This window comes from Nyctibius grandis, chromosome 4 (genome assembly GCF_013368605.1).
Source record: "Nyctibius grandis isolate bNycGra1 chromosome 4, bNycGra1.pri, whole genome shotgun sequence".
Taxonomy (NCBI): Eukaryota; Metazoa; Chordata; class Aves; order Nyctibiiformes; family Nyctibiidae; genus Nyctibius; species Nyctibius grandis.
This window is the reverse complement of record NC_090661.1, coordinates 18,844,422-18,987,953: the sequence shown is the minus strand read 5'-3', so window position 1 is coordinate 18,987,953 and position 143,532 is coordinate 18,844,422. Positions and strand designations below refer to the sequence as shown.

General features: G+C 41.8%; 3 protein-coding genes across 3 annotated transcripts; all 3 read left to right on the top strand.

Moving 5' to 3' along the window:
• The first annotated feature begins 78,734 nt into the window (after positions 1–78,734).
• On the top strand, positions 78,735–112,553 carry LOC137663164 (mucin-5AC-like). The gene is given in 34 exon segments (XM_068400074.1): positions 78,735–78,774; positions 80,722–80,793; positions 82,388–82,447; positions 83,480–83,741; positions 84,773–84,887; positions 85,365–85,455; positions 85,863–85,945; positions 89,189–89,290; positions 91,070–91,180; positions 91,583–91,652; positions 92,423–92,560; positions 92,645–92,809; positions 93,527–93,621; positions 94,649–94,775; positions 95,356–95,611; positions 96,243–96,292; positions 96,909–97,009; positions 97,138–97,289; positions 97,798–97,936; positions 98,038–98,151; positions 98,484–98,663; positions 99,175–99,414; positions 100,004–100,160; positions 100,751–100,879; positions 101,223–101,364; positions 102,620–102,663; positions 102,763–102,969; positions 104,237–106,551; positions 106,626–107,753; positions 107,828–109,133; positions 109,136–109,572; positions 109,653–110,216; positions 110,219–110,308; positions 110,346–112,553. Coding segments are annotated over 34 exon segments (11,490 nt in total).
• A 176-nt stretch (positions 112,554–112,729) lies between these two features.
• On the top strand, positions 112,730–114,921 carry LOC137663163 (mucin-5AC-like). Its single transcript, XM_068400072.1, is given in 3 exon segments — positions 112,730–112,989; positions 113,092–114,173; positions 114,176–114,921. Coding segments are annotated over 3 exon segments (2,088 nt in total).
• Positions 114,922–114,923: 2 nt separating this feature from the next.
• Positions 114,924–136,253, top strand: LOC137663158 (mucin-5AC-like). Its single transcript, XM_068400068.1, is given in 25 exon segments — positions 114,924–115,609; positions 115,732–116,533; positions 116,577–116,622; positions 116,625–117,101; positions 117,104–117,354; positions 117,356–118,125; positions 118,253–118,492; positions 118,524–118,858; positions 118,861–119,024; positions 119,126–120,186; positions 120,224–121,184; positions 121,187–122,039; positions 122,433–122,923; positions 124,638–124,812; positions 124,988–125,238; positions 126,693–126,876; positions 127,269–127,467; positions 128,439–128,617; positions 128,841–128,910; positions 130,530–130,707; positions 132,098–132,220; positions 133,127–133,255; positions 134,066–134,123; positions 134,716–134,821; positions 136,028–136,253. Coding segments are annotated over 25 exon segments (9,015 nt in total).
• The last annotated feature ends 7,279 nt before the right edge of the window (positions 136,254–143,532 follow it).

The following is a 143,532-nucleotide window of genomic DNA, read 5'->3' as shown; positions in this document are numbered from 1 at the left end:
TGCAATACTATTTACAGCTCCGATACTGGATATTAAAGTGAACTCCTTGGTCCTCTGTTCGCAGGTGCAGAGTCCTATTTGACTGAGATGCAGCCAGCAAGGCAAAGCCTCCTTAATGAGAACTTCCAGCTTTCTCAGCTCAGAGACAATCAACAGTTCAAACATCTCCCCCCACCCACACACAAATGCACAGGAACAAATATCAGCCTGAAAGCTGCTCCATCTAAGGAAAGCGTTACACTGGCAGCAAATAGATATAGTGACCCACTTGCAAGCTGGCCCTTCTTGCTAAGTGGCTCTGCTGCTGCACACAGAAGCATTACTGCTTGCACAGAGCAAGCCGGACTGCAGCTAAAGTCTGTGTGTCCCTATTTAGGCTGTCGTCACAACCCCCCCACCAGAACTGGCAGTTAAACACAGGTGGTTCTTCCAGGAAAAGCTTCCCTGTAAATGCTTGACTTGACCATGATCCTGCAGCTGCTGCTGTGTGGCTGCTTCTCACGTGTGCACGGTCAAGCCCTCATCTGTAGCCCCAGGCCATCTCTTCCAGTCGGTGACTAGTCTCTGCAAGTCAAACATTTCCCTGGCGTAACTCAAGAAAAATCAGTGGCATTGCTCCAAGTACTGTTTCTTACTTTTGCGTGAATTCTTTACACCAGCATCCACTTCAATAGGGTAACCCCAGGAGAACCGATGTTCAGCTGAGCCAGTTGGGCCAGGGCTCAGCTGGTTTCAGCCTGTAGCCATTCTTTTCTTATCATGCGAGGATGGTACTGAACAGTTCTGAGGCAACACACCAGGAAGTACTGTCCCATATTGCTAAAATAAATATTTACCAGAGATACTGCCTCATGTCAGGTGAACAAGTCCTAGGACACTTTATCATGGCACTGGTGTGCTCTGAGTCTGGGTTGTCATTATGAGATGAACTCTGACTTGCTATTGGTTTGTGGCTTGGAAAGGTCAGTTCCCAACACTACTTTGACGTAGTTTAGCTAAATTTTTGTTTGGCTTTTGTTACCAATTATTGGTGTTTGCAAGGAGGAAAAGAAAATTAAAGGTGTGGTCTGGATTTTTATTTGGGGAGAGGCACTGTTCTTTTACAAACTTTTCCACTGAGTGGATCCCCTGGCTGTGGAATTGGACCTCTAGTGTTATCTACGGTGTGCTGTATCGATATCAATCTATTCTGGTATCTAGAATCTCGAGCTGAAAACAAAGACTGTGAACTGTAAATGCCCTCTAATACAGAAGGAATTGTTTAAAAGAATGCTGAACCTATTTTGTTTCAGCATACTGGCTTAACAATTAGAAAGTTGCAATGTAAACATGAAAAAGTTGTCTAAATATCACTCACGAAAGTTATCTGATTAGTAATGAACCAGAAAAGAAAATAATGTGGCAAATTCGATGGATCGTCTTGCAGATAAGGGGGAGACCAAGCACTGGGTGGTCTGACGGCTGTGCCTGACTCTTCTACAGAATCGTGTGCTCGAATACATGTTCTTGGCCTTGTTTATATTTCTTTTCTCATCTAAGATAAGAATAAAGGTAGGCCTTTGTTTCTTTTACATGTTTGTAACATTTACATTCATAAAGACTTTCTGCAGTAGTATATAACGTGCTATTTGCAAACCTGAAGCGGCTACACTCGCTTTTGTCAGGCATCCCAAACATCCTTTAGGAGAAAGAGCTGTGACAATTTTCCAAAGACACCAAGACAAAGGTATCAGTTGTGAAAATCTTTCTGGTTTTTACATTTCAAAGGATCTGATTATTCAGTATCTTTAGGGCAACCATGGAGTCTCAGTTTACCTTGTACAAGACCATTCTCACATCCATTTAATTGTTTGACAACAGCAATCCCTCTCTCTGGAAAGCAACTCCATCAGCGGTGTGCCCAAGCAATTGGCTTTGTGTCAAAAGTAGGGCAGGGTTTGATCGTGAAGCTGCAGAGAGGTTGTAATTTCTTATGCACTTTACTTTTCTCTAGGTGTGAAGACCCAGTTTTCACCAGTAGTCTCTAAGGCAGTTTAATTGATACTCGCCGGCTTTAATTTAATGATTTTTTTTAATTCAAAGGGAGTCTGTCCAGTGGCTTCCTCTAACTGTAGGTTGATGCATCTGTTTACAGATATCCCTGTTTCACTCGAGCTTGCTTTCTGTGAAGGCTTGTTTTTAAAATATCCTCCGTGTTGGAAAGAAAATTATTTAACTACTGATCCTCCAAAGGATCCAGTCCAGTGAGGTCTTCCATTGGTACGAGTGAAGAAATCAAGGAGGACCGAGTGGGTAGGTGGGTAAGGTAGGTGGGTTCATCCCATCTACCTCAAAAAGCATAAGTACAAATTAAGACTTGAGGCACTGTAAACTTTCTGTGTAGTTACTGAAAATTGCTATGCATCTTACCTGAGAGCTCAACTGTCTTCTGGAAATGCCCCCACCTCTCCCTCTTTTGACTTCACAGGCAGTCTAAGGTAAGTACAGCCCAATCTCATCTAAATCCTTTAAAGAAATGTAAGAAGTTGATCCCAAATGCCAATTTTATGTATTTGTAATGGGAAGTGCCAGATATTTACTGCAAATTCTGCCAGCCCTATGTCTGGCCTTGATCATCTCAACCATCCCCAGGACTTTCAGTGAAAGACCCTTTCACTCTGATTTCTAATAAGAATGATGCTGAGAATAGTTCCATTATTTTTGATAGGTTCTTTGGTGAGGACTTCATCTTATTTACTTTTAATATTTGTAGTGGTCATGTGCATTTTCCCTTTACTCCCTTTTGTTTTTTTACATGTAATCCTTAGTAACTGATCTCATTCTCAACCCTATACAGTGAGTCATATTTTGATCTACACCAACGTCCCGTAGCAGGACTCCAGCAAATCAAAGGGAGCTTAAAATTTCGCTAACTTAGCAGGCAGGGAGTTTGCTGCTATTCCTATGTGTTTTATATGTAAGTTAGATTCTACTTGAATTTCTGAAGGCCACTGAAGGAGTGCCTGAACACTTTTGTGTTCCAGCTCTGAAACGTTTTTTTCCGTGTCACCACCTCTCCCTACACTGCTATTCAAAGACAGTCATGAGGCAAGTCCATTGCCCATCCTTTACAGCATCTTGCCTTCACTTCTTTACATATCCAGACATTTTTCTGTATTGACTGATCCATCTCCCGTAATGCCATAAAAACCTGGCTTAAAAACAGAGCTTAATCTGACCCTCAGTGAGCATTGTTCTATAAACAAAAGGCTACCAAAGTGCGATGTAGCCATACCAGCTTTTACTTTATGGCCTGGAATTAGTTTTTTCCCCAGGGCTATTTCTCTCAAGGACCACAGCAAATACCTTTACATTCCCAAGCACCCCAACTTACTTCTAGCTTGCCCACTTTCTGTTTGCTCTTGATGGTGTTCTGTAGCTTTTTCAGATGCAGTCATTTCAGGTTAGGAAAAGATTTCCTGGGTATGCGATATATGCTATAAATCCATCTTCATTTACTGTTACCCCAGGAAAATTTTCAAGAACTGCTACAATTCATCACACCCTTCCTAAATAACTAGTTTGGGGAAACCTTAGAAGAATTTTTATAGCGCCTGCAATGCCTGCTCTGTATGGTGAAGTGCCTGTCTGGAGGCTGTTTACTGAGAACCAGAATAGCCCCTGTGGCACCAGTGTGGATGCTTGTTCTTCTCCATCACCAAATAAATTGGACTGGACATCTTCCTAAAGACATCTGTGCCTTTCCAGCAGCAAGTAGTTGATTTGGTGACATTTTTGTATCCTGTGTTGTGCTGCTTATACTAGATTATAATAATGACCCTTATAGCCTTTGTAAAAGGAAAAGCAGTTTCAGGCACATTCTCACCCTACATCCACACTTTCATAATTGGATAATTAGGTACTTGATTACTGGTCATGCAAAGATTTCTGGCAGAAACAGAAGCTATGCCTATTAATTCCCCTTTCCCTCAAGCTCAATGACTTGAAAAACATCTGAAAAAAAAAAACAAGTTAAAAAAACAAAGTTATCCCAGCAGTCTCATATTTTGCTTTCAGAGCCATGCTTGAGAGTGTGCTTGACTTTGATAACATGTTTTTATTAATAACTAATGAATAAAGCTGCTTGCTTTTGATGTTGGTTTTTCATTGCAGAGTAAGAATCAGTGAAAGGAGTTTCTTTGCATCCTCGACATGACTGTTACTGCTGTGTCTTAGGTCTACGTGACTGATATTTGTCCTGGGATAGCCTGGCACTTCTGATTGATAACAAAATTGTCTGTTCTATAAAAATCCTAAAGAAATGAGTCGTTATCTTATTTGATGAACAGTTCTATATCACTGTGTAATATCACCCTTGCTTGCAGATACTGGGGGATTCCGTAACATAGTTACATTTCACTGGTACTGAACTACTTTGAATTCTCCGGTTTCTAATAGCTTTGGGCCTGATTCTTTTCTAGTTTTTGGTTTATAAATCTGGGATAATTCAGAAATCATCTTTTTTTTTTTTTTTTAATCACAGCTTTTTATTAAAGCTTTAAAACTGAATTAAATTTTCAGTTTTTATTTCCCTCATAAGGTGGGATGCCTTACCTGAGAAAGATTCTCCTAACAAAACAATAAACAACAAAGTTTTTCATTATCATCAGCAAAGATGAATACTTTGTACACAGAGCTTGTAGAACACCGCAGGCTCCAAATATTTGAACAAAATAGTCTCTTAATAATGCATGCAAGGGATTATTAGTAATTAAGAACTGTTTCTCCTTGTTCCCACAGTCAAAACAACAGAACAAACATTGAAATATATAATCTTTGTTGCTAATGGATTCTGTCTGGACCAGCAGGTCCTGCTTTGTCTGCACAGCTTTCTTTGAAGGTAATACAAATTAGTTATGTGTTCAGTCTACATTACAGCTGGAGACATGAAATGGGTCAGTACTGTCCTTTAGAGTGAAATATATGCTTACACCAGCAGAATCTGAAAGTGAGAAAAGCCCTTGTTTTGTGTGAAAAACCCAACCTGTCATTTGATATGAGCTGACATTGAAAGCGGTGTTATAATGTGTCAGAAAGGTGGTGTGACAGGATCCTTAGCCAGCCAGTTCACTGAAGTGGAATGTTTTTAAAGTTAAAAAGGGCTCTCACATGCCAAAAAAATACCAGATACTTCCAGTCCCTACAGCTGGATTTTACTAGAGTACAAAATAATAATCTGCAACAGGATGACTCTCAGCAGAGGAACTACAGAGCTGTTGGACGAATCTGATTTTAAAAGGTTTGATTATATAGGTCCCCTGTCAGCTGTTTTAATGAAGAGTGGGCCCTTTCCCCCAGTTCAGCCCCTGCCAGCACCACTGGGATTGCCAGGTCTCTTCAGGGTCCCTGGGATGCCTCCTTCTCTCCCTGGCCTCTGAAGGTTGGCTTTGTGTCTGCTCCTGGCTGCAGAAAGCCTCTGCTCCTTCTCTCCCTGTCTACACTCCTGTTGCAAGCTCATCCAGTATCTTTTACACTCTGTCTAGATCCGCTTGCCCTCCCAAATCTTCTCCCAGCTAAGCCTGTGCAGTTACTCTCAGGAAAGGAGCCAAGTCCACTTCCTCAAGAGGGTCAGCTTCAGGCTGAAACAAGTATTGGGCAATCCCCAGTATCAGTGAAGACTGGGTGATGAATTGATTGAGAGCAGCCCTGCAGAGAAGGACTTGAAGATACTGGTGGATGTAAAATTGGACATGAACTGGCAATATATACTTACAGCCCAGAAAGCCAATCACATCCTGGGCTGCATCAAAAGAAGCGTGGCCAGCAGGTCGAGGAAGGTGATTCTTTCCCTCTATTCTCCTCTGGTGAAACCCCACCTGGAGTACTGTGTCCAGCTCTGGGGCCCTCAGCACAAGAAGGACATGGACCTGTTAGGTCCAGAGGAGGGCCACAAAAATGATCAAGGGGCCAGAACACCTCTCCTATGAAGAGAGGCTGGGAGTTGAGGTTGTTCAGCCTGGAGAAGAGAAGGCTCTGGGGACACCTTACAGTGGCCTTTCAATATGTAAAGGAGGCTTATAAGAAAGATAGAGAAAAACTTTTTACCAGGGCCTGTAGTGACATGACAAGGGACAACAGTTTTAAACTAAAATAGGGTAGGTGTAAACTGGATATAAGGAAAATTTTTTTATTATAACGGTGGTGGGACACCGGAACAGGTTGCCCAGGGAAGTTGTGGATGCCTCGTCATTGGCAGTGTCCAAAGTCAAGTTGGACAACACTTTAAGAAACCTAATGTAGTGAAAGACACTCCTGCAGGGGGGTTGTACTAGATGATCTTTGAAGGTCCCTTCCAACCCAAACCACTCTATGAATCTATGATTCCAAGTGTTCTTCTCTACAGAGACACAGCACTGCTTTAACAGAATGTGCAACAAACAGCAGTGGGTTTCATCAAACTGAAATCAGTAATGGTTACTTTGGAGGCTTTTATTTGTAATAAACACAAAGAAAAGCATGGCAGTGCTCTGCATCCCTCTTAGGCCATAGGAACCACTCCAGCACCTTCCACCACCACCAAAAATCTCTCTCCTTGCTTGGTCTCTGGGCCTCTGTCTCTAACCTGCCAGGGCATACCCACTGGCTTTCTAGTTGTTTAACTTGCAGCTGCTGTCAGCCTTTTTGCAGAATCATAGCCCAGGCTTTTGTCCCACAAAAATATTAGCCAAGTAACCACAAGCTGTAGTAATTTCTGCTGTTAAAAAATTTCATGCATAATTGCATCACTGGAACAGAAACCTCTTGCAAATCTGTCTTTCCCCTTCAGTGATGTTGTTCATCCTGGACTCACTACAAAAAACTCATCATGGCATCTTATTTATTTTACATAAATCCTGGTTTTCTTTGAGCAAAGATTTGCAATACTGTGTCAGAAAGTAACCTTGGTCTGAAATCTTTTCAATATTTTTAAAATATAGACAAATTGCCAAGGTGAAAAAAATCCAGAAGTTAATTTTTTTTTAAACTGTTTGACTTAGGTTAGATTACTGTACTTCTATATTCATAATATTATTTGTGCTCTGGCTTTAAATTATACCACGGGTATTGTAGGCATTCCAGAAATGAAAATTCATAAAGTGCCAGGTCATTCACTCTGGCAGGCCTTGATCTTTCCTTTACAATATCTAGAGAGCACAATTAACACAATGAAGCTATTAACAGGACAAATTAAAAGCCAAAAGTCTATGTGACACCTAAAAATACTGAGATGCTTTCTCGTGTTTTGATAGAGGATTAGACTAAACTGCATCTACAAAGGTGAAATTTTAAGAAAAACCCCCACAGTTTGACCATGTGTCAATCCTAGATAAACATTTTCTTGATTTACCAGAAATTATTTTTGGATTTAAGGGAAACATGGAGAAAAATCCTTTTAAAACCAGTTCTGAAGGTAAATTACTTGATGGCTTTCTGTTTCATTAAATGCCAGAATATTTAGTATGATGAGAATTTTACTTATAATCCTTATGGCTATACTTAACTATTATTAAATGTCTTTCATTTTGTAGATATAATTTATAATTTCCTACATGTCTTTTGATAGCCTTTTTTTTGCTTCTGCTTGCACCAACATCTAATGCAGTCATATTACTAATGGCATTCTCTCAATACATTTATATCAGCAGTTATAGAACATCTTATTATGGATGACTTTACATCAGTTTTAGCATAACATATGCATATATAGAGAAAATATTAAGTACTGCTGTTGAGTTACCCTTTAAGTCCATTTGAAACAATCCTATATTGTTGTTGCAGATGTTATTACTTTACTTAGGCCAATATAAGCCAGAACAAAAATTCAGTGAAGTCGACAGAGCTTTAGTGGACAGTAAAGAAATGGTGAGAAGAGAGAGTTATTATTTTGTTCACAGTAAAGCATTAGATTTATTGGTGCTACATCCATTTGATTGTATACCAATCCTGTTATTTCATGTATCCTGTATTATAGTTTCTCCTAATTCTATTACAATCATAGTCCTTCTGTCTGTAAATATGAATAGTGTGTTGAGAACCAAAAAGATGTGATGCTGACAGAGCTTTTCAGGTAAAAGGATAAAGAGCCAATTTGCATATTTTGGTGCAATACACAATCTGCCACGCAGAAAATCAATATAAGAAAGCTGGAATATTAACAGGTTTTACAGAAGCATTTGCTTTTTCTTCCTTAATCTGAAATCAGACATAGTTTGTAAGCCATCAGATGTGAAAGGCCCCGGGTAACAATTTTTCTTAGGAATGGCAAAGGCAAAAAACCTGTTTGGTTTAAGGTAGAGATCTATACATTTATGAGAGATTACCTGATATGATTCCTTCTAGATACAAGAAGGGGAATCTGGTGACTTGAGAACAGTCCTTCCACTTCGAGGTTCTTAATAAATTTCTTGGCTAGACCAGGGACAGGAGTTTTAGTGGCACAGGTCAGGAGGGCCATGTTGATGTTTTTGGTGCACAGTAAAGTCCATATTGCCTGTTTGAACAACATGTTCCTGACCGTTGGCGTATTTCTGTCCAGAGAGCCAAGTTAAACTTCATCCTCTTGCTTTCAGTACATGATTTGACATAAATCATGGCTGCAGTGGCATGTCCAGGACCTTTGCCAGTCCGAGCATTTAACATAGCATATGTCCTGAGCTAACATTCCTTACCAGCTCCTACACTGGGTTTTTAGCACTAGCTTTATAATTTCTGTTATAATTGCAGTAATGTCACTGAATGTCACCTTATCATATCTGTGATCCTTTCTTCACCATGAACATGCTGATCTGAAAGCCTGAAGTTAAATCAAGTGACAAGCCTTTTTTTTTGCTGTGCCTAACAGGGAAATGCAGAGGCTTGTAACACTGTCTCTGTTTCATGAGTCACGTGTTGTTTGAAATTCACTGTCACAAATTCAGACTCTTTTGGGTGTTCATACTGCAGAAGAGGTGACTGTATCTCCTTCATCCTAGCTCAGCCATATTTTCTTCTCAGGGTAGCATATCCTTTGAGACCAGGTGTTACTCCGGTGATATTCTGCCATGCTTTGGGAGGTCCCATAGGAAAGCATTAGTGAAGCAAACTGCTGTGTGTCACTAGTGGTGTTCTTGCGCTGGACAATGTTTGCTTTTCAAAACCCGTGTTCAATAGAGGTAATAAATCATTTAATTACTTTCCACATGTCTGCTGCAGCACAGCTAACCTCCTGCTTAACTGGCCAAGCAGACTTCAGCAAACACTGTGCACAGGAGGGGTGAAAAGGGGCCCAAACATAATGCTAGGAGAAAATTTGTTTCTGTGTTGGTAAAAGCAACTATTTCTCGCTAAATCAAATGCCAGCACAATGGAATCACCCCAAAATACAGTATATTGTGTTGCTCCTAGGTTTTAGCATGGGAGTCTCTGCCCTCATTGTTCTCTCCCATATACCAGTAAGCAGTGATGTTTACTGTGCAATTTCCATGGGTTCAGCTTTTGTGCTTCGTTAAATACAAGGAAGCAGCTACATTTTAAAGTCATTGCATTTCTGAAAACAGGACAAAGCGCTACCAGACAAAATTTTTATGTTGTGTAACTGAGCAAGGGCTTTTGAATGGCTTTTAAGGCACTATGGACTTAATTCTTCCTATCCATGTCCAGCCCTGAGTCTTTTTCGCCATGTACCAGTGAGCTCCATGTCAAAGGTGAACAAATTTAGGAGTTTAGTAAATTTGCAATGTCAGCGTAAGTGACAGGAGCTACTTGGGGAGCAGCAGATGATCTACATGGGGTCTGGAGAAGTCCTGTGGCCTGTTGCTCAAAACGTGTACAGTAGATGACAAGGACCAACACTGCAAAAAGGTATTCATGCAAAAGGCTTTTAATGTGTTCTCTGGAGATGCTAATAAAGCAGTAACGAAGCAAACCCAGGTCTGCTGACAAGGACTGCTGTTTACCTGTAAAAGGACTCAAACTTAAAGATGATGGAACTAAGTTACTTCTTTAAGCAACTTTGATGGAACTAAACCTCCTCCCTTTTAAACTGTACCTCAGGTTCACAATCTGGAAATTCTCCTGTGCAGCAAACTTCCCAATAAATGAGCTAAAACTAGCTGTACTCATGTTTTCTCCTAGTGATGTTACTAAAGATTCCTTATTTTTTAGAAGAATTCAGTTTCTTTTGATGACCCTCCGAGGGTGAGTCTCTTCAGAGCCAAATATTAGGATAGTGGCTGGAGGGTTTGCCTCTAAGCTTGTCAGATGTACTGCACATCACCCGATGTCCCGAATGGTTCAAGTATACAATAAAACCACTCCCAGTGATACCACTGGTTTTGGAAAAGCTACTGCCTAGTGAGGTTCTTCACTTTTTTTCCCTTTCCTTTATATTCAGCCCATCTTTTTCAATGGTTGTTTATAATTTTGCGATGATTTTGTGTCTTGTTTCTCAGTTTATTTTTTTGACTGAGTTTATCAGCAAATGCTGGCTTGTTAAAAAAGAAATGTTTCTGATGGAAACTAGTATGGGAGCACTCCTCTCATTTTACCTTTGACTTAAATTAAATGTAAATCCTGGAAAATAAACTGAGTAGTGAAACCACACCTCCTGTTCTCTTTCTCCACTTATACTGGTTGATTAGTGAACTTACTGAAAGCTTATCTCCTTACGGAAATGAATTTGGATTAAGGGTGTGTGTATGAATTTAAACTGTGTTACTTGTCATTGGCTTCCTGGGTGATTGCTCTTATCTGGGAATTAAGAGTGGTCTGTGCACAAAACCAATTCAGAATAAGACACTCTTTCCAGCTTCAGAAAGCTTTTTTTTTCTGAATTACTTTCATCTATGAAGTACTGGGATAACAGGGTCACACAGGGAGTGAGTGTAAGTCCTAACATGAGATGCTTTAAAGAGGCAGGAAGGGTTGGAAGACAAGGGCTGTGCTATTGGCCCTATAGAGCATCAAGCACAAACCCGCCACCTTTTCCATAACCCACAAGAGCTGGTAACAGTTGAGACAAAAGACATGTACTTGCTGCTGTTAAGCTTCCATATGTCTTCTGTGAATAATTTGGAATCTTGGACAAAATTTACAATTCTTCCTTATTCACGAGCAATACAGTATTCATAGTATTTTTCATAGAGGTAGAAGTGTTAACAACCTGGAGTCCTGGATGTATTCCAGCATGCATACTTCCATTTCCCTTACCCATGTTAGCCCTGTAGTTTCAGCTCCTGTAGCCAAAGCATTTGCTGCTTCTTGTTCTAAACTGGCAACTAATAGCCATGTTGTCAGTCTGTTGACTCACAGGGCGGGGCATTCCTATGGCTTGCACTGTTATTACATCTGTCTGGTAGAGAAAGCTCATTATATCACCCATGCACAAAACACTTCAGCTAACACCATTTTTCCCTCATTCTTTTAACTATTCAAACATTTGCCTAAGGTATAGGCATTTTTAATGTTTGGCCAACAAGAGATTTGGGTTTGGTTTGGTTTTATTTTGTTTTGATTTGATTTGTTTTGTTTTGTTTTTACTGGAAAAATAGTTTCCAGACTTTTTTTTTTCAGAAATGCAGTTTGACTTCTTCCTCTGACATTTTTTTCATCATGAATGATTGCCATTCTTTCTCTTTTCCCTATTTTCTGATCTGTAGATATGATTAAAAGGGCCAATAGGCACAATTAGCATACCAACTCTAAGATCACAAATAAAAATCTACACCAAGAAGAATAGAGATTGATTGAATCTTGACAGTGGACTTGTGAGCAGTGCCAATATTGACTACTTCTACTATCTACATTGGCTAATGATAATAATAATATACTCACAGATCCTGAGAGAGAAAAAAAAATAATTTCTCAGCGTTCTCAGGGCGTAGCACAGATTCTGTGCTCTTATCCCCCTTGCTCAGATTTGTTGAGGCACTGAAGGCAGTGATGGGACACACTCTGTTTACAATGGCTGTGTGCCATACATGGTGGAAAGCATTTCACTGTCCAATTCCTAACAAATTCCTCCGAAGGATCTGTGTTTAACCCTTGAGCAGTAAGAGAAAGAGGAATCTTTCATATTGAGTTTGTATTGGAAAGTTTTTACTTTTGGATTTAAAGAAATACCCATCTCCCTTAAACACTTCTCCATATGTTCTAGTTTCTGATGCGGCCATCCCTGTGGACTTACTTAAACAAAACTATATAAGCCTTGCAAGCCAGCCTGTGTTTACTGAATCAAGAATTAAGAGGACTTTTGTTGGTTCTTCTACATAAAGATGTAGGGATTGTTTGTTTATTTTCAATTGAGATACCTAGCCTAAATCGCCAGGATGTACAGTCTAATGATATTAAGTAGCAAGAGCTACTTTTAAGAGTGTTTTTCCCAGGGCTGACCTCACAGACCTTTCTTGAGTAAAAACAGCATGTACCTTCCTGCTTCACTCAAGACTGGGCAGTGAGGGCTTACCTCATGTTTTCTGCACACCCAGAGTGTCAACAGTAATGGCTGAATGGAACCATCGAAATACTAATATTGTTCACTAAGGAGTCTTTTTTCCGCCACTGATTTTTGTCTTGTTTTTTTGAAAATCAAGGGAAATCAAACCTAACTGGAATGGCTGCAGCACTGAAAAGAAACGAAGTGTTCCCTGAGGAAGATTGTGTAATGCTGCAGATTTCTTACATGTCTATTTTGGTGGAAAGCATTTTATAAGCTCTGTGGAGGAATACGCAGAGGCATATTTAACAACAAAAAAGACATTGAAAATGCAATGGATTGGTAGGAAAGTTAATCTCCTTATGTTTTAAAGCATGATTTACAGACAGAGCTGTGATGTCAGATATGTTTTCAGTTAAGATAGCATACACACAGTACAATCACTTTATTTCATAAGAGCATTAGGATTCTTGGTGAAGAAAGGTGCTATTATAAATGCAATGTATGACTGTAATTATTAATATGTTAACAATTGTAAGAACTACTGCAAAGGAAGTGAGCTATTTGCTCAAACAATATCATTTTATCATCAGTTCCTATCTATGTACAATATAAATGGGATTGCATCCAGTCCACAATAATGTCAAAGTCCAACTGAATTTCATTTGCAGTGCATTAAGCAGGAAAGAAAGATAATTTGGGAAGTGTGGGAAGTTTGGACTTTGCCTGCTTTGGCAAGACCCATTCCTGTATAATACATTCTTGGCTTTCCGATTTTTGCAGTCGACATCTATTTTTTTTTTTCAGTGCCAGGAGATCAGTGTGCTTCTTACAAAACAAGGTTACATAATACTCCTAGCATGTGTGACCTGAGGGGAAGATGCCTCTATTCCATGTCCTACAGCCTTTTAAAGCCAGTGTTGGCATTTTTTTTCACTCTGCTGCATGTGGTTATTTTTTTTTTAACTTGCTGCAATTAAAAAAAAGCAGCCCAGTGTTTTGAATGAGTGCATCTATCACAGAACTACATGGTCTCCAGCCATATGGATTTGGGCCCTACACTGAGCCCATTTGGCTCTAAGCTTCCCCAGGTAGATGGGGATTTTACTGCTGGATTTTTTCCTTTGTCCCTCAATTACATGGTTTTGACATGACCTGTCTCCCAGAAGGAGTGAAAGAGCTCCAGCACTGCTTTTTCATCACCACCTCTGGTGTCACCGTCTGCTCTGCAGGATCTCCAGCTCAATGGGTGCCCCGCATTTACAGCAATCCCAGTCAGACTTTGCTAAGACTTGTCAATACATTTCCTCTTTAGATAGCACAAAAAGCTACATGGTGGGAGGGAGGGAGGGGGGAGCACGTCCTGAATGATAGTGCAAAAGCCTGCACAGATTGCCTGATCTCCTTTCCCTCACCAGCTGTCTGAGAATGATTCCTGCATCCCAGCTGCCTTGTTTGCATGTGGTTGGAGTGTTTGGTGGGGTGGGAGAAGGAGGGAAGGAAGTGGCAGCTGCAAACTGTTCAAGACTATCCACGGACCTTCTTCTAGGCCATGGATTAATTTCTGACAGCTCCAGGTGTAAGCAATACAAGCCACTACCTGGACTCCTGACTTTTTGGCAGTCCTGTAGTCCACCTCTATCCCTCACCAAATTGTATCTGGCTACCAGCTTCATAGCATGCACCTGCATGGAGACACCCACCCCTTTTTTTTTTTTTTTGTACTTCATGTCCCCCCCAGCCTAGGCAGATGCAGACAGAGATTGCTGTGGAACAACTGAAGCCACAGCTATGGACCTGCTGCCTGTACACTGGCTCACATCTTGTGTGACCCTGGCCACGGGGAAATTGCTCCTTTCTAAACTGATATCCTCTTCCCTATGAAGGTATGGGTCAGGTAACATGAGGAGGGAGAAGTAGGAAGAGTGAAGCGGCAAAGAGTTGCTACTCCAGTTTGAGAAGGCACATGTGTTGTGGGACCCTGTGGGCCTTGTATGGCCCTGGACAGGTCTAGCCAGTTGTACTCAGGGGGGGTCATCAAAGTTCGGCTTCCTGGGAAGTTAAAAGTTGTTCCTCTCCACTGCAGCGTGTACAGGATCTTTTACCTGCAGCTGATCTCTTAATCATTGACTCACTCATCTCCAAATAAATTTTATTTGACCTTAGTTGAGTTTGTAGTCAGAAACAGGCTTCTGCATCACCAAAATTTACTTCCTCTTGCCCCTCTTGGTATCCTCAGGCATTCAGTATTATAAGACCTTTCACACACGTCTCGTGTTTTTTGTTCTGCTTTGGGAAAATTCCACTGCTCCAAACTCTAGCCATTTTCAGGAAAGTGAAAACGGGTTACCCTTAAATTTTAGTCATTGTTTAGTCTGGTCTTGGACCAGTCACTAATTGATAGCTCTTTATGCCCGTCTCTTTGAAAACCGGAGTTGTATCTGCCACTCCTTTGCTGCTTAGTGCAAGAAGCAGGAGGTAATAGGAGGAGGTAGAGACAGTTTTAAGATTAAAAAAAATTAAATCCTGTTACATTTACAGAGGAATTTCTCTGTTTCTTAAAGGTCACAGCGTGTAGTTCTGTGACTTCAAAACACACACGGTACCAGAAAGTTGATTACATTTTTACTGATACCATATCAGAATTATCGAGTGTTTGATGGACCATGTCTGTCCTAATAATGAAAAATCCTTAGTTTGTCAACCTGTTGTCTTTTTAGATCTTAAAGCTGTGTATATTTCTGGAAAAAAAAAAAAAAAAAAGGACATTTTTTTCCTTTAAGAAGTTAATTACTGAGCTTCTAGCCCATCCCCTCTTGATTGAGGTACGTTCACGAGTCATGGAGGGTTGGTCTTAAACAAATATCCCAATGAATTTATTACGTCAAAGTCATGTTCACTCCATTGTGTCTAATGCCAAAAGTATTGAGGAAATTCCATCAATAAAATCATTTTCCAGTCTCCCTCTGTTCATTGCCAAGAACAGCATCAGCAGAGCTGATAACCAGAGTTACTATTGGTCTGTAGCATTCTTTTCAAAGGAAAACCAGAGCAAAAAGAGCAGAATCACTGAAATATAATATAAACGGAGGGAAAAAAGCTTAAAAAGTCACTTTTTTGGTCCCCAGTTGAAAGACACTTTATGTGAAGTCAGTGGAACTTAGGCCTAAAGTGAAATAGATGCTAAAATTTGCTTCTTGAATAAAAACCCTGCCCTGCTTTGGACCTACCCATCTTTGGTGTAAATAGGCCAATTCAAGGATGTTCAAAACTATGCTGTAAGTGAAAGGCTCCTCAGGTTGTAGTGCCCTTCCCAACTCATTTCATGCATGGTTGTTATCCTTATATGATGTGAGACCCCCCTCACCCCCTCTCCGTACAATTACTGTTCTCCAGTGGCCATGCCTGTTGTTGTTTCTGTCACTTCCATCTTTGCAGAAGAATAAGGAGGCTGAAATGAGATAGATAATCTTGCTTTGTATCAGCTGGGATTTCTCTCTAGGAAAGTGAAGGAGAAGATTTAAAACTCATAAAGTTCTAAGTGAGAGTAATTAGAATAGCTTTCACTGCATACCATCTTCAGTTACTAAATAAACAGAGGCCCTGTGTGTACACACGCTGTTCTTTATGCCTAAGGCCAGAACCTGTTCTCTCCCTCAAGGTTACCAGAAAGACTTCAGGTGTTTTTCAGACCAGATCCTGGAACCACAATCAAAATCTAAGGTGTTCAAATTCTGCATTATGATTTTCCATATGGGACCTTTCCCTATTTCACAGCTCCTCTAAAAGAGAAAATGGAAGGATGTGGCTTTTCATTGCAGAGGCTGAGCTCCTTTTGAATTACCTCTCCCAGTGCTTATCTTCATTCCTCTACTCATTCTTTCCTATATCATGTGCTTGTGATGCAATTGCAGGAACAGCACGTGGCCTCACAGCCCAGGCTCACAGCAGAAATGTTATAGCCCCAAGATCACTGCGTTTGTAGAGCTGGAAGAGTTAATGAGGAGTAAATGGCAAGAGGCAACTTGAGAGGAGGGAAAGATGTTAAGAATTGAGACATTGTTTTCTGGATTAATCATTCGTACATGGAGAGGAAAGTCAAAACTTTTCCTGTTATAGGCAGTTGGGATTTGTAAAGTCTGGTCACACCTTCAGAAAAAAATATCTTAGCAATTTACTCCAAACAATTCCAAGTAAACTGAAACTTTTGAGCTTGTTCAGTCTTCCTCCTGATATATAATTCGGTGAAGATTTAACACTTGTGATTAGAGCTGTAGTGTTTAACATCTGTGATTGAAGTTGCAGCAATGGGAAGGAAGAAGTGTGCTGGATGGATATGTGTAAGCCTGAGTCTTCCTGCTCTGCTAACAATGGAGGACAGTAGGAGGTGACTGGCTGAAGCTGAAAGGGGTGAGTGTTTAGAAGGGTAACCAAAGCACCTCGAGTTACACATAGAAAAATCAGTCTTAACAGTGAATCACTAAAAATGGCTATCCATTGTATTAGCATCCTCATCTAAGAAAGATGTTATACATCTGGTCAGTACAACATTAGCTGCTATGCAGAACTATCTGTAAAAAGAAATTTATCTCTAGAAAAAGAAATGAGTCAGCTAGAAGAAATATATCCAGAAGTGTTATGCAGATTCCCCAGTACCAAAAATTACATGACAGTGTCTTCACTTACTTGCTCACCAGTAGATCTCATTTCCAGTCTCTTTTCACCACACCGTGCCTTGTCTTTCCCTAGATGACTGCTTCTTCCCAAGGTAACTAAGATGATTTCTAAGTACTTGCATTCTTCATGAACGTACTCAGCAGTTCAGTTCCATAGGAACACCGGTTTAGCAACCTGCTGCTTGACCTACGCTGCATAATTGTTGGTTGGCATAATACCAACATTGGTCACAAATTGTGTGGAGCCCAATGTACAATAACATGTGGATCCTTGCTCCCTCTGTTCCTATGTTTACATGAGACAAGTGCCTAAGAAGAAGAGCGGGAGCACAAGTTTGCTTGGTGGAGAAGCATGCTGTATTGTAGCATGATGGAAACACATGCTGTGTCCTAGCCCTGTGAAACAAGAGACAACATCTATTATATGTATTATAACAATACTTAGGCATGAAAAAAAATTGTAGCAGCTCAGCTGTCAGGTCTTAGGCAGTAGTTCACAGGTACAGACTTCAAGGAGACTTCCCTAGTTCAATGGGACTTCACATAAATACAAATTTTCTGTGTGTCAGGGGTTCATCAAGTTAGATTTTGGTTTCTATGATCTCCTTTGAGTTTTAATCTGTATAGATGAGGTCAGACTCTGAATATCCCAAATATCACCTTGGGCTTATACTACCTAATTTCATCTATTTAATGCATTAGTGAGTTAAGACCCTTAGCTGCCTGCCAAGTCAGTACACCACGAAGGCGGTTCAGCCCATTAGAGATACAAATCTTCTTGTGTTACTCTCCACTGACTCTAGTCCTAATTTAAGTACCTCAGTTAAGTGCCCACATCAGACTGAGTGTGTTTAGGGCCCTCAAATTTTATTGGCAGGTTAGCTCTTGGCATCCATTAAAACTAGAATTTGTTGTGAGTAATCATTTAAAGATACTCAGCAGGGCTCCAGCCTTGACTTATGAATCACAAAGTGTTTCTCAGCCTTCCTACCTGTAAACCATCACATGACTGTGGTCTGATATGGAGAGAGATCCCATCAGGAACAGGGCCCAGATTTGACCTTCCATTCTTTACCCTGCAATTTATTGTCCATATACTTTACAACTCCTTCTGTGTGCTCCTTGGAGGAACCAAATGCTTTGTAAACCCCCTTGTCCACAGAGCTCACAATCTAACCTGTATTTACCTTCAGTCGTACAGCAATAGACACAACAAATCGTAGAATCATAGAAGGGTTGGGGTTGGGAGGGACCTTAAAGATCATCTCATTACAACCCCCCTGCCATGGGCAGGGACACCTTCCACTACACCAGGTTGCTCAAAGCCCCATCCAGTCTGGCCTTGAACACTGCCAGGGAGGGGGCATCCACAGCTTCTCTGGGCAACCTGTTCCAGTGTCTCACCACCCTCACAGTAAAGCATTTCTTCCTAATATCTAATCTAAATCTACCCTCTTTCAGTTTGAAACCATTTCACCTCGTCCTATCACTACATGCCCTTGTAAAAAGTCCCTCTCCAGCTTTCCTGTAGGCTCCCTTCAGGTACTGGGAGGCTGCTATAAGGTCTCCTCGGAGCCTTCTCTTCTCCAGGCTGAACAACCCCAACTCTCTCAGCTTGTCTTCATAGGAGAGGTGCTCATCTCTGTGGCCCTCCTCTGGACTCGCTCCAAATCCAGAGATGGGTCTGCTTGGAGATTACAGAGTCTCAGTGAAGACTGGACAGCATAAACATGGTAGTAACATAATGATCAAGGAAATTTTCCATAACTTTGGGGAAGCAGAGTTCAGTTGTGCTGTCAGTAAATGTCAAGTTAAAGATTACTTTGATTTCCGAAGGCAGTCACTGATTCCATCTCTTAGTCCTGCAAAGCTGCCCAATCCTAGCACCACCCTTGTCATGTGTGCTCTTGTGATCAGTAGCCTTTCATGGAAGTCAGCTCAAGCTAGCAGACACGTGAACTTCCAGGAAGGACCATATTTTCGGCATCTGGGGACAGTTTCAGCATCCTTAGCAAAGCAGTCCATTTAACACAAAGTGTCAGATCTCAAGGGCAGAGAAGTCAAGGGAAAGATCCTCACTGACTACAGCTGGATTTGGATCCCATCTGTCATCATCATTTCACTGCCTCTGGTGATTTTGTGCGTCAGCTGACACAAAGGGAAAGCACTCCAAAATAGGGTTATAGCTACATGTAATGCAGGGTGCCAGGAGGGAAGCCCTGTGCAGGGGCTGCAGGAAATCAAACGGCCTTCTTCAGCAGAACAGCAGGAATAACTCGGCAACAAAGAGGGCCACCCATTAGTCAATATGAAAAAGGCCTTATGCCTCCATGTCTGCACTTAATATCCACTGCTGGTGAACAGTGGTAGTGGTTGTAAACATGTAGGAACTTCCTGTAACATGACTAAAATTAATCATAAAGAATATTTATTTTTGCAAAATATCAGGGGTCTCCACCTTTATTAGCATCAGTTCATCCAGCCTCCTTGTACACCATGAAGAACTTTGCATTGTGAATTTCCCTCACAGCTCTCTCTCTTCATCCCATCCATCAGAGCAAACTTCCACTTACTAGGCTAGTTTGTTGGTGTTATCAGAACACTGAGGATCTTCATACTGTATTTCGTGCTACTGTATGAAGTGTCACTTAATGAAGGCTAATCCTTTTTTAAAATATAGGATCCACCTACTAAATTCAGCTGCTGGATTTCTATCCTACTTTTAGCCTCTACCTGTTTACCAATCTTCCACAAAGCCTTTAAGTAAAATGGCAGGGACAGTCAATATTACAAGATCCAGGAAAATAAAACCATTCTTTATGGATTAGGTTTTCCTACCAACTCCGTGAAATAATAGTACAGGGTACTGTTAAATTGTTGGACTTATAAAACAATATTTTTAACCCACCATCTTTACATGTTAGGATTTTGTTGTTTCTTCAGCCACAGTTTCAGAAGAACACTGCTTTCTTTGACTTTGTTTGTTTCTTAGATTAAAAACATCCTGATTAAGCAGAACTTAAGCAAAAATTGCTATAGTTCTACATGATTACCAGATTGTTATGCAAAACTAAGTGTGCATCAATGACTGTTAATCACTTCCTTTTGGGGGGAGATGAAGTCATAGGTAAATAAAAGACAATAGTTAGATAACATTTCCACAGTAATGAAACAATGGTTGTATGGTTGCATAGCTGTACTCAGACCTGAAGATTTCCTTTGTTGGGACACTGTTACCTGTTTAAAAACAAACTTGTTCAAGTCTATGCTAAACAAGTCTATGCTGACTGGATGAAGCAGGGCCAGAGGTAATCCCAAAGGGATGATCTGAGTTGCTCAATTTAGACCTAATCAGTTCTTATAATTGGCCAGGGAGGTGGAGGTTTAGTAAGGTCTGCTGGTCTGCTATGCCACTTGGAGTCCCTTCCCTATCCTACCTCCCCTAATCCTCATGAAGATACACCCCTCCTATCCCCCATCCTGCTTTTACATAGGGATTGGTGAGGAACAAGAGAGAGGAAGAAGTTACTGAGCTGTAAGTATCAGGTTTCTCTTCACAGTGAATGTCCCTCTATGGAATTATTTTCCTAGCAGGCATCTCCTTAATTTTTAAGATCACATTTGTGCTACCAATGGGGAGCACAGCAACATTCACTTAATGGACATTCAAGGCCAGGACCCTTGCAGAAATGGGTCAAAGTTGGAAATCCTACTGATACAGAAGGGATTGAAAAGGCTTGAGTAGCATCAGCAAAGAGGAATATGGAGCTCACTGTGGGACAGCTCTGCCAGGAAGAAATCCTTGGCTTCTACTGCAGAAATGGTTTCAGAGTAGGCAGGACTGCAGATGAATAAGAGTAGAGACAACGGTCAGCTGTTATACCAAAATCCATCAGACACATGTCCCAGAAAAACAGAAGTGAAGGAAACGTGATCTATTGTAGGTTGGAGAGATTGCTTTTTCCCTCAGGGAACCCTTCCCCATAGCCTTAGTAGTTAAAATGCACAGCATATTGTTTGCTTCATAGTGGCTACTTACGTGACAACTCTGAGGGTTAAAGTATCATAAATCATACAGGGTTTTTTTGGTCAGGATGCTTAAAAATCTGATATAAACAAGCTCCTGAAAAAAATGTTACACCACTGGAATGGCCAGGGGTCATTGATGTTGTACGTTTACAGCTTCTCTTCCGCATATTCAAAACAATGCAGTTTACAGCTAAATGCAAGTTGTCATGGAAGCTATTTCAAAATTTGAAAGCCAGTGATATCAATGGCTTAACAGTGACAGATTAGGTAGCTAAAGAGAACTGAGGGGCTTATTCCTCATGATAACATTACCCATTTAATTCCGTATTTTTCCAAATATTTATATGAAACCATTAACCCAAAGGGTAAGTTGCCGCTTACCTCAAACCAGTCTCAATTTGTGCTGGAGCTGTCATGGTACCAGTATGGAGGAGGACTAGAAAGTCCACAAAGAGATGCGGAAGCTAAACCAGCAAAACCCTGATTACAGAGCAGCCAAAAATTTTACCCAAAGGATCTAAGAGGCAGGATCCTATTTTCTATTAAACTTGATAGGAGGTAGCAGTCCAAAAGAAAAAGCTCCCCAAAATCTGCTGGAACAGCTGCTACCCTAAGGTTCTGTGAAATGAATAGGTTAATTCCATATGTGAAAGTCCTAGTCCTACAGATGCTAAGGAGTGCATAGAATTGAACAAAATCTTAAAAGGTTAAATTTCAGTATGATCAGATGTATTTTACAGATTTCATTCAAAAACATGAAGGGATTGTTGATTTGGCTGAATTTATGGTAGTACAGTTTACATGGGGGGAGGGGTGAGATCACTCTGCACACGTGTGTGTGTGTTTGGAATGGAGGGGAATGGGACAGACAAAACCTAAGCAATAAATTGATGTTAAAGAGCTAGCAAAAAATATTATGACCTTTAGCATGTTTTGGAAATTGCCAATGCCTGTGAATTCCCACTGGGGCTCTTGGAAAACTATCAACTGTGTAAGAAGCTCTTCCTTGTTTCCAACAGGAAAACACAGATTGTTTTATTACAGCAAACATAGAAAATTCCTTTAGAACCAATAAATAAGTTTCAGAGTCTATCTGATGGTGGCATAACAAGATTACAAGCAAAAAAAGATAAGGCATTTATAACAAGTTACGTGCCTCAATGGTGCCTTATCAGGTTATATGAATAGCAAAGATCAGACAAGTGCCAGTTAAGAGTGTAATAAGTCTAAACATATTAGGCTTAGCAATGTTGACACTTACAGGAAAGCAGAAGGTAGGCTGTTTTATATATCTTAATAAATCCTTTTTAGTAAGCGCTCTTCACTTGTCATAAAACCAAATCACTAACACAGCTGCCTGTGCAGAATACTACCCACACAGTTTTGGATAAAGAGGACTCGTATCTTCATCCCTCAGTTTTCCTTGATGAATGGGACAGAGCACCTCTTCAGCAATTTGTCTTTTGTCAACACTTCTGAACCATGAAAGTTTATAAGCACACAGCTGACGAGTTTAGCTGCTGGGATTTCAATGGGAAAACTAAACCAGGAGATGCTCAGCATCCATCATTTATCCAACATTATTCGTGGGTAACTAGTTCTCTGATAGTCCACTAAAATGGTCTGATGTGCCTGGACCTAGTACAGGGTCCATCAGAGTGAGCAATAAAGCTTAACGTCGTTTTGTAGCTTTCCCTTGGTTAGGAGGAAGCCATCTGATGTGTGGACATCATCTTTTAACATATTTTCCAAAAAGTACAAATCTTTAAAGTTGATATTGGTATTGTGTGTTGATTTGTTTAAATCCCCCTAACATGTATACGACTGAATAGATACAACTTGTTTCTGTGTTATTACTACATACAATGAAGAGAACTAGATTAGGAGCTTATGTAGATCATTGTATAATCACTAAACAACACTATAGGGATTATATAGATTTCTGTGGAAACCAGAGGGTAAGTCAGAGGATCTATATCAAACACTGTGAATGTCTGCTTGCAGTGCCTCTTCAGAGAGCTAACTCTCCAGCTGCTGGCTGCAAGAAGATAAGAAAGGTCTCAAGCCATAAAATCAGTCATCAGATGTGGATTTCAGACACTTTGGAAGTGGAAAAGTTTAGTTTCATTTTGCTTATTGCACTGACAGGGTCCATGAACAAAACAAATGAACAGACAAAGCCTACCCAGAGCCAAAACCCAGATTCAAACACTCCTGGCGATGACATGGGTTAAGACAGAATTAAAAAAAAAAAAAAAAGCCAAATCTAATGCCATTCCTGTGAAGACACCCAGCAAAGTTTCTGATTTTCAGTCATTGTCCAGAAAGAAAAAATATTGTTATACCTCATGTAGGTATTTTCTCACTGCACGGGAAATAAGAAATTTCTCCTCTCTGGACAGAAATTACTGAAGGATAATGAAGAGTTAGGCAGTGATTCTGAGTGTCTTCTAATATTATAAACATACATAATTCCTTGTCGTACTAAAACATCATGTTCATAGCTTTTCTGTATAATAAGAGATTGAGACAGTTTATTGTGTAAAATCTCCGCTTATGTGGAGAGAAACACAAATTTGTGCATAAATGCACTCGTACATATACGTATACATATGTCAATATAAATACGGATGGCCTTATTTCTTTTCCCAGGTCTTTCACTCAAACCGCTACTTGTCTGATCTGCTCAATCTTTCGCTTTTTCTACAAAATACATGCATTTTAGCATGTGATCTCTTTTTTCTTGAGTCTGTTGCTCAAAAGGAATAAGGACTATGAATTAGTTTATTAAAATAAGTGAAAAGAGTGTAGCTTATTTAGCCAAAGATTCAAAGGGGGTCATGACATTTCTTTGTTATATACATAAAAGAACTGAATCTGAAATGAGAAGAAACGATGCAAAGAGAATGATGCAAATTGGAAACTGAAGTAGGCAAAATATCAGACAGTGATGAATGGGTCATGACCTTGGAAGTGCAGATTTGGCCTTGGTCTTCCAAAAGACTATTAACAAACTAATAACTTGAAGATGGAGCTCGATCCCTACAGAAAGGTTGAGGTAAGTTGGAGGAGAAATCCTGAAATAGACTTTACAGTTGTGATACCTCCCCCATCCTCGCCATAGCTCCAGGGACAGGGAGGTTGTTGAAAATACAGAGTAGGAAGCAACCATTTCCCCCATGTCCCTTCATGCATGATTTGACTTCCAGGTGTGTTTTTCAGACTCTGAAGTCCGTATATTGGGCAGAGCTAAGAGGGTGCAGCGGTGCTCATGTGACATTCCCCTCTCACAGGTACCCAGCTGCCATAACCTCTTTGCACACAGAGAATAAAACTGTATCTTGAGCAGAGAGGAATTTTTTTTTCACTGAAGTATATTGGAAGGGGTTGTTTGGTTTGGGGGGGTTTCTCATCTTTTCTCTGATATGGGTGTGATTCATCAAAGTCGAGGTACATAGAAAAACCTACATCCAATTTTTTTCTGTATCCTTTGCTCTGTTCCTCATTATAGGATGTCTTTAAAGCTATAGGCCCTGGCTAGGCTGTTTTATTTATGCTTCCTGATTTATGACCTCCAGGTGAGTTTCCTAAGGAAAGAAGTTTTCAAAATTGTACCTTTAATGTCATATCCATTCAAGAGGCAAGCAAATGTTTTTAGGAAACAAAATATAGGAGGGCACAATGACATTTGAAATTTATTGCCATCTCCTCTATGCAGCAATAGTGACAAGCAGACATCTGCTCCAGCATTTCCATGAGGTCTTCTGCCTACACAACTGTGTTTATTTTATTGACAGCTCCACGCTCACTTTAGAGTTTTATCCTGCTATCACTGCATTGAATGGAAAGTTGAGATATTTGTGCAACCTCTCAATATCAGCTATGTTTGCTTTAAAAAGGCACCAGAGGACTCTGAGGCTTGTAATGAAATAGTTAGTGATGTCAAGCCTGGCTTTAAGCGTATAGTGTCTTTGACATGATGAAATTATATGCAAGTATAACCTATTCGCTGTTTTCTTGGCAGATTTCTGATAGGTTCACTGTGCCCTGATTGATTTATCTTTTCTTGTGTATAACAGCATTACCTGTAGCAAAGTGGCTAGCCTCTACAAATCATTTGCTACGTGTTCTTGGAAAAATATCAAATCCAGAAAGAAGTTTAATTAACCTTTGCAGTCAAACTGATAAGGCACAAACTTATTTGCTGCAGTAAGAGTGGTTAAATACAGATGGTTAGCTTGATGAGGACCATGAGCCGTCAATATGTACTTTAAGCTTTTACTTCCTTCTATGTATCATTTTGGCAGTTGCCTTTTATGATATCTCCCCTGCTATGAAATTTTAGACAGATGCAAATTCCTGGGAGGTCTGTGGCGTGCAGTTTAAATCTCTGCATATTTCTACCCAAGGAATGAGAAATTATCTGATGTGTTTCTCTGGACTCACTTGGTGTTTGAATGATGATGCTTCTGGCATACATGTACTGGTGAATCCTCTTGGGAATCCTTTGGATGAAAGGTATTATCCAAATTGTAAATTTAACTTGTTTCGAAATACCACTTCTACTTTGTGTTAGGAATTATATGAACAGATGTTTGAAAAGCCTGGCTAATTCCCTTTGAAATGCAGGGCATAAGCTAGTGCTGTTACCTCACTGGTTTAAGTCTAGAAAAATAGGAATTCAGGGAGCCCAGGAGTTAAAAGGAATACTGAAAAAGACAGGCAAGATTTGTAAGAATCCCCACCCCTACCTTCTCTTTTTTAGAAAAAAAGAGACATCATGAATGAAACCGGTTGTTGTCTTCTTAAAAGCCTATCACATTCCCAAGGAGTCTTGCCACTACCTTCATCAGCTTCATTTACAGCTTAAATTTCCATATACCTTCGCTGCTTTCTTGATAATACGGCTTCCAGCAGTCCCCATCTCCATCAACCCTAGGAGCTCCTGCTCACCGAATTCACACATTTTGTTGCTGCATCTGCTACATGTTTTGAAAAGACCTGACTTGTCCCAAAGAGTTGAGTAATTTTTTTTATGTTCTTTAAGGATGCATACACTGATTTATAAACGCAGGACTAGAAACAACCTGTGTGCCAGAACTGTTCAGTCTTCTTTTGGAAGTAGATTAGACTCTGGCTTCAATGCACACCCTTTCTGCAATTGGCAAAGAATGAGATCACTTAGAAGTTGTCTCTGCTGATGTTCAGAGTTGGCTTGATTTGCCTTCTACCAGCCACCCTCCTCCATTACATTGGGTCCTGTATCCTGTGCTGAACCCATACATACTACATGCATTTAAGTCAGCATGAAGATTCCTGCCAAAGGCTAGATGATGCCAAAGGGGCATCACCTTGTAATGTGATCTCCATTCCACTGAGGAACATCTCTGCAGGCACTTGCTTCTCCTCCATGCATCTCTCTACTCCACGCAGAATGCAACAGATGGTGTGCTGACAGGTCAGAAACCAGGAACAAGAAATTGTGCAATTCCTGTCCATCAGCTTTCTGTGTTAAGATCTGCACGTGGGTAGACTCCAGCCCTGCAGACACTGGGCTGGAAAGTACAGCAGCAGCTGGGTCACTCTGCTACGTGGAGGTGAACAGATCTCCCATCAGTCAGGCTGCACTGCTGTTTGAGGTCAAGTAAAAAAACTTAGGGTTGAGATGAAAGGCAGATAAGGGCCAAGGCCAACATTAAGGACGATGTAATTTCAATTACAACTACAGCTTTACTGGCATAGCAGAATTATGCAAAACCAGAAAAGAACACACGTACACAGATACTTCACTGAATGCGTTCATTGGGTACCCCACTATTTGCAGTGGTTAAGCTTTAGGCAAAGCAGCAAGGTGTTGGCTTCCTTCAGAAAAGTTTTCCCAAGTGATAATCTCTATTGTTGACATAGATGGAGAAAAAAATGCTAGTCTTTCACTTACCTTAATCCTGCTAGTTTATAATACTAGACAGTTAGGACAAAAATGAACCAGAGTAAGAATTAAAACTACTGGAAGAAACGTTTCTACTATCTAACCTGCAGCATTCTCTGCACTTCAAGCACATACACACCCCCAGTAATAACTCTATCTCACATTAATTCAGGGTCTTTCATCCTCTATGGCTTTACAAGCTGTTTTAAGAATATTGTGTGGATTGGTGGTTTCCATTTGTAGGCAACGCGGAGCACAGAGAAACACTGCAGAACAAGGGATAATAATAGTACTATGTTTAGTTGAAAATACAAAGCAAGTTTTCTAGCCATGAAAATTCCTCCAAACTGGAATCAGACCACAAGGGATTAGTATCTTCTCCTTTACTGAATTTACCTCTGATCATCAATTTTTATCTGTATAATTGTTCTTTCAGCAAAACATCATCTTCTAATGATATGCATGATAGATGCAAAACAATGGTTTAATGCTGGAATAAAAGATGAATGAGTCACCTACTGAATTGTTTATGTTACCCATTAAGGGTCTCTGAAAGATGCTATTCAAATACAAAATGGCTGAGATTATGCTATCAGACTGTATCCAGCAAAAGTAAGTACAGGGATCACAGATACCAACCACACTTACTGGCATTGAAAAATAAAGAAGCAAAATATCAGAAATCTTTGCTAAATTCAGATATGCAACTGTTCCTGAAAGCACAATTACTTCTCCTTTAGTAATGTTTTTATTGAAACTTCATGTCCTTCGTTACACTGGGAAACTCATAAATACACACACGAACAAAAAGATATCCAAAACAAAGCTCTTATGGGCTGGTCTTAACAATGAACATCTGAACATATCTCTCAGGCCTTTGTTCTTATAGAGTCCCTTTAAAAACCTTGCATTTTTTGACAGTTATTATCATACTGGTTCTGCTCTAAAACACAATGAGGTCAAGTGGAGCCTTTCCATTGATTTTGTTGGCATTTTTACCAAGATCACAGCTAAGACTTTGCTGTATTTTCCATTGGAACAAATCAGAAAGTATGTGATTTTGTACATACATTACTGACTTTCCAATGGATAGGAGCCAATGGCCACTTCTGCCTTGCTTACCCCATTTTTGAGAGTTTTAGAAGTCAAGACTCCTGTTTTTTTAGCTGCTGCTTTACTAGGAAAAAAAAACCCAACAGCTATGTGGCAAATTACTCTAAAATTTGGAGTACTGTTCCAAATTTTTTAAGTATTACTGGTATAGTAGAAGTATACTTAGGAATGCAGAGAACATCTTGAACATATCTAGTGTTACCCCACTATCTTCAGTGATTAAACCTTAGAGACCCCAGAAGAAAAAAGAGCAATATGGTCAAAACTTCCTTCTAAAGATCTTTCCCTAATCTCTACTACTGGCATCCATTTTGACCAACACATACTGCCGTGTAATCTCTATGGCTATTTACTTAGGCCTTGCTGTTGGTTCACTGTTTTTACCTAGACAACAAGATTCATGGAAACATTCACGTATCATAACCTAATCACAGATGAGATACTGTAAACGAGCTTTGCGTGACTGTACTAGAGTAGCTCAACAGGTTTTGGTCCGTATCTAGTACACTTCTGAGTGCTTTTGATTTACAGTGACATCCCATCAAATTTCCGTCTGGAAGGGCAATTTAACATTGGTTCGGAAACTTCTTACAGCAACCAGTTCCTACTTTGCCTCAGCAAATTCCTCCTATAATGGTTTTATTTGTTTATTTATAAGTCATATGCAGTAAATAGTGTTTTGAACAATTTGGAAGATCCTTTGTTGTTTCGTGGGGTTTTTTTTGATTCCTCAAATCAAAGTAACCTGTCAGTGAATTAACTGGATGCAGCCTTCTTTACAGTTGTGTTGACCTGTTTTCACGACAAACTTTCAGGTGCCTGCCTGTTGTTGATCCAAGGGTGAGAAACTGAGCTTTACTTCCTCAGGTGGGACATGCTCCAAAAACCAATTACTGTGCGTCTTTCCATTGAGTTCAGTGAACTTATTGTACATCACTCATTCATTGGCCACACTTGTACTTATTGATCAATGCTTTTAATATGTTGCCAAACCAAAATGAGTTAGCAGGTGTTCTGTCTACATCCATACACAGATTGACCTGCTAGCTGTGCATCAGGAAGATAAAAAGGGATTCAAACAGCCAATTTTTGGTTGAAGTTAATGAATGCTGCAGTATTATCTATGTTAGAGGAGTTTCTCTTTTCTGTCAATCAATTTCGATCAATGTTTCTCAAGACCTAACTGAAATCCAGGAGGCTGAAACAAGTTCAGGGAAGGCTGATGCCCTAGAAAAATTACTGACAGATTTGTTTGACGAAATGGAAGTTTAAGCCTCTTTGGAGATAATCTCAAATGTATGATAAAGATTTTATGCAATTAGTCAAAGATATAAGCAGATATAATTATGTCCACAAACACCAAGGAAGCTTAGGTCTACCTCTTGTGAAAATAATATTTTTACTGTAGATTGTTAATCATCAAAAAAGAGAAATAAATCATCATCAGAACAGACTAGATAATTTCATATAAATGATCTCAGTTTGGTTCTTTACCTGCACTTTCAGCTAATTTCAGTTTTTTGGATTATGTGGAAACAGGACAAAAGTGTAAAGAGATTGTACAATCTTTGAGAGGGTCTAGCAGTACTGCACTCCTTACACAACCTCTTTTCCATAAGCCCTGAGACCACAACTTTTACCATAAAGTTCATCCAACTTACTTTCATTACTATGTTATGAATCATATTGTGTGAATAGTGCTATAAAAGAGCCCATTTCTGTCCAGACATTGCAAATGGAGGCATAGGCATCTGATACAAACACTGCAGATATCCATCAGGACATAAGATGAAGTCCATCTTTTTTCTTTTGCCTAATTAATTACATTTTAGAAATAGTAGCCGTATCTGTAAACTGTTATCATTGTTACAGATCTATTGGGAGGTGCTGCTTTACATCATACCCTTTCATTCAATATTGTTAACGCAAAAACATGCAATACAATGTAGTGAGGTTTGTTATGGTTACTAAAGATAAAGATCTACACATTCACCTCCTGCCTTTTTTGAGGCAACTTTAGCCTGATGGTTTTGTTCCTCCATGCATGGGTACAGTATCTCTTGGTACTAGTGAGTCAATGGGTCAAACACTATGCCAAAGGAAGAATGATCGCTATATGTGACTATCTACAAGTGTCATGCATAGTCAGAGAAGCAAGGGAGAAGCTATATTTCCCCTCTACACTCCTAGCTCGACGGATCACCAGGTCCGCATCTGGCTGATCTGGTTTGCAACAGCACAGAGTAATTTGTAAAGCCCCATATTAAGTCACTCCATTAGGAAGAATTTTTGACTAATATCTGAAAGTCTGTAATGCACATATGACTTCATCACATAGAAGCTGGAACATGGACTACATTGATGGTGTGGTGCAGAAAAAATTTTCAGGATTTTATTAGATGATGTGAAATATGTTTCCACAATAAAAAGTAAATATTATAGATATAATAAAGGTAGAAATCCAGTGCCCAGCTCAAGGGTTTGATGGTGAGGAGTAAAGATACACCAGATGGGTGGCTGCTCAAGTGAACTGCACTGCAACCTCTAGATAGAAGAAAATTCCTTAGTCATAAAGTATGTCAAATCATTTGCCTTTTTGTAAAACATCAGTTCATCTGACTTGTGGGCAAGTTCATATGTAGAAATACCCATCACTTCAATTAAGGAAAATAATGGGCCATATTCTCCTGTGGCATGATTTGTCATTCCTGCACAAGTACAGTCCATAGTGTGACAATGATTATAGCAGTATAGAGGTATCACACTCTATTGTAAATGGTTCACCTCAGTGCAGAAATAAACACACCACATATATACCACTCAAAGTATAGCCATGCTACGTTATCTGTTCTGGTAAAGCTGTATGACTTCTATGTATAGACAAAGAAAATCTGAAGCAAAAATAACCAATCAAAAAACATTGTTTGCTTGAAGGGATACATGTAAAATTTAGCAAAATAAGTAAGGTTATGAGGAAAAAAACAAGCTGTGGAAAAAGAAGACCTGGTTTAATGCAGTTCTGCATTATTGGTGATTAGTTCGTGGCTTCTTTAATAGATAACAAGGGTTGAGCTCACACAATGACCTTTCTTTTAATGGGCACATTTTTTCTTTTTCTTGACCGCCTATTTTCACAGAGCTTGCAAGAATCTAGGGCCTCTGGGATCACATACCTCTGTCAGATTTCACTGAAGTCAGCTACTGACTTCAGGTGTTGTCTGGGAATAGCAGACAAATAGACAGATAGACCCACACTGCATCACTGAATGACCTTAACTCCCACAAAAAAAAACCCTGAAGCAAGAAGAAAAAAGACAGATTTTATTCAATATGTAGACAGATGAAAGCAGTGGGTTTTTGTACTCACTTAAATGTACATTTGTCCAATATTCTGCTTTTCTGTTCCTCCTTCTATTCCCAAGTCCAGTACATCAGTGAAGTGGAGCACCACAACCTGGGGTAGAAAAAGACCTTAAAGGTAGAGATGCAAAAATGCCCTTAGCACAGCCGAATCTCCAGAAAGGCCGTGTGGCTTTCAGCAATCTGCTTGTTCTGATAGGTGCTGCAGCAAAGCCAAGGAAGGGGTAACCAATGCTGAGCAGTGAGGTGTAGTGCTGATGCACAACTTTCTCAGCAAGTCTAAAGCCGTCATGTAGAGCAGCAGGGGAGAGGAGCCTAGAGGTGGCTGAGAAGCAGTGAAGCAAGATAGCAATAAAAAGTTTGTTGCTTTGCCTGTGCAAGAAGGGAGCCCAAGCTTTCCTCCCACACCAACTCTTTGTACACTCCTGGGCAGTGAGCTTCATGCACCTATATAAGGAGTCCCTTTACCTGGAAAATCACACAGCAAGCTTCCCCCTCCCCCAGGATCAATTGCCTTGTAGCACAAAGGATTGGTGTAAAAAGCCTTGCTGGAGAGAGAAGGAAACCTTTGAATGAGATACTGCCCAGCAAAGGATGACCACACAGTCAGCTCTGTGCCACATGCTTTGCACACCTGGTGGGTCCATGTCTTCCAAACTCTCCTTATTCCCAGACAGTATCTTGACTCATAGACAATGATCAGCCAACATATGTTGGAGAAAAACAATTTGGCTGTAATGTGGCATTTCCTTTCCACCATCCCCTTCGGTCTTGTGTGACAGAGAAGCAAAACAGACCGAACAATGAGGACCACTCCTCTCAGCCCATCCTCAACAAATAGCTTCAGTTCCTCATTCGTTTCCAGGATGTAGAAGGGACAACACCTTCCATGTGGAAGCTGCAAGATGAAACCACTTTGTGTTCTGCCACCTGGGACTGTTTCAATTGCAAACCAATTAGAAATATTTAGGTTGTTAAAAAAAAAGTTACAACTTTAGCCTGCCAATGCTTCATATCTCTTTAGAGTACAGAAGTAGCAAGTAACCCATGACACTTTCAGAGCAAAAGCTTGTAGTAGCTTTCCAGATGCTTTAAGAAGCAACACAGAGTACTAGCTACTGAAGTCAATCTTGCTGAATGAGCCCTTTTAAATCCAAATGGGATATAAACCCATAAGATCTTGACTAGGTCTTACCATCCTGCAATGCACTTTCCATAAGCGATTGCCTCAGTATCTTACAACTTTCTGGGGAATGGGCTGCAAATGCTGTAATTTGATTTAAGGGCTATCAATGACCAGCTTTAGGACAGAAGGGGTGGGGGTGGGAAAATTATTGTAAAAGTCTATTACCATTACCTTCATTTGGGGTTTTGACTTAGAGGACTTGCAGCAGGTCTCAAGGATGAAGCTCTGCAGAGGTGCTGAACCTATTGACTAAGGACATATTTATTGCTAGGGTGTTAGATTACAGTTAATAGAAAGGAAGGAATGAGTTTTTCTGGTCAATACGTAACAACCTTTCTACTAAGACATAAACAAATCCTTGTGCAATTGCCAAGTGACTTCTTTTTTTCATGTCTGTGAAAGCATTTTGAACATTACAAGTGGCAACTTTGCTGACATTAAGAATGCATCTCACCGAAAACTGGTGGTCACTGCTGAAACAGCAATCAAAGTTTTGCTTGGACTTCCATTCAGTGATAAATAAAACAGCATGAACAACCACAAGGACAGCATGGCTCTATTTCTTGAATGATCCAAGTCTGAAAATGACATCAAAAAAGGAAGACTGCAGGGGAAGGATCACAGTATAGACTGATTGAATGTGACTGTACCAGGTCTATGTTTTCTTCCAAGTGTAGGTACTCTATACAATAACTTACAATAATATTGTTCCCAGCTTTACTACTTTGCTGTCTCTGCTTTTCAGCAAATATAACTAAACTATGAATATTTGCCTTCAGCTGTCACCAGAACACAAATATTTCAAGTTAGTATCTACTGTATATTCCTAGTTACAGATTCAATACCTTCAAATACTGCAAAAAAATAACTCTGCATCAGTCTGGTGACTGCAGTGTAACTGTTAATGCTGATAAAGAACAAAGGGAAAATTTTTGACCAAACTGATCAAAAGAAAAAAAAAAGCTGGGACAATGCAAAGAAAACTTTAGTTCATAAGCTGGCAGATGGTGTTTTAAAAATACTAGCCTGTTCCTAGGATGCCACAGTTACTCAGTAAAAATGATATCCAGGAATGCCATTTTCACTTAGCAGCTTTTGGGCTTCTAAGCCTGGGGCTTTGTTAGATTCAGGGCTCCCCCAGCCAGTTCTCTGGCACTGATGGATCTTTCCAAAGGGTTTCAGGTATACATGAAAACAATATACTATGCTGTTTGCTTTAAAATGGTTCAGAGTTTGTTTTTGGATTGGAATTCTTGATCATGAGCTTGTCAAAAAACAGGCTTACGAGGTACTTGTTAAACTTTCCAAGTTAAACATTTTACTTGCACACACACACACACACACACAATAACAACAGTCATGAAAACCCACAAAACCATCTGTTAAAGTGTGTATTAAAGGTCAGAGTGTCAATACATCTTGAATATTAGGGATATCAGGAATACTCAACTTCTTTAACAAAAATCAGAGATTAACAACATGGAAAATGTGGAGTAAAAGCTACACATTTAAATAAAACTTTCAAACTATTCAGACTATTCGAAGTCAATGATATAGAAATACATGCATACAATGTTAAATAATGACAGTTAGTTAAAAAGCTATTCTTTAAAATCAGTATCATGTTTCACTACAATCACAATATTTGTTACAGTATAATAGGAACTATTTTAAGGAGTCCTAATACTCTAGAAGCTTTCAGTAATAATGTCATATCACAACAATTTTTCTTCTCATATGCACAAAGTTTTTTGCTTAAGAGAAGCAAGAATAGCAGATGTTGGAAAGGAAGAGTTAATTGATTAGTTGTTTTGAAGGGGCTTGCATTGCTTCTGTATTTTATATCCCTTATTTTATTGGTTAACATAATTACATCGCTTTTGTATTATTAATATCACTAAAAACATAATGTCAAATATTAACTTTGTAAATGTCTTGAAAAATACTGCTGGACTTAAAAAGATATTTGATGGTAAAATATCTTTACTATGTAATTTATAAAGATTTGAATCTTACCACATGAATGCACTACAAGATTAATTGCTCGTATTATTCCTTGAAAGGCAGCCATGTGACTGTTCTTATACTAAGGTGAACCATAATATACTTATTTTATTCTCATGTTCAATGCTCATACCTTCTTTTGTCTGCCCGAACAACTATGCAGCTTGTAGCAGGGCCTCTCAATTACTGGTTTCTGTTTGCACAGCTCTATGGCCATTAGAGTTAAAAGCTTTAATATAGTGAATAAATACCTCTATATGACCAGCTGACTGCCTTCTACATTCATGTACTGATGAATAAAAAGCCTGACACAGGCTACTAACTTCAGCTCTCATTTTGTATGTGCACGTCTTCAACATTGCATCAGACTTTGTTCTTCACAGAACTGTGCTAGGACCTTCAGTGGGGACACCAAAAGGGGCCCTATTGGGCTCTTGTGTCACATGAAAAACTGGTTTAGTTCTGATTATTGGGGGGGGGGGGTGAGTGCACAGTAACTGGGTAGAAACACAGAGCGACCACATTGCAGAAGGCTCTTTTCCCCTAACTTTGGGGATTTTAAGTTTGGGCACATAATACCATGTAAACATCTCACTTCCCCTATCCTAGTCACCCCAAGAGGGAGGAATCATCTTCTAGAGGTGCCCATCTCTCTCTCTGGACTAAGGGAGATCTGTATGAACCGATAAGGCCAGAGAGCTGTCTTCAGATGGCTCAGGTTAAGTGAAAGGAGTACTGCTTAACGTGACAGCATATATTCTTAGAGATTTTAGCTTATAAAAAATAGATACTTTTATAAATCAGCTGCAGCAGTACAGGCTAATTTAGATTCATTTTACATAGGTTTTGTGGTATGCCTGCACTTTGCTGCTGTTGGAGTGACAGCAGGGTAGACTTATCTTTAGGAAACTGCATGTCAATTTGGTGATTCATGCAAGGCATTGAGGGCCCTGAGCCTTGACAGTGCGTGTGCTGAGTGTAAGCTGGGTACAACTGGGTGTACACTGTTCAGTACTACTTGAGTGTACTACTTGTTTAGTAATTTGTAGTGCTCTTTTAAAGTAATATGTACAACTGAAAATAAAGCTGTGAAACAAACTAGACACTATGTAAAGAAAATCATCATGTTCTAGATGAAATCATCAAAATTTGAAAATCATCAAATTCTCAGATCTCTCATTTAGAAAAAAAAGCAGCTGGTTTCTGCACATCAGCAATATTTTCTTAAATAAGTGGTATGGTTAAAAAGACAGAACAAAATCTTGAAGGCATGGTTTCCCTTCCTTGGGCACTATGTAGAAAGAATTAGAAACGATCCCTGTTTATCTGGTGTTTATCTCAAACATGCGTGACCTACCAAAAGTAAAAAGAAGCTATTTGTACAGAACAAATATCTGTTTCCTTATCTACTTTTTCTTCAGGCCACTGAATCTTAACTGGCAAACAAAATTGGTTTTGTGGCTCTGAGGCTTATCAGTCTTCATCTGAAACGTTTATTTACAAGCAGTTTCTCAAAGTTGACTGTATTATACAGTAAAGTCGTGTTTTATAAGCTAAGAGTCAGCACTTAAGCAAACTGATAAAGCAGCATTTACGTGAACAGTAGCACATCTATGCTTTTGACCCAACATGTTTACTTACAGCTTGAGTATTAGTCTTAGAGGTTTCATTGCACTACAGTAGCAGAATTATTTCTGAGACTGACAAATCTAGCTCAGTCTAGCCCCAGGGTAAAATATCAGGGATCCCCTTTGTTCATTAGAGGTACATACAGAGGTTCATACAGAGCATGCTACATCTCCATCCTTCCTCACTTGTCACCCTGAACTCCACCAGAATTTCCAACCCCTGCTGCAAGCTCGTCAACCCCTGTGTCTCTACTGCTCATTTGGATATCCTTCAAATCCATGTATTTTCCTCTCTTTGGAGTATCACTGAAGCTCCTTTACATAGGTCAGCTACATGACAGCTACATCCACGTCAACAGCAGTAAACAAAGCTGCTAGTTCACCGTGCAGCCTCTAACCCCATGCACTGGGTGGCCAGGTCTCTCTAGCCATTAGACAGATACTGAAGGTATCATTACACAAACCTTCAGGCTCCATTGCCTGAGGTGAGGTAGGAGTAAATTCCTCATATTGGTGAGCTGTTCCTTTTTGCTGTCTGTTGCGAGGTTTCTTGCACTTTCCTTAGAAGGTGCTACTTGGCCAGTCATTGCCAACGGCAGCTTACAGGATTTGCAGGCTTGGCTGCCAGAATTAGTCTGCTGCAACTCTTTGGAAATGTGTTCTTGGTGTTTTGCTACCATAACTGCTTCGCAGCAATTCTCAAGAAGTCACAGAATGGTTTCTTGGACTGCCAGCACTTGAGAAGACTGTACGTGGAGTCTGCCAGCACCAGTTCCTCTTATTCCAAGAGGAAAGGCTATTTTATACCCCAGAGAGATGAACTGTGTGGAGAGGGAAGAAGGCCCTGGGAGGCCAGAGCGTGGATAGGAGAGACAGGCAGTTCCAGCCTGTGGAAGACTGAATCACTGTGAAGGAGGACATCTCCCTCTGTGAGCACTGAGGATGACTTTGGATTCAGATTAGGGTTCCTTTCCCCTTGAAACACTAGCAGTTTTCTTTAAATTTGAACAATGTCTAATTTAGAGAGCTAAAAGATAAAAAATATTCCCTTTCATAATCTATTGCCTTAAAAAATATACAGAACAAAGGCATATAGACTGAAATTAAAGTAGTATGCAAATCAGTGTCCCTTAGAAGATTTGCCTGTGTGTATAGTTTATTACAAACACAGATCCAAATCTATCAGACACTGAGATTAAAATAAATTCATGAGAAAATGAAAAACCAGCTTGAAAAACTAACAAGAAATCCCAGTCTCTTCAAATCTTCACCTTTTTTTGATTTTCAGTAGAAAAGCCTATTCATATTTCTCATTTTTCCCTATATTGACCTTAAAACCCACCTCCCTACTATTTCTTGGAGGATGCTTATATTCCCAAATTCCATCATAAATAACTGGTCTTTTTCTGCCCATCTAGACCTAGTTCAGTAGTCTTTTAACATGCTTTTCAGTCTGTCCACACTGCCTTGTAAGCACATTTGATCGCAGAGGTAGGTGGCAGAGTTGCTCCCCTACTTGTCTCACCGTTACAGACTTTCTTTTTAGTCACTTTCTAAGACACATATAATATTTATTAGAGACTGTGCATATCTTCATCTTACAGACCTAGTTGGAACTTACCTTAACAGTCACACAAACACAAAACTAGAACCAGGAAACCAGTTGTGCTTTCCTGTTATTTAGTTTCTCCATCAGCAGCAAACCCTCACAAAACCTCTGAGTGGAGAGTTAAACTTTGACATGGAGCATTATCTCCGTGAAACATTTAAAGTTAGAGAGTTAATAGACCAGATCCCCCACTAGCTAAAACTCAAGGTAAGCCTAGTGAAACTGAAGGAACAGGGGTTGCAGACAATCGCAGATACAGCCTGTTCAGGTGCCTCCTTCAAGGCATGCCCATTTTTTCTTACCTTTTTGATGGAAATAAGGTAGCGAGGCCATATAAGCCAGGAAGGATCTCCAAGATTCCCGTGTACCAAATAATTTTATTTCACTGTGCCAGAAAAAAAGTCAAAGGACAAACTGGATAAGGGTTGTAGAGTTGCATTCACCTAGGCATGCTGGAGATTAACTCCTCTTTTGCATATCTTTATATTTCTTGTGTTTACTTCTCTCATGTAATTTTTACAGTCTTCATCTGTTGAACTTGTTTTCTGTTTGGTAACTTGTATGATGTGTTGCCTCCTTAGCTAAATATAGATAAAATAAAAAGTTGAGAGGAATAATATAAATAAGGCTATTATTACTTAGTAAGTGAGTCACAGTTATATGAAATAGAGGGGCATGGAGGCATCAGCTATGTATAAGTCAGTAAGGCAAATACAATATTGGGCTTCATTACACTAAGAAGAAAACTAGTGTTAGTCACTTCCCTCCTACCAGAAACAGAAAGACATTATTTCATAGCAAAATGAAACTCATTTTGCTATTAAGTTTCCTGATTTTTTGATAAGCAGAAGGTCCTTTTCTGGAAAACCAGACTTCTAACTCTTTTGTTTATCTTTCTCCATCCTGATTTTGGAAAAAAATCTTCCTCACAAAGGCCATAGCTTACAAAATATCCAAAATAGGGAAGATGGAAGGAAAAACAATTGATTCTAAGTCCAGCTCTTGCCGGCTTCTCTTCCTCCCGAAGCCATGGGCTTTCTTTTTTTTTTTTAACCATCTTACTGTTTCCTTTAAATATGAGTGACCCAGAAGAGTTACCCAAGCAAAGTGTGCAGACGGACCCGTGCCTCACTCTATGAAACTGCAAACTTTAGAATTTTGAAGCTTCTCTAGGAAAGAGAAACACAAAATCCATTTACTACAGGCTTTGGTCTCTTCAGCTTTTTTCAGCTGCCTCTGAATTTGTCCCATCTGTCAGTTACTTCATCCCCAATATGCTTCTCTGAAAGCAGAAAGACCAACAGCCCTTGTTCATTCCCCGTTTGCCCCTTCCCACCTTCTAATGCCACAGGCTGTCAGATCATACACTCCGCTACTGTGCTAATGCCAAGGGAGCTTTGCTTTAAAAAGAAAATCAGGACACCAGATCTGGAAATATCTCCTGGAACACGTCTTTAATAAGTTAACTAGAGACTGAGAAGTGAAATGAAGGAAGCTGGAGCTGAACATTACGCATGCTGAAGTTGTGGAGTTAAAATAGTCCCCCAGGCAAATCAAAACAAATAAATTGTACTATTTCCTGTATTGTGTTTTCCAGAAAACCTTTTGTGACTGAAACACAACTAGAGGCTTCCTTCTCAGCTGCTGAAGGACTTACTGAGGTGGCCCTTACAAATGCGTAACTTTGCAGAACCAGGAAGAGAATCTGAATCCCCATGTCACACACAGTCTACAGTAAAATTTACACTGCTGGTAACACAACCCAACACCCTCTCCTCACCCACCGCAGAAGCATGACAAAGACCAATAATTCATGTGGTACAACACAATATGTCACATTACTTGACAAATCCTCCAGGACTGACCCTCACGTAGCACTTTGATAAATCGTTCATGAACAGGTTTTTCTTTCACCTTTGCATGCAGATTAAGGAGAGAGGAGGAAAGGGGAAAATGTGGATGTCATACCAGGAACAACACAAATGAAAATAGTCACATGGAGAGATAAAATTCCCCAATCTGCTTTCCCAATTTCTCCAGGAGCTATACGTGCATTTGAGAAGGTGTGTCTGTTTGCTGCCTTTTCCGCCTGATACGTCGACAGAAATGCCTGCATCCTACCCACTCTCCATCAAGTATTTGACAGAGGACGTAGTACCTTTTCAATTACAGGCATTCAAACCTAAGTTCCAAATAGAGTGTAAAGTCGTTGCTTGTGCTCTACGGGGACAACAGGGCAGTCCGTGTTTCCTGAAAATGTTGGTCAATATGACTTAACTTTCAGGTAGTAGCATGTTAAGGGGGCTATTTCTTGTACAAGGCTAAAGACTGGCAGGAAGTCACCTATGGGATTGGGCTTTGAGCATGTGACAAAGCCAAAATTTAGCAAGTCACTAAATACTTCCTCTTGAATTATAGTAAATTTGCAGATGGCACCAAGCTGGGTGGGAGTGTCGATCTGCTGGAGGGTAGGAAGGCCCTGTAGAGGGATCTGGACAGGTGAGATAGATGGGCCGACACCAGCGGCATGAGGTTCAACAAGAACAAGTGCTGGGTCTTACACTTTGGCCACAACAACCCCATGCAGCGCTACAGGCTGGGGGAAGAGTGGTTGGAAAGCATCCCGGTGGAAAAGGACCTGGGGATTTTGGTGTACAGCCGGCTGAACATGAGCCAGCAGTGTTCCCAGGTGGCCAAGAAGGCCAACAGCTTCCTGGCTTGTATCAGGAATAGTGTGGCCGGCAGGTCTAGAGAAGTAATTGTCCCCCTGTACTCGGCACTGGTGAGGCCGCACCTCGAGTACTGTGTCCGGTTCTGGGCCTCTTGCTTCAAGAAAGACATTGAGATGCTGGAGCGAGTCCAGACGAGGGCAACAAAGCTGGTGAAGGGTCTGGAGGGTCTGACCTATGAGGAGCGGCTGGGGGAACTGGGATTATTTAGCCTGGAGAAAAGAAGGCTCACAGGAGACCTTATTGCAGTCTACAACTACCTGAAAGGAGGTGGTAGCGGGGTGGGGGTCGGCCTTTTCTCCCAAGCAACTAGCGACAGGACTAGAGGACATATCCTCAAGCTGTGCCAGGAGAGATTCAGGTTAGACATTAGGAAAAACTTCTTCACAGAAGGGGTTATTAGGCATTGGAATGGGCTACCCGGGGAGGCGGTGGAGTCACCATCTCTGGAGGTGTTTAAGAAAAGACTGGATGTGGCACTTAGTGCCATGGTCTAGTTGACACAGTGGTGTCAGGGCAATGGCTGGACTCGATGATCCCAGAGATCTCTTCCAACCTAGTTGATTCTGTGATTCTGTAAAGGTTGGAGTGATTTGACTGACCAGGAATATTTCTCTTTTCTGGACACATTCACAAGACTTTGGCAAGTGCCCTTAGTAAAGCAGAGCACATGTCTGTGCATACTCACTGCTGCTTCTGGAAAATGCTGTTTTTGCAGACTCAGGTTGGCTTGTGTTAGCAAGGCCAGAAAACACAATCAATTTTTGAATGTTCACAGGGTCAAACATTTGCATAGCTGGCATATTCCTCCAGAGAAGGCAAAAAAAAAAGTGAAAGTGTTTGCAGGAGAAACAAAACTGGAGGACAAGAATGGGGTGTGTATAATTTGTAAAGATCTCCACAACTTCTGGACTCCCACCCTCTAGTTTTGATAAAGCATTTCCTTACTGCTTCATTACATAGCCAATAAATACGGTCTCCGTTCTCTACAATTTCCATTTGTTGCTTTCACTATAAATGTACATTGGCCCTCATTTGTTTGATAACAAGGTCCTATCCTGATTCTTCCCTGATATTTACTTCTTGCAAAATAGAAACTCTTTTATGTCTGTGATATTCCTAGTTCAGTTTACACTGGAACATCTCTGGGATCGGTTTATCACCCACTGCTGATAAAAAGTGAAAGGCAGGCCATGGATGGCTCATCTAACTTTATGTGCCACCATGCCCTCTGGACATTTTGCCCAGGATAAATCAGATAGTGGTCTTCTAGCAGTAACAGCTGATCACTGCTTTTCAACGCACTATTAAGCAGTTTGGGATCCATGCAGACCCGTGGTGTACCTGAAGGATTTCTCACTGCTACCAGACCCTAACTTTACCAGTGTGACCATGCTAGTTGCAAAAGTCTTCCTCTTCTTTACAGATTTGCCAGTACATTCCTCCATGCCTTTGCTTGTACATACATGTGTATATATTTACACATATCTATTAGATATGATATGATGTGATGTGATGTGATTAGTATAATCTCAAAGGTGCCTGGTCCTAACTTCACCAGACTGTCTCCTTGCCATATGTCCTTGCATCCTGGTACAATTCTGGGCAGGGCCCATCATTGTGGTATTCATGCCTCAGGTCTTATATTGATGTCCTGAGTTTGAATCCAGTTTCTGTTGTGTTGCTGCCCAGTAGTGGGTAGTACTCTCATCCAGAAGGGGAAATGTGAGCAATCTCATTAGCTTTCAACTGCATTTGCCCACTTTCTCAGAATGTTTTTATTTTACATTGCCCCACCTATCCATGTACTGCCAGTACAATTTATGTCTTATCAACCTCCTGGGCTGCATTGGGCAGAGTTTTGCCAGCTGGTTTAGAGTGGGAGGGATCCTTCTGCTCTACTCAGCACTGGTGAGGCACATCCAGAGACTGCGTGTGGATCTGAGCTCCTTGGTACAAGAGAGATATGGAGCTATTGGAGCAAGTCCAGCAAACAGCCATAGATGTGACTAAGGGACTTAAGCATCTGTCATGTGAGGAGAGGCTGAGAGAGCTGGAATTGGTTAGCCTGGAGAAGAGAAGGCTCATGAGGTGCCTTGGCCTTGTTGTATAAATATCTGATGGTTTATTTTCTTGCTGTTTTTCATGTTCCAGGAAGTTTCTAAACTGCTTATTGTAAGGTGTGACTGAGATATCCCAGAGGAATAACGTATCTTACACGTGTCCTGTTCTTACAAAATATTGTGAGCATCTTCTGCTATTCACCTGGTTATTTACACTTTTTGTGTTCTTATACTTTCAGTAGAATATTTGTTGGACCATAACATCCACATTCTTGGTGTAGATCTCTTTTCCACCTCTGAGGATCCCACAGTTGTTCCCTTGGTCTGCACTTCTGCCAGCAATGGCAAATGGCTGTTTTGATTCCACCCTTGCCTGGTCTACCTAGATTGTAGTTTGTATCTGACATCATGCTCTCCCAACACGGCAAGTGCTTTTCTAGGCACTCTCTTCCTTCAAGGCCTGCTGTCACTATCAACTTTTCTGCCTACAGGCTTTCACACAAGTTATTCTGAAGACTGTTGTAAAATTATGTACTGTTCAAACATTTTACTGAGACATGGTTGATGTATGAACACAGAATATTTAAAGATTATTGTATGGTTGCATATATTATTGTATATATTGTTATAACTGCTACTCGCCTGTTAACAATTGCTTTTCTGATCAGCTGAGTCAGCTAAGGGAAGTTTTGTGCAAGAAATGACGATTCTAGTGTCTGCAGATACTTATTCCACCTAAGCATTGCTTGGGCAGTCTGACATTTAAGCCAATATACATGGTTCAGGAGACCTGAAATACAAAAGGAACCAGAGGTAAAAAAGAAGGCTCTGATTTAGACGAAGGACATGACCTAATCCACACTTAAGCCAAGAATCGACGCAGCACTTTGAAATAGGGAGGTCCTGGGAGGACTGAATTTTGATCCAACAGTCTTTGCCTAAGGGAGGGGATGTTGTTTAGCAGCTTCTAAAACAGTTGTGAAAGGTTGCTATTATAGGAAACACTCTCTAAACTGGGTCTCAGCTCATGAAGTAAAACTGTAGTAATCCTAAGAGCGAAAGCCAGCTCAGTAAAAGGAAGGTTTTAAACAGATGGATGGGCTTGAATCTTAAAAAAAAAAAAAGCACAGTGCTTTCTGGTTTGCCTGTATGTTGTTAGGCAGGGTGGAGGCAGGCTTATCCTGAGCCCCAGTGTTCCACCAATGGCTTCCAGAACTGCCTGGAGCTCCTGCTTCCACCACAAAACACTGCTGGTTACCAAGGAGCAAAACCTCACTGCTATCTACATCAGGGCTATCAGAAGTTTTTCTTGTTCAAACTGAAACAGAAAAAAGGGACACATCTCCTTCCTACACAGGTGCTTTGTTAAGAGCCATGTTAGTAAAAGTTCAACATTGATCCTAAGATTAGATGTCCAAAGGGAAGCCACAAAAGAAGAACAAAACTATGAAGTAAACTACATGACATTTTCCCCATAGATGCTTCCACCATTGGAAAAGGGACCGTGAGCCCTAATAGTATGTCTCACAATATGTATCAAATTTTCCATTACTTTGTGATAGTTATGTGTGACTACAGTTTCACAGAGGGAAGGATTTGGCCACGTTGTGGGAATAATGAATATATTTTTTGCTCTACAGTTACTGGATTACGTAAAGAAGGAAAATCTTGCTTCCAGTTCTGGATTTGGGAATTTTTCTCAAATTTGATATAAATAGCTGACATTTCTGATCAGAGAACCTATAAACCAGCATGTACATCTGTGATCTTCAAACTCAGGTTTCTCTGTTACTTTTCTTTTTTTATTTTTTTTGACTTCTAAAGTTGGCAAAAGTACAAAAGCCCTAAGGACACTCAAATGGAAAATGAACCTTCTGATACCAAGTCTTTAGAAAACTGATCCCTACAGGCAGATGGGCCCCACCTTGCAGAAAATTGAACAAACAAAGAATAATTTATCTTTAGGTGCAATAAGCATCATACAAAAGTTTGCCGAAGGCTGGATAATTCCATAAAGCTGCTCAACAAGAAGCCAGAAGTGATTAGAAAAGTCTCACACCACCACCCTGAGTACTCAGCTCTTAATCAGGTTATCAGGCAGCAGGGCTTTTCTCAGTTGATATAGCCTTTTGTTGAATGAGGGTGTTATCTCATTGGTGAGGTCATAAAATATGAGTCACACAGAGTCAATAGGATATCTAGCACAAAGGCGGTGCTATGCGTTATGGAGGCTAAAGATATTGTAGGTATTGCAGGTGCTGTTTACTTAAAGGCAACTGGTGAGTGTTGTGGCCCTCTTCAAGCTTCAGAAAAAGCTGTTTTAACCCTGTTTTACACTATGTCTACTGTTCAGAGTAATTCTGCTAATCATGATTTGATATTGTTGCCTTGGTAATGCTGTGTGACATTTTGAACCCCGGGCCTAATTTCTTATAAACATCTGTAGTTCTACTGATTTTCAATTGCCGCATAGATGAGATTTTTGATTTAGCTAAGCTGAATGCGTTCTCTGAACACTGAATCCCTCCCAGTGTACCTACAAAATGACCTGAAGCTTCAGCTTCGAGTAAGGTGAAAAACTGCAAAAGACCATCCCACACATTACTAAAGCCAATAGGCTGCAAAGGAAGCATTCACAGTTAACATAGGTGCCTCAGATCCTTAATTGTGTTTCCAGAGAACCTGAATGGTCTTAAGAGAATCAGAAACTCTAAGCAAAGAGCCACTGACTTGGAACAGCTTAAGGTAATACTGAAAAAATTTCTACCCTCCTAGACAGAAAGAAATCCCAACTATCATCTTGCTGCCATTAGACCTATTCTGTGCATACTGTACTCAACAGATCAGGTAGTAGAGCACTGCTTAAGTCAAGATTGACATTATTGATGAAAAGACTGTGTGCAATAAAAAAAAGAGATCATTCAGCTAAGATGCTAAAAGTTTAATTTGAATGTTGCTTCTTAGATTTGAAAGCTTCACTGTCCTTACAAAGGCACTCCAGCAAAGCTGGAAATCAATTCCTTGTTTCACGACGTATGCATATACACAGGAGTTTATTGTATCACTGAGTAACTGTGTCATACTAAAGACTAGTGTAGTAATAAATTTTAAAGAAGATGATTAGTTCACTTAGTTGGTGTATATGATAATAAATAAAGATTATATTGTCCAAATGAGAATTGGATAACCTCAATTATACACAGGTTTATCCTGATAATGAATACAGGTGCTGAAAGGCTTAGAGAATTAATACTGAAATGTAAAGTCTTATTTCTACCAACACTGAGGCAATTCCAAGCTTTAGCTCCATTGACTGCGATTTTCTATCTCCCAACTGCTATGTGGTACAGTTCAACCTATGCTGTAGTTCAGTGGCTTCCTATTAGGACAACTGCCATCAAACCACAACATTGCTAACAGCCTTCCAGAAAGGCAGCTCTTTATATGGTCATGTAGAATGACCCAGTTTCCAGGTTTCCAAGCAGGTGAATGCAGCTCAGCTTTTTAGGTATGTTGCTCAAGCTGTATGCAGAAAATTACACTGAGAGAAGTACTCAACCCACAGGTTTTTATGATAGCATCTTTATGCCAGCAGGGAAGCAGTGGGTCTGTTTTTGGAGAATTTCAGGCAGATTTTGAGCTCATTGCCTGACTGGAAGTCACACAGCCTGTGTTAATAACCCTTGCAGTGGTAAATAATACAGGTCATACCAAGGTAAGATAAGAGCAAACATTCAATCTCTCTTTCACCTCCTCATTCCACAGGCTTGAATTCTCCCACTATCAATGGGACAAAGCGAGCCATTGTTGAAGGCTATGACAATGGTGTGGCTGGCTCAGTTGCACAGCAGTAGCCATCACAAGGTTCTAGGTTCACTGCCTTCTCCCAACTGGCCAACTCTGCAGTAGCAGTAAATAGTCACAAAACTCATTTTCAGGGTTGCAACTCAGACACCTGAGGTGGAAGACCACATACCCTCTAAGTCAATGGAGGGAATCAGGCTCCTTCAGGGGAATATTTACAGCATCAGACTTAGCATCCTGCTATTCTCCCCTAGCAGTGGAAGAGGTGGGATACAGCTACACAAACACAGGCACCTGATGCCCTTCTCAAGTATCTGGCATGACCTGTGGTTGCAGAGGTAGAAGGGCACAAATTCACTGTTTATGCCTTTCAGGTATCCTGGTCCATTTAAAGAGCCACAAGGGTTTTCTCATTGGCACTACATTCAGGCAACTAAATCCTACTTCTGGGGTCTAAAGGGTGTTCAAAATCTGGCTGTGCTTGAGAGTCCCCAGTGCTCCCACATGCAAGCAGATAACAAAGTGCTGAGGGAGGAAGCTTTTGTTCTCATTCTTAAGTAACAACTCCTTGCTAATATATCAAGTAGTTTTCCTTAGAGATAACAGGTTCCACTTCCAGCCCTAATTGGAAAAGAGAGAAGGCATAAGAATGTGTAAAAATGTAAAGGAAAAATATGATGTGATGCGTTATCTAAAACCATAAAAATAGTGCATCATCCATCCAAGTCCAATCTCATTTGACTCACTGTCAACAGAGCCCATGGAAAATTCTAGCTCCAGATTTCAAGCCATATAGACAATAATAGCTTTTATGGCACTATACTTGCTGCACTAGAGGGTACAGCAAGAGGGGGAATCCTGCTCTTGGTATTCTACCTCACTGGAAGGTATAAACTGTACAAGCACAGTGAGTTTCCATGGACTTTGAAATCCACTTTGACTTGGCCAGGTATGTCAATGGCTCATACCTACTGAGCTTGAATTCTCATTGCAAGTACAAGCCCACTCCCTGTACAGTCTAGGAAACCCCTTCTGTAACCCCTGACAGAACTGCAATAGTATCCATGGTCTATTATAATTAACCCATGAAAACAGAAATAAATCAACACATCAACAAAGTTTGCAAAATGAAATTATAGTCATTCATGGAAAGCAAGCTGATAAGCAATACCTTTTCCCTTCTCTTACACCAAGAATGTAAGAATATACAGTGTTCCATTCTTTGAGCCTGTTGTTTCCATTTTCATATTACAAGAAATAAACAAAATTGAAGTATCTTTTCCATTCTTTGGTGTATATTAAAATTTACACCGCTAGGTAGCTAGGTGATGCTACAGTGGTCTAACAAATTCAACATCCTGGTGCAAAAAATCTCACATCAGCCGAGTAAAACACAGCTCAACCACACTAAGTTTCTATCTAATTCCTGTCAATTAATAAATAGCAGATATTCTGAACTATGATGTATATAGTTTACTTAACAGAACTGAAGACATGTTCATTGTCCATATAACTTAGCAATTAATGTCTTTCTGAATATTACCTTACTTGTAGGTCTGCCTTATCTATCATTACAAACATTTTCCAAATCATATCTGACTTCATGGTATGAGAGGGAACCTTCAGCTGGCCACTAATGCTTTAAATTCTCTGTGTTGGTGAATCAAATGCAATGTTTTCTTTTAGACTGACTCTTGTAAATGTATTTTAAAAAGGAGGAAGTCACATTTTATGGATCTGTAACTTTATTTTTCACCAGCTTGTTATTTTTCCCTTATCTGTGTTTATTCTTTTCTTTATGGAAAAAGATCTCATGAACTCCATATAACCACTCTGTGACAGCACCTTCTGATGTGATTACAAGGCAATGTACTTGTTCTTGGAACCGTAACAATCTGCTGTATCATCAGAAAAACCAGTCACATAAAACAAAGACAGGATTCTCATTTCTATGTGAAATGTAATGGTTTCTTAAAGATCAATCCAAGCAATTTTCCACCAAAATGCAGTAACTTTAGCTTTTAGAAACCTATCCACATTTCAGTGAGGTCTTTAATCCTATGTTCACATATATCTTATTGGGTCACTTGGGTGCTGGATCTGATTGTGAACTTTTCTTGTCACTAAAATAAAGCCAGAAATCCACTGTCAGGCATGAACAGAGCAGGCACCTCAAGCTTGAAATTAACATGAAGTAGTAAAATGAATATTCTCATTAAAGAAAAATAATTTCCTCTTGTTTTCAGGTCAGCTTGCAGGTAAGTTAAAGAAAAGAACTCAAGCTAAGAAAATAAAGAAGAAAAATAAAGTCACAATAAATGACTGGGAATGAGAACTGCTCATTTGAAAACTGCTGTGTTATTGAATTGGTATGTTTTACCACATCTGCAGCCACTAGAAAAAACTGCAGTTTTGTGCACTGTAAAGCAAACTGGATCTTACAAAATATTTCGCCATTTGCTACCTCACATCTCATGCACTTTATAATGAAAACTACCCAACCTTTTTTGAGTAAAGCAGCATATGTTTCTTTACTAACAGTGATTCAGAGCAACAAGCTGTTGTAAGAATCTTTAGGACCTCATTTTCACATTGCTTCAAATATTTGCTCATACTTTGACCAAAAAGAAAAGGGGATTTCCAGGCAGAGAGATACTGCAATAAACAAGTCTGTGTTTAATGGTTCAGTGTGTTTGTCACCTGGACAAAATCCACCCATGGATTTGAAAAGCCCTTAATTACATTTCAGCCTAAAGACTAATAGCGCTCTGCAGCGCAACAAAAGTTGGCAGGTGGCAGTCTGCCAAATGATTCAACGCAGAACAGAAAAAACATTAATGTTAAAAATACATACTGGCAAGTCTAATTATTTGACATACCTTGTGCCGTAAACCTAGAAAGTCAGTCATTAGTTCCTCCCTTACAAGAAATCTGAGTTTCTACACCCTCATACTCATTCCTAAGTCCTGATTTCAATTGCTCACTCATGTTGCACGTGTGCCAGCTTACTCTCAGGCTCTTTTCTGAAACAGATGAATTCCACTCAGGGTGAAACCTGGTTTTGAGGGATACCTCTATTTGGAAACTTCCCTCTCGAGGCAAAATGAAGAAGCCCATGTTAGGTCCACCTCCCTCTGACCTACATGGTCCCTTAGCATTATCCAGTCAGGTCTTAAATCATCAAATGTCCTAGTCCTATGCCCAAGGTTCACAACTCAAGTGTTTGGCATTATGCTTTAAGATACTCCTCTCCCTCTCATTGATTTGTGCACTTCAGACTGAAAAAGGCCCAAACCAAACAGAAAAATTATGTTTGAGTGCTGCAGAAGCCCTACATAGCACCCAGAGGAAAGCCAGGTCAAGAGCTTCCCGACATGAATGTGGCCAGTCTGCTCCAGAGGAAATTAGCCTTGGCAGACAGAGGTGTCTTTAGCTGTGAAGGTATAGTATGGTGTTTATGTCTAAAACTAATTTCACTCTCCTCTATAATAATCACATGGCTAAAACTTCGCATCTCATATTAGTTTTTGATTTTCTAAAGCCAATTACTTTATGTTTTTATATATTGATCTCTACAGTTTTAAACATGTGCGCCCACACACACATGCACATACAAGCCTATAAAAAATTAGACATCTGAAATTGTTTTACACTGAAGTTCAACATACTTTAATTCCTTCAAGTATACTTAAAAATATTCTTTAGAATGTTTCAAATGATCAGATATTTGTTTTCTCCTTTGACTTCTTTCCCTTCCTTTCCACATCTCCAAGACCTTCTTCTCTTTAAGACAAATATAATAACAAGACAGAGGTATTTTACTTTCGTATTTTCTCTTGTACTTCTGGGTTTATATCCTGTTACTTTTCTGCTCAGTGTTGGCATAGTGATGTGGCACAGAAGGAGTTTCACTTTCCTTTTGAAAGTTCTGATAAGTGGCAAATGGAAAAATCAATGAAGAAACAACCCCATATATAATTAATTTTAGAATAATCAGTGGGAAAGGGATTAAAAACTTTTTATAATGGAATTAATGTAACTGGGTTTTTTTTTGATATTTTGGTAGAAAACTGGAACTAATTCTGTTTTCAGACAAGAAGAACAGCCCCTCCCCCTTTTTTTTCTCTGTGGAGCTGCTGTCTAAGAGATGGATATGTCAGGTGGTCATTCACAAACCTCTGCAATATTGGTAGCTGTGGAGGTCAGAGCCTAGCTATGGGACACGTCCAGCCTGCCCACCAGTTGTGGCAGCCCTCATTGGGTGTCATGTGATCATGCACATGAGAACTGATTCCAGCACTACTGTATATACCTTTAACCAGACTGTGTAGCTCACAGTTTGCTTGTACAGGAGGAAGCATTGGGCGGTGTGGGCATCACTTACTTCCCGCACAGCTGCTCCTCGTCTCTTCAAGGGAATGGAGCCAAATAGGAACAACTGTGAATGTGGACTGTGCCAACAGGATGCAAGTGGCCCACTGCTGGAGACACATTTTTTTTTTGTGGGGAATTGATGTATTGTCGGTGTTACCATAAAGGAATATGGCTTGCCACTGGAGTAAATAAGTAAGAGTCCTATTATTGACTCCTATTATTGACTTCCCAAGGCCTCTCTCTCTTGAACAAGTCAAGTCCATACTTTAGGAAGATGATTTTATATAGCTGGTTTAAAAAAAAAAAAAAGAAAACTCATGAAAACTTTTATCTTCTTTTTGTGACCCCAAGGGTCTATTTCTTGTAATACATTTTATATGTTGTCAGGAATACAGAATTTTAGAACCTGAAATGGAAGTTTGATCTGGGGCACAAGGAGAACATCTGGAAAATGCTAACTGTTCTGACCAAAGTGTGGTGGGCTCATCACCTTCTCTAACTATACCATATGATCCTGTGAAGGGTATCATGTAGCTTGTCCCCCCTCACATGATTTCCCCAAGCAGGTATTTTCTCTGATGTGTCTGAGTGCAGACCATTATTGCTGATATTCCCCTCTTGCTACCAGGAAGAGGCTGAATGGGCACATAAAAAGTAGCCTGAGTTGCATTCCTCTTTTACCATATCACTTGCTTGGTCAGATTATGCTGCAAGAGACAGACAGTGTGGGTAATAAAACCATGTAAGTAGCAGCGGCAAGTAAAGCAGGGGCGGGGGCGGGGGCGGTTGGAGGGGAGAAAACACAGGCTGTTTTTTTAATCAGTTCATCTAGCCAGGGGCATCAGATAAACATAGACACAGAGATTTGTCGAGTTGGAACATCACCGAGACTCGGGTTTTGGCACCAGTACAGGAAGAAGTCGGGTTGTCTGACTCAGTATCTTTGAATGGGTTGTTGTTTCTGTGGTTATTAACTGGCATCTGAGAGCTGCTACATCAGTAAATTGCTAGCATATCTGGGTCTGAACTCAGCAAGCTTGACTTGCTCATCCAGTTACTGTTGCACATTTTTGACATCAACTTTAGCAAGGAAGAGGATCTGAACCAGGAACTCCTATAAACAATTTTTCTTTGAAATCAGATCAGCAAGTCAGAAATGCCAAGTGATAACAGAAGACTTTCCTTCACAGACTTCCTTTAGCAGTCCTGAGCCGATGGCATCAGGAGGACACAAGCCTTCATATCCACCTAAACAGGTAGAAAAGTTGATTCACTGTCATAATGTAAAATTTTAGCTTCACTTCAGCAAGCTATGGAACATAATTAGAGATATATTCAAATCAGACATAGAATCATAGAATTGTTTTGGTTGGAAAGGACCTTTAAGATCATCAAGTCTTGGAACAGGCTGCCCAGGGAAGTGGTTGAGTCACCATCCCTGGAGGTATATAAAAGACATGTAGATGTGGTGCTTAGGGACATGGTTTAGTTGTGGACTTGGCAGTGTCAGGTTAACGGTTGGACTCGATGACTTTAAAGGTCCTTTCCAACCAAAATTATTCTATGATTCTAATTCCAAACTTGGTGTCATCTGAGAAGTTACTGAGGGTGCACTCGATCCCCTCATCCAGATCATTGATAAAGATATTAAAGAGAACTGGCCCCAATACTGAGCCCTGGGGAACACCACTTGTGACTGGCTGCCAACTGGATTTAACTGCATTCACCACAACTCTTTGGTCTCAGCCATCTAGCCTGTTTTTTACCCAGCAAAGCATATGCCCCTCCAAGCCATGAGCAGCCCGTTTCTCCAGAAGAATGCTGTGGGAAACGGTGTCAAAGTCTTTACTAAAGTCTAGGTAGACAACATCCACAGCCTTTCCCTCATCCACTAAGTGGGTCACCATGTCACAGAAGGAGACCAGGTTAGTCAAGCAGGACCTCCCTTTCATATACACATGCTGACTGGGCCTAATTGCCTGGTTGTCCTGTATGTGCTGTGTGATGACACTCAAGATGATCTCCTCCATAACCTTCCCTGGCACTGAGGTCAGACTGACAGGCCTGTAGTTCCCCAGATCCTCCTTCTGGCCCTTCTTGTAGATGGGCGTCACATTTGCTAACTTCCAGTCGACTAGGACCTTCCCAGCTAGCCATGACTGCTGACAAATGATGGAAAATGGCTTGAGGAGCACTTCCACCAGCTCTCTCAGTACCCTTGGGTGGATCCCATCTGGCCCTGTAGACTCGTGTGACATACCTTCCCGATTTTAAAAAGGAAAAGAAAAAGGTATAATGTGCTTGGAGGAAATGTTCACCCAAAATCTGAATGAAAAAAAAAAGAAGTGAAAATATATGGGGGAGGGAATCGTCCCTCTGTACTCAGCACTGGTGAGGCCGCACATTGAATACTGTGTCCAGTTCTGGGCCCCGCACTTCAAGAAAGATGTTGAGGTGTTGGAGTGAGTCCAGAGGAGGGCGACCAAGCTGGTGAAGGGTCTGGAGTGTATAACCTACGAGGAACGGCTGAGGGAGCTGGGGTTGTTTAGCCTGGAGAAGAGGAGGCTCAGAGGTGACCTTATTGCAGTCTACAACTACCTGAAGGGAGGAGTGAGAGTCGGCCTCTTCTCCCACGCAACTAGCGATAGGACAAGAGGATATAGCCTCAAGCTTGGCCAGGGGAGGTTCAGGTTAGACATTAGGAAGCATTTCTTCTCAGAAAGGGTCATTAGACATTGGAATGGGCTGCCCAGGGAGGTGGTGGAGTCACCATCTCTGCATGTGTTTAAGAAAGACTGGACATGGCACTTAGTGCCATGGTCTAGTTGACATGGTGGTGTCAGGGCAATGGTTGGACTTGATGATCCCAGAGGTCTCTTCCAACCTGACTGATTCTGTGATTCTGTGTGAGTCTGTGAATCAACCTGTAATGTCTTTGCTTGCTGGTTTTAACATTAAGGTTCTTTACAGGTAAAAAGTCAGCCTCCCAAGTAAGCAGATGGAGAGCTGCTTCTTTTGGCTGAAGAGGGAGGGATAGAGGTGGGGAGTTGTTTCTTTTTTGGAGTGGACTCGTTGCTATAAAGATCTTTTTAGCAACGTTATCCTGGCATAATGTTCCTGACCAGTTCTTCTAGAAGCAGCCCTTGTATGGATAGGAGTCTAGCAACTTAGAGATGCTCAGCAAGAGGCTCTGAAAGGCCTGTGCTTTGAGGTGTGGTATGCTGACTACATAGCTGCACATGGGCATCACACCTACAAAATATACTCTTTGAAGAGCCAGATACACTGAATCCTATGGTTCCTCATCAAGCAGGCATGCAAGATATACTGAGGAAGGAGTATTTGGTGAACATGTGGGAGGGCAGTTTCTCTTCTAAAAATAACAGAACAGTTTCCCTTTCTTTTCTTCTGTTGAACTATGATAATAGTTCATCAGAGACTTGACATCCTTTTTTTGGGCTGGAACTCCAGGATGAAAAGTCAGAATGAAAGCAGGAGTATATCATAAGAAATCTAGGAACCTGTATCCAACTGAAGAGAGAGCTGTCCAACTTAAGAATTTTCATCATTATGTCTGTTTTTTTCTATCTTTCCACCCCCCAAATTACCTTACAAATATCTTCAGACCATTGCCAATACAAAAACATTACTTCTACATTTTTTAACTTCCCTATATAACAAAAATACAATAATAATAATTCCAAAATGTAGGATATTTCTACTATAGGCATCACATCAAAACCTGTAGCATCTATAAAACTGGATGGGTTATTTTCCAAAAAGCAGTTTACAGAAGGGATTTCACATGCATTTTGGTTTACCTTGCTCTAACAAAAGCTCTCACACCTAGCCCACAGCATCCTACCCAAAATGGAATCAGGAATTACACAGAGGACGTGAAAAACTCAGTGTGTGAAATACGCGTAACTGAGTCTCTTTTAAATCCAGCACTTTTAGTTTCTCAGTCCTCCTCTATTAACAGTGAAAAGAGGCACCCCCAGGAGGTCGTTCAGCCCACCTAAAGTCTGACTGGAACATGTAATATAGATACACCTGAAGTTACCATTCTGTAGCAAACACCATTAAAGCAGCATTCAGAAGTAGCTTCTGACGCCTGACCCACGAAGATCAGTGTCACTCTTTTGACTTGATCAATTTTAATGCAAAAGAAGAAAACACATTATACTCCTGGAAAACTGGAGCTAAGCCCTGCACACACAGTATTTTCATGCACAAGCTCTAGTTAGGGCTGTGATCTGTCATCAGTGTGGTGGGTCATTACCCACAGGTATGGTGTTTCTTCTGTCATTATTTGTTCAAGTCTGCAAATAAGTGGATTACCTGCATATATATATCTCTGTGATACATGTTAAATTTGTTATTATCAGATCACAAAAGGTGTAACACAACCTTGACTACATTCATTTCAAAGAGCTAAGCTCCTTTCTCACACTGGTGATTTACCACAGAGTTTTCACAGTAATATCATCTCCGGGGCAGAGACAAGATCAGAAGACATAAAATAAATGACAAAGCAGGAAAAAATTCTACTCATTTTACTTTTCTAGCTATAATACACAACAACATAGTAAAAAGATTTCTCATCACAATCAATTTTAAAGATAAAAATGGCTTTTTGAGTAAATGTGGATTCACTTTAAAAAAAAAAAAACTCCAAAGGAAATGAAAAGAAAAAACTCAAGAGAAATTGCTTTTTTTCCATTCTCATTTTCATAAACATCTGAAAGGTCAGGAAGAAGAATGTACTGAAGATGTTAATTCGACACCCCTTACACATCTTTATTACATATCTGGTGGAAAGGTGATTTCCCACCACGCTTTCTACTCACTATACAAATTTTCTTACAGCAGTGATTCCTACTTTAAAGGGAGCAGAGCTTTAAGGGGAAAGTGTCACAGAGGTGAACAGAGAATTACACATTTTTCTGTCATGCCTGGAAAACGACCTATAGCACCTACCTTACTAAGCTGTTATGGAAGCCAAGATTGTGTTGTGTCATTAAATCAGGATCTTCTTGTCAACGGGAGAGTTTAGGTTCCTTTGAGGTTCCTGGTTCAGTGTTCACCTCCATTTTCAGAGAGTAAATGGTGGGGTTTCCTGACTTCAAAGGAAATAAGTATTTGTATTCACAACCTAGTGCAATAATATTATATTCCACTTATGGGGAGAGAAACTCTATTTGGACTTGGCTGTGAATATTCATTCTTTCAAACCTATAAAGAGGACTTTCAGAGATTCACTCAGTCTAAATTCTTCCTTGAGCAACACCTGCTCTAACTCAGAAGTAAAGCCAAGGAATTTGACAGTTACAAGGATGCTGAAATGCTGCACAGGAAATGAGCAGCAGGTTGAGACATGTAAGTTCCAAGTGGGTGATGAAGTCCATTTTTAATGCTACACAGCACTACAGTTAGAGCTACCGGTAGTGGGTATTCGGACAAGAAGTTGCACGTGCTTGCACTACATTGTGATAGCAATGAATATGAAAAAAAAAAAAGAAAAAATTATGTACTTCAAAAATAAAGAGGTGAAAGGGGTGGAGGAATGGGGGATATTGCAAGTTTATAAAAGAAAAATAATCATAACTATCATTTTTACTCCTGTACATTATTTTTATATATTTGCTCTTGGTTTTTCTCTGTTTCCTGTTAATATGAAAATAATGTCTTTCACAAGCCACTTTCATTAGTTTTGTTCCCAAATGAATTTATTTCAAATTTAACTATATTTCTGCTTCTTTTACCCTTATTTTTATCTCTGTCCATATTTTTCCTTTAAAAAATTATGAATTTCTTTTTCTAGTTTATTTTAAACCAGGCAACTTTCTGCTTTATATCTTCTCAACTAGTGCCAACTGATTTTTTTCCCTCTTCCTTATAACTCCCTTTTTCTTTTTATGACCTTCTGGCTTGCTTTCTTCTGATATACATATACCTATCTCAAGCCCTTTATTGTAACATTTATGGATTTCATATTTGCGTACTCTACTTCCTTTATATCTTTTTTTGTGTTGTCTTTAAAGGAAAGTAATTATCTGTTTACTTTTCCACACACCAACAACATTTTTATTGGTCAGATGATAGAGAATATGAGCTCTACTTTGACACATTACTGTGTCAAAGGGGAAAGTAAATTAATTTGCTTTTGTTTTATTAGATACTAAAAATGGTTTACCTGTTTCTTAAAAAAAGTTGACACTCTTTTCTCTATACTGCATTCCATTATAATTACCTATGAAGTGTCCATGCTGCTCTGGCTTCATATCTCTTCTGGTTTTGGCTGAAATTCTAACATGCAAATAGCCAAACTATCAGCTTATTCCCAAAACTCAGGTGAAGTGGCCATAGCCGGTAGGCAGCATAACTTCTATCTTTTTAGAGATATTTTAGCACATAAGCAAAACCAGTTGTTCAGTGGAGGGCTTACACGCTTTTTTCTGCTTTCTCACTTCCCTGGTGATAGGAGTTATCCCTCCTTCCTGGACACACACACAAAATCCAAACAGTAGGCCCAGATGGGGAGCTGTTACGGGTGAGCTCCACAACCTTTAGGACAGCAGGAACCTGTCACTAGATGCTGTGGCAGGTAATAGGCTGAAGTGTTGCTTCTGCTCCTCTGCACAGCAAGTACAGAAATACAGCATAGCCCTGCATGCTTGGGAAGGTAAAACTGTTTTATCCAATAGCTTTGGGCTTTGGATTTGAATTTTGGTAAGAGCCGCTGGCTAGAAGACTTTTGAGAAATGTGACTATGAAATCACAGGGACTTCAGACATAGTTAAAAACTGGAGTGTGTTACATCTGTTAAGGTCTATGCATCTTTTTGTTCCGTAGAGCATTTCTTGAGGAGAGGTGATTAGTGCAAATCCCAAAGGGATCAACCACTTGCAGAAGCTCAGCTTCCTCCCAGAGATCTGCATATGATCCACCACTCTTCTGCATATGCACAGGACTAATAGGAAAATAAAGATCTGTGTTGATATGGAGCAGGGATTCTTATGTAATCCTAGAACTGATATAATGTTATTTCAGAAAGCCACTGAGAAGAGCAAGGATCCCATGCAGTTAATTGGTGACCTCTGACTGTATCTCTGTATACAGATGGAGATGAGCTATTTCTTTATGAGCCATTCTTGTAATTACTCTTTAACATCAAAAGGTATTGTCAGAGCTGACTGGTCACCAGTGAACAAGGTCATTGCATCTGAAAGAGCTGAGTGCAAGTGATGAACGAAAGTTAGCTGTGCTAAGACTCTGTTAAGGTAAGAAGTTAACTGTCACAAAAATTCTGGACTAGGAGGGGAAATAAGAAGTCATGTTTGGAGATATCTTGAGATTTGATCAGGGACCATGAAGAAAGCTGGGTGAAGAGAGGAAAAATATGTGCCAATTCTTGGCTGCTACATTCGTGATGTATATTACATACTGAGAACTCTAAACATTTTCCTGTGTGCTTTGTTCTGAAATATCCAATCATCTTTTTTTTTTTTTAAATGAGAAATATACTGTGTAACAGGGCTCCAGAAAAGAACACATAAACTTAATATGCAAGGCTTATGCCTAGGAGCAATTAGCTGAATATTAGTCTCAAGCCAGTAAGAAATGTAGTTGATTGATAGCCAAAGATCTGTGATTTTGAAATATTTAAAGACATGTAACTGTGAAGGGCAAAAATAATTTGGAGTAAGACCTGCTTAAATATTAGTAATCCACCAAACTTCAGAACTTAATCACAAACCCTCCCAAACACTAGAACATTTCCTCCTTTATAGCATGGAAAGGATGGAGTAGGATATCAATAAGGAGAGGAAATTTGGTAAATTATGCAAACTAGTGGCTGTAACCACACTAGGAGATCTGCAGTCCCTCCCAAATTCCACCACAGACTTACGTGAGGGCAAAGAACAAGCTACATGACTGCTCTTTCTCAGTAGTCATGTCTATTCATGAGTGTGAGTTGATTAGGGAGGGACTAAATTTCACTCTACATGTGTGTTGTGCTCAGCATTATGGGGTTCTAACCTGCAGGTCTTTAAAATGATAATAACAAAAAAAATCACATGCTGTTATCCTTTTTACCTGAACTCTCTTCTGTTCTAGGTACCGCTACAGAATGACACTCAGCAAGATCCAAGAGCTTTTCAGCAATTTATTCAGAGCTCCTCCGAAAGATTTTCACCTGTTTGCCATAAATCAAAAGCATCATGCTAGTAAAACACATGTTCACAACTGTTCAAACAACCTTACATGGAAAGCCAGCAATTTAATTTTCATTGTAGCTTTTGAATCCTTTTTTTTTATCTGACATCCTAGCTAGATGTTTAAAGACATATCAGTGAATTCCACTACACTTAAAAAATAACCTAGCACCTTTTCTGTTATCTCACTTAAATCACATCACCTTTCCCACCTGTCCTGTTTTTGCGGGGATAAAATTTATAGAATCAATTTTCTGTTACATTTTGTTTCAGTTTGTGGCCAGCCATGGTATGGTGATCAAGGCCATTAGCAGTAAGCCAGGGCAGCTGGCCCAGGCTGGCACACAGGTGTATTCTACAACATTAAATTCAGGTTCACTATAAATTGAAAACTTGGTGGATATGGGGGGTTCTTTGTTCTGCTCTGCTCTCCCTCTCCTCTGTTCTCAATGGCTGTGATCCCTGGAGGAACTTGCTACCACTCTATGGGTTGAGTATAACTTTGTGCCTTTTGTATTGGTATTGGTTTATTGGTTTATTTTATTAAAACTGTTTAAATTTCAACCCATGAGTCTCCCTCCTTTTCCCAATTCCCTTTCTCAGCTGCGGAGGGGTCTTGGGTGGTAGAACAACTGGTTATTGTTTAGCCCTGGGTGTGGGCTAAATGGAGACACCACCCCAGTATAAAAGCAACTAGTTTCCAGCCTTTTTCATTGCTGCTATGTTCTTCTATTTCTTCTTACTCCTTCTAACCCAGTCACTGCTTCCTTCCTTCCTCTCACCTCCTGGAAATCTTCCCCTCAGCCCAACATTCACCTGCTCCTCTGACCTACGTGAACTCATCGCAGCAGAAATACCTGGAAGCCTGGAGTCAACATCCCAGCCTGCACTGAAAACATTAAAAGCGTTTATGATGAGATTATTCTCTGCTCTAAATCTTATCTTTCCTGTTGGCACATCACATTTGTTGGTAACTGGTGAGCTGTGTGGCACTGTCAAATCTGCTTTTAAGAGCATTATTGCAGGGAAAAAATAAAAGGATGTCGTTATCAAGGTCACTCTCCACTCTGAACTGTGATCTCTGTTGACATGGCTGTTGAAGCAGTAATAAACAGTGGCTATCGGTGTGAGCATTGGTTGAGAGCCTCTTCCATCAACACCATGATACAGTGAATATGTCTTGAAGGAGGTCTTCATGGACCTCCTCATTCACTGAAGAGCTGTTTCTACAAATGGTATGTGTGCTGCCTAGCTCAGGTCTGTCATAACAGAGAGAGGAAAAAAAATGAGAAACATTAGCTGTGGGTGACTGACTGAACACAAATAACTGGAGGGTAAAGAGGTTTAAAATGCAGCTCATTTCCCTCCTTAAGCTAGTCCCAGCCTTAACTGTAACATCTTGGAGGTAAATGTTCTGAAGGGGCAGACATTTTTCCTGCAGGGTATTTTCATTTTGCACGAAGTTTTGTGAGTTTCTCCTTTTATGAACACCTTATGCAATGCCATGAGCCTGGCAGAACAGGCTGTGGCAGGGTGTTTTGGCATTTCAGTCTCACACTTGCCCCTTCCAATTGAAGGAATGCCTCCAAGAGAACAGCTGGGTAGCAGCTGAAGAGATCAGCTGGTTTCACACACGTGTCCACTTTCATTGGACCTGGGTAAATATCTGTGGTAATTCTTTGCTAATATTTACTCAAAGAGTTGTCCTCTGTGCATGTTCCACAGAACAGTTGCACTATACTGTGCTTTTGCACTTTCTAGCTTTTGCACTTGTTTTTAACAGAGACCATTTTCCCATACACTATTACTTGTGTGTCATCCACAGCCTGTTTTGCTGTCTGTTGTTTTGTTCTTTGGTTGCAACACCTGTGTGACAAAGAGAAATATTTTGCCCTGTAATTATACATCTAGCAGAGCAGAGGTTTGGCCTGAGACTGAGACACATATATATATATATGTAAAAGAAGGACAACAGTTCATCTTCTCTTTATATGTTCGTGACTGAATACCACCTTCCACAGCAACTTACTCAAGACTAGCTGTAGGTCACCCAACTCTGTCTCCTTTTTTCTCAGTCCATTTTTCTTGTACTGGGCCATTTTCTCTCAATTCCAAACACTTAATTTTTACTAGACACAGGGCCTGAGCTGCATATTATAAAATAACAGACCTTTGCCTGCCATAAATGTGGAATATGCAAAGCCCAGTCTGTAACCAGATGCAAGAGAAAAGAGTGTGATCCAGATCCAAACTTTCTGAGGTTTTTGGAAGATGTAAATTATGGTTTCAGTGTCAATGTTCAAGTGTACATCTGAATCACCACAGTGCAGGGCAGAGAATCCTAGTTTAGCATCTCTTTTAAAGGTTACAAGTAGTGGCTCTGTGCTCCTCTTTTACATCACATAATGGACCAGGCTCATAATTAAATCAACAGAGCTAGATTTAAGTTAGTAGAAGAGGACTGGTTTACAGTACCCAAGAATTTATCTCCATAAGTTTTTGGTAACAGAATAGAAATTTTCCAGCCAGGTGCTTCCAAACCATGGCTTCCTGTGACATTTGATGTAAATATTTTTTTTGTAATTAATGCCATTTTTTCAGGTTTTTTGGGACAATTTGTACCAGAACAGTATTACAAGACTGCAGGATTGTCACAGGTGTAGGAATAACACCTAAATTTGAGCCAATGCTATTCCCCATTGGCTCAAATTTAATTTTCATGGATAGACAGCAAACAATATATACCCTGCTAGAAACCTGCTTGAACTTCAATATTTAGAGGGCTTAAGTGGGAGACTGAAGTGTAGCACAACCTTTGTTCTGAAACCTCATTTAAGGGACCAATGTGATCTCCTGTTTAGGGAGACTACATATTAGAAATACAGGCCTTTTATAGCTAGGTGTTCACATCCACTGAATTTGGGATAAAGGAAAGATTTCCTGTCCACCCTAAAGCAATATATCTGGTTTAAAAATTATCTGTACACTGATATAATAATCATTCCCCTGTATAGAGCAGGCTAAATGCAAATCTAGTTCTATGTACTTGTAAATGAAAGTCAGTGGATTTATGCCCATTCATAAAAAATTTGAGCTGGCCAATAGTTACTCTGGCAGGTCTAGCTTGCAAGTTTAACTGAACTTTACCTCAAGTCCTAGTTTGACTTACTTTTTATATTTTTTTCCTTTAAAAGAGACTTTTTCAGTTTTTCCAAAAGACTCATCTGAGTTATAATTATCTTTATCTTATTTTTAAGTATTACATTATTACACAATTAAAACCCAAATTAAATATCAGCAGGATTTCCTCTAAGTCACTCTCTGTAAAAATTCAGCAATGGTCTCAGAGACTGCAGCTTTTCAAAGGTCTCTTGCCTTGTTGGCTGCAGAGCTAGTGAAGTAGTCAGATACCTCTGGAAGGCTGGTTATCAAAGGGGATATTAAATGAGATCAGCAAGTGTCACAGAAACAATTTCTCAAAGGAACCAGAGGGTCTGAGCTGGCAGAAAAAGCCAGTGTTAGCTGGTCCAGAACACTGGACTTCCCTTGTTTCAGCTAGTTAAGGGTCAATAATCAAACAGCAGATGAAAACAGAGGAGAGTTCTGCAAAAAAAACCTACTTCCATCTGACCATTCGTATGAAAAATTGCATTTCTATGCTTTCACACGAAAACAGCATTTCTCTAAGGTTTTGTATATTCCTGTCATATTATTTGAGACCAAGATGATTTTCTTCTCCTCCAGCAAGAGATCTGAATGACTGATGTGCCTTCAGGCAGCTTTTCTTTTTGGCTCACCCTCTGGGAGACTAGAGCTCTCCTTCCAGTCCTTTGAACTACTGGGTGCTACATGCAGCAAGAGACCGAGGTGCCTTGCCACAAATACTAAGTACTCCAGCATCTGTGTCCTTAATTGAGTGGAGAGATGAAGCGCTTTCAGGCAATTCACCTTCTGCCTTGGAAATCTCTGCTGGGCTCCTCTGCTTCTTTTGAGTTGGATCTTGCTGGCGAATCCTGTTTCCTTCTCAGTGTTAAACATGACTCTCCGATATAATCACAAAATGGCATTACAGTGTGGAAAGCACCACTTCCACCCATTTTCCCAACGTAAGAATCATGTTAGAAATGTAACCTAAAATTTTTTCCATGGTAAGGATGGTGTTATTTTCTGTGCTTACCAAAAGCCACTTCCCAGCTGGCACCTTGAACAAATATGGAAAGTTAAACAAATAAAAGTAGGCAAATATTCTATAACTCCCAAAGATGGCAGATACAAATAGGTGATCCGGAAGCTGTTCACTGAAACACATAATTGTCAGAATACGCACCTCTAGCCACAACCATCAATCATTAAGTTTATGTGAATGCAGCATTTCCTCTTTAAGTGGTATTTGACAATGAAATGAATTATAGTGAGAAGGGTCAAAACCTTCCTGCCTCATTTTCTGACCCTACCAACTAGAAAAATGGCCTTTTTCCCCTTTGTGCCACAAAAGTAGTCTGTTTCATCCAAACCACCCATTTCCAACTCCCTCAGCATCATCACTGTCTTCTCACACAAGCTTTGCTCCTTGAGTCCCTACTTCACTCCTTGCCAGTACAGAAAAGCAGCTAAAGAGACTCTGCCTTTCCCCAGTTGCAGAAAGTCTTGCTACCTCCCTGTAGCCCTGCTAGGATACATAGTCAGGACTCATCAACCAAATCTCTGCCAACAAGTGGGAAATGGGACTTGCAACAAGGCTTGATTTGGACTGAATTTCACTGGAACAGCACCAGACTATTCTCCGAATATAAAGTATACTTTTCCAAGCAGTGAAAATGCGTGATCTTGTCAATGGGAAGTCACACACTGCAGGTAGTCATGTTCTCAAACAGCCAAGCAAACATTCAGAAGTCATGGGATAATTACACAGATGTTTGATATAATTAATTACAAGGACTATAGGGTCACTATATTTCATTACTTCAACTGTAGGCTTTGCTACACATAAGGACAGAATACACTTCACAATCTGGAGTTTAATCTGACCATGGTGTTTTGGTTCAAAACAGAGTTAAATTTCCTGACTGAAATGTGTTGATCTGCAAGTGAATGTAATTATGGAAAGAACCTGGGGCATGCACAGTGGCAAGACAGATTTCCGAGGACTGTTTATTTCCTGCTGTTGCTGCAGCAGGATAGCACTATAGCTATCAACCAGAACAAGCAGTTTCAGGTGTGTTGCTCCCTGTTTAGTCAGTCAAGAATGAAGCTTATGCTGACCTTTGGGGTTGTTTCCAAGGACCTGCGACAGATACAGTAACATTTGTCTCTTCTATTGTGTAAAAGATGCCTTCTGACACCCCCGGAGGCCATATATAAACTGGCATGCTTAGTGTATATGCTGGCTAAGTGTAGTATTCAGCTCAGGATATTTAAACTCCTTATTGCTCCACAACACCCAGCAGGAATAAATGATTCTTCTATTTACATTAGATTGACCAGGAGACCCCTTCAGATAAAATTGCAGTTTTGTTTTTTGCAGTCATTGCAGAAACAAACAGATTTAATCTTGTAGTACTTGACATGTGAAATTTTGGCTGAACAAGAATTCCAAATTTGGGACCTGTATGGTTATGGGCTATATGGTTACTATCAAGAGAAAGACTCGTCTTTTTCTGGGATAAAACGAAGTGGGAGTTCTGTACCTTTTTCTTATTGAACATGAGAAATTTCCCTTCAGATACCAGTCTGCACAGCACATCTTAATATTAAACATACATTTCTGGGTGGAAACCAACCAACAAATGGTATTCTTTGCTATTGTTCTTGTTCTCCTAGATAATGGTTTGAACAATTTAGTCTTTGTTTTCACAGATGCTTAGCTTGAAGTTGTTCATTTAGTATTTTGGCACCAGAGAGAACAACTTCTTGGCAGTGCTGTGCATTCTCTACGGCTATGTACTTGCTAAATATTTTTTTTTAAAATACTGTTGTGATAAGAATCCAATCTTCACTCCAACAGAAAATACTGACATATTCAAACAGCACAGATTATTTTGCACTAATAACTAGCAGAATGGGAAATTGCTAAGAGAAGAATTCTATAAATTAATAATTTATTAAAATAATATTGCAAATTATTATTATATATTATATCACAAATCATTCTAGTTCTTTGTATGAACATGTAAATTGGTATCTGTTCTGGACATAGTTCCATTCAGTGTTTCATTCATGATTTGGATAATAGCGTTGATAACGCCAAGCTTGGATGTGCAACAAGTACTCCAGAAAAAAAGGATTGGCATCAAAATTATCCAGATAAATGGGAAAAATATCTAAATTCTAAAATTAAGACCAGAACATAAAAACTATTTGAACGGTTGATTTTGGGTTGGCAAAAGGAATTTAGGAATTTCAGAGGGAATTAGGTGCCAAAAGCCAGCCAGAAAAGTGGCGTACAGTTTGCTACAATTTTCAGTTAGCATGTTAGTAAAATAGCATCATATTACTTCCATTCAGTTATTCTCTGTTTACCATTGAGTAAGTTTGAAACTCTTATGCTTCCAGAGCACTGCTGCACAATCTTATGTATGCAAGCTGCCAGGAATTTATATTACACCTTCATCCTTACTACAGAAATTCTCAGACAGGCTAGAGAGTTGGGCGGAGAGGAACTTAATGAAGTTCAACAAAGGCAAGTGTAGGGTCCTGCACTTGGGGAAGAATAACCCCATGAACCAGTAAAGGTTGGGGGTTGACCTGGTGGAAAGCAGCTCTGTGGAGAAGGACCTGGGAGTCCCGGTGGACAACAAGTTCACAATGAGCCAGCAGTGTGCCCTTGTGGCCAAGAAGGCCAATGGTATCCTGGGGTACATTAGGAAAAGTGTGGCCATCAGGTTGAGGGAGGTTATCCTCCCCCTCTACACTGCCTTAGTGAGGCCACATCTGGAGTACTGTGTCCAGTTCTGGGCCCCCCAGTTCAAGAAAGACAAGGAACTACTGGAGAGAGTCCAGCAGAGGGCCATGAAGATGATTAGAGGACTGGAGCATCTCTCTTACGAGGAAAGGCTGAGGGAGCTGCATCTTTTTAGCCTGGAGAAGAGAAGACTGAGGGGGGATCTTATCAATGCTTACAAATACCTTAGGGGCAGGTGTCAAGAGGATGGGACCAAACTCTTCTCAGTGGTGCCCAGTGACAGGACAAGGGGCAACGTGCACAAACTGAAACACGGGAAGTTCCATCTCAATATGAGAAAAAACTTCTTTACTTTGAGGGTGACAGAGCACTGGAACAGGTTGCCCAGGGAGGTTGTGGAGTCTCCTTCTCTGGAGATATTCAAAACCTGCCTGGATGTGATCCTGTGCAGCATGCTCTGGGTGAACCTTCTTTGGCAGGGGGTTGGACTAGATGATCTCCAGAGGTCCCTTCCAACCGTAACCATTCTGTGATTCTGTGATTCAATCTGTAACTGCCAGTGGTTTTTACAACGATTACATTTCCTGCTAGCAATAGTAGAGCGTCAGGAATCACCATCAGACTTATGGCTAACCTCAAATAAAGCAGTCAAGGTTATACTAATGAGACCCAAAGTGTTTGGGACATGAAGAGCAATTGGCCAGCAAGCTGGATAGCTGCAGAACTCTCTAAATACATTATTCGTTGTAAGCGTAAACCTTCTTTTTAAGCTCATGTTACTTGCAAGTTATTGTAGTGACACACAAAGGAAGAAGTCTGTTCATAACACCTTCAGTTCAGCTCAGCCCCTCTCAACTGCATTTCCAGAAGGTTTTCTTTTAGCTCACCTTAAGCAGTGTTGCAATACCTTCAAGAAACAGTGTGCTGTAAGCAAATCTCTTTTGTGATTGTGGCCAGAGCTCAAGATGCAACATTACCATTCTACAAGATACTACTAACAACTATCATTCCTTCCACTTTTCCTCCTTTATCTCCCAAAATTCCCACAAGAGGGACATAAGAAAATTCTCTGCATGCCTGCCGGCACACATTCTGTGTCAGCATTACCATCAAGGGTAGTTTTATTCTTTGTGGTTATTGGAATGAAGAGAAAAAGCAATGCAGACGAGATCTTTATCTGGAGCTGTTTCTCCAATACTGTGTATCACACCATTTCTTCCCTGGTTTGAATAGGCTCACATCAAGAAGGCTGCCAACAAAAGCGTTGTTTCAAACTTCCATTATTTCAACAAATACTGTTTCCATACTATGAAATGTGACTCTGAGTTTTAAGTGCCTTGTTTTCAGGGAATGGCAAAGGGACAAGTGATTGAAGTCGTGCACCCAGAGTGTGGGCACTTAAAATCATCATCAGTGCCATAGCTCTGGCCTCCACCCTTTCTTAGCACTTAGCCCGCCATCCTGTGTTATTAAATACTGAGCTTTGTTATACGCTGCCTTAGACAGTGGCTAGGCTTGTGTATTTAAGATTTTAATGGGATTTGTCCTGGTTAATCTTATATGTTGGAACTGTACAGTATAAAACAGTCATTGCTCTTTACACAGGGAAAGTGTCCTTAGATCCATTTATTTACCTATTCATTTACAATTTTGGCTCTGACCAGGTTTCTCAGGCATTTCTATCCTATCCCTTTATTTACCAAGGTGGGAACCAGCACAAATCACCATCCCTTCAATGCCTTTGATTTTTAAACTTCTAAGCTAGAAGCCAACTGTGCATATCTACTTTTACTTACAACACAAAAAAAACCCCCACCTTTTGCAGTTCAGAAGTTAAAAACCCTCATATTCCAAGCCCATGCAATTTTCCTCTAGCTTCTCTAGTGGAAAAGTAGATTGTCAAAGTAGATTGCTTATCAAGGTGGATCATCTCCCAGGACCACTGAATTTAATGAATTGCACAACACAGAGATAATCATTACTTTCTGAAGACTTGAGGGCAAGCTGAGCAAAGGTTTTGCTTTTGGCTTTGAGAACAGCATCGTAAGTTTTGTGAATATCTGCGAAAGAATCCTTCACTGGATAAAGTTTAATTGAACACCAGAAGATTTTATAGGTCAGATACACTGAAACTTGTTTCTACTAAGAATCTAGGCTATTATAATGTTGCAGGAGAGAAAATGTACAAAATTTGCACTATGAACACTTAGTAATACTTATAAGTTCAGCTTGGAACCACTAGAGGGGAAAGTGATTGCAGTATGAAAACATCTTGTATTTCCTCAGCTAGCTTAATAAGTGCAAATACAATGAATTCATGTGAGCCACAACAAGCTGGTTCAAACGGGGGTCTAGCTTGTTGGAGCTTCAAGCCATAATGTGCATAAATAGCTCAGTAATTACTAAGCATAATACAAATTGTAAGGCAAAACACAAAAGCATTTAAGTCTTTTGATACGCAGCAGTTACATCAAAGTTGAAATACACCACAAAGCCTAAAAGAATATGCTGAAGTGACCATTGTACAGCTCCAGTGTGGTCAAAACACCTCTGGTTACATGCAACCCAAAAGATTCCTAAGACTGTGAATGGCTTCTCTCACTTTTTTCACCTACAGGCAGTATTTTGTCTTGATCTGATCCACCCTCACTTGGTGTGGGCTGAAACGGAACTGAGTTCCTGGGAGCTGAAACTCTCTGTGAAAAACAAGGCTGTCAAACCTATTTTAGCCACATTTTAACATCAATCTTTCACAAACTGACTTAGTGTTCAGTTGGGCAATGCTTCAGCTGCTGATGTGCGTATGCTTCCTCCCCTCCACTCTTCCCTTAGAAAAATAAGACTCTGTCATTTAGCAATGTTGAGTACATAACAACCAGAACAGCTTATCAACAGATGCAGACAATTCTCTGTCATTGGGAATCTCTGAGCCAAGAGGGGCTCTTTGCCTAAATGATTGGCCCTAAATCAAATGTAAAAATGGTAAGTCACATGAAAAAAGTGCAGGATAAAAAGGGTAGTCTGGGTTATAGAGGAGGTCTGGTTCAACAAAAATGATCAAAATGATCTCTGATGGCTTTAAATCTTTGAGTCTTGACATGTACTAGAAGTTTGGAATATCATTGGAAGAGCATGGAACATACATGCAGGTTTACTTCTACGCAGCTCAACTGAGCTAGGCTGAACTACTTTGAGAGTACACCAGTGTAAGAGACTTGAGTTTCCTGTAGTCTTGAATTCAATCCAAAACCTGTAAGAAAAGAAAGCACTCCCCACCTGTTTGCAATAATGATTCAGAGGGAACAAATGAGCATACAAAGGAGTTCCAAAACTGCTGGATCCACACCATAAAGGCAAACTTACTTTTCCTGTTTCTCTTCTTGTTGGACAGAAACAGAAAATGTTTGGAGGTGGACAGCCTTGTGGATTGTGTTTGTTTCAGAAAGCTTAAGATCTCACTGTCTGCTATGAAACATATGTCAAATTTTTCTATTTCTTTCTAAGGATTGTAATAGACTAATTTATTTCTTCCTTCTTGTAAAGACAGAAAAAATGTCTCCTCATTTCATGACTTTTTCTCTATCAAAAATGTTATTGCATTGATAAGGCTAATAATGGAAGACAACCCTTTGTGTCAATATTAATCTGAGATAAACTTCAATAAGAAACCCTGCTTCACTTTCAATTTCAAAAAAAGTCAGCCTTTTACAGAAATATGTTTTGCAGCCATTTCCATGATCATGTAGTTAATTCTACAATGGACAAGCTTTCTTCAGATATCTTCAGCATCCACTGCATAGAGATTGTAAGATTGTCAGTTCAGATCTGCATTTGATGCATTAATTATTGCATATCTTATTTGCTCTAATGAAGCGTTTTCTATCTGTAGTGTCTAAACACAACTTTCCAGAAACACTAACAACATTCCTATTTTATTAAGAGGGGAATGGATAACAGTGTTGAGCTTAGTTTGAGTCAACAGTCAAAAGCTTGCTCTCCACAAAATTACTTGAAGTTATTCAACAACAGGGCTTAGCGCATTCACCAGTAAGCAGGATCGACTATTATTTCAGTCACGAAATCGAAACATACACAAATAATATATTGCAGCCAATAAGTTAAATACATTCCAGCACAAATTACTCTTGTTCTATCACATAGCATATTCTCAGAAGAAGGAAAAAAAGTACAGAAGACACATGAAGAACTGACAGAGGGGTGTTTCCCTAAAGCTAGTTTTGGGGCAATATAAACAAGAGATAAATGTGCTTTGTTGCATCATACAAAAGGAATCATAGCTCTTCTACTCTGTACCTGTATGATGGCTTCAGCCCACAAACATGTATCAGAACTAACTATGCACAGAATAAGTCTTAAGATAACATAATGTAGGACAAAAGTATCAGGAAGATAAAATTTGACCAAAAAAATTCCACATATTCCACCTTACCACAATGGCCACTGTATCAAGAGACAGAGGAGATACAGAAGATCAAGTGTCTGAAAACCTAGAGAAGCAAATGAGAAGGCAAATCTCTAGAAATTAAGTACTTGAATACCATTTTTATTATGAAAACTAAGTGAATTGGACACTGTCCAGGGAATCTAGAAATATCATTATTTTGATTTCTATCATGACTATAAACAGTTTATAATTTAGTCTTACTTTGCTAATCAGCAGCTCACCAAAATCTGCTTCAGATCTGAAGTCTATGTGGGATTCTCTCTGTTCATTTTATTACTAATACTGCAGACTCTGCCTTCATTCAGTCAGAAATACTGTTAGCACTCGAAGGACCTGGAGAGTTAGAAGATGTACTCTGTTAAAATTAGACAATGGCTACAGCAGTCACTACCAGCTTACAACATTATACTCGACTGAAGATTTTTTGACAGTTGAACTGCCATTGATAACGTTTGCTTGATTATGACAATAGAAAGGAGCAGAATCATCTTCTGCTCATCCATAACTCCCGCAGTCATTTCAGGTCAAGGGAAGAAATTTCAGTCAATACAGTTCTTATGTAGAAAACATGAACGTGCAACAGCAGTTTTCAGTCACTGGCAGCAACGGATCAAAGCAGATAAGGATTTTCATAGTTTTCAGATCTATAAAGCCGAAAACTGACTATAAAAGAGGTCAACAGACAATTCATCCACTGACGTATTGAATATTTAATACAGTACAAGTCTAGCTACTCAAGTTTGACAGCATTCTTGTTTTGTATCATACTTTGGCATTCCAAAATGATAAGGAGGCTGACAGCTCAGATTAGCAAACCATGCAGACCAATTAGTCACCTCCATGATGCGTATTTAGAGAATATATCTAAAAACCATGGTCTGTGATAACTTACAACACAGAGCCCATAGAAATGAGAATTACTCATGAGAAGTTCTCCTCTACCCACTCAGTCTCAATGAGGAAGGATTACTTACGTGAGTAATGAACGCAGGCTATCTGAAGTCGTAATGTGCCATCTTTGTGCGTATGCAGTATTACACAATTTCTATGATTGGATCCTGCTAGACTCCACTATTTCACTGGGTGCATATCAAGCACCTGATGTAGGGAGGGTGAACCCGGATTCGAGGCTGAATGTGAGGATGTTGTGAGCATGACGGCTGTCCACAGTCCTCCCTCTCATTGCCTGGAGAATTCGGCTGTTGCGGAGTGAATGCGGCACACAGATGTCACCATGTTGAAATGAATTAACTTTCTTCCTCATTTTGAATAGTTCTTTTTTGATGCTGCACATACCTGTTTAAACTGCAATTTTCACAGTCAGTGATTTGTTTTCTTCTAGATACTGTGCTGGACACTTCAGCATCTCAGCTGCAGAACTGTGGACTTTCACAGTTCTACCTGAAGTCTACACTCTAAACATGGACAGTACCAAAATCAAGCTCAGTACTTTGAAAAATCAGTCCTAGGAGTGTTAGACCATTCACCCAAAATTACTGGATACCCATAACTTTTCTATGCCTCATCTAGCAATATGTAAAACAAAGATAAACCCCAAGTATTTCCAAACATATTTTCAACATTACTACCGATGAACTTCTCAGGTACTCCAGTGATGGGCACCACAGAAAAGTAATTGAGGAAATTGATGAGTCTATATTCAGAGTAAGGTTTGAATAACACACAGTAACAAAGTGATGGGACACATAGTTAAAAATAATTGAATAAATGACTGAAAAGATACTCATTATCTAAGTTCTGTCTAAAAAAAGCAAGAACCCTCTAATAAACATATTTCACTCGTAATTTAAAATTATCATCTCATGAAATTGCACTGATGGTCTTAACAGCAATACTTCCCAGTGTTTTGACCTTGCAAACTTAATAATATTTTATCACAGAATCACAGAATCAACTAGGTTAGAAGAGACGTCTGGGATCATCGAGTCCATCCTTTGACCTAACACCACTGTGTCAACTAGACCATGGCACTAAGTGCCACATCTAGTCTTTTCTTAAACACCTTCAGGGATGATGACTCCACCATCTCCCTGGGTAGCTCATTCCAATGCCTAAAATAAAAATAAATAGAAGCTTTGAATAAAATTTACTAAACTAAAAATAAAACAATGGATGAAGACAATGTTAATATAAAGCATCATATCAATAACCACATGAGTGAACATCAGGATTGCCTTCAAAGTACTTAGGGTCCTGATCCCTTCTACTGCAATAAGGTCTTGCAGAACTGATGGCATCCTTTGACGCTTACAAACCTTATACAAATTTCCAAGTGAAATTAATTTGTGGCAACGTTGTACCTCCCTCTATTTTGTCCAACATCTTCCATTAGTTTAAGTCTTTTTGCTGTACTACTGTCAAACTGAAATTCTAAATATATAAAAGGAACTTTTAAAAGTTATTTTACAATAGAGATTCAACACCCCCCTCACACACCCCCCCACAGCCCATGCAATATGTTCTTTCCTCAAGGAGGATGACATAACATAAACTTTAATTATTAAAACGAATGGCAATATTTGAATTGAAGTACCAAAGAGGTCTCTGCTAACTTTTATACCACAGCTATAAATTTAATTAATTTCTCGGAGTCTTAAATCATACATGGACTAAAGGATTTTGTTTCCTTCTCCATGTTTGTCTTTGTTTACATGCATTTGATTATATTTTCCATGTAATTTTTGGATAAAGAAAGTCTGCTGCAGATTTAAACTAAGGATATATTTGCAAGGGTCCAGTGGAGGAAGAACCATACAACTTCCACTAATAATAGGACTTCTGACAAAACTCGCTAGTGGTAGTAGTATATGTATATCCGCTTCTTACAGAGTCTGTTGTTTATATTATTACAGATGTATCTGAGTGTCATTCAGCAGAATGATGCTCACCAGAGTATTCTAATAAGTAGACTTTTTTTGAGGTTGTGCATCATTAATAGATCTCTTTGAGGGGTTAGATATACTGCTCAGCTTAGCACTCCATTTCACCCACTTTTTTACTAGTTGTACTGTTTATTTCTCTGAGCCTGCAAATACTTACCAATTGCTTCTAAAGACTGTTTTTTGATTTTGCAGCACTATAGCACTACCTAACAGAGTCCAGCTTTCAGCTGGCTTTAGGCAGTGCTGCTATGACCATATGGCACAGTATAGCCCTGGGCAGAGATATCAGCTCAGATGCCAAACCCAATGTTGCAGCGTCAGTGCCTCAGAGAAAAGCAAACTCTCTTACCTGCAACTTCATATCAATGTAGTGACACTATTTCCAATTATAAATTTACCTTGGCTGTTGCTAACAGAGGGATCTCTGCAACATGCACCGCTGCACAATGTAAATATGTCCTCAAGTATGTGTGTGTATATCAATTTTTTAGTCTATAATACCAATTGCAAATATGAGTATGCACAGTTGCCTTGTCTGTGTTTGCAAGCTATAAAGAGGTTTAAGTGTTTATCCCCTTTATACACAGAGATATCCTGGACATGTTCAGACAACATGGAAACCTTACTCTGGCCCCTGTGTTCATACTCCTCATGGTAGAGGATGCACATTTGTTTTTGTGCAGAACCATCTCTTAGAACATTGCAGGGATCTTTCTGGTAAAATTGTCTTTAAGATTTCCTGCTTTTTTTGTTTATTTGTTTGTTGCAGAACTCAAATTCGGAGTGACTGAATGAGGGAAACACTGAAAAGAACAAGGACAGTATCATCAAGCTGCTTGACTGCCACAAAGTTCATTTGTGATGCCAGTTAAAAGATCTATATCAAATTATAATCATGGTTTTTAACTGTACATTCTTCATTTTCTGAACAATCTTGAAACACTGAGACTGAACATGCAGAAGTGCTGAGCATTTAGTTACTCCTGAAACCAACTGGAGCCACACTCTGAACGTACAACATTGTATGTAATGCCAAATACTCTGAAAAACCCTAGATCCCAAGTTGTCTTCAACTGGGTATGTCAAGAAGAAGACAAAGGACACTGGAGGAAGAAGAGGAAGACAAGAATGCAGAGCTGCATTGATTTCAGGTAGATTTGAAGCAAAGAAACAGTAATGATACAGATGGCAGAAGCAGGCAGTCATGAGAAATGTTATTCTGTATGCAAAAATCCTGGGAACAACAACCTGAAATTTGGCACTGGGGTTGCGGAAAAGGTGTGAAGGAAGGCATGAGCTAAAACAATGCTTTTGCACTTCTGAATGTTTTATTACAGGGAAAACACCTCATACCAGTGCAGGGTTACTCTGGGAACTTGCGGTAATCTCACATTATTGTGCTGACACTAATAATGTTGTCCACTTGACCCAGTCCACACCAGTCATGACGTTTTGGATCTTTCCCAGGAAAAGGAACTTAGTTAATATAAGAGCATGGGTATATTTGACATGCAATATCTATAAAATGAGGTCTCTTGCATAGGTTGAATGTCTTAATACAGGACTCTGAGGTGTTCTGTGACTGAATTTCTTCCCAAAGAAAAACTGTTAAATAAAATGAGAGATACTAGACTCAATATATTTTACTTCCTAGTCATATTGGTGACAACTAGCCTCTTCTGTTGCAGCTAGACAGCTTCCAATGCCTGATTTAACTTGTTATGCTTAGCATGGGTTCTTCTAAATGACACTGCAACCTTTGAAATAAACGGATAATAGAAATAAAATCAGAAATAGATCCTAATCATATTACACATTAACTGTTTTACTGTAAACCATAGAGGCTGCAACAGAGATCAAAGCATTATGTACTTGGTCCTCTACAATGTACACACTAAAAGACATCAGGAAAACCACTCATGTTAATGAAACAGGGTTTCAAATCTCAGGTACTAATGTAATTTGATTTTCAACCAATGAGTTTGGAAGTAAAGCATTTGGAAGTAAAGGAATGAATCAATGGCACCATGTTTGACTCAGATCTAGTAAAGGACATAAAAGGAGTAGTATCCCTATTTTAGTCTTTAACTATAGTTTTACTTTAGATAGACTATATGGTATCATACTATAAAATACCTACTGCAACTGTTTGAAATGTAGTTCATCTTCACTTAATTAAGAGAACACCTGTAATGTTAACAAACAACTTTTGAGTAGAAACTGATCAGTTGCCTCACTTTTCCATAAAAACTTCCAGATAAAAAACGTGGGTTTGAATTGGTGCAGATCAAAAATCAGGGACAATCAGAATGCTACTCCAGCTGAATGAAAAGCCTAATGTCCCAGCACCAGTTCTGGAGCTTAAACTCAGCCTCAGAATTGGGCAAATGACCAGCCAGAGAAAAGGCCAGCAGATAGATCCCTATTAACTTGCATTTTAGTGCTGGCCCAGAGGAAGTGTCATAGTTTCTATCAATTACATATGTTTTTGTCCTTCCCTCTAAGTGAAGCTACTCCAATATAGCACTAGGTGGACTAGACACCTTCTACATGTCTCTATGAGTCCATCATTCTCTCTCTTAGAAATATAAATGGAGACACTGATTTTAATCATTACTGCACCTGAAAGTTAACCAAATTTGCTATCACATTTTATTTGCATTCTACAGAGAAGATGTATGAAAATAAGATATGATGGTTTCATTTTTATAAATGAAGAACCAGATTCAGAAATCATGAGTAAGATGTGTGAATAACATCATCATCATGCAGCATTTGATTATGTACGATTAAAAAGAATGCATTTGAAAATGCTAAAAACTCTTCTACTGAAATGTTTCGTTCAATTTATTGTTGCAGATGCAGAAAGTAGGAATACGATCCCGTGAAAAATAAAGAGAAGTTATAGAAAGAAGTGTCAGGGTTTTCAGATCAAATGCAACGTCAGAAACATTTATCTTTTCTGTTAAAAAATATAAAAAATACATACATAAAAATTTTTTTCTAATATATTAATACTTCTGCTTATGTAGTCAACTGTACATTGATTTGATCATAAACAGTCACGCAAATCTGGACATGTTACTCCAAACCAATCTTAAAAAAATACCCTTCTGTGTCACCTGTGTAGGTCTATTGAGGGAATGGAGGTGAAATACAATTTGAAGAGGAATTATTTCTTTGAATAATTAGTAATACTACTAAATTAATTTATCATAAATATTTGGAATTTTTTTTTGCAAGTCTCATATTTTGACACATTTTATAATAATTTCTGAAAAGAATCAGCACAAGATAATGGAAGTTAACATGGCAAGAGGATTAATCAATGAAGTAACCACTTAGGAGTGTAAGGATAATGTGATCCTGATATATATGAGATTTGAGACTTTCAGCCAAAAATGCAGATATAAAGAACCACTTTTGATGGTGCCTTAAACCTCAGTCAAAGGGGTTAAATTTAACTATAAACCAGTTTCAGCCTAATTTGTGATGGCCATACAAAGGGAATCATCAGTAGTGACCAAACTGGGATTTCTCAGAGGTCATAGTACTTCCCTGAATATGCAGGAAATGTTAACCTGTGTATATGAAACCACAGTATTGCAACTGTTGATATGAATTGATTTTTCAGTGGTAAGCAATGTAATGATTCATAAAGCGTATTTTTCTTCTCACCAACAGAATCACTTAATAAGCTTATGTGTGTTACCCAGCGGAGTTTACCATACTGTTTTATAATTACTTTAATTATGCACCAGTTATATCCATTAAAATTTTTCTTTTTAGATCTTCATCCTGGAACTTTGATAATAACTATTAGAGGTTATAATATTTCCCTTAAATTTTCACTGCATGTATTTCTGTATATACAAGTATCTTGTAGTCATCTACTTTTCCTCATTTAAATAATACTAAGATAAATTCTGCAGACTTATACGTCAATGAAGTTGCCAAAGGTATGACTCATGACTGAAATCGACCAATTCTTTTCCTCAACACTTCCAATTTTATTTAGTTACATCACTTTTATTTAAATATTAATAACCAGTTGTACTTTTAAAATGTTCAGGAAAGACAGCATCTTTTCTTGCTTCTGTTTACTGCTCAGGGAAAAATATGTGCATTTTATTTCTCTCTTAACGGTGAAGTTACTTCCTCAAATATAACTGCTTCAACAGAGAGAATGCATATTATTTTTCAGAAAAAAACCCACAGAAAATCGTGTTCGAAGGAATCTCAAATGGCCATTTAGTCTATTCCCCTGTCCCAGGGCACTATCAACAGCACTTACACCATTCTTAGGTAGGTGTTTTTCTAAACTGTTCTTAAAAACAACGAGTGATGGAAATTCAACAGTCTTCTTGGGCAACCTATATGCGTACTTCACCATCCTTGCAAAAAGAAATATTCTCCACAATGTCTAACCTAAACTTCATTCCTGGTTTTAAACCTAATTATGTCTTGTCCTCTTGCCACAGAATATGGAGACCATCCCAGTACCTTCTTCTTTGCTGGAAGAAAATCTATATTTTTTTATTGTAGATAGAATCAATCTAATTTGTTATGGTGAAATCGTGTTTACTCAGAAGGGAAAAAGCTGAAGTAGCACTAAAACTGCCCGTATGAGAAGAAGAATCCCTCAAGGAAAGGTCCATATTACTGATTCTCCAACGCTGAAGAATTTTCACTTCCTAGTCCTGTGTTGTGTCTGGCTTGTGAATAAATGCTGACCTTACATGGCATTTGATTTCTCCATTTTCATAAGAAAAGCAGCTACATAGACAGGTGCAAAACTCATTAAAAAAAAATCTGTGTCAGACAGAACTTCCTTGGGTTTTTTGAGAAGTTAAGTTGCTATCATTTACCATAAGGAGGAAAATAAAAAAAAAAAAAGTGAATTCATTCATTTCAAGCTCCTCCTCAAAAGTCACTCAGAAGTCCCTTAAATTGTATTTATTCCATAATATATAACAATTTCGGAATACTAAGCCTGAGCAAAAATTCTTCTTGCTCACTTCTTGACATTTCATCAAAAAGACCTGTAGAAAGAAGACTCCTCCTAAAGTGCAAATACCCGAGGGAAAGTCAGAGCATCCTCTATTTACCTGTGCACCTGTAAAGGAAAACTAAAATGTCTGAAGCCCCACCTTTTAAGAACCTTGTGAAACAATCTGGGAACTGAGCCAAAACCTACTCTCTCACTATATAAGACTCAGGAGCAGACAGGTATTTCCTCAGAGGCAGGTTGTTCGGTAGTTTCTACCGGACTTCCAGAAGATGGGCACAGGTGGTGGGACGCGAATACCACTATGGATATTAATACTAGCACTTGCTTCATACAGATCAAAGGTAGGAAGATTCACTTGCTCAGCATTTTTACTGTTTTAAAGAATTTACAACTTGCTTCAGAGTTTGAAACTTTTTTTTCTTAGCTTTGTGAAGCTAATGAACCTGCTACCTTTATGCAAGATTTTCTTTTCTGTTACAAATACTTTCTTCCTAAGAAGAGGAAACTAACTGTCTTGAGAATTTATATTGTAGTCCACGCTCTCATCCCTTTTTCTCCAGCTGAAATCTGGAATAGCTCCACTTCATCCAGTGGAACTTACTCGGAACTCACATTTCTACCAAAATGCCTCAAGATTCGCACTTAGCTTTTGATGTCCACTTCAAGGTGGTACAGCATTTCTAAATGCACAAACCAAAAGGTGTAAAAGTGGTTTTAAGAAGGAACAAATCAGTGGAGTCTGTCCGCGTGCATTATTAAAGATTTTGTTTGTTTTATAAACTGATGAAACAGTATTGAAAAAAGGAGGGATTTTGCTTGAAAAACATTGGACAACAGATTTTAAAAGTCTGTCTATTCTTGCACATGAGGTTGCATAAAAGCTTAGAGCATAGGGTTGTTTTTTGATGGGGTGAAAACAAGTGGAATTGCCTTAAATATTCTACGAGGGCACTTAATACTCACAGATGAGTGGAAATCTTTTTTATATATACTTCACTTGTTAATTTCCCTCAAAGTTTAAGGCAATAACAATATTAGTTTGTAGTGCATTTTGATCTCTGACACAGATCCTATTGTATTATTTTACTTTTTCCTACTTCCAAGTAATTCCACACTAACTTATGTTAAAAAGTGGTAGTGTCAAAGAATAGCCCATCAAAAGCCTAGCTGTAGCATTGCCACACTGTACAGTGGAAAGAGGAATCTATGATGCATATGGCATGAGGCAGTGTGTTGGAGCCATACAGTGCATGGAGAGAGAGGCAAAAAGCTCTCTGAGGCTAGACAGCAGAGAAGAGGAGCCCAGGAGCACTGCATGGTCCATAGCTTATAAATGGGCACAATGTGTCCTTCCAACACCAGCTGCAGACTCGCAGCTGGTGCAAAAAGGGACCTACGGAGCTCCCTGCAGCTCTGATTTCAGCGTCAGCCCCTCTAGCGGTGCGACCCATGGACTGCCCTGGTTGTGGGATGCAGCAGAAGGTGAGCCTGCCTTTTCAGTTTCCTCCGGCCAGCACAGCCTCCCCTGCAACCTGCCCTCTGACGAACTCCCACTAAGCGGTGCATTAAAAGCCCCTCTGGCCCCTGCAGATTTTGTCTGTATTCCTATTCTAATGCTGCAGTGGCATGGAATGAAAAATGGTTTCTTTATTGGAAACAGTAAGTTTTGCTTTGGGGCAAACTCAACAGTCACAGATATATCTATTGGAAAGACCTGTTTCTTTCTGTGTGGCTTGTGCATTTATTTTCCTTCTGCTGCTTAGTACAAAAAGTGCTTGAAACTGTAAAATACTGAGTAACTTTGGCTTTCAGTAAGAGAGGACAGAGATCAGTCCTCTAACTCTAAAATGAATTCTTCCTGTACAAAAGGGACCTATTTTTAAAGCCCTCTGCCTAGACAAATGTTTTACTGATGCTTAACACATACAGTGTTCATAAAAACTAAGAAAACTAAGTCCTTTACCTGAAAAGCTTATAAGGGCATTCAGGGGTACTGTGACAATAACAGAATAAGGATCTGCTCAAATTATCACAGGCATGTTTTTGATGGCTTCCCTGCAGTAATTTATTAGCAAAAAAAAAAAAAAAAGGCTGAAGGTGTTATATATGGCCATCATGACTGCATGTAGCACAGGTCCTGATGCAAATCTGACCTCCTGTACATGAACATAGCTTTGCTGATTTTTGATTTACTGACTGTTGCATGTTTAAACAGATGCAATTTATAAATTATGAGGGAACTCAAGAAAATTAGACATTAACAGTTTCCTCCTCCACTCTTGTTGCAGTTCAAGCCCAGGATGACGAACAACAAACTAAATCAAACTATGCTTCTCCATCTATCCTGCAGCGACAAAAACGTAAGTATTTTTATGCTGATATTTCTAAGATTTTTTTCCCAAATTAAATTGATAAATAATAAGATTACTAGAATCTTCTTATTCCTAGCTAGAATATACTTTCCCTTCTCCTGCCCCCCCACACCCCCAAAAAAAGGGAGAGAGAAAACATCTGTACAATATATCCAATTCGCAGCCAATCTCTGACTGCTCTAAAATGGAGAACTTCCTCTGAGATCTGGCCCAGTGGATCTGGTCTACTGATATGATACAATTATCTAATCTTTAACTTCATGAAAGCTACATACCTTCTATCTAAAAGTGTATTTTCAGAAGAGGTGTGTGTATACATACATATCACCAAGGGACTTGATAGTAGGTAATAAAAGACACATTTTTTTATGCAGTGTCAAGATGACTGCATCACTCACAAGAGAATGAGAAAGCTGTAACTACCTTAAACATTAGAATAATTAAGCACTAAAAGATCATGCATGACACATAACTGTACAGAGCAAAAGGGTGAAAGGATACAATGCTGACTGGTATATTAGTGATGACAGGCTGAAACAATTAATCATTAAGCCTGCCCGGCAATTTGCAATTTGTGAGGTCACTAACTGGCAATTAAAATAGTGATAAACCCAAACTGGAAGTGTACCACAAATTATTTAATAATAGTGAGTGCATTTAATTATTGGAACAGATTGTCAAGGAAGGTAATATGTGTGCTTTCCCTTAAAACACTTACTTCAAAACTAAATGAGATTGTCTTTCTAAAACACATATTTGTCTTAGTGATATTTTTTGGTCTAAATGCAAAAGTCAGTGGCTGATATTGCACAATATACAGTTTGGAAGTCAACAAATCCTACGATTTTGATACTTTCAAGGGAGAAACTGCATCAATTCCTCAGACTCCCATGTTAAGAAAATCACATTGCAGGTTCTCTAAGTATTCTGTCCCTTTCATTTCTGGATCCAAAGAGAAAACATTGGATTTTGACATGGGAAATTTAGGGCTGGATCCACAGAAGTCATTACATGAAAAGCACTTGATTAAAGTTTCACAGAATTTAAACTGCTTTTAAAAAAAATCTGCTTAGAGTTGGTTGTGCAAAAGTGCATGTCTCAGCTCAAAGAAAGGTGAACTTCAGAAAAAAAAAAGCTCCCGTTTCTCATCCTCAGCTTCTAATATTCTTGAGTAACTTTCTGCTTCTAAGCATACTGAGAGGCAAAGGTTCAGACATAGACATAAGCACTGCTTTTTCTGCATCACTATTACAACACTGTGCACTAAGGATCAGATTGCTGCTTTTGAGTTCAGAACATCAGGTCCAGCATCACATGAGAGTCTTGAACAAATAACAGAAGAAAGTACTACAGTTAAACAGCATAGTTTTGGGGATTTGGCTGTTAGTGAAATACATAGAAAGACAGAATGCAAAGCACTGTGTAAAAACCACCAATAAAACCTTGTGGAAACTTCCCTCTAGAGTGTAACTAGTAGTAGGAAATGCTATTCACTAAAGAGACTAGGCAATCTCTATCCATTTTTTAGGACTTCTAATAAGATTAAACATGATTATTTTTTCCCCCTTTGATTTTCCACCAGCTTTGAAATCCCAAGAAGTGATAATCATTCCACCTTTTCAAAACACACTGAAAGTGAAGGGTAAGTTAAACAAATGTCAAGGCTCAGATGTCTGTGTTCTTGTTGATCACACAGGTAAAGCATGGAGTGACTGAAGAGATTAATAAATTGTGTAAGATCCTTTAGCATCATAAAATAAAAAATGAACAAGAAAAGTAGTCTGTTTACCAGGTAGCAAAGATAATCTAGATGTGACTCCAGCGCTCAGCCTGCATTTTGTTAATACGATGCAGCTGTCACAAAAAAAATTGTTTTTTTTAAAAAAAATATATATTTTTATATATATAAAAAAATAATACTGGGATAAATCATGCACAATACTTCCGGTAAAGAGAAGGAATTATTAATGTGTTGAAAGCACTGGTGAGACACCTTATCTAGGGGAAAGGGTACAATTCTGACTATCCATGTTCAAGCAGGGTGAGTGTAAATCTGGAAGAGACGCAGAGAGGGACTGTGGGGATAATCAGGGAGAGAGGAGAGCCTGCTTGTAAGGGCATGAAGACTGAAAAGAGATAAGTGATTTCTCTAAAGGGTGGGAGGAGGAGCAGGGAGGTGGAACCCCTTCAAGATGAAGTGTGATACTGGCACAAGAACAACCAGGCATACATGAGACAGGAATAAGTTTTGGAAGATGCTGGCGAAAGTCTTCCAGCCATTCAAAGGGTGCGGCTATGAGTGGCCTCCCCTAGTAGGAGGACCAGCTACTTTTAAACTGACTTTAAACTGGTTTTATGATGAAACTTTAGAACTTCATACACTTAGGAAAGGATTTCTAGAATACGGCTGTCAGCAGAACCAGAGCATTGGATATAGTGACCTAGGAGGTCTGTTCAGATCTTAGGCCCTATATCCCTATGCAAACCAGATTAAACATAAAAGATAACTGAACTAAATAAATAACAGATTGATAAACAAATAGCTTGACAAGAAGGAAACTAGAAGATTGGCTTTTTGGACAGAAGCTAGTGAAAGAAATAAAAGGGGAAAAACAACTAAGGGACGGTATCTACAGCAAATTACAATTTCTTACTGCTTATTTTGAATCCACAGCTGGCAACCCCTCTCACAACGGCCGTGTGTGCAGCACATGGGGTAACTTCCACTTCAAGACCTTTGATGGGGACATCTTTTATTTCCCTGGGGTCTGCAATTACATATTTGCATCCAACTGCAAATCTCCCTATGAGGACTTCAACATCCAGATTAGGCGTACAACGGTGGAAAATGCTACAATGATCACTCACGTCATCATGAAGCTGGAAGGAGCAGTGATTGAACTGACCCGTGGCTCTGTCCTGCTTGATGGCAAACCGTATGTTCATAATCTGAAACTGCCATCACTGCTCTTGCTCCCAGTGGGCTCTTTAAGCGAGCATCCCTTTCCCTCATCTGATCACACATTGTTGCCAAGCAGCTGAAGGCCTCAGGTCCTTCCTGAAGTATCAACAATAATAAGTGGGCCTGACAGTGAGCTAAGTGCCCCTTCCGCAGATTATCCCCGTGTCTGTTTTGTTCAGATGAGCTATATCCCAAATTCTGCCCACTGCTACAATTGTGTATGTATATATACAATTGAGTCTATAAGCTGGATTCAGTCAAGTGTTAGCCTTTTACATCCTTTAAGTTTCTACTTTCCACTAATTTTACCAGAACAGGATCCTTGAAAGGAATTTTTGACAACTTTTGTCCTTGCACTGAACAGTATGCAGTTAAGCAGTGTCTGCAGCTTGTACATGCGCTCATTTAAAATGAGATAGTCTGGAAATTTATTATCTAACAATGGTAGCACTGACTTTGGCATAGGGTGTGAAACCTGTCCAAAAGGCTGGGCAAATATTTGGGCAGCTATCCCACAATGAGTTGTGTATTCTAGCACCTATGTACAGTGAGCTACTCTCAAGGTTATCTTGAGCATACCTTTACGAATGGCACTCATGTCACAGAAAGCCTAAAGAGTCTATTCCTTTATTATCAAGGGCTTTAAGGAGTAAATAGCAATATCCTGAAGCATACTGCCTGCAAACAGAACCTCCCAGTACTTTTTTGAATAATGCAACCAAATACACATGCCAACATTTTACCTGGCAGAACACCATTAACAGAGAGAGCCAAAAGGAACAGCAGGGAAAGCAAGGCTGATACATTTGCACAATGAGAAGCAATTGTATAGGAAACAGCAAAAATGCTACAAACTTGTGTTGTCTGTATTTAGTTACTGCTCTGACTAATTTCCTCACCTATGCATGTTGAAGCTTCTCAAAGAGAATGAGAAAGGATATCAGTGTGGATATTCAATGGATATTCCGTCCCTACCCCTGCTGAATTATAGTGATCTTTCCCCAGAGTTCAGATGCCCTACAGCCATATGGGAGTCTTGATACAGAGAAGTAACAGCTATTTGAAAGTTTCTGCCAAGTTAGGACTGACCTTCCTTTGGAATGAAGAGGATGCCCTCCTGGTAAGAAAACATCCAAAACATGGCAGAAAGCCAGTATTTTGAAAATAGTCTGTTTACGTCTTTGCAGTCTTAATCAGACAGGCAGGCATTAGTTACTTTTGGATTTGTGTCCAATTTTAGTGTATTGTTCTGTCTTCAAGTCTTTTCCCAATTTCCCTTTTTTTTTTTTCCAACTAGCTCAGCTCAGGATCAATAGACCTCCAACTATAACATTCCCACCTCACAGTGAAGTAGTACTCAGATTCCAGACCTGGCAATGAGCTGATGTTTACAGCCCCAGGGCTAGAATAAGACCAAGATTTTCTTGGTAGTCATTGACCTTCCCAATGGTGCCTACCTTGTTACCACATGACACAGTCTGAACAGCATACATATGTCAAATTTTGAGTACATAAGAAATACTGATGTAGGCTGTGTTCCTAACCATCAAGGCTGACGTTACTATGAACCTAAGCTCTCTTTCCTCATTTCTTTTAGGTGGAACTAGATAAGAAATATGCCAATCAAACTTGTGGACTTTGTGGGGACTTCAATGGAATTCCAGTTAGCAATGAATTTATTCCAGAAAGTAAGTAACAAAAAGCATTATTAATTATTGGCACTTTGTTTTCCTTTCTTTTAGTAGTATACTGTAACATATGGTGGTTCATATTAACTGCAAAACTAGTGATATTTCTTTATGTGTTTCTATGATGTCAATTATGTATAGAGTCAGGGCTTTGAGATATATTAGACTGCTTCCATCACTGTTAGATCTTTTAAGTTCTGCCACATGCAACTTTCTACTTGTTTTCAATAGTTAGGATCCATTTCCTTGTATACCTTCATCATCTCCTTTTGCCTTTCATATTATAGTGACATTATTTGGTAATCACTGTTCATGTCATAGCAGGTAGTGTCACAAAAGAAAATATCTCCATGCAAAAGCCAGTAAACCAGTAAATATTATTCTAATATTTGAACTGCTTTTTACAGAGACAAAACTGACTCCCATACAGTTTGGGAATAGGCAGAAAATGGATGGACCCACAGAGCAGTGTGCTGATCCTATTCCTTCTGCTGTTCCAGTGAACTGCTCAGCCGAATTTGTAAGAACCTCTCTCTCAAAATTTGTTTTCTCAGTGTAAAATACCTTCTCCCTGTCTTTGGAGAAAATTTGTCAGAATTGGAAAAAACACAGCACAAATATGACTCAAACATAGGTCTGGAAAGAAAATTTTTCTTAATTTAATTTTTTATTCTTTGCTAAAGTGAATGGTAAAAAGTTGTATTCCCTTTCCAAGAAAAGACTGGATATTTTTATGAAACAGAAATTCACCGAGGATGTCTTAATACAAAGAAATTCTATAATGCTTAGGAAGTCACCTGAGCTGAAAGTAACTCAAGATATGGGAAGATATGGGAGTTAATCAAAGGAGTACCATGTGTACTTGTCCTATTATTATACTTTTCCCTAAACATCTGCTTATGGCTACTGTTGGACAGGTTTCTGGACCAGATGGACCTTTGATTTGTTCTGCTACATGCCTTAAATTATTAGTTTCATATTTGCTAAACACTTGTTTTACCTTCTCTGTTTTCCCTCCTAGGCTTCTATCTGTGAGACAGTATTAACCAGTAAAGCATTTACAAGCTGTAATCCACTTGTGAATGTTCAGGACTACATTGAAACTTGCATACAAGACCTATGTCACTGTGATAGCTCTATGGCTGACTTCTGCATGTGCAACACTTTTGCTGAATACTCCAGGCAGTGCGCTCATGCAGGTGGACAGCCTTTGAACTGGAGAACCTCAGAACTGTGTCGTAAGTATCTTGGGAAAGGACTTTCACTTGTGCTTACTACCTATATCTAGTAAGCCTCAAATATGTGTTTTTTTTTCCTGAAGGAGAGAGGTGTTTAAAGGTGCATGTAATTTTCATGAAATCAGTTTTAACCTGAGCATACTCAAGACTGAGAATATGGAAGTTTAGAGGATTTTGCATTACTAAGGGTTTTCAATGTATATCAGAAAGTCTAAAATGTTGCAGCCTCCACTTGGATCAGGATTCCCCATTATATCCTGGAAATACCATTTTCTCAACATTTCAAAGGAAAAGTCAGCATTATAGTACTCTTTCTACTTTCAGCCAAATTATGTCCTTTCAACATGCAATACCAGGAGTGTGGCTCCCCCTGCTCTGACACGTGCAGCAACTCGGAACGATCTGCACTTTGTGAAGATCATTGTACAGATGGCTGCGTCTGTCCTCCAGGCAAGCTTATTCCCTGCCCTTTTCTCATAGCCAAATCCACTAGAACACTTACCTGTACACATTTAACAACTTTCTTATTCTGAATTATTCTCATCATGTCATTGCTGTTATTATCATCATCAAGTAATAACTATATTTCTTCCTTGACACACATGCACCATTTCTATTCAGATTACTAAAAATGCTCTTTAAACAACAAACGTGCCTGAGACATGTACATAATGACAGAACTGTGAATGAGATACTTTGCTCCTAGCAATAAGGGGAAGTCTTCTATTCTCAGCACTCATATTCAGTTCATAGAAAGTATGTAAAGTTTAATCACATTTTGCCCACAATAACTCCAGGTGTTAGCAAAGGTGCGTCTGGTTCCCCAAATTACCAAACCCTTCCTGTCCAGTGCTGCATGTCTAAACAACAAGGAGCTGAGAGAGCACTAGGCAGTGTGTAAAATCTGGCACCTCAGAGAATTACGCATGAGAACTGAGTATCAGTACAAGACAAACAATGCAAATGTGTTCTCTTTGTGCACACTTACTTCTGGGGCTGAGCATTGTTGCTGTTGTGAGTGATTGCATTGTAGGATTTTCACCCCTTGCATCTCTTCTGTCCAATCTCCATCATGCCTCTCAGAATTCATCATCACTTGTTTGTATAATAGCATTGACTTCTCTTAGATAACCCTCTGCCTTTGGGTATAAAAATATTTACTGTACAAATATGTCCCTGGGCATTCTTACAAATGGTTCATCTATTCCACCTCATTATCTAGTAATTTTAATTCTAATTCCAATCTAATGAAGTCTGTAACAGAAAGGGATTTCCCTAAAGGTCTCTTTTGATCACCCTAAGATTTTAGATAGGCTTCAATGGAATATAGCCCTTCAATCCCTACATAGCTGGCATCTTATTATTTCGAAGTGCTTTCTATTCATTTTCTGTGTATTACAGAAGAAATGGAACATGCTTTCAGGCATCTGCCAGATATGTGTACAAAAGCAGGTTCTGCAGTGCACAGAATGAGTAACAGACCATTTCTTTCCCTAGGAATGGTATTTGATGACATTAACGGTGCTGGCTGCATTCCCCGTAAAGAATGCCACTGTACCTATGAAGGTGAAACTTATGCTCCTGGTGCCTCCTTCTCATCTAAATGTAGATCATGGTAACATGCTCCCTTTCTTGTACTTCTTTTTTTAGGTGCATTATCTGAACATTTTGAAGACAGGAAAAAATTACTAATTTCCCCTTAAAAAGAAATTAGGAATTACTTATCAACTGAAGTTCCTTGATTACACGATTTTAGAGGATACTTACATCTCTGTTTTCTCCTCACACTTGGAAGCAAAAATTTGAGTTTAGATGTAGGTACTGCAATTTCAAGACCAATCATTTAAAGGAGACGATTAAATTCAAATACCAGAGGTGTTTAAAAATGTGAATTACTGTGTTAAGTCTTCTGCAGCACTACAGAGTAATACTAGGATGCTCATGTAAATACTATTGAGGACGTGACATTTAGGGACATGTTGCATTAGACAGAGTAGGAAATCACATTTGAGAGGCATGTTTGACAGATATGATGTATATTTTTTCAATAATACTATAATTACTTAAGTATTATTGCATAAGTGTATGCATATGCACCTATCTATGAATGCAGGAACCACAAACATGCATGTTATTTTCCAAGAAATACTTAACATGTTTGAAGCTTGAGTCATGCTAGTGGAGATGAGGGACAATCCTTCTTATGCAGCAGAATGGATGTCAGGTTCACCAGGACTGAATTCTGTCAAGACTGGAAATGAACAGAAATATATAAAAAATTATCACTGATATAAATGTGCCTGCCCCATACTTATTCTGAGATTTCAAAGCAATGTCAGTTTCTTTGACAGTATGATCAATGCTTCAAGGGGAAAATTAAGGCATCAACTGCCCTATTGTCTCTTATTTCATTTACACTTGCATTACCCAAGGTTACTGAATGTCTTCTTCATTTCAGTACCTGTGCTGGAGGTGAATGGTCTTGTGTCACCCAGTCATGCCTTGGGACTTGCAGTATTGAAGGAGGCTCCCACATTTCAACATTTGATGAGAAATATTATTCCTTCTTTGGAGACTGTAGCTATGTCCTAACCAAGGTAAAAATTAGTCACAATCCTTGCTGAAGTAAGATGCTAAAGAAAAATGTTTTTATTACATATAATGTTGTTTAATTAAAACTACTGGCAATCACATCAACTTTCTGAAACTTAGAGAGTCAAAATGGAGTGTTAAATGGATTTCAGGGGGCTTTCTGTTAGGGTTATCGTAAATAAACATATTGTAGTTTTGTGTTCTTTGATCTTCGTTTAAGAATTGCACTGATTTTTTAGGTTCCATGAAACAATCTCCATGCTTTCCATTAATTTTTTAATTAAATATTGCCTGTTTGGTGTTTTATAACTACTTCTTTCTGAGCAATGTGTTTATTACGTCCATTGGTACTGACCTTTTTGTCACAGTTAATATAGTTCAATGGCTTATTTGATTAACAGTATTTGTAATGGAATTATTATTATACAGAATTCATCGGAGAGGAGTTATTTCATTAAGATGATAACCTTCCAAACAGCCTTTCTCAGTAAACGAAGAAGACTCTAGAGTTTAAAAGCAAAAAGCTAAGAAGTCATACATGTGTTCTAAAACCTGAATAAGAAATCGATGACTTACAAAAATACCTAAGATTTACTGGAGTTTTTAGATTAGTAGGGACTGAATTCTGAGTAGATATATCTAAAGCAATGACTACAGATTTGCAGATTTCAGAATCCTAAGTATATTTGTTGTTTATCTGTATTGGGCAAGTGATGTATACAGTTTTCATAAAGACTTCATATTAAATAAAATTTGTTCCCAAAAAGCTCAAACTGAATGTTATCAAGAAAGAGAACCATGCAAACTTAGAAATGAGCTAGAATGAGGTAATTTAGAAGTAGACTAGACTAAACCAATGAAACTTTTTGATGAGATGATTGACAAGCACTGGGCTCGATCCACAATGGGAGCATAGATCAGACTTACACCTTAAACTCCCCTTTTGGCACCAACATGTAAAATTAAATCCTCAGAGACTCTGGAGGTACAGAAAATCCCTAAACTTGGACACAAAAGGTCAAAAAGCCCACAATTTTAACATTAAATTTCCAGATGGCTGTAATTCTGCATCACAGCTGTCCTCAATTTAATCTTTATTATGCCAACAAGGTGATAAGACACGTTGAGAATCACAGCCTTCTGTGTGTTTCCCTGTAACATCTTGGCCATTAGGCACACTTTGAATATAGCTCACAGAACACAGTCCAATGAAAATCAGAACCAAGAGAAAAACTGAATCTTGCCCTTATTCAGTAGCTTAGCGATTAGTGATTGGAGCTTAATTTTCTCCTATGAGATGATATTTAAATGCATACTTCCTACCTGTTAAAAGAATGTCCAAATTGCCAGGGTCTTTTATAATCTATTCAGTGCAGAAGAGACTGGAAACAATTTCTCTCCTATCCCAGGTGAACACCTTAACCAATGGGCAAAAAAGGCGCACTTCCTTCTTCTTCTCTAGCCTATTAAACTAGTATTACCTAAACATTAGGAACTAGTATTACTCAAATATTAGGAAGTTTTAATCTTCAGCTTAATACATCTAGCTTGTGCTTGAATGTCAGAAGTAATGGATAGCTTCCACTGTGGAGACTGCATGAATGACAGCTTACTTGGTGACTGTATACATATATGTGAGAACACATGAGCAGGAAGAAAAGGAATAAACAATATTTTAAAAGACTTACTTTACTAAGAATGCTGTTTGAGTGTGAACCTTTTTAATATCACAACATTTTAATAAACGAATCCTTTTAACAATATGTTTTGTTTTCTTCTTCTAGCTCTGTGACAGCAATGAATTCACTGTTCTGGGAGATATCCACAAGTGTGGCCTGACTGACACTGAGACATGCCTCAAGGGTATAGCCGTCAGTCTAAGCGGAGGACAAACTGTAAGTAGCAAATGTAGACACCTAACATTCCGCAGGGATGTTTTCAAAGCTTAATAGACAAGTAGTTTGCAAATGACACATAATAGCACAGACAGGAAATCTGCACTGATTTTTTTTGTTTTATCTCACTTGAATATTATTTTAAAAAATTAAGAATAAAGTAGGTACATTGGAAGTCAAGATCCTAGTAGTTTTCTGTCATTTAGTTATTTGGGCTTTTGCTTGTTTGTTTTGAGTCAATGAACCACAGTAATAAAGATTAAAGAAATAGTATAGGAATCAGAACATCATCACAGTCTCCCCCCTCCTTTTTTTCCTGAACAATACTAGATAGAAAGCTTTTGGAAAGTATTTCATCTTTCCTAAATATGCTTGGTAATCATTGCCTTTTCTTGCGGACAGAACATTGTGATCCAGCCTTCTGGCAGTGTATTTGTGAATATGATATACACACAGCTGCCGTTCTCTGCAGGTAAGTTCTCTGAAAGACTTCTGTGATGTTTCTCAACTTTTACTTTAAAATGCTATTTCCTCAGTTACTCTAAAGCCAAATTCTACCTTTGGTTACACTGCAGCAAACCCAAGGTACTCCAACAGAGCACAGTCTCTCATTTTTTAAGTAATAGGTTTTGCCTATTCAACTCTTATAATTTTAGCAAAATTATGGTCTAATTTTAGCAATATCTAATTAAATGGAGATTCAGTTGAAGCACATAGTATCATTACACACTTCCAGATCCAAACATTGCCATAAGAGAGGAAAGAAAAATCCTGATATGCCACAGGACTCAAATATCTCAGGTTGTTTAGTTCCCTGTGTTCCCTCCGTCCCTTTGCTTCGTGCACATTCATCACTGAAGAGTTTCTCTCACACCAGATACTACTGCACCTGAACAGAAAGCAAACCATGAAAGGACAGAATAGGTCCAGGCTGGAGTCTACCACTAAGTCATGCTATATCATTTTCATCAAGCAAAGGTGGTCTTTTAAATAGCAACAGAAGTGTGTGTTCTCTCTCTTATTTTAAAGCACCTGACAGAAAGTGGAGGGGTTTTATACATTTGTTGTTTAGGGTAAAGACAGCCGGTTTGGTTCTGGATTTGAAATCTTATATGGATCATTTTTTCCCCCAGTTCTTCAGAAATTAGGATCATATCAAACACAGCTGTAGAACCCTTCTATATAATGAAAACTTATTTCAACTGCTCATCTCATATGAAATTATAACTCCTATGTCCCTAGCAAATGTCACCATCTTCAGACCATCATCTTTCTTCATCATTCTGCAAACAAACTTTGGTCTTCAGCTACAGATTCAGCTCGTGCCTCTCATGCAACTTTTTATAGACTTAGACCCATCACATAAAGGGCAGACCTGTGGTAAGTGATCTTACTGTAACAACTGCCTTCATCAGTATGCTTCATTGTGTAGGTTACTTTCACAGCCCATCTGCTTCCTTTTAGGTCTCTGTGGAAACTTCAATGACATGCAGACAGATGATTTCAAAATCACCAGTGGTGTAATAGAGGGTACTTCAGCTGCCTTTGGCAATACTTGGAAAACTCGGGCTGATTGTCCTGATGCCAAAAATACCTTTGAGAACCCCTGTACAGTTAGCATACAAAACGGTAAGCTCAGCATGCAGTAACCTCTTCTACTCTCTTTTAAGATGGAAAGAAGGAATAAGCTGATCAACCACCAAGCATTTAGCCAAAACAACACTGCACCATTCGCACACTAGAATTCTTCAATTACTAAATAATAACTAGGATAATATTTTTGGATCTTCAAAAAACATTCCTTTGGATAAAGAAAGTAAGCATTTTTGCCAACTTACTTAAGGGAAACTGGAATCATACTGTGTATCAGGGATCCATTCCAGGAAAGGACTGACTGAAAAAAAGCTATGCATAGACCCACTGAAGATTGGACTCAACGTGGTCCTTCCACTGTTAAACTGAGAACCAGATTTAGAATTCAGAGCTTCATAGCTCTCAGGCTCCATTGCAGACAATGAAATATGTAATTTTTGAGCATTCACAGGCCACTCTTCTATTTTCTGAGATGAACTAGCATATTTTTAATTCACAATGTGAACTTTCTTTTTCGAAATTCAGCTAAGGATTTATTCCATGACAACTACCATGAATTAAGAGCATTCAGTTCATGAAGAGTTCATACTTCTGTATAGAGGAAGTGAAAGACTGTGTTTCAGCAAATGCAGAGCTGAATTCTATTGTAAAGTTAAGCTGCTGCAATTTCCCTGCAGAAAGTATAGTTACATTGAGACAGGACTTTAGACAATGAAGTGAAATAGAAATTCTCATCATGTTTTCAATTCACAGACCAGTATGCTCAGCACTGGTGTGGACTGCTCTCTGATACCATGGGACCTTTTGCTGAATGTCACACAACAGTGAATCCAGAAGTTTATCAGAAGGTATTTGGCTCTTAACTTTTTCCCATTTAAAAGAAAAAGACTTAAATTTCTGATACTAACACCTGAGAGAATAAGTTGCCAATTGGGAGGAGATGCATTCATGATAGTTCTTTTCAAGCCAAGGGTTCATTTTTATCTGCATATCATAATAATTACTCCTTTGTAAAGGTATCTTTCTTTCCATTCCCAGGAGGATAAACTTACAGGCATATTCCTGCTGCCCATATTTTTAAGTACTAATCTAAATGCCTAAGCTAGGAGCTTGGACTCCCTGGACTCCTTATCAGGTCAAAGGACAAAAGCCATCCCTCCTGAGATATAAGGAAAGCTTTGTCAGAATCTTGACTAACGCTTTGCTTAAGTGCTCTGAACTGCTCTCAGAAGGCTTTTGCATATATCCAAGGACAAGGCAAGAAATGTGTGTAAGAAGCAGCAAAGAGATTTAGATAAGATGTGAACAAAAATGTTCTAGGAATTCAGGGTGATGAAACTCCAGAACAGAGTGCCTGGGGACTTTACAAAGTCTCCCTGTTATTGGAAATCTGTAAGACTATGTTCAACAAACATCTTCTGGAATGACATTATAGTGACCTTGCCCATCATAGCAACACATTAAATGACTTCTTGTTTTCTTCGTTCCTCTGATGCAGAGATCCCAAGCTCCTAAGACTAAGCCCAAGCCCTAAAAGTTGGGTCACATCAAATACCCTCTACTTGTTCTAAGTATATGTGGCACAGTGGCCACAAACTGGAAGTAGTTGGGAAACCTACCAACACCTGAAAAAGTAAAAATAACAAGAAAAAGAAAAATAGTTTAAAATTGTGGACCTGTAATTGCTCTCTATCCTTGCAAAGAATCTTTTTTGAAAGTGCTCAATGAAATCTTCAAATTAAAACCAAGCACGTTTACTTATGCGTATGGATTACACTGACTTTTTGCTCTAACAAACATGACACTCTAAAAAGCATAGAGCGCCATGGCTTTGACATGACAATCTGATGATCATATGCCATCCTCTGTCCCTAGAACTGCATGTTTGACACGTGTAACTGTGAGAAGAGTGAGGACTGCATGTGTGCTGCCCTTTCCAGCTATGTCAGGGCCTGTGCTGCTAAAGGAGTTCTCCTCACTGGATGGAGAAGCAAAGCCTGCAGTAAGTTCTACATCTCTTTGCCTCTTGAAAATGATCATCCAGAAGGCCCCACAAGGCAGCTCTCAGGGATTCCCACAGCAGATTGTGTTGAATTGTGTTTCAAGTATAGCATTGCCTTTCAAGAATTTGAGGAGGAAGGGTACACCATAAAAGACAAGCAGTAAGCAGGGAGAAATATTAAAAAGAGACATTGTTAGATTACTTTCTCCGAATCAGCAGAAGCAACGTGGACCTCAATACCCTTGCAAGAGGAATAAAATAAGTAGGGTGTTTCTCAATTTACTTTGACAAAAAATGCAAGAATAGCAATGAACAAAAAACACACTATGCATTAATACAATTGAACTTTTTTCTTTTTTTTAACCTGGACAAAACATTTGTATTAATGAAATGAAACACTTATAGGGGAAAATTCTGCTCCAGCAGTACAAAAAAGGATATTACACTATCGATGAGATCAGTTAAGTACACGTACATACATTGCCATGTTTATCATATATACTTTGCCTCAAATACTGCATTTATACCTACACTGATTCTTAAATGAACTACAAATGTAACTCATCTTTTTACTCTCAAGCAAAATATACCAACTTGTGTCCGAAATCCTTGAAGTACACTTACAATGTCGATTCCTGCCAACCCACCTGCCGGTCTCTGAGTGAGCCTGATGTCACATGCAGCATCAAGCTTGTCCCAGTTGATGGCTGCACCTGCATAAATGGAACCTACATGGATGAAAGTGGCAAATGTGTGCCTGCTTCTAGCTGTCCTTGTTACTACAAAGGAATGCCTCTGTCTTCTGGAGAAGTTATTCATGATAATGGTGTTGTCTGGTAAGAGATTTGTAAACAAAAGAGTGAGATTGGATATAGACAATCATTAAACCATATATACATTATGCAATCTATTCAAATCAAATGCATTTCTCTCCCTAATAATTTCAATACAAAAAATCACAGATCCTTAAAAATTGTTAGGGCTATCCATGTTTGGAAGATCGTACTTAGACTACTACAGGAATCCAACAAACCATACTGTGGTGGGTTATCCTTTGCTGTCAGCCAAACTCTCAGTCAGTCAGTCAGTCACTCACTCACTCACTCATTCACTCAGTTCCCACCACACATACTTTTATAATCCATGTCTGTAAAAGACTTGTTCTATGGTGAAAGATGCTTGATAATCTCATTGCAGATTATTCCCATTATGAATGGAATCTGAATTATTCTGAAGGACAGTTTTTAACCAGGCAAATGGACAGAGCAAACCTGTCTTTATATTGAATATACTTGTATTTTGGTCTGCTCTAATATAAAATATTTTTGAATAGTACAAACTATTCTGATAAAGGACACATTTTCTGTTTTATCACACAGTAGTTTTTCATTATTTCAAACTCATTAGGAAACAAACTGAAATTTAACATGGAAAAGCAAAAACATATCCATTCTCTTTTATTTATAGCACTTGCACCTATGGAAAGCTGAGCTGCACTGGAGAGAAACCTGAACCAGGTAACATATCACTTAAGATTTTCTTTAATTCTCCCTTTCCATCTTCACCCTTTTCAGTGCTCTCTTTTTTTTTTTGTCATAATGATGCAAATAGTACAAGTCTGAAATCAAACAAGAAAATGACCTGGTGACTTCTGTAATGTAGACGATATTCCCAAAATATAAAGAAACAGTCATAACTTTCAGATGGCTGAAACAAGTTACAATCCCTGTCCCGGGTTACCCAGAGGAAAAGAATACTTAGTCACCTCATTGAATGTGAGGAAAAAAACATCCACTTTTTAAATAAAATAAAAGTACTAAAAGCCTAAAAAAATACAAAGTAAACCTGGATCTTTGTTTTCTTGGTGGTTTTGGGTTGGATTTTTTTTTCTGAAAGGAAGTGTTTCACGAAGCTAACTAAACATAAATTTCTATGAGTACTGCAAGCATACGCACAAAAAACAGATGAGCATGTCTTCAAAACAATATTCAGTTTTTCTTTCTGGTCAAATGCATTATATTAAGGTACACATCTCACAAAGGAGTATTTTCTTTTCTTCAGTCTACATTAAGGAAACACAAAGATATAAATACATGGTTGATCTCACATTTCTCATGGCTTTCTCTCTTTCAGTCTGCGTACCTCCCATGGTCTATATTGACTGTGGCAATGCCACTGCAGATGTGGTAGGAGCAGGATGCCAGAAGAGCTGTCAGACTCTAGATATGGAATGCGTAAGTATAGACTCTTTATATCCAGTTGAATGTATAATAAACTAGATCCCTTTTACAATTACGAGCTGCAGCTGGACTCTTCCATCAGGGGAGTGTTTCAAGGCATGTTTTCTGTATGGTCCTTACAGTACAGAACCCAGTGTGTCTCTGGCTGTGTATGTCCTCATAATCAAGTGTTAGATGGCAAAGGTGGCTGTATAGCTCCAGAAGACTGTCCATGTGTTCACAATGGGAATTCCTACAGTCCAGGAGAATCAATCAGAGTTGGCTGTAACAACTGGTAAGAGCATATTGAAAAATATTATTTTCAAGCATCTGAAAGAGAATAGTTTAAGCAAGATTTATAGAAAGGAATCCTACATAAGATGATCCATTTAGTACCTAAAAAGCAAGCTCTGTCTGTTTTTTACAATGGCACACAGCACAGAAATCGCAAGTGGTCAGAAAAACAATATGGTTTGCATGATGTCATATGCTTTCGAGTCAAGAAAGGTTTTTCCTCACAGGCAATCCCTACATTTCAATACATCCAACAAGATTTGGAAATGTGAAAGTTTTAAGGTATTTTCTAACCCAAATTATTTATGATATCAGGAAGTAACATAGCCTTTGGGTAAATCCCAAAGGCTCTTGCCTATGCTGCATTTCTGAGAATAAGCAAACCTTATTTCTTCTTTATAGGCCTAACACACTTTAAAATCTGATTGATGTACATGCAGAAATTTACATATAGCTGCATTATGTGTATGGCTGTTTTTTACATTTGGAATGCTTTTCATCTTGTGTAGCACATGTAGAAACAGAAAGTGGCACTGCTCCGAGGAACCTTGCCTGGAAACCTGTTCTGTTTATGGAGATGGGCATTACACCACCTTTGATGGCAAACGCTTTGATTTTGAAGGAGACTGTGAATATGTTCTGGTCCAGGTAACAGAGTCCTTCCCAGATTTTTGCATTATTGAAGTACCTTGCATTTTACACATGTCTGTGTAGCACAGTTAACACTGAATATCTTTCCCCTGTTTCAGAACTACTGTGGTCAACAAGGTATGAATCAGGGAACCTTCAGAGTCATTACTGAGAACATTCCATGTGGCACTACAGGAACCACCTGCTCTAAGTCTATTAAAGTTTTCCTGGGGGTAAGTATTTTCTTTAATATGTTGTACACCAGGCCTAATGTGCCAGAAGGATTGAACAAACTGTCCCAGATAGACTGCATCGTAGAAGTGTCCCCCCCAAGACAGTGAAAATGTTACTACACTTCTTTGCTCACTGCTAATGATTCTGCTCTCTGCTAGAGAAAGTAAAGGAGGGAATTCTAAAGAGAAATTGCTTAACATGAGGTTGCTGAATAGAATCATTTTGATTATAATAGATTTATTATTTCAATAACAGTTACTGGCAGTATATAAAACTGTACCCAGTAGGTGGCTTTTTAATTGGCCTCTACCTTTTTATTTTACTGTCCTAGAACTATGAGCTGGTACTCAGTGATGGACACTCTGACGTCATCCAGAGGACACCTGGAGGAAAAATGCCATTCCAGCTCCGTTCCATGGGCATCTACCTGGTGGTTGACACTACTGCTGGCCTGATACTCATGTGGGACAAGAAAACCAGTATATTCATCAAACTTAGTCCCAGCTTTCAGGTACATTTTAAAATCCAAAATCTGGATAAAATGATTTCTGACACATATTCATGTTATCTCTCAAAGAAAAAAAATGGAAATTTAGGCTGTAACTGGAAAACTGGAAGAGCAGCAATTGCATATTATTATCCCTGTAGCGGTGACTTAGATATCGTGTGCTGCACATTTTCCTTATATTACGTTATACAGCAACGGCATAACAACAACTGCATCTGTAGCTTTCTTCATGAAAAGCCCTCACGGAAGAGGTATGTTCAGGATTAGATAAAACTAATTAGTTCAATACTAAGAACAAAACGCATGAGTCCACTCTGCATCCTATCCTTAGCCTTCCTAACAACAAGTTAAAGACATCTCTTCATGAAAGGTATTTTATGAAAATGTCCAAGATGATTGTTACTGAAGAGGCCCAGATAATCTTAAGTAAGATTCATCCTGAGGTCTGTTACTCACAGATACTGAGAAACTGTACCTTATTGATCTTTGTCATTTTGTGTTTATCCCCATGCAGGGACATGTCTGTGGACTTTGTGGAAACTATGATGGCAATGGAAATAATGACTTTACTACTCGCAGTCAGTCTGTGGTAGGAAATGTGCTGGAGTTTGCCAATAGCTGGAAAGTGTCTTCTAGTTGCCCAAATGCCAATCGTACCAAGGATCCATGCACTGCGAACCCATACAGGAAAGCCTGGGCACAGAAGCAATGCAGCATCATTACCAGTGAAGTGTTTGCAAAGTGCCACTCCCAGGTATGACAAAAATTTCAGTCTTAAATTCTCTTGAATCAGAGATTATATTGATTATTATGTGGGATAGCTGAAAAATACACTAAAATACACTTTGTCATGCCTGACAAAGTGAAGTCAGACCAAGTTCTAGGGAGACTGCATAGAAAGTATTTTCGCTTTGATTTTCTCAGCTTGTGCCTTGAACTAGTACACTAAAGAAATTGATAGGTTTGGGTTTTTTTAATAGAAGGGACAATCACTGATAAATCTCAGGATAGCTTTACTTTTTTAATGGCATCTTTTTCTACTAATATAAATATCAGCCACCTGATATATATGACTGTGTGCAAGCTTGTAGTAATGTAAAAGTATTCTTTCTGCAAATGTATCTTCAACATCAAATAGTTCTTAGCATTACAATTTATTAGTAATATCTTTATTCTACATTTTCCTCTTGATTTTTCAAAGCATTCTCATGGTTTCTTCCTTTCTTATCTTTCTCACACATACAGAGCTGTCAGTTTCAGGCACTTTATTCGGCTTTTTTAGGACAGTGAATGCCTTTTCAAAGAGGACAAGTGCATTAAAACGCAAATGTTATCTCCAACAGGTTGAACCAAATGAATATTATCAAGCATGCGTGGATGATGCTTGTGCCTGCGACACTGGAGGAGACTGTGAGTGTTTCTGTACAGCAGTAGCTGCCTATGCTCAAGCGTGCAATGAGCTGGACATCTGCATTTCATGGAGAACCCCATCCATTTGTCGTGAGTTTCACCATCCTATTTTTTGAAGGGATCCAGAGGGAAAAAAAAACAGAGAAGAAAAAAAGAAAAACAAGTAGAATGAAGAAAGAAAGAAGGATAAAATTGTGTTTTTAAGAGGCACTGCTGTATTCTAAAAACAGCAAAAAACCCACAAAGAAGTTGGTAAATCACTGGAAGCCAATCTATCTTCTTAAAATGAAACCATTGATAGTAACTTTAGAGTGGTGCCATTAGTGTCTGATCTACTTGTCAATCATGATACACAACTGGTGAACTCTAATATTGTATTACACTCCCTCCTGCCTACATCAGGTTCAGTGTAAATAAATATTAGAGAATACTAGCTAAAATCAATGATTCAGTTAATTGATTTTCATGATTAATGTGTAATTCTGTTTCTATGCTTTATAAATTTGTCGGTGTCAAAAGGTAGTAGAAATGTAACAATTGTATTAAGTTAGAAATAAGACAATATTATGTTCACCACCTATGTGATTATGCTGATCACACGGGATTTTTATTCAGTAAAACTGAAAGACTGTAGAGCAAAAGGATCAAAGGTCTTTTTCTGTCATTTCTCCTTCCTCTAGCTCTGTTCTGTGATTACTACAATCCAAAAGGGGAATGTGAGTGGCACTACAAGCCATGTGGAGCCCCTTGTATGAAGACCTGCAATAACCCAAGCGGGAACTGCCTTCATGAGTTGAGAGGTTTGGAAGGTAAACATAATTATGCATATCTCATTCTACTTATAAAAAGCTAAAATGCAGTATGATTAACAAAATCTATATTAATCAGTATACGACATGTTTACATTAGAAGTTATAAGAAGAGATTTTTCTAATTAGTATCTTACTCCCTAATGGATCATGAACTTGTTTGGAGTGAAGATGAGGACAAAATGCTCCAAAGCTTAATGTGCAATCAAAGGAATAGCAGTAATGGAGTCTGAAATTCCACTTACCATATGGGATAATTCGGGGAAAGCAGATATAAGCAGAGTATAGAGTTACTTCTACTTGTGAAAGGCCTAGTCAATATAACTCTCATTTCTTATTGCAGGCTGCTATCCACACTGTCCAAAGAATAAGCCCTATTTTGATGAAGAAACCATGACTTGTGTTTCTAATTGTGGTTGTTATGAAAATGGAAAAAATTACAAACCAGGAATGCAGATGCCTTCAAAGCAGAATTGTCAATCATGGTAGGATTAGTAAAGGTTTTTAAACGTTGAGTTTAAAGTTGTGGAACATAATTCATCATGCATTAAGTTCTTTGTTTACCAACAGGAACTAGGCGAATCATAGGCTGCTGGATAATGTCTAATTTTCTTCTGTTCCCAGGAACTTAAATGATGACATGGTGAAACATTTTACCATAGAGAGATTAATTTAGTACTTATTCTGTATTCTTATTAAAGTACTTTAAAATTATTATTATTATTATCATATTATTATCAGGCATTATTATCAAGCAATAGCCTGAGAATTTTTGTTACGATATCCCTACAATCATTATGTGAAATTATTTAGAAGTTAGTAGGCAACTAATCTTCATTGCTTTTGAGCTTTTTTCTGTTATTGCACTGGTACTTGCATATTTCCAACAGTCAGTAAGTATGCCCACACATTCTGTCAGAATTGATGACGTTGGCACAAGTGCTGCTAAGCCTTTTGTCAAACAGCACAAAGTTAGCAGAACTAGTTGTGAAGCAGTTAACACCTGTCCTAAGATACCTTTAAAGTAGCTACACTTGAATACTGTAAGCAGTGCAGCCAGAATGGCAAAGAGCTTAGCATAAAGCCCATCTGAGCCTACCCAACTTTCATGGCATGTTTTGCAGTTCATAGACAGCTTTGCCTGCATCATCTGTCATTAACAGCACTAAACCTAAACTCTTAAATGCATATCTATATTTACTTACCCTTATTCAGTGTACAGATGCCCTTAGTCACTGTAAATAAATACATCAAGATTCAGTTCTCAACAGATAATAGATAAATTCCCTTTAAAACCAGAATGCATTCTTGCATCTTTTGAAAGTCTGATGGAAATCCACTGTTTAGACAACCTCAACATCCATGATACAGTGATCCTTTCTCAAATGATACATTTTACTGCACTTTTCCTTCCAAAAAATAAGTATACCTATCACGGAGATAAGAGCATTTCAAATCACCCCTCCCCACATCTTTTCCCAGACTCCAAAAGCACCAATAAGGATACTGCATGTTTGGTATGCTGGCACAGAAGAGTTGCCTTTCTTGCCAGAAAACTGGATTATGCTACCTAACCTGACTTTGCACAGCGGAACTGTATATCTAACTCAGAGAAGATAGAACTTTCTACATTTAAACACAAAATGAATAGCAAAGGAGAGATAGAAAAAACTAAAACAATAAAATGATGTCATGAACCAATATATTCACATTCATCATCTCCTTTTTTCTCTTTTCCAGTGAATGTACAAATCATGGCAAAAAATGCAAATATGATGAATATGGTACGTTGACAAAGTTGTTTTCATCCGAATAGGGTGCATTTGAGATACTCCGCTCTGTGTTTCAGATACCAAGGAATAACACTCTCTTTTGATTTACAGAATGTGTCTGCATTTACGAGGGACAGAAATACAACTATAAAGATGTGATCTACAATACTACAGATGGCACAGGAGGGTGTATTGTCGCAACCTGTGGTCCCAATGGAACACTTCAAAGGGTTGTCTATGAATGTCCAATCTCAACATCACCCACAACAGCAACAACGTTTCACTTCAGCACTATGCCACCTGCCACCACTTCCACAGGTACATACTTTATAGCCCGTAAGAGCATATTCTGTTCATTAGTGAGTAAAATATAGCTACAAAACCATGCCCACACTCACAACATAAATGAATTAATGCAACCTCAAAATAAATGACAGTAAGTTTAACTTGTTATTAGCATTTGGTTTCAGTCAGTATTTCAAAACCAAACTAATACAAAGAAATAAACATAGAAAATAAAACCACTTCTGAAACACCAAAATGGAAACCACTGCATACTGGTTTGATACTATTATTTTGCTTATCTTCATACTGAACGATAAAAAACAGTATCAGATTTATTATCTGTAATTGTAACAATTTCTCTACCTGGAATAATCTTTATTGAACAAATAATTCATTATTTTTCCTATTAAATTACAGAACGATTTCTTTCTGTAAAATTCCTGGTAGGGTTCATGATATTTATAATTACAATACTCAGTGAATTGCTCAGATAATTAAATTTTCATTTCTAGACTTCCTGTTCAGCATTCTTCAGGTTGGTATTCTCTAATTACTATGGGCACATGTTTAATGAAATAAGCATTCAGTATAAAATTTAGAACTGCAAGTTTTGAAATTACAGAAACCATCAGCACTGCTGGAATTCATTGGCCATTTTCCAGCCATTTCACAATGAGAATTCACTTGCAAAAGCTTACGGACTGCTCTCCAACCAATAAATGATTTCTTAAGACCAGAGCTAAAGTACAAAATGTAAGGGTTTTAATAATGCTGCATTAGACATCTTGGACTTCAAATGGAGGAGCAAAGAAAATGCAGCATATTACATGAGGAGTCAACTCGTTTGGAAGAAAAAAGTACCTATGAATCTTGATGCATAGACTAAATGTTATTCTTTCCACTGGATTTGAATCCAGGCTTTGACATTCCAGAAAGACTAATAAATGTTGAAGATACAAACCAAGCAATTACACTGAAACAAATGCAAAAAAAAAGTTATTTTTTTCCCCCCAATGTGCATAAATCATGCTTGAGACTAATTTCAGCACTTTGTAAAAGATAAATGGCATTCTCTTGGGAAGTGACAGTTCCAAGCACGTCAGTACATTAAATTGCTGGGCGATGGATTTTCTGTTCTACTTCATATTAAATTATAAGTACACCAAACTGATGCACTATAGGCTCACAATGCAAGCAAATGACCTTAGAAAAATCATCAGCCCATTTAATATAATAAAAAAGATAATATCTACAGAAATTTATTCTAAGTTTTGTGGTCTCTTTTTTCTCTCTTTTACAGTATCGCCAACTACATCAGTATGTGTTCATGAAGTCTGTGAGTGGTCAGAATGGTATGATGGTAGTCTGCAAACTCCTGGCTATGATGGTGGAGATTTTGAAACCTTTGATGATTTGAGAGCTAAAGGTTATGAAGTCTGTAAAGCTCCACGGGCTGTTCAATGCAGAGCAGAGAAATTCCCTAATATACCACTGAAAGACCTTGGACAAAAAGTAGAATGCAGTACAACAGCTGGGCTTATATGTTACAACAAAGATCAAATTTCAACAATGTGCAACAATTATGAAATCAGAATCTTATGCTGTGTTTTTGTACCGTGCTCTTCCACAACATATTTAAGTGTGTCAACACCAACCACAACTGCAGCTAAGAGCACAGAAACATCAAGTCCAATCGAAGAAACTACATCATTTTCAACCACTACAACATCACCAGTTACTACAACTTCTGAAATTACAACATTCACACCTTCAGCTAGTAAAGAAACAACCACAAGCACAACCAAAATGACAACACCTGTCACTACTTCTCCTTCAACAATTCCTCTTTGCATTAAAGAAGAATGTTACTGGTCAATGTGGTATGATGTCAGTTATCCAGGGTCTGGATATGATGACGGAGATTTTGATACAATTCAGAACATAGAAAAACAGGGATACAAGGTGTGTGATAACAGAAAGGCTGTTGAATGCAGAGCAGTAAGGTTCCCTAATACACCATATCCATTGTTGGAACAACACATAACATGTAATACAGAAGAAGGGCTGAAATGCTACAATAAAGACCAACTACCACCCATCTGCTACAACTATAAACTAAGATTTAAATGCTGTACGAATATATCAGTACCTTGCCAGACAACAGAAGTGCCCCATACAACGACAGAAAGTTTAAGAACAACTTCAATTTTTTCAAAAACCCTAAGTACAACATCCACAGAAGTACCAACAACACAAAACATTCAAACAAAACATATAACAACAACAATATCAACGACTCCACCGGAAACAGGGTATATTCATTCCAGAATTACATCACAACAACCAACACCTACCACATACTCCCCCAGCGTGACCTCCACCACCACCCAGTCCACTACCGCCTGCGAACCCGAGCTGTGCTCCTGGAGCGAATGGTTCGACGTCGACTTCCCCTCCTCGGGGCCCAACCAGGGAGACTTTGAAACCTACCAGCGCATCCGGGCCGCCGGGAAGGAAGTCTGTCAACATCCAAAGGAAATCGAGTGCCAGGCGGAGGACTACCCCGAGGTTTCCATCGAATCCGTCGGGCAGGTCGTGCAGTGCGACGTCCACTTTGGACTGGTGTGCAAGAACGAAGACCAGACGGGCAAATTGAGGATGTGCCTCAACTACAAGATCCGCGTCCTCTGCTGCAGCCCCAACTACAACTGCCCAACCAGCAGCCCCTTGCCCACCACCAGCCCCACCACCATCACCCCCCGCAGCTCCACCAGCACCGCCACAACCTCCACCACAGTCACGACCTCCACCTCCACGCCCTACTCCTCCACCACGCTGCCCACCTCCTCAGAAACCACACTGCAAACCTCCACCAGCACCACCAGCCCCACGCCGACACCTACCACATACTCCCCCAGCGTGACCTCCACCACCACCCAGTCCACTACCGCCTGCGAACCCGAGCTGTGCTCCTGGAGCGAATGGTTCGACGTCGACTTCCCCTCCTCGGGGCCCAACCAGGGAGACTTTGAAACCTACCAGCGCATCCGGGCCGCCGGGAAGGAAGTCTGTCAACATCCAAAGGAAATCGAGTGCCAGGCGGAGGACTACCCCGAGGTTTCCATCGAATCCGTCGGGCAGGTCGTGCAGTGCGACGTCCACTTTGGACTGGTGTGCAAGAACGAAGACCAGACGGGCAAATTGAGGATGTGCCTCAACTACAAGATCCGCGTCCTCTGCTGCAGCCCCAACTACAACTGCCCAACCAGCAGCCCCTTGCCCACCACCAGCCCCACCACCATCACCCCCCGCAGCTCCACCAGCACCGCCACAACCTCCACCACAGTCACGACCTCCACCTCCACGCCCTACTCCTCCACCACGCTGCCCACCTCCTCAGAAACCACACTGCAAACCTCCACCAGCACCACCAGCCCCACGCCGACACCTACCACATACTCTCCCAGCGTGACCTCCACCACCACCCAGTCCACTACCGCCTGCGAACCCGAGCTGTGCTCCTGGAGCGAATGGTTCGACGTCGACTTCCCCTCCTCGGGGCCCAACCAGGGAGACTTTGAAACCTACCAGCGCATCCGGGCCGCCGGGAAGGAAGTCTGTCAACATCCAAAGGAAATCGAGTGCCAGGCGGAGGACTGCCCGAGGTTTCCATCGAATCCGTCGGGCAGGTCGTGCAGTGCGACGTCCACTTTGGACTGGTGTGCAAGAACGAAGACCAGACGGGCAAATTGAGGATGTGCCTCAACTACAAGATCCGCGTCCTCTGCTGCAGCCCCAACTACAACTGCCCAACCAGCAGCCCCTTGCCCACCACCAGCCCCACCACCATCACCCCCCGCAGCTCCACCAGCACCGCCACAACCTCCGCCACAGTCACGACCTCCACCTCCACGCCCTACTCCTCCACCACGCTGCCCACCTCCTCAGAAACCACACTGCAAACCTCCACCAGCACCACCAGCCCCACGCCGACACCTACCACATACTCCCCCAGCGTGACCTCCACCACCACCCAGTCCACTACCGCCTGCGAACCCGAGCTGTGCTCCTGGAGCGAATGGTTCGACGTCGACTTCCCCTCCTCGGGGCCCAACCAGGGAGACTTTGAAACCTACCAGCGCATCCGGGCCGCCGGGAAGGAAGTCTGTCAACATCCAAAGGAAATCGAGTGCCAGGCGGAGGACTACCCTGAGGTTTCCATCGAATCCGTCGGGCAGGTCGTGCAGTGCGACGTCCACTTTGGACTGGTGTGCAAGAACGAAGACCAGACGGGCAAATTGAGGATGTGCCTCAACTACAAGATCCGCGTCCTCTGCTGCAGCCCCAACTACAACTGCCCAACCAGCAGCCCCTTGCCCACCACCAGCCCCACCACCATCACCCCCCGCAGCTCCACCAGCACCGCCACAACCTCCACCACAGTCACGACCTCCACCTCCACGCCCTACTCCTCCACCACGCTGCCCACCTCCTCAGAAACCACACTGCAAACCTCCACCAGCACCACCAGCCCCACGCCGACACCTACCACATACTCCCCCAGCGTGACCTCCACCACCACCCAGTCCACTACCGCCTGCGAACCCGAGCTGTGCTCCTGGAGCGAATGGTTCGACGTCGACTTCCCCTCCTCGGGGCCCAACCAGGGAGACTTTGAAACCTACCAGCGCATCCGGGCCGCCGGGAAGGAAGTCTGTCAACATCCAAAGGAAATCGAGTGCCAGGCGGAGGACTACCCCGAGGTTTCCATCGAATCCGTCGGGCAGGTCGTGCAGTGCGACGTCCACTTTGGACTGGTGTGCAAGAACGAAGACCAGACGGGCAAATTGAGGATGTGCCTCAACTACAAGATCCGCGTCCTCTGCTGCAGCCCCAACTACAACTGCCCAACCAGCAGCCCCTTGCCCACCACCAGCCCCACCACCATCACCCCCGCAGCTCCACCAGCACCGCCACAACCTCCACCACAGTCACGACCTCCACCTCCACGCCCTACTCCTCCACCACGCTGCCCACCTCCTCAGAAACCACACTGCAAACCTCCACCAGCATCACCAGCCCCACGCCGACACCTACCACATACTCCCCCAGCGTGACCTCCACCACCACCCAGTCCACTACCGCCTGCGAACCCGAGCTGTGCTCCTGGAGCGAATGGTTCGACGTCGACTTCCCCTCCTCGGGGCCCAACCAGGGAGACTTTGAAACCTACCAGCGCATCCGGGCCGCCGGGAAGGAAGTCTGTCAACATCCAAAGGAAATCGAGTGCCAGGCGGAGGACTACCCCGAGGTTTCCATCGAATCCGTCAGGCAGGTCGTGCAGTGCGACGTCCACTTTGGACTGGTGTGCAAGAACGAAGACCAGACGGGCAAATTGAGGATGTGCCTCAACTACAAGATCCGCGTCCTCTGCTGCAGCCCCAACTACAACTGCCCAACCAGCAGCCCCTTGCCCACCACCAGCCCCACCACCATCACCCCCCGCAGCTCCACCAGCACCGCCACAACCTCCACCACAGTCACGACCTCCACCTCCACGCCCTACTCCTCCACCACGCTGCCCACCTCCTCAGAAACCACACTGCAAACCTCCACCAGCACCACCAGCCCCACGCCGACACCTACCACATACTCCCCCAGCGTGACCTCCACCACCACCCAGTCCACTACCGCCTGCGAACCCGAGCTGTGCTCCTGGAGCGAATGGTTCGACGTCGACTTCCCCTCCTCGGGGCCCAACCAGGGAGACTTTGAAACCTACCAGCGCATCCGGGCCGCCGGGAAGGAAGTCTGTCAACATCCAAAGGAAATCGAGTGCCAGGCGGAGGACTACCCCGAGGTTTCCATCGAATCCGTCGGGCAGGTCGTGCAGTGCGACGTCCACTTTGGACTGGTGTGCAAGAACGAAGACCAGACGGGCAAATTGAGGATGTGCCTCAACTACAAGATCCGCGTCCTCTGCTGCAGCCCCAACTACAACTGCCCAACCAGCAGCCCCTTGCCCACCACCAGCCCCACCACCATCACCCCCCGCAGCTCCACCAGCACCGCCACAACCTCCACCACAGTCACGACCTCCACCTCCACGCCCTACTCCTCCACCACGCTGCCCACCTCCTCAGAAACCACACTGCAAACCTCCACCAGCACCACCAGCCCCACGCCGACACCTACCACATACTCCCCAGCGTGACCTCCACCACCACCCAGTCCACTACCGCCTGCGAACCCGAGCTGTGCTCCTGGAGCGAATGGTTCGACGTCGACTTCCCCTCCTCGGGGCCCAACCAGGGAGACTTTGAAACCTACCAGCGCATCCGGGCCGCCGGGAAGGAAGTCTGTCAACATCCAAAGGAAATCGAGTGCCAGGCGGAGGACTACCCCGAGGTTTCCATCGAATCCGTCGGGCAGGTCGTGCAGTGCGACGTCCACTTTGGACTGGTGTGCAAGAACGAAGACCAGACGGGCAAATTGAGGATGTGCCTCAACTACAAGATCCGCGTCCTCTGCTGCAGCCCCAACTACAACTGCCCAACCAGCAGCCCCTTGCCCACCACCAGCCCCACCACCATCACCCCCCGCAGCTCCACCAGCACCGCCACAACCTCCACCACAGTCACGACCTCCACCTCCACGCCCTACTCCTCCACCACGCTGCCCACCTCCTCAGAAACCACACTGCAAACCTCCACCAGCACCACCAGCCCCACGCCGACACCTACCACATACTCCCCAGCGTGACCTCCACCACCACCCAGTCCACTACCGCCTGCGAACCCGAGCTGTGCTCCTGGAGCGAATGGTTCGACGTCGACTTCCCCTCCTCGGGGCCCAACCAGGGAGACTTTGAAACCTACCAGCGCATCCGGGCCGCCGGGAAGGAAGTCTGTCAACATCCAAAGGAAATCGAGTGCCAGGCGGAGGACTACCCCGAGGTTTCCATCGAATCCGTCGGGCAGGTCGTGCAGTGCGACGTCCACTTTGGACTGGTGTGCAAGAACGAAGACCAGACGGGCAAATTGAGGATGTGCCTCAACTACAAGATCCGCGTCCTCTGCTGCAGCCCCAACTACAACTGCCCAACCAGCAGCCCCTTGCCCACCACCAGCCCCACCACCATCACCCCCCGCAGCTCCACCAGCACCGCCACAACCTCCACCACAGTCACGACCTCCACCTCCACGCCCTACTCCTCCACCACGCTGCCCACCTCCTCAGAAACCACACTGCAAACCTCCACCAGCACCACCAGCCCACGCCGACACCTACCACATACTCCCCCAGCGTGACCTCCACCACCACCCAGTCCCACTACCGCCTGCGAACCCGAGCTGTGCTCCTGGAGCGAATGGTTCGACGTCGACTTCCCCTCCTCGGGGCCCAACCAGGGAGACTTTGAAACCTACCAGCGCATCCGGGCCGCCGGGAAGGAAGTCTGTCAACATCCAAAGGAAATCGAGTGCCAGGCGGAGGACTACCCCGAGGTTTCCATCGAATCCGTCGGGCAGGTCGTGCAGTGCGACGTCCACTTTGGACTGGTGTGCAAGAACGAAGACCAGACGGGCAAATTGAGGATGTGCCTCAACTACAAGATCCGCGTCCTCTGCTGCAGCCCCAACTACAACTGCCCAACCAGCAGCCCCTTGCCCACCACCAGCCCCACCACCATCACCCCCCGCAGCTCCACCAGCACCGCCACAACCTCCACCACAGTCACGACCTCCACCTCCACGCCCTACTCCTCCACCACGCTGCCCACCTCCTCAGAAACCACACTGCAAACCTCCACCAGCACCACCAGCCCCACGCCGACACCTACCACATACTCCCCCAGCGTGACCTCCACCACCACCCAGTCCACTACCGCCTGCGAACCCGAGCTGTGCTCCTGGAGCGAATGGTTCGACGTCGACTTCCCCTCCTCGGGGCCCAACCAGGGAGACTTTGAAACCTACCAGCGCATCCGGGCCGCCGGGAAGGAAGTCTGTCAACATCCAAAGGAAATCGAGTGCCAGGCGGAGGACTACCCCGAGGTTTCCATCGAATCCGTCGGGCAGGTCGTGCAGTGCGACGTCCACTTTGGACTGGTGTGCAAGAACGAAGACCAGACGGGCAAATTGAGGATGTGCCTCAACTACAAGATCCGCGTCCTCTGCTGCAGCCCCAACTACAACTGCCCAACCAGCAGCCCCTTGCCCACCACCAGCCCCACCACCATCACCCCCCGCAGCTCCACCAGCACCGCCACAACCTCCACCACAGTCACGACCTCCACCTCCACGCCCTACTCCTCCACCACGCTGCCCACCTCCTCAGAAACCACACTGCAAACCTCCACCAGCACCACCAGCCCCACGCCGACACCTACCACATACTCCCCCAGCGTGACCTCCACCACCACCCAGTCCACTACCGCCTGCGAACCCGAGCTGTGCTCCTGGAGCGAATGGTTCGACGTCGACTTCCCCTCCTCGGGGCCCAACCAGGGAGACTTTGAAACCTACCAGCGCATCCGGGCCGCCGGGAAGGAAGTCTGTCAACATCCAAAGGAAATCGAGTGCCAGGCGGAGGACTACCCCGAGGTTTCCATCGAATCCGTCGGGCAGGTCGTGCAGTGCGACGTCCACTTTGGACTGGTGTGCAAGAACGAAGACCAGACGGGCAAATTGAGGATGTGCCTCAACTACAAGATCCGCGTCCTCTGCTGCAGCCCCAACTACAACTGCCCAACCAGCAGCCCCTTGCCCACCACCAGCCCCACCACCATCACCCCCCGCAGCTCCACCAGCACCGCCACAACCTCCACCACAGTCACGACCTCCACCTCCACGCCCTACTCCTCCACCACGCTGCCCACCTCCTCAGAAACCACACTGCAAACCTCCACCAGCACCACCAGCCCCACGCCGACACCTACCACATACTCCCCCAGCGTGACCTCCACCACCACCCAGTCCACTACCGCCTGCGAACCCGAGCTGTGCTCCTGGAGCGAATGGTTCGACGTCGACTTCCCCTCCTCGGGGCCCAACCAGGGAGACTTTGAAACCTACCAGCGCATCCGGGCCGCCGGGAAGGAAGTCTGTCAACATCCAAAGGAAATCGAGTGCCAGGCGGAGGACTACCCCGAGGTTTCCATCGAATCCGTCGGGCAGGTCGTGCAGTGCGACGTCCACTTTGGACTGGTGTGCAAGAACGAAGACCAGACGGGCAAATTGAGGATGTGCCTCAACTACAAGATCCGCGTCCTCTGCTGCAGCCCCAACTACAACTGCCCAACCAGCAGCCCCTTGCCCACCACCAGCCCCACCACCATCACCCCCCGCAGCTCCACCAGCACCGCCACAACCTCCACCACAGTCACGACCTCCACCTCCACGCCCTACTCCTCCACCACGCTGCCCACCTCCTCAGAAACCACACTGCAAACCTCCACCAGCACCACCAGCCCCACGCCGACACCTACCACATACTCCCCCAGCGTGACCTCCACCACCACCCAGTCCACTACCGCCTGCGAACCCGAGCTGTGCTCCTGGAGCGAATGGTTCGACGTCGACTTCCCCTCCTCGGGGCCCAACCAGGGGAGACTTTGAAACCTACCAGCGCATCCGGGCCGCCGGGAAGGAAGTCTGTCAACATCCAAAGGAAATCGAGTGCCAGGCGGAGGACTACCCCGAGGTTTCCATCGAATCCGTCGGGCAGGTCGTGCAGTGCGACGTCCACTTTGGACTGGTGTGCAAGAACGAAGACCAGAACGGGCAAATTGAGGATGTGCCTCAACTACAAGATCCGCGTCCTCTGCTGCAGCCCCAACTACAACTGCCCAACCAGCAGCCCCTTGCCCACCACCAGCCCCACCACCATCACCCCCCGCAGCTCCACCAGCACCGCCACAACCTCCACCACAGTCACGACCTCCACCTCCACGCCCTACTCCTCCACCACGCTGCCCACCTCCTCAGAAACCACACTGCAAACCTCCACCAGCACCACCAGCCCCACGCCGACACCTACCACATACTCCCCAGCGTGACCTCCACCACCACCCAGTCCACTACCGCCTGCGAACCCGAGCTGTGCTCCTGGAGCGAATGGTTCGACGTCGACTTCCCCTCCTCGGGGCCCAACCAGGGAGACTTTGAAACCTACCAGCGCATCCGGGCCGCCGGGAAGGAAGTCTGTCAACATCCAAAGGAAATCGAGTGCCAGGCGGAGGACTACCCCGAGGTTTCCCATCGAATCCGTCGGGCAGGTCGTGCAGTGCGACGTCCACTTTGGACTGGTGTGCAAGAACGAAGACCAGACGGGCAAATTGAGGATGTGCCTCAACTACAAGATCCGCGTCCTCTGCTGCAGCCCCAACTACAACTGCCCAACCAGCAGCCCCTTGCCCACCACCAGCCCCACCACCATCACCCCCCGCAGCTCCACCAGCACCGCCACAACCTCCACCACAGTCACGACCTCCACCTCCACGCCCTACTCCTCCACCACGCTGCCCACCTCCTCAGAAACCACACTGCAAACCTCCACCAGCACCACCAGCCCCACGCCGACACCTACCACATACTCCCCCAGCGTGACCTCCACCACCACCCAGTCCACTACCGCCTGCGAACCCGAGCTGTGCTCCTGGAGCGAATGGTTCGACGTCGACTTCCCCTCCTCGGGGCCCAACCAGGGAGACTTTGAAACCTACCAGCGCATCCGGGCCGCCGGGAAGGAAGTCTGTCAACATCCAAAGGAAATCGAGTGCCAGGCGGAGGACTACCCCGAGGTTTCCATCGAATCCGTCGGGCAGGTCGTGCAGTGCGACGTCCACTTTGGACTGGTGTGCAAGAACGAAGACCAGACGGGCAAATTGAGGATGTGCCTCAACTACAAGATCCGCGTCCTCTGCTGCAGCCCCAACTACAACTGCCCAACCAGCAGCCCCTTGCCCACCACCAGCCCCACCACCATCACCCCCCGCAGCTCCACCAGCACCGCCACAACCTCCACCACAGTCACGACCTCCACCTCCACGCCCTACTCCTCCACCACGCTGCCCACCTCCTCAGAAACCACACTGCAAACCTCCACCAGCACCACCAGCCCCACGCCGACACCTACCACATACTCCCCCAGCGTGACCTCCACCACCACCCAGTCCACTACCGCCTGCGAACCCGAGCTGTGCTCCTGGAGCGAATGGTTCGACGTCGACTTCCCCTCCTCGGGCCCAACCAGGGAGACTTTGAAACCTACCAGCGCATCCGGGCCGCCGGGAAGGAAGTCTGTCAACATCCAAAGGAAATCGAGTGCCAGGCGGAGGACTACCCCGAGGTTTCCATCGAATCCGTCGGGCAGGTCGTGCAGTGCGACGTCCACTTTGGACTGGTGTGCAAGAACGAAGACCAGACGGGCAAATTGAGGATGTGCCTCAACTACAAGATCCGCGTCCTCTGCTGCAGCCCCAACTACAACTGCCCAACCAGCAGCCCCTTGCCCACCACCAGCCCCACCACCATCACCCCCCGCAGCTCCACCAGCACCGCCACAACCTCCACCACAGTCACGACCTCCACCTCCACGCCCTACTCCTCCACCACGCTGCCCACCTCCTCAGAAACCACACTGCAAACCTCCACCAGCACCACCAGCCCCACGCCGACACCTACCACATACTCCCCCAGCGTGACCTCCACCACCACCCAGTCCACTACCGCCTGCGAACCCGAGCTGTGCTCCTGGAGCGAATGGTTCGACGTCGACTTCCCCTCCTCGGGGCCCAACCAGGGAGACTTTGAAACCTACCAGCGCATCCGGCCGCCGGGAAGGAAGTCTGTCAACATCCAAAGGAAATCGAGTGCCAGGCGGAGGACTACCCCGAGGTTTCCATCGAATCCGTCGGGCAGGTCGTGCAGTGCGACGTCCACTTTGGACTGGTGTGCAAGAACGAAGACCAGACGGGCAAATTGAGGATGTGCCTCAACTACAAGATCCGCGTCCTCTGCTGCAGCCCCAACTACAACTGCCCAACCAGCAGCCCCTTGCCCACCACCAGCCCCACCACCATCACCCCCCGCAGCTCCACCAGCACCGCCACAACCTCCACCACAGTCACGACCTCCACCTCCACGCCCTACTCCTCCACCACGCTGCCCACCTCCTCAGAAACCACACTGCAAACCTCCACCAGCACCACCAGCCCCACGCCGACACCTACCACATACTCCCCCAGCGTGACCTCCACCACCACCCAGTCCACTACCGCCTGCGAACCCGAGCTGTGCTCCTGGAGCGAATGGTTCGACGTCGACTTCCCCTCCTCGGGGCCCAACCAGGGAGACTTTGAAACCTACCAGCGCATCCGGGCCGCCGGGAAGGAAGTCTGTCAACATCCAAAGGAAATCGAGTGCCAGGCGGAGGACTACCCCGAGGTTTCCATCGAATCCGTCGGGCAGGTCGTGCAGTGCGACGTCCACTTTGGACTGGTGTGCAAGAACGAAGACCAGACGGGCAAATTGAGGATGTGCCTCAACTACAAGATCCGCGTCCTCTGCTGCAGCCCCAACTACAACTGCCCAACCAGCAGCCCCTTGCCCACCCCCAGCCCCACCACCATCACCCCCGCAGCTCCACCAGCACCGCCACAACCTCCACCACAGTCACGACCTCCACCTCCACGCCCTACTCCTCCACCACGCTGCCCACCTCCTCAGAAACCACACTGCAAACCTCCACCAGCACCACCAGCCCCACGCCGACACCTACCACATACTCCCCCAGCGTGACCTCCACCACCACCCAGTCCACTACCGCCTGCGAACCCGAGCTGTGCTCCTGGAGCGAATGGTTCGACGTCGACTTCCCCTCCTCGGGGCCCAACCAGGGAGACTTTGAAACCTACCAGCGCATCCGGGCCGCCGGGAAGGAAGTCTGTCAACATCCAAAGGAAATCGAGTGCCAGGCGGAGGACTACCCCGAGGTTTCCATCGAATCCGTCGGGCAGGTCGTGCAGTGCGACGTCCACTTTGGACTGGTGTGCAAGAACGAAGACCAGACGGGCAAATTGAGGATGTGCCTCAACTACAAGATCCGCGTCCTCTGCTGCAGCCCCAACTACAACTGCCCAACCAGCAGCCCCTTGCCCACCACCAGCCCCACCACCATCACCCCCCGCAGCTCCACCAGCACCGCCACAACCTCCACCACAGTCACGACCTCCACCTCCACGCCCTACTCCTCCACCACGCTGCCCACCTCCTCAGAAACCACACTGCAAACCTCCACCAGCACCACCAGCCCCACGCCGACACCTACCACATACTCCCCCAGCGTGACCTCCACCACCACCCAGTCCACTACCGCCTGCGAACCCGAGCTGTGCTCCTGGAGCGAATGGTTCGACGTCGACTTCCCCTCCTCAGGGCCCAACCAGGGAGACTTTGAAACCTACCAGCGCATCCGGGCCGCCGGGAAGGAAGTCTGTCAACATCCAAAGGAAATCGAGTGCCAGGCGGAGGACTACCCCGAGGTTTCCATCGAATCCGTCGGGCAGGTCGTGCAGTGCGACGTCCACTTTGGACTGGTGTGCAAGAACGAAGACCAGACGGGCAAATTGAGGATGTGCCTCAACTACAAGCTCCGCGTCCTCTGCTGCAGCCCCAACTACAACTGCCCAACCAGCAGCCCCTTGCCCACCACCAGCCCCACCACCATCACCCCCCGCAGCTCCACCAGCACCGCCACAACCTCCACCACAGTCACGACCTCCACCTCCACGCCCTACTCCTCCACCACGCTGCCCACCTCCTCAGAAACCACACTGCAAACCTCCACCAGCACCACCAGCCCCACGCCGACACCTACCACATACTCCCCCAGCGTGACCTCCACCACCACCCAGTCCACTACCGCCTGCGAACCCGAGCTGTGCTCCTGGAGCGAATGGTTCGACGTCGACTTCCCCTCCTCGGGGCCCAACCAGGGAGACTTTGAAACCTACCAGCGCATCCGGGCCGCCGGGAAGGAAGTCTGTCAACATCCAAAGGAAATCGAGTGCCAGGCGGAGGACTACCCCGAGGTTTCCATCGAATCCGTCGGGCAGGTCGTGCAGTGCGACGTCCACTTTGGACTGGTGTGCAAGAACGAAGACCAGACGGCAAATTGAGGATGTGCCTCAACTACAAGATCCGCGTCCTCTGCTGCAGCCCCAACTACAACTGCCCAACCAGCAGCCCCTTGCCCACCACCAGCCCCACCACCATCACCCCCCGCAGCTCCACCAGCACCGCCACAACCTCCACCACAGTCACGACCTCCACCTCACGCCCTACTCCTCCACCACGCTGCCCACCTCCTCAGAAACCACACTGCAAAACCTCCACCAGCACCACCAGCCCCACGCCGAACACCTACCACATACTCCCCCAGCGTGACCTCCACCACCACCCAGTCCACTACCGCCTGCGAACCCGAGCTGTGCTCCTGGAGCGAATGGTTCGACGTCGACTTCCCCTCCTCAGGGCCCAACCAGGGAGACTTTGAAACCTACCAGCGCATCCGGGCCGCCGGGAAGGAAGTCTGTCAACATCCAAAGGAAATCGAGTGCCAGGCGGAGGACTACCCCGAGGTTTCCATCGAATCCGTCGGGCAGGTCGTGCAGTGCGACGTCCACTTTGGACTGGTGTGCAAGAACGAAGACCAGACGGGCAAATTGAGGATGTGCCTCAACTACAAGATCCGCGTCCTCTGCTGCAGCCCCAACTACAACTGCCCAACCAGCAGCCCCTTGCCCACCACCAGCCCCACCACCATCACCCCCCGCAGCTCCACCAGCACCGCCACAACCTCCACCACAGTCACGACCTCCACCTCCACGCCCTACTCCTCCACCACGCTGCCCACCTCCTCAGAAACCACACTGCAAACCTCCACCAGCACCACCAGCCCCACGCCGACACCTACCACATACTCCCCCAGCGTGACCTCCACCACCACCCAGTCCACTACCGCCTGCGAACCCGAGCTGTGCTCCTGGAGCGAATGGTTCGACGTCGACTTCCCCTCCTCGGGCCCAACCAGGGAGACTTTGAAACCTACCAGCGCATCCGGGCCGCCGGGAAGGAAGTCTGTCAACATCCAAAGGAAATCGAGTGCCAGGCGGAGGACTACCCCGAGGTTCCATCGAATCCGTCGGGCAGGTCGTGCAGTGCGACGTCCACTTGGACTGGTGTGCAAGAACGAAGACCAGACGGGCAAATTGAGGATGTGCCTCAACTACAAGATCCGCTGTCCTCTGCTGCAGCCCCAACTACAACTGCCCAACCAGCAGCCCCTTGCCCACCACCAGCCCCACCACCATCACCCCCGCAGCTCCACCAGCAACCGCCACAACCTCCACCACAGTCACGACCTCCACCTCCACGCCCTACTCCTCCACCACGCTGCCCACCTCCTCAGAAACCACACTGCAAACCTCCACCAGCACCACCAGCCCACGCCGACACCTACCACATACTCCCCCCCAGCGTGACCTCCACCACCACCCAGTCCACTACCGCCTGCGAACCCGAGCTGTGCTCCTGGAGCGAATGGTTCGACGTCGACTTCCCCTCCTCGGGGCCCAACCAGGGAGACTTTGAAACCTACCAGCGCATCCGGGCCGCCGGGAAGGAAGTCTGTCAACATCCAAAGGAAATCGAGTGCCAGGCGGAGGACTACCCCGAGGTTTCCATCGAATCCGTCGGGCAGGTCGTGCAGTGCGACGTCCACTTTGGACTGGTGTGCAAGAACGAAGACCAGACGGGCAAATTGAGGATGTGCCTCAACTACAAGATCCGCGTCCTCTGCTGCAGCCCCAACTACAACTGCCCAACCAGCAGCCCCTTGCCCACCACCAGCCCCACACCATCACCCCCCGCAGCTCCACCAGCACCGCCACAACCTCCACCACAGTCACGACCTCCACCTCCACGCCCTACTCCTCCACCACGCTGCCCACCTCCTCAGAAACCACACTGCAAACCTCCACCAGCACCACCAGCCCCACGCCGACACCTACCACATACTCCCCCAGCGTGACCTCCACCACCACCCAGTCCACTACCGCCTGCGAACCCGAGCTGTGCTCCTGGAGCGAATGTTCGACGTCGACTTCCCCTCCTCGGGGCCCAACCAGGGAGACTTTGAAACCTACCAGCGCATCCGGGCCGCCGGGAAGGAAGTCTGTCAACATCCAAAGGAAATCGAGTGCCAGGCGGAGGACTACCCCGAGGTTTCCATCGAATCCGTCGGGCAGGTCGTGCAGTGCGACGTCCACTTTGGACTGGTGTGCAAGAACGAAGACCAGACGGGCAAATTGAGGATGTGCCTCAACTACAAGATCCGCGTCCTCTGCTGCAGCCCCAACTACAACTGCCCAACCAGCAGCCCCTTGCCCACCACCAGCCCCACCACCATCACCCCCCCCCGCGCCACCAGCACCGCCACAAACCTCCACCACAGTCACGACCTCCACCTCCACGCCCTACTCCTCCACCACGCTGCCCACCTCCTCAGAAACCACACTGCAAACCTCCACCAGCACCACCAGCCCCACGCCGACACCTACCACATACTCCCCCAGCGTGACCTCCACCACCACCCAGTCCACTACCGCCTGCGAACCCGAGCTGTGCTCCTGGAGCGAATGGTTCGACGTCGACTTCCCTCCTCGGGGCCCAACCAGGGAGACTTTGAAACCTACCAGCGCATCCGGGCCGCCGGGAAGGAAGTCTGTCAACATCCAAAGGAAATCGAGTGCCAGGCGGAGGACTACCCCGAGGTTTCCATCGAATCCGTCGGGCAGGTCGTGCAGTGCGACGTCCACTTTGGACTGGTGTGCAAGAACGAAGACCAGACGGGCAAATTGAGGATGTGCCTCAACTACAAGATCCGCGTCCTCTGCTGCAGCCCCAACTACAACTGCCCAACAGCAGCCCCATTGCCCACCACCAGCCCCACCACCATCACCCCCCGCAGCTCCACCAGCACCGCCACAACCTCCACCACAGTCACGACCTCCACCTCCACGCCCTACTCCTCCACCACGCTGCCCACCTCCTCAGAAACCACACTGCAAACCTCCACCAGCACCACCAGCCCCACGCCGACACCTACCACATACTCCCCCAGCGTGACCTCCACCACCACCCAGTCCACTACCGCCTGCGAACCCGAGCTGTGCTCCTGGAGCGAATGGTTCGACGTCGACTTCCCCTCCTCGGGGCCCAACCAGGGAGACTTTGAAACTACCAGCGCATCCGGGCCGCGGGAAGGAAGTCTGTCAACATCCAAAGGAAATCGAGTGCCAGGCGGAGGACTACCCCGAGGTTTCCATCGAATCCGTCGGGCAGGTCGTGCAGTGCGACGTCCACTTTGGACTGGTGTGCAAGAACGAAGACCAGACGGGCAAATTGAGGATGTGCCTCAACTACAAGATCCGCGTCCTCTGCTGCAGCCCCAACTACAACTGCCCAACCAGCAGCCCCTTGCCCACCACCAGCCCCACCACCATCACCCCCCGCAGCTCCACCAGCACCGCCACAACCTCCGCCACAGTCACGACCTCCACCTCCACGCCCTACTCCTCCACCACGCTGCCCACCTCCTCAGAAACCACACTGCAAACCTCCACCAGCACCACCAGCCCCACGCCGACACCTACCACATACTCCCCCAGCGTGACCTCCACCACCACCCAGTCCACTACCGCCTGCGAACCCGAGCTGTGCTCCTGGAGCGAATGGTTCGACGTCGACTTCCCCTCCTCAGGGCCCAACCAGGGAGACTTTGAAACCTACCAGCGCATCCGGGCCGCCGGGAAGGAAGTCTGTCAACATCCAAAGGAAATCGAGTGCCAGGCGGAGGACTACCCCGAGGTTTCCATCGAATCCGTCGGGCAGGTCGTGCAGTGCGACGTCCACTTTGGACTGGTGTGCAAGAACGAAGACCAGACGGGCAAATTGAGGATGTGCCTCAACTACAAGATCCGCGTCCTCTGCTGCAGCCCCAACTACAACTGCCCAACCAGCAGCCCCTTGCCCACCACCAGCCCCACCACCATCACCCCCCGCAGCTCCACCAGCACCGCCACAACCTCCACCACAGTCACGACCTCCACCTCCACGCCCTACTCCTCCACCACGCTGCCACCTCCTCAGAAACCACACTGCAAAACCTCCACCAGCACCACCAGCCCACGCCGACACCTACCACATACTCCCCCAGCGTGACCTCCACCACCACCAGTCCACTACCGCCTGCGAACCCGAGCTGTGCTCCTGGAGCGAATGGTTCGACGTCGACTTCCCCTCCTCGGGGCCCAACCAGGGAGACTTTGAAACCTACCAGCGCATCCGGGCCGCCGGGAAGGAAGTCTGTCAACATCCAAAGGAAATCGAGTGCCAGGCGGAGGACTACCCGAGGTTTCCATCGAATCCGTCGGGCAGGTCGTGCAGTGCGACGTCCACTTTGGACTGGTGTGCAAGAACGAAGACCAGACGGGCAAATTGAGGATGTGCCTCAACTACAAGATCCGCGTCCTCTGCTGCAGCCCCAACACAAACTGACCAACCAGCAGCCCCTTGCCCACCACCAGCCCACCACCATCACCCCCCGCAGCTCCACCAGCACCGCCACAACCTCCACCACAGTCACGACCTCCACCTCCACGCCCTACTCCTCCACCACGCTGCCCACCTCCTCAGAAACCACACTGCAAAACCTCCACCAGCACCACCAGCCCCACGCCGACACCTACCACATACTCCCCCAGCGTGACCTCCACCACCACCCAGTCCACTACCGCCTGCGAACCCGAGCTGTGCTCCTGGAGCGAATGGTTCGACGTCGACTTCCCTCCTCGGGCCCAACCAGGGAGACTTTGGAAACCTACCAGCGCATCGGGCCGCCGGGAAGGAAGTCTGTCAACATCCAAAGGAAATCGAGTGCCAGGCGGAGGACTACCCCCGAGGTTTCCATCGAATCCGTCGGGCAGGTCGTGCAGTGCGACGTCCACTTTGGACTGGTGTGCAAGAACGAAGACCAGACGGGCAAATGAGGATGTGCCTCAAACTACAAGATCCGCGTCCTCTGCTGCAGCCCCAACTACAACTGCCCAACCAGCAGCCCCTTGCCCACCACCAGCCCCACCACCATCACCCCCCGCAGCTCCACCAGCACCGCCACAACCTCCACCACAGTCACGACCTCCACCTCCACGCCCTACTCCTCCACCACGCTGCCACCTCCTCAGAACCACACTGCAAACCTCCACCAGCACCACCAGCCCCACGCCGACACCTACCACATACTCCCCCAGCGTGACCTCCACCACCACCCAGTCCACTACCGCCTGCGAACCCGAGCTGTGCTCCTGGAGCGAATGGTTCGACGTCGACTTCCCCTCCTCAGGGCCCAACCAGGGAGACTTTGAAACCTACCAGCGCATCCGGGCCGCCGGGAAGGAAGTCTGTCAACATCCAAGGAAATCGAGTGCCAGGCGGAGGACTACCCCGAGGTTTCCATCGAATCCGTCGGGCAGGTCGTGCAGTGCGACGTCCACTTTGGACTGGTGTGCAAGAACGAAGACCAGACGGGCAAATTGAGGATGTGCCTCAACTACAAGATCCGCGTCCTCTGCTGCAGCCCCAACTACAACTGCCCAACCAGCAGCCCCTTGCCCACCACCAGCCCCACCACCATCACCCCCCGCAGCTCCACCAGCACCGCCACAACCTCCACCACCGTCACGACCTCCACCTCCACGCCCTACTCCTCCACCACGCTGCCCACCTCCTCAGAAACCACACTGCAAACCTCCACCAGCACCACCAGCCCCACGCCGACACCTACCACATACTCCCCCAGCGTGACCTCCACCACCAACCCAGTCCACTACCGCCTGCGAACCCGAGCTGTGCTCCTGGAGCGAATGGTTCGACGTCGACTTCCCCTCCTCGGGGCCCAACCAGGGAGACTTTGAAACCTACCAGGCGCATCCGGGCCGCCGGGAAGGAAGTCTGTCAACATCCAAAGGAAATCGAGTGCCAGGCGGAGGGACTACCCCGAGGTTTCCATCGAATCCGTCGGGCAGGTCGTGCAGTGCGACGTCTCCACTTTGGACTGGTGTGCAAGAACGAAGAACCAGACGGGCGAAATTGAGGATGTGCCTTCAACTACAAGATCCGTGTCCTCTGCTGCAGCCCCAACTACAACTGCCCAACCAGCAGCCCCTTGCCCACCACCAGCCCACACCAACCATCACCCCCCGCAGCTCCACCAGCACCGCCACAACCTCCACCACAGTCACAACACCATGTTTCTGTAAAATTGGCGATTCTATTTTTTCTCCTGGTGAGTTTATGTTTTCTTATCAATCTATATATCTCATATTTTATTTTTTGTATTTATTTATCATCAGGTTTTTTCATTTTCTTTTCTATATATTCACTAATTTTTCTTGGAAAATTTTATAAGTGCTGTGTTTATTTTTTGGACTTTTTCTCATATTTTTTCTTTGTGTCTTACTGTACTTTTTTTCTTCAGGTGATTTGATTTACAACAGAATGGATAGTGATGGATGTAGATTTTATGCCATCTGTAGTCCAACATGTACAGTTGAACGACACACTGTACATTGTAACTTTACTACTCCTCTAACTACCAGTTCCCCTGAGTGGTCTACTGTAATAACATCAGTTCCTCTACCTACCACTTCTGGAAGAGTTCCTTTTCACGGTTGTGTTTCTGCTACTTACCCTCCTCTACAGGTATGTAGCTTCTGTTTTATGTTATGCTTGTTGAAATAACATCAATATTAGTTTGATAACCGGAAAGGAACAGTTTGCAGTCTTTAAACCGTACATGTGCAGATTGCCAGAATAGGTGTTACTAGTGAGGGGCAATATACATGACATAAAATTTTTATGTGCTGTCTTTATAATTTTTTTTCATACTGAGAATGCAAGCTATAAGAACGTTTTCTAATGATTTTAGTGCTAGTAAAACACTTCCTGATGCACTGCATTGCATAAATAGCAAACTTGCTTACTGAAATCGTAGAGGAAATTTTCTTGTGCATTTTGTCTCTTCACTATACAGATATATTCAAGCTTCTGTGAAGACTTGTATCTCTTTCTGTTCTCCTGTACTTTTGTACACATTCTTTTTTTTTTTATAGTGATGATCTCTTCTGATAGTGAAGTACAGTACACATAGCTAGTAGAAAGGACATCAGTTCTTTTAACTTAAAACCTATCCCCCCAAACCTCAGAAGAGCTCCTCATGCAGAAGAAATAGTTGGAATTAAGATTCCCACCTCCTTTTAGCACAAAAAAAATTAATTGTGTAGAGTATTGACAACCTTGTTCTATCAGTTCTATCCATCAGTGAAGATTTTCATTTTAGTCTTTGATTCAGATTTGGAAAACAAAACAGTTTCTGATCCTCCATATCATGGTCAGAATTACGAATACCTCTGGTCAACATTATAAATCATTAGTACCATAAGTTGAAGAGAAGTAACACACATTAATTTCCTTTCCAACAATACCATTACTGGAAACAACATTCCATTAAACTAAAAATATGAGTAAAGTTCATATGTGTTTGCAAACTCCAGTGAAAGCAATTTTTTTTTCATTTGGCAGCCTGGACAAAGATACAAATTATCCAACTGTACAGAACTCATCTGTAAAGGAGACAACAAGGTAGAAGTAATTCCAACGCGCTGCGCACCTGTAAAGGAAATTACCTGTGCAAACAAATATCCGGCAATACTGGTACCTGATGAAAATGGCTGCTGTTACCATTATGAGTGTCAATGTAAGCACCAGTATATTAACTTTTTTTGAAAAAACGCAGAACATTGCACAGATTGTATGGGCATTTTGTTTTTTTAGGGTTGCTCTATAAATTGTAGTATATTCACTTCAGCTTCTAAATTCTTTCTTCTACGTTAATTTTCGTGTTAATCTTCTAAATATTTTCTCTCTACCAGGTGTATGCAGTGGATGGGGTGATCCTCATTATATTACTTTTGATGGAACCTACTATACTTTCCTTGAAAACTGCACTTACGTTCTGGTGAAACAGATTGTACCTAAATATGACAACTTCCGTGTTTACATAGACAATTATTACTGCGATTCAAAAGATGGACTTTCCTGCCCTAAATCCATTATTATTTTCTACAAATCTGCAGAAGTGGTGCTGACCCGTGAACTCATGAATGGTGTGATGACCAATGTGGTAAAATACACATCTTTTATTTCTCTATTTTTGCAAAAAAGAAATAAGGTCCATTGGCCTTACTGATACTGATTTGAAATACAGTCTATTAGAATATCATATGATGGAGGTGATGAGGGCAGGGGGTATCTTTAGGAATAAAAAAGATTACACCAGTTTCTAAGAACAAAATGTCAGAAACAGCTTAGCACTATGCCAACATAAATATATTATGTGCATATATGTATATATAAAAATAACACTAGGAAACAGACTAATACAGCTGATAGAGAAGACAGAAAGAATGCTTACACTGGTGCTTGATTCATGTTTCATGAAAACTAGTACATTGTGCCATTCACTTATGTAAACAAACACATTATGAAGAAACACAAGTGCAAAACACAAGCGTGATTCTTCTCTCATGGTGAAGATGGGTTTGTATCCCTTACCAGCTGGATGACTAGGGACTGTTTCCTCTGCACAGGGAACTTCAGGCACCAAACAGAGCCATGACATGATTCCCCCTCCAATTCCCTGCTGGGAAGAGAGGTATAGCTGAAGGGGTGACTGGGGTTGTCACTTCACCTTCACGATCCTAAACTAGTGCTGGCAAGGCAGTTAAAACAATAAGTCAGTCCCACTGTTACACTGGGGAATTTACTAGTTTATTAGAGAACACAAAGAGGTTGGAGGAAATGTTTGCCTCAATATGCACTCTCCCCCTACAGACCTATGCCACATTCTCCTTACCTAGAGTCAGAAAGGCATGCTGAAACAATTGGTCCAGTGATTCCCTGTGAAAGAAAACAGTTACTGACAGTTTTAACTCTTACTTTATCCCATTTCAATGAGAAGAAAGTTGCAGAATAATTCCTGACAAAAAGTATTAAGCAAATATGTCCACCTTCGTTAGATCATATAAGATGCAGGCTGCAAATGGAACAGCTTAGGTTTATGAATAAATATGACTGCTACATAAAACTGGCACCAGGGACATTGACTTCATTTTGAATTCAGACAACTCTTCCAATGTCAAGCAACATGTCGTATAGGGCCAATGTGATTTTGCAGCAAAGTTATTACATAATAATTGCAGGAATATTTCTGTAGTTAAAGAAAACTACCTCTTATTTTCACATGAAAAATATTTACAATAAACAAAATGGTGAGGGATACAAAGAAAATACTTGGATTTGGAATGCTGTGCGTTAGCACACAGTCTGCACACAGTACATAGAGACCACTGATTATTATCACACTGTAGCAATATAGCAATACAAGCTGAGGTATTAATATAACATATTAATATATGCACATATATGCTGTTATTGTGATGACAATGGGCACTGGATGTGATGCACCACAATATGGAGTAATGCATGATTATGAAGATTAGAAAAAACATTATTTAAAAAAATCAGGCAGAAGCAGTGCTTGTTCTGAAATTGTGGTTTTTTTAACCCTGCATTCAGATGTACTTCAACAAAAAGATTGTCAAACCAGGCTTCAAAAAAGATGGCATTTCTTTCTCCACACTTGGCATCAACATGATTGTTGAAATTCCAGAGATTGGCGCAACCATCACCTTTAGTGGGCTGATTTTCTCCGTGAAACTCCCATACAGCAAATTTGGCAACAACACTGAAGGACAGTGTGGTAAGATAGATACACTAATTGGAGGTGGGACCCTTTCCCCATCCTTCTGTGGTTATTCTCGCCCACTCTGGCTATGCAGTCTCATGACTGACAGAAATTTTCAAACAGCAGTAAAATGGAAATGAAAACAGTTCTGCTCTTCAACTTCTGTAGTATCAAGAGCTTAATATTTCACCAACCTGTTTATTTTTCTTTGGGACTGGGGATTTAGGTTTGTTTGGTTTTCCCTAACCTAAATTAAAGTTCATGTAACTGTAAAGAAAGCACTCCCTATGAAGCAAGGCACCTCATACATTTCATGAGCACATCACATCTAAAGGTGATATCAGCACGATAATGTATTGTGCATCTCCAGTGTGGCTTATGAGACTTACATAGCTTGTCTCTTCCAGGAACATGTACAAATAACAAATTAGATGAATGCCGCTTACCAAGTGGTAAGATCATTTCTTCCTGTCCCCAAATGGCTCATCACTGGATTGTTGATAACAACAAGTCATGCCATGGAGTACCGATACCACCAGCCATAACCACACCTCCACCAAAGCCTCACTGTGAAACACCTCATCTCTGCAAGCTTATCTGGAGCGAGTAAGAAAAAAACTGAATTAATTCACTCTTTCTAGACAAAACTGTTTCTGTATCTTAAAAGAAGAGTAAGAACTATAGCCCTAGCATATGATAATAGCTGAAAATGTCAGCTTAATGACAGGATATATGTAGTATAAGACCTTTGCAAAAATACCTGCTCTTCTTTAATGACATGCATGCCAAAGGTGATTGAGCAAGGAGAGTTGAAGTCAGAAAACCAGGGATGCAGCAAGCACTAAAAATCCATACTCCCTGGATTGCAACCACACAGATGTATATTATCTTTCTCCCTCCCTACCTTCCAGGGTGTGCTCACTCACTCTTAGTTACACTATTAAATAAAGACTGAACTCTAAATTTGAAGTGGGCTTTCAGTACAAACAATAAAGAACCTGGTTACCAACCAGGTTAACAGAGCAGACAGAAACATCTCAGACAAAAAGCGTCCTTCATTCTCTGTACATTTTAGGTAAAACATGCAGCTCCAAAAGCACAAAGGCTTGTTTCCTGCAGTATTTCTTATACTTGTGTTAGCTCTGACAAAAGCTTTTTTTCAGCTGGGTCACTTACAAAGGCTCTCTTACACTTTTGCTGCAGTGTCTAATAAGTTATGAGCTATTGTAGATGCAATTTTTCTCTCTCTCAGCTACTTTTATCATCCCTTTTCCCTCAATCTGATGCAGTTCCCTTTTTCATTAAATTTCTAGACTGATGAAAAGTTGTGTACACATACAGAAACACTATGACCATTAGCATCTTCAGAAAAAAAGAGCTTCAAATTTCCTAACTTTTCCTTTCCTGAATCTATCTCCCAGATTACTGGCCATTCTTATGGTTTTGTTTCTCATAATACATTCCTTCCTGAAGCAGAGAGTCACATGCCGCTAAGCTGGAAATGCTGTCTGACAGGAACAGATTTTGTATGATGACTGGTTAACATAAAAGGCGTTTGGTTCCTTTTCTGTCTGCAGGATTTTCGCAGAATGCCATGCTGTGATACCACCGGAACCATTTTTCAAAGGCTGTGTTTTTGATGGATGTCGCATAGCCGATGAATTCATGCAGTGTTCCAGTTTGGAGATATATGCTACAGAGTGTGCTTCTAGAGGTGTCTGCATTGATTGGAGAGGAAAGACCAACAACACATGCCGTAAGTATTACAGACCTCAAAAATGTGTGTGAGAAATGGTAGTAATCAGTGTTTTATTCAGTAAACAGATCTTAAATCTAACACTTGACTACTGTCTACAGAAATACAGCGATGTCCTTACTCACAGAAGATGAAGATGAAGAAGGCAAAGCTGTAGTCACTTTTTCTGCAAAAAAGAATCTACTGTCAAAATTTTTGATCTTTTTTCTTCTTTTCCATACAGCATACAACTGTCCAGCAAACATGGTATACAAGCCGTGTGGGCCCATTAATCCTCTTACCTGTGATCCAAGGTATGGAAAGACAAAAAAACCCGCCTCAAAACAACCTCTTATATTTTTCTTTTTTTTCTATTTTTACCTACCTACTTTCCTTAGAAAATGGAGTTACTTCACAAGATAATGAAATATCTTGTGAATTTGGATAATTTATTCAAGATTTATAAATATCAATCAGCTCTATGAATAGGCACTTCCTGTTGCACTTCAGAAAATGTACAGTCTTTTGTCTCCCTTGTATCTGACATGGCCACCTTCTACATATGCTGCTCTCTCTCTTGCTTCACTGCAAAAACGTACTCACATACATACATTCTTCCCACTCTAGTGTTGTTGAACTTCCCGCTTACGGAGTAACTGAAGGATGTTTCTGTCCTGAAGGAAAGACACTCATGAGTAAAGACAGCAACATCTGTGTCTCTGAATGCTGTAAGTAATCTGTAGCTAGTTTGGGGAATAAATAGAGATCAGCATTGATAGTCAGAAGGCCCGTGTTCTACTGCCATCTTCTACATGGTCAGATCATGGGCAAATCAGCCTCTTTAAGCTCCTTTAGTCTCCCCATCTAAAAGTCGAATAATAATCAATATTACCTTTTTTCCATCTTCCTTTCTTACACGACGCCTACCAAGATGGTAGAATTCCATATTTCAGAAGATCTAGTCTGCATATTAATTTTCTTGTTAGTTTTATCTTCACATTATTTCTATTTGAAACAGCACAAATTTAATCCTTCATGTTAGTTTTCAGTGGTGGAAATCTCCATTCATTTTTTCTTTTCTTTCCAGCTTGTAGGGAACCAAATGGAGTATCCAGATGGGTGAGTATCACAATCAGTGTGGTTTATCAAGCACAGACAAGTGAAGCAAGAGGATATTTAGTGTTTCACAAAACCAAAGTTTTGCTTATGTTGGGGGAGACTTTAGTTTTTTTCCAAATGTTAATTCCTTTTTAGTCTTAAAAATAATGATCGGTGCCAGAGCAGAAACCACATTACTCCCTAAGAAATTTAACATTAAGTGATGGGATATTCTTTCGATAACCATCGCCTGACATACTGAAAAAAAATAAAAAAAGAGAGAAAGATAAAAAAAGAGATAGATGGTAGTAGTGGAACTCTGGCAGATGTGCTTCTTTTATTTCCACAGATTTGGCTCGCTAAAGTTACTAGAGATGAAGGGACAGATGGGTAACAAAGTTTACCTGTTGCTGATAACATTAATAGTCTGCAGTCTTAGTTCCTCAGCTGCATGCAAATTACTGGAACTTCTCTGTAACCTAGTGTGCAAATGAGTATGTCGTATGATAATTTCTTATTCAAAAATACATGCAAAGCTCAATCACTTCTCCTTTAGACCTCTTGTATCCCTCATTCTAACACTACTAATAAATATAAAGTGATAGCTGTGTGAACATGCTCAGAACCTTCAGTGGTCTCCAGCATCTTCCCCTAATTAGCTTCAGTTTGAGAGTTTCTTATAAAATCTAAAAAAGTGTAGAAATATGAGAAGGCTGATGTAATCAGGTATCACTGTATCCATGAATAAGTCAACTAGAAACAAATAAAATTATTTTGGTTTGAATCTATATATAATATTGTCTTCCTTTTTTTTTTCTTTTTCTTTTTAACATAGCCAGGAGAAAAATGGACAAAAGATTGCCAGGAATGTGTCTGTGACAAAAACACTCTTAAAGTGCACTGTACAAAACACAGATGTCCTCCGACACAGCAAGTATTTTGTGACGAACCAGGTTACATGCCTGTTCAGATACAGATACCAGAAGATCCATGCTGTACCAGGACTGAGTGCTGTAAGTACTGCCTTAGTTCTTTATCATGGGGAATATACTCTATTCATTTTGGGGAACTACAGCAATAATTTCTCATTTTTTAAATACTTTGCATTGATTTCATAATGCTTTTCTCCTCATCCCACTTCTTAGGACCTTCTTGCAGAGCATTTACTAGAGGTGTGAAGAGAAGAAATTTAAAGATGAAAAGATTTTACATAGTTAGACACAGAAAAATAACTGGAAATCTCCTATAATTTAACACTGAAAACCTTTAACGCTGCCACCACCTGAAACAATATTCAAAAAACTACTCAAAGCATTTTCTGTTTCGAAGACCAGTGTAAAAAAATTATCTTAACTTAAAAAAAAAGTCTTGAACTTTTAAAAATTGCTCAAGAAAGTTCCTGAACCTCTGAGAATCATCAGATTTCCCAGTTGGTACAAATTTCTCTTTGGAAGTATCTCTTTCCAGCAATCACCACTCTATTCTTCTCAGACAATGCTTTGTTTTAGGAAGATTATAGAAAAGCGCATTCACTTTAAAAATAGCTGGGCAAATATACTGAATTAGTCATTAAACTATCTTGTGTAAACAAGACCATACTTGCCCCATAGGAAAACTTCTGGAGTTCATGCAAAACAAAATCACTTTAATTTAAAAATTCTGAGTTCATTATTTTCTATATTCTCTTACACTAAACAGACTGCAACACTAGCCTCTGCCCTGAGGTCACACCACAGTGCTTAGAGGGACAGGAAGTAATCACAATAATGCAGCCTGGAAAATGCTGTCCTACCTTTGAATGCAGTAAGTACTATGCACCTTCTTCATGTGCTATTCACAGCTATATTTTTCTAAGTTTATGAATACAAAAAGCCTTAAAAGAGAAAGATGCAAATTATCTCTGTTACCATATTGGGCCAAAAAAGCAGCAGTTTTTTCACATACTTCTGCTTCTTAAAACTTATACCTCTATGACACCATCTTTCTTCCTTCTTTACAGAACATGGCTGTGTAGTCAATGAAACCTACTATGCAGTAAGTACACAGAGTAACTATAAAAATACACCTTCACATAGGTTCACAATGCAGTGTTTTTGAGAATCCTATCATGGACTATATTTTGCAGAAAGGCCTGAGATAAAACGTTATTAATTATTTAATTGAGGTCAGCATATCAACGTACTATTTATAAGCAAAAGCATTTTCAGCTCTCCTTTCTGCATTAGCAGAATTTAATTCCAAAATGGATATTACCAACAACAGAAACTCTGCTTAAATAAAACAACCCATAGTATGGGCTTGTTTAGCCCATACATAGTTCAGCTTTGTATTGTCTGTGACATACATACACAAAGTAACTTGTTTTTACTGACTAATAATGACTTTTTTTCTGACTTCTGCTAGCCTGGAACTGTCATTCCATCAGGCCCCTGTGAAGAATGCACCTGCTCTGAATCCTCTTACTCAAGCCCTCACCATGCTACTGTCAAGTGTGAGCCTGTTATCTGTGACACATACTGCCCAGTGGTGAGTGCTGTTTTGCTGTCAATAATTCCTACCCCGCCCAGCTCAAATACCCACCAATTAAGGTCAGTGTCCTGACTCAATGTCATTTCCTCTCTATTTCCTTCAAAACAGGGTTATAAGTATACAAAGAAACCTGGACAGTGCTGTGGCACGTGCAAGGCAGCGGCTTGTATAGTGACTGTGGGGGACAACATTACACGTGTGCTCCAAGTAACTATCCCAGTTTTAGTTCACTTTTGGTGAACACTGCTAGTCTTTTCACTCTTTTCTCTCCTTGTCTTTGTCACATTTATTTGCTGCATCTTTTGTCATGTTAGACACATGCTTATTCAGGCATGGAATGGTCCGTCTCACACAGCTTAAACAGTACCTTAAGCCATGAAACTCCAGTTCTAAGACATCTGGACGCAACTGTGATACTGAACAATGGCTTTCAGAAATCAGCTTAGAAAAATGCATAGGTGAAAGCAATGGGCCCTTGATTGCCTTCAGCTCTGAAAACATAGCACCCATGTTGCTCAAAGGATAATTTTATCTGTGGAGGCAGTTTTCTGCTCCAAACAGCCAACCTCAAGTTAGTTGAGAGCTTTAGGACAGGATGAGTCAGTGAAGTCAGCAGAAATTCTGCCATGAATCTGAGTGGACATACCCATAAATTCTGATGACAAAACCACTGAATCACAAATTAATCTTTCCAAATGAGTCCACATGCTTATCCTATGCTTATCATACTTACAGCAGTATGATAATATGACAAGTAACTATCAGCTGAAATTCAAGGAAATTGTTCAGAATAATCAAACCACAGTAGGCAGCAATGAGAAGACACTGGTGGGTTTTTTTTGTTTGTTTGTTTCAATTTTATGTAGGAAGATTTTTATTCACTTTAATTTTAACTACTTTCAGGTTGGAGAATTCTGGAACCTACCTGGTGATAATTGTACGACTTACACATGTGAAAAATATGATGACCAGTTCATTCAAGTCGTCTTACAGAAAAGCTGTCCTCCCTTTAACCCTGATGACTGTGATCCAGTAAGTACTCTTCTACCAGTTCTTATGTTTGAAAAGGTTGCAGTGGCTAACACCAGTGATAGAAGGATCCTGGTGTCCAAGGAAAATACCTAGCAGAAGCATCACACAAGATGTAGCTCTCATTTCATCCTCTCTGAATCTGGGTCCCATCAAATTTCATTTCAGAAAAGCAAATCAAAACTAAAATGGGTGCTATATCAATCCTCACTGAGGATTGGGCACTAGAGAAAAGGGTACAGCATAATGTTTTGGAGTCTGAAAAATGTAAGTTGACCTAGAAGCAAGAATCTTATTGAAAAATTATGGGGGTTTTATTCCTATATTATTTAAGATTATAAATTATTTTTTAGAATTCACTTATTGAGAGTAAAGGTGAAGGAAAATAAGCTGCTTCAGTTCACAACATCATTCAACTTAATACAGCTCAGCATAGAACCAGACCCGTACATCTGGGGAGTCAGTTATTTCATTAATTGTGTTACCCTGTCTGACATAATCTTTCACTTGTACCAACGCTGGTCACTCAAAATATCCCACATGTGCTACAAGCTTGATTTCTGAAATTTTACTATTGAACTCCGATGAGAGTAAAGCAGTTCCAGTCCCCATCCACATCAGCTTTCAAAGAAATCTTATTAATATTGAATTGAAGTAGTTATGTCCCCTTAGTTTTTAGCCTTGCTTGAAATTAGATTTCATGTCAATATAAAAAACTTTCTGGTGCCAGAGAAACTTAGGAAGCAGGGAAATTCTCTGCTTTAGTATGAAGATATGAAACCTGAATTATCTTTTTCTGTTTTCCCACTCAAGGATGACATCACGCTATCTGATGATGGCTGCTGTAAAGAGTGCCAAGGAAAACTGAAGAGTAAGTAATGACAATATGTGCCTTAATAGGTATATTAGTCCATCTTGCATGGTAGATGCATAGACAGAAGAGATGAACAGACCAAGTTTGGGAACACCGTCTCACACTGGGGTGAGAAAGGAAACAGGTGGAAAAAGAAAGGAACAGAACATTTCCAGCATGCCCTTTAGGGCCTTGGAAAACATGCATATGGTGAATTTTCCCATCGCCTACTGTTAAATGTTAGCCTTTTTGTGGGAGGGAGAGAACTATAACTATTCTCCAACTTCCATAGATACATTCTCTTTAAGGAAGAAAGTTAAGCCAGTCCTGGGAGGTGGGTGTGCATTGAGCACTTGCCACAGTACTGCTCCTTATTCTGCATCCTGCACCAAAGTTGCATCTGCAAAAGGGAATTTTTCATTTACTGATAACACAAGCAGCAAGAGTCATTGTTTGGTCCTCAGCAATTAAGAGAGAAATGCACTGTGACCTAATTTCCTATTTCAGCTCCATCCATCTCAGTTTTCTACTACAAACTGTCTATCATACACAGATATCTATTTATATGCACATATTTAATCTCTTTTCCCTTGGTTTGTGACAACCACAGGTTGTATGAAGCACAATACTACTACTGTCATCAAATATCATGGATGTGTATCTCCTGCACCTGTTGAGATGACATACTGTGAAGGCAGCTGTGATGCTTACTCACGGTAAGTGCTATAAAAGATAATTGTGGTCTCTTGTCTTTTACTCTTTACACTAGTTACATAAAGCAAATCGCAATTAATTTTCTAGTATGTCTAACATCCACCCAGTCATCAGGTGTTTCCATTGTGCTAACTAGAATTTTTAACAGACATGATGTTGTACTAGCTTAGTTACCTCAAGACTCACAGTGTTTTAACAGCCAGTTCAGTGTCATATTGAGTAAACCTGAGTTCTGATTTTTCCCATGTAAAAGTGAGGTTATTTGTTTCTCACTATTCTCCCATTTTAGACTGGCTTAATATGTAATCTGGATTAATTCATTGTCCTTCATTCACTAGAGCAGACTCATAGAATCAATTTTCTGTTCAGGAAAGCTGCATTTTTGAGCAGATTGCAGATCCGATAGGGTGGGAACAAAGGTGATAAGACACTTTGTTTTAGTTTGTGGCCAGCCATGGTATGTGGGTTTCCATGGTGATCAAGGCCATTAGCAGTTTTGAGTTAGCCAGGTACTAAAGCTAGGAGGAGCGAAAGCTAGGGCAGCTGACCCAGGCTGGCCAACAGAAGTATTCTATACCACAAATGTCATGCGCACTATAGATTGGAAAGTTTGCTGGGAATGGCCTCTCTTCTCAATGGTCGCCATCCCTGAAGGGTCTTGCCTGTCATTCTGCTCCCGAGGCCTACACTCCCATTCATTGTGACCGTCACGCTTTCGCTGGAGCTGTGTTGCTCACAGTGTTCAGCATCTGGCATTCACTTCTGGGAGTGCCCAGCTCACGACCGCTATATGGGCTGAATATAACTTTGTGTATTTTATATTAGCATTAGTATTAATATTGGTTTTCTTATTTTATTATATCTGTTTCCATTTCAACCCACGGGTCTCCTTTCCTTTTCCCAATTCGCTTTCTCGCTGGGGAGAGGTCATTGGGTGATAGAACAGCTGGTTATTTTTTAGCCCTGGATGCAGGCTAAACAGAGACATTCATTTACTTTTTCTGTGCCTTAATGAAGAGCTAGATCCATCCTTTTTTACAGTAAGGAGCAACTTATATTTCATCACAATACTGTAAGAATAGTAATATTGAGCAATAGTCCCACATGCAAGCACACAACTTCTGGTTATATTTAGTAATGGGTGGGAGGGGCAGTGGTATTTCTCACATAATTTCTTAATATTTCTCTTTTGTTCATTTTGCAATAAGATATTCTCCAGAGGCGAACACAATGGAACATAAATGCTCATGCTGTCAGGAAATCAAGACCAGCCAAAGAAAGGTGACTCTGACGTGCAGTGATGGAACCTATCTTGATCACTCATACACCTATGTGGAGAAATGCAGCTGTGTAAGCTCTGAGTGCATTCCCCAAGGCAGCACCCAACAGGCAACAAACCAGATAAAGGCCTCTCAGGAACAAATGAATGTCTAAAATTAGAACTAGAGAGAACAAGTCAAACAAGGGTGGAACACAACTGAAAAAAAAACTTTGAAAAAAATACAGAAGTGTCAAAAGCAGCTAAAATTTTGGATTAACAAATGATAGATTCTCCATACAAACTCAATAGGTCTGACGACATTATCTCAGTTTTCATTACCAATATATCTCCCATTGTTTTTCATGTCTTTTCTTTTACACCTTGAGAGGTACAGCATAAGGTCATTTTGACGTTTTCTGTTAGTTTGTCTTTTGAGAAGTGCTGTACCGTAAGACTGAGAGCTGGATTTACACTTGCACAAAGTGTATTAGGAGAACAACATTCTTTTCTGGCTTGAAGCTTGCCTGGGGTGGCATAATATAGACACTTGACAATATCTAATATTCCCATTGACGTAGACTGACCTTTTTTGTAACATTTTCATTCCAGCTCATTGAGACAAATCAAAAGCTAAAGTGCAGAAAACAAACAAATAAAACCCAAGGAAAACTGTACCTCTCTGTTTCTTTATTTTTCTTTTTGCATTAAGGAAAACTTAGACTGCAGAAAGACATACCTTCTCAAAACTATAAACTTCAATATTTTGGACAATTTATGATGGACATATTTCCCTATATAGTCTTGTGAGAAAAAGAAAGAAATCCTATCATGAGAAGCTGCTGTACACTACTCTTTGTTTACATAACACCATCAGCATAGTAACTGTATGAAAATATGGATTTTTTTTTTGTTTGTGGTTAACTGTTTACAGAAGAAATATATATATATATATTTTTGCCAACAGGGGCATATGAAGGATTTTTGTAAACAAAAGTTAATAATAATAATAATTAATAATAATAATATATGTAAATTCTTTCCTAGGAAGCATTTAAAAGTTGAACCATTGCTATTTATTTTGTTTTTGGAAAACTGATTTATTGGGTCTTTTCTTTCAGAATTAATGTTATCCCATTTCTTAGTCTTAGTCGTGTTACCTGGGTGTGGTGTATTTTCTTCTTCTGTTTTGTTTTGGAATATTGTTTTATTTTTGTTCCTTATGAAAAAAAGTAATGATGATTAATAAATTTTAAGCATTTTACAGCATGTCTCCTTTGACTTCTCACTGAATCCCTCACATGAGAGTTGTTAGCCCTGTAAAATACTTGCTTCCCATCTGACTACAGCCATTTCTCAACAGCTCCAGGTCAAAAGTCAATCTAGACTGTGGTACCTAGCCACCCATAGAGCTTTGATACTGCTTTGAATGAAAGGCACTCAAAAGCAAATACTGAAAGTGTTTCAACCCCATCACTTCAGATGCTATCAATTAGTGAGCTTCCAGTAAGCATGCACATCTTTGAGTCTGTACGTATTTTGTAGCTCTCAAAATTCTTTACCTGACAGACAGAAACTATCCAAAGTATTCAAATCCAGTTAGTTTCATATTTTAGAGCCCACTGCAACATACATAAATCTCAAACCTGAAATTGTGCTGTGGTAAATCTACAAGTTTTGACAGGTTACTATGCAGCTTTAGTTACACTATACTTTGAACCAGCCACCAGAGATCTGACTGTAGATTGTATAACACCAAGCAACATGTTTTACACAACTTACAAATGACTGCTCTAGGATCGGTAGGGGGAACAGTAAAAAATTAAAGGTGATGATCTTTCTCCTAGCCTACAGTTTGGACAGCTCAGTAGAGTAAGTAACAGGATAACAATATAGGCTTTCTGCAGGTGCCCTGCAGCAGCTTAGGCTGCTTTCTCACCCGTTTTTCTTTCACAGAATAATAACAACCCATACACTCCCCCACTCAAAGGTGAGCACTGAGTTCTCCCTGAGGATTGCTAGTAACATCGTATCTCCTGCTGCAAAAATCCCTACCCCCTCCCAGCTTCCTGTTGACAAATTGTTACTTCACTGTCTGGTTTTTCCAGTCCTTAGGCTCTTCTGCTTCCCAATGAGGCCCCAGTGGGCATACTGCTCGGTTCCCTCATTTCTACCTAACCCACCAGGCTTCCCCACGCAGCACTATTACTGAATTCATGACCGGTTCAGCAAGTGACAGATTCTCTGGCCTTCCCAGGTAAGCTAGGAAACTATTCTTCTCCCACTCATTCTGCAGGAGGGAAAAGAGATTGTCTATAGTATAAAATCAATCATTATGCACTTCTTTGGTCCACAACAGCTCCTTGTCCACAGTTAACCCACTGAAATAACAGATTCCCTGCATCTTGCTTCAAGATCATTAGTTGTTTTTCCATGCAAACTCTGTATCTCAGCATCCCAGCAGCTACCCTCTTCCCTGGAAAAATCTTTGTGCATTCAGTCTGTGCCACCAGCCACTTTATACAACTCACTGAAAGAGGAAAAACTAATATGATGAGGACAAAGGGAATGAGAGACACATAATACGTGGCACATGGGAAGACTGAGAGGTGATAACGACAAGGACATCAGAGGCCAAAACCAACCTAGAATTTGGTGGCATAAGAAGGAAAAAAAAAAAAAAAAAGAGAAGCAAAGGAATGGTCAGACTTTGGTCCTGGTATGTGGAGACAAGAAGGCAAGGAAACAAGGAAGGGAAACATAAGCCAAGGAAAACCATGGAGGCACACAGAACCTGTAGCTGAGGACGTACTGGTTCTGAAGAAGGAAGGATCTGTATCACAGATACAGTCCCAGTGCTGACAAAGAGCAAATGGGAATCCTCAGTTCAAGAGAAGGAGAGCAGGTGACAACATGCTTTGGGCTTGAATGATCAAGTAGAAGGACTTGCAGGGACTGCCTGAAACAAGACACTGAGTAAGTGAAAAACAGAGAGCTACAGTGGATGTAGTAGACCAGCCTTACAGGCTTCCTAAATTTTCCTTTACATAGGACCTGTCTTTGCTCAATCACTGACACAGATTGGGCAATAGCACCAAAGTAAACCTTTCTAAAAACTGAGTTGAATGACATCAGTTATCTCTCTCAAAAATAAATTGCCATTATTTTAAACCGTAGATAAATAATAAAGTCAATAAATAACTAGGTGGAAGAAAGTGATTGGCTTGGTGGCTCTTTATTGACACAGGTCAGAATACTGTGCTGGACACACACGGTAGATATATGTGTAGATATACTAGTGTAGATAATTAATGTATACTAGTGTAGATAATGTATGTGACACAACGCTAACACTAGAGGGCTCTAGGCTCACAATTTACAAGCCTGTATGAAAAGGTTTTCTGTGAAAAGGATTTCTTTCAAGGCACTTCGAAGTGAGCCACATAATACCTATTGCCTTATTTTCAAATCATTAAGATAAACTTTGCTCTTAACTTACTCTTGAATCTACAGGCATCCGTTCCACATAACATACCAAGATTTGTTTATGCATCACTTAATTTTTTTTTCCTTATCTGATCATCTTTGGAACACAAATAAATTGCAGCAGAGAAATCATTCACTTAGGACAGAACTTATTCCAGCTGTACAAAAAACACTCAAAGGCTTAGGGTCTAATTTCAATATTGGCTGTCAGCAGTCCTTTCTTGGGCATTAGTACACTTGCTCCCCACTCAGAACTCCTGTTACGTAGCCTAACTACTGCATGACCAGCTTATTTTTTCCCCTTTTCCACATAGCGTTTTGAAACTCTGAAGTGCAAATAACTAATCACTAATCATCACTTTTCACCTACACTTTGTAATTATCAGCAACCTGAAATTACGTGTCTATTCAGATTTACTGCCTAGGAGTCCACTTCAAGTAACTTATTTGACTATTAAAGCACAACAGCCAGCTTTTAAGCTACAACACATTCTGAAAACAGCTATGGAAAGACTTAGGATTGTTTGTGGCACAACCCAGCAGCAGGGCTGATAAAAGACAGCTCAAGAATGGAAACCACACTTGATAATAGCAAAACCCAACTCAAAGGAGGAAACTTTCTTCCTCTTCAATAGGTTTTGCTCTACCACTGCAAAAAAGAGCAGCTGTTTCAACCAGCCAAATTAAAAGAAAGTTTTATAGTAGAAAAGGAGACTAGTTCTATTTGAACATTATTAATGTAATAATAAAACAATTATAAATGCACAGAAAGTACATTTTTGCAAATAATGCAGTGCTCATGACTGTCACATTTTCTTTTGCTCCTTATTGTTTCAAAAATTTCTTTCTTGAGTCTCAGATTTCTTTCGTAATTCATTATAACTCTTATTTATAACTACAATTTCATTATAAGGAATCAGCAAATGTTTGCGCTGTTACAATAATTGTTTCTAACAATTATTCACATAGTTAAAATCTTTTAAATAGACAGAAACTTACTCTGTTTACTAACTCCTCTCCTGCTGTTATACCCATGCATGCAAATAAAATCCCACTTTTGCCTCTCTTTGTTTTAAAAAAAGCAAAGGCTGTTCAGGCAGTCAAAAACAGAGCCATTAAACATGAGCAATTACAGACATCTCATGCACTAAGTCTCACAAAATGCTGTAGACAACTGCATGAGTCTAGTGGCCAGTCCTGAAACTAAATCATTTCTTCTGCACTTGCACCAGTCTAACTACAAGGATGTTCCCATGGCTGTTACTGGTTCTCACTGACTTGAAAAAAAAAAAAAGCCAGAAATATTTGAAGGGAGCCTCATCCCAAGGCAAATTTGGAACTGGCCTAAGTTTTGGAGAATATCAGATGTGGACTCTGCAGCTGTTCCCTCTCTCAGCAAGAAGCCAGTCAAAACTTCTCATTCCACTTTAGCTGATCTCTAGGGAGGTTTGGGGACAAAACTGAGCTTTATCGCATTGCTCAATGTCACGCCTACTGAGGCCTGTGACTGACAACTGCAACAATATGAGAACTGGCAGACAAAATACGAGGGTAGGTGACATAGAATCTGCAGAAAAGGTATAATAAACATCATGATGGAATGACCTCCTGTCACAGCAGAACTAACTTTCTTATTCACATTAGTTGGTGGTTGCTCAGTATTCTGGAGAATGAGGTTATTCTATCTGATGCAGTTCTATCACTTGCTCTGCTATTAATGCTTTCAAGCTTTATGACCTCATTCTAATGGAAATTCAGGTCCATTATTCAGATATCTGCTATTTTACAGGAAATGAGCATTGTAATTGCACTAAATTAGTGTTGACTGAAGATAATGCAAAAAAATACTGAATCACATACCTCATGGCAAGGTGCAGTTGCATAGCATTCATAATAGAGAAGTGGTCACAGTACACTGGTTCTAACAGAGACATGTAAAAAACCTTTACTTTTAGCAAGGAAGCTATGGGATCAATATAATCCATCCCTCAGTAATCCTAGACAGGATATTAATGGCCAGTATTTCAACAAACAGTCTTTCAAGCTCAGTGGAGATTCCATCAGAAGTAATTTTTCAGCCTAAACCATTCTCAGATTTCCAACATACTCTGGGCTTTTATAAAAGAAAAAAAAAGTGTGTTAGTCACTGTAAATGTGTATTACGCTGTTATAGATTCTATATTTATTTATATATACGCGGGGGTGTGTGTGTGTAAAGACCAGCCAAGGTATATATAGAACAAACGTATCAACAATCCTACCTCCCATTTATCTTTTATCTTCAGTCTGAAATGGTTAGCACCAGAGGTTTCATGCACACAGCCTGTTAATTCAGAGCAATTACTAACCAGAAATAATGGAGTAGCCTGCCATTTTGTTTCAACCTAACAAGCTGGAGGTCCTGAAGAAAAGGCAACTCTGAAGCAAGCTTTCCAGCAGAATACAAACATTCAGCAGAAAATTCACAAAATCTGGCTTTTTACATAAACAAATAATAGCCCCTTACCATGTTAGCATATCATTGATTTATTAGAACTGCTCTTAAATTATTTCCGGAAGAATTCCTTTATGTCACTATCTTTGCAATAGGAACAGTGAGCTTGAGGGAAACGGAGGAACGCCACCAAAAAGTGTATGAACTTCAGTCAGCCATCAGACCACACAGATTCACATGTGCCTTTCCACCAGTGCAAGAACTCAGCCGTGAAAGAAGGCCTTCCATAGCAGTGGGTGACCAAAGCCTCGGTTGTATCAACGTACAACCAGCACAGTCATTGCTGAATTGCATCCTGCAAAAGAGAGGAGACTTCTGTGGGATCACCAAAAAAGCCAGGTAGCAGAGGGAACACAATAAAAAAGTGCACCTCATGGGAATACTTATCTTACATATTGCCTTTATATGTTAAATGCAGAGATTTATTTGTGTAAAAATCTGTGCCAAACTTTTGTTTCTACTTAAACTCCTCCAAGTTCTCCTGTGACATAACTGCACTATAAAATTGATTTAAATCAGCAGCCACTTATTTGGCACAAGAAGACTTTAGCTGGTTAAAAGCCTGCATGACTTATTCTAATCTGCGCTTTCTCAGCTCTCCAGGCTCAGAGTACACTGCAGGGACAGGGCAAAGAATAGTTCAAGCTGCTCAACTCCTGCAAACCTCACAAAGATCATGAGCTCTTCTGCCTCAGTTTCAAAGAAGCCATTTTTGCAGTCCCGAAGCAGAAACTCACATAAACAGCAATCCTAAGCCACAAGGCCGTCAAACCTAGCCTGCGCTTGAAGAGACACAGAAAAACCTGTCAGCATTACACTGACATAACTACAGTGGACATGATATTAGCAGGATCTCAATTTACGTCACAGGAAAATACAAATATGCACTGTGACTAATCTCTGAAACTTTCAGGAAACCACAAAAATGGCTCAGAGACTCTTTTTTACAGTTCATCTACCCCAACTGGAAAAATTACTGAACGTCCCAAATTCCTCAGTAAGCACACCTCACTTACCCAATTGAGGAAGCACATTTGAGCAACACAGAGGGGTTAGAAATAAATAAATAGACAAAAGTTACCAGAGAGAGACAGAGACTTTCTCCTACCTTGGTTCCCTCATTCTGATACGGACACACTAGTCTGATTCCATGAATTTTCTAGCACACGTGACAGGAGCATCAGGCCTTCATATGCTGGGAATCAAACACAAAGCAGAGCATGAGGATTACAATCTTTCTTGCATTTATGATAGCAATGATAAAGAAGGGGCCATCTTTCTAAAGGCACATTTATTTTTTCAAGGTGTCAATTCACTTTAAGTGATTTGAGATTAATCTGATTTGGTAACGTGGACAAGCTAAGCATTCGGAAGCTGCCCATAATAAAGCCACTCAGTAGCAAATTGCTTTAATCCTGGCAACTGTGTTTTTTAAACGCTTATATCAAAGATAGAATTAACGCAATGCGTTACAA